The 113,850-nt window shown below is 37.5% G+C and overlaps 12 protein-coding genes and 2 pseudogenes across 14 annotated transcripts in view; 7 read left to right on the top strand and 7 right to left on the bottom strand.

Moving 5' to 3' along the window:
* Positions 1–7,930: 7,930 nt before the first annotated feature.
* LOC143631845 (putative CRM domain-containing protein At3g25440, chloroplastic) lies at positions 7,931–13,731 on the bottom strand. Its single transcript, XM_077100469.1, has 4 exons — positions 13,622–13,731; positions 12,646–12,955; positions 11,870–12,277; positions 7,931–8,131 (listed from the first exon to the last, which is right to left on the bottom strand). The coding sequence occupies exons 1-4, from the start codon at positions 13,729–13,731 to the stop codon at positions 7,931–7,933; spliced, it is 1,029 nt and encodes a 342-aa protein (XP_076956584.1).
* A 1,166-nt stretch (positions 13,732–14,897) lies between these two features.
* Positions 14,898–15,681, bottom strand: LOC143631790 (calmodulin-like protein 3 pseudogene; annotated as a pseudogene).
* A 3,532-nt stretch (positions 15,682–19,213) lies between these two features.
* Positions 19,214–21,909, bottom strand: LOC143631789 (uncharacterized). The gene is made up of 5 exons (XM_077100430.1): positions 21,571–21,909; positions 20,511–20,671; positions 20,377–20,407; positions 20,202–20,298; positions 19,214–19,301 (listed from the first exon to the last, which is right to left on the bottom strand). The coding sequence occupies exons 1-5, from the start codon at positions 21,880–21,882 to the stop codon at positions 19,237–19,239; spliced, it is 666 nt and encodes a 221-aa protein (XP_076956545.1). The 5' UTR covers positions 21,883–21,909; the 3' UTR covers positions 19,214–19,236.
* A 1,691-nt stretch (positions 21,910–23,600) lies between these two features.
* LOC143631888 (E3 ubiquitin-protein ligase CHIP-like) lies at positions 23,601–30,360 on the top strand. Of its 2 annotated transcripts, XM_077100514.1 has the most exons (8): positions 23,601–23,788; positions 23,917–23,984; positions 24,272–24,337; positions 25,239–25,308; positions 28,574–28,707; positions 29,310–29,454; positions 29,519–29,629; positions 30,075–30,360. In XM_077100514.1, the coding sequence occupies exons 4-8, from the start codon at positions 25,246–25,248 to the stop codon at positions 30,198–30,200; spliced, it is 579 nt and encodes a 192-aa protein (XP_076956629.1). In that variant the 5' UTR covers positions 23,601–23,788; positions 23,917–23,984; positions 24,272–24,337; positions 25,239–25,245; the 3' UTR covers positions 30,201–30,360. The 2 variants fall into 2 exon arrangements, with proteins under 2 accessions (XP_076956629.1, XP_076956628.1); XM_077100513.1 differs by lacking the exons at positions 23,601–23,788; positions 23,917–23,984 and having other exon boundaries at positions 24,230–24,337.
* A 1,508-nt stretch (positions 30,361–31,868) lies between these two features.
* LOC143631887 (putative DEAD-box ATP-dependent RNA helicase 29) lies at positions 31,869–37,059 on the top strand. The gene is made up of 10 exons (XM_077100512.1): positions 31,869–31,931; positions 32,711–34,296; positions 34,890–34,994; positions 35,425–35,470; positions 35,692–35,765; positions 35,922–35,977; positions 36,147–36,228; positions 36,303–36,359; positions 36,441–36,582; positions 36,659–37,059. The coding sequence occupies exons 2-10, from the start codon at positions 32,713–32,715 to the stop codon at positions 36,877–36,879; spliced, it is 2,367 nt and encodes a 788-aa protein (XP_076956627.1). The 5' UTR covers positions 31,869–31,931; positions 32,711–32,712; the 3' UTR covers positions 36,880–37,059.
* A 722-nt stretch (positions 37,060–37,781) lies between these two features.
* LOC143631788 (uncharacterized) lies at positions 37,782–40,261 on the top strand. The gene is made up of 4 exons (XM_077100429.1): positions 37,782–37,904; positions 38,831–39,333; positions 39,856–39,918; positions 39,995–40,261. The coding sequence occupies exons 1-4, from the start codon at positions 37,793–37,795 to the stop codon at positions 40,229–40,231; spliced, it is 915 nt and encodes a 304-aa protein (XP_076956544.1). The 5' UTR covers positions 37,782–37,792; the 3' UTR covers positions 40,232–40,261.
* Positions 40,262–42,789: 2,528 nt separating this feature from the next.
* LOC143631885 (putative inactive DNA (cytosine-5)-methyltransferase DRM3) lies at positions 42,790–47,155 on the top strand. The gene is made up of 9 exons (XM_077100511.1): positions 42,790–43,238; positions 43,336–43,432; positions 43,542–43,588; positions 44,239–44,334; positions 44,423–44,603; positions 44,702–44,799; positions 45,191–45,293; positions 45,468–45,545; positions 45,638–47,155. The coding sequence occupies exons 1-9, from the start codon at positions 43,029–43,031 to the stop codon at positions 46,984–46,986; spliced, it is 2,259 nt and encodes a 752-aa protein (XP_076956626.1). The 5' UTR covers positions 42,790–43,028; the 3' UTR covers positions 46,987–47,155.
* A 2,215-nt stretch (positions 47,156–49,370) lies between these two features.
* Positions 49,371–78,899, top strand: LOC143631844 (uncharacterized). Its single transcript, XM_077100468.1, has 63 exons — positions 49,371–49,376; positions 49,729–49,810; positions 50,025–50,128; positions 50,912–51,007; positions 51,078–51,125; positions 51,211–51,261; positions 51,363–51,466; positions 51,551–51,668; positions 53,769–53,870; positions 53,967–54,164; positions 54,240–54,397; positions 55,208–55,369; positions 55,533–55,619; positions 55,767–56,109; positions 56,259–56,372; positions 56,702–56,797; positions 56,876–56,943; positions 57,176–57,296; positions 57,376–57,591; positions 57,683–57,907; positions 57,999–58,108; positions 58,538–58,634; positions 58,760–58,858; positions 58,948–59,100; positions 59,234–59,302; positions 59,486–59,914; positions 60,015–60,329; positions 60,425–60,556; positions 61,046–61,159; positions 61,267–61,451; positions 61,556–61,661; positions 61,750–61,893; positions 62,093–62,365; positions 62,457–63,095; positions 63,334–63,549; positions 63,710–63,813; positions 63,981–64,276; positions 64,385–64,466; positions 64,865–65,605; positions 65,681–65,999; positions 66,085–66,243; positions 66,323–66,486; positions 66,581–66,761; positions 66,851–67,120; positions 67,198–67,398; positions 67,489–67,543; positions 67,707–67,837; positions 67,965–68,331; positions 69,007–69,584; positions 69,654–69,730; positions 69,816–70,266; positions 70,679–70,765; positions 70,923–71,078; positions 71,176–71,360; positions 71,915–72,439; positions 72,519–72,696; positions 72,777–72,919; positions 73,008–73,134; positions 73,214–73,435; positions 76,892–77,407; positions 77,502–77,789; positions 77,857–78,007; positions 78,616–78,899. Coding segments are annotated over exons 1-63 (12,336 nt in total). The 3' UTR covers positions 78,618–78,899.
* Positions 78,900–80,285: 1,386 nt separating this feature from the next.
* LOC143631884 (small ribosomal subunit protein bS1c-like) lies at positions 80,286–82,948 on the top strand. Its single transcript, XM_077100510.1, has 6 exons — positions 80,286–80,582; positions 81,473–81,829; positions 81,901–82,182; positions 82,260–82,370; positions 82,458–82,544; positions 82,626–82,948. The coding sequence occupies exons 1-6, from the start codon at positions 80,286–80,288 to the stop codon at positions 82,731–82,733; spliced, it is 1,242 nt and encodes a 413-aa protein (XP_076956625.1). The 3' UTR covers positions 82,734–82,948.
* Positions 82,949–83,139: 191 nt separating this feature from the next.
* LOC143631883 (uncharacterized) lies at positions 83,140–89,230 on the bottom strand. Its single transcript, XM_077100509.1, has 14 exons — positions 88,808–89,230; positions 88,436–88,548; positions 87,806–87,902; positions 87,593–87,717; positions 86,982–87,507; positions 86,315–86,500; positions 85,910–86,203; positions 85,604–85,756; positions 85,350–85,504; positions 85,172–85,277; positions 84,153–85,067; positions 83,995–84,082; positions 83,604–83,921; positions 83,140–83,522 (listed from the first exon to the last, which is right to left on the bottom strand). Exons 1-14 carry the CDS (start codon positions 88,910–88,912, stop codon positions 83,329–83,331), a joined length of 3,375 nt encoding a protein of 1,124 aa, XP_076956624.1. The 5' UTR covers positions 88,913–89,230; the 3' UTR covers positions 83,140–83,328.
* A 2,053-nt stretch (positions 89,231–91,283) lies between these two features.
* On the top strand, positions 91,284–92,697 carry LOC143631787 (F-box protein At5g49610-like). The gene has a single exon (XM_077100428.1). The coding sequence runs from the start codon at positions 91,374–91,376 to the stop codon at positions 92,478–92,480; it is 1,107 nt and encodes a 368-aa protein (XP_076956543.1). The 5' UTR covers positions 91,284–91,373; the 3' UTR covers positions 92,481–92,697.
* A 307-nt stretch (positions 92,698–93,004) lies between these two features.
* LOC143631882 (protein REDUCED WALL ACETYLATION 2-like) lies at positions 93,005–96,833 on the bottom strand. Of its 2 annotated transcripts, none has more exons than XM_077100508.1 (16): positions 96,633–96,833; positions 96,346–96,437; positions 95,710–95,847; positions 95,585–95,641; positions 95,429–95,501; positions 95,195–95,353; positions 94,945–95,094; positions 94,595–94,850; positions 94,399–94,514; positions 94,237–94,323; positions 94,068–94,156; positions 93,936–93,998; positions 93,780–93,836; positions 93,619–93,715; positions 93,391–93,549; positions 93,005–93,244 (listed from the first exon to the last, which is right to left on the bottom strand). In XM_077100508.1, the coding sequence occupies exons 1-16, from the start codon at positions 96,663–96,665 to the stop codon at positions 93,239–93,241; spliced, it is 1,632 nt and encodes a 543-aa protein (XP_076956623.1). In that variant the 5' UTR covers positions 96,666–96,833; the 3' UTR covers positions 93,005–93,238. The 2 variants fall into 2 exon arrangements, with proteins under 2 accessions (XP_076956623.1, XP_076956622.1); XM_077100507.1 differs by having other exon boundaries at positions 93,006–93,244; positions 95,710–95,853; positions 96,633–96,832.
* Positions 96,834–107,405: 10,572 nt separating this feature from the next.
* LOC143631786 (calcium-binding protein CP1 pseudogene) lies at positions 107,406–107,936 on the bottom strand (annotated as a pseudogene).
* A 2,342-nt stretch (positions 107,937–110,278) lies between these two features.
* LOC143631843 (uncharacterized) overlaps positions 110,279–113,850 on the bottom strand; it is a 5,017-nt gene continuing 1,445 nt past the window's right edge. Inside the window, exons 2-15 of the mRNA XM_077100467.1 lie at positions 113,714–113,850; positions 113,545–113,619; positions 113,299–113,466; positions 113,007–113,200; positions 112,720–112,935; positions 112,286–112,601; positions 112,131–112,217; positions 111,865–112,013; positions 111,638–111,757; positions 111,284–111,509; positions 111,144–111,203; positions 110,897–111,070; positions 110,692–110,801; positions 110,279–110,614 (exon numbers count right to left, since the gene is read on the bottom strand). The exon at positions 113,714–113,850 is cut by the window's right edge and continues 58 nt beyond it. Of these exons, the coding sequence (XP_076956582.1) occupies positions 110,449–110,614; positions 110,692–110,801; positions 110,897–111,070; positions 111,144–111,203; positions 111,284–111,509; positions 111,638–111,757; positions 111,865–112,013; positions 112,131–112,217; positions 112,286–112,601; positions 112,720–112,935; positions 113,007–113,200; positions 113,299–113,466; positions 113,545–113,619; positions 113,714–113,850 (2,198 nt within the window). The 3' untranslated portion in view covers positions 110,279–110,448. The remainder of the gene's footprint in view (positions 110,615–110,691; positions 110,802–110,896; positions 111,071–111,143; positions 111,204–111,283; positions 111,510–111,637; positions 111,758–111,864; positions 112,014–112,130; positions 112,218–112,285; positions 112,602–112,719; positions 112,936–113,006; positions 113,201–113,298; positions 113,467–113,544; positions 113,620–113,713) is intronic.

Genomic DNA, 113,850 nt, shown 5'->3' with positions numbered 1-113,850 from the left:
CTCAGATTCCTGCTCTTGAGACGTCTGTTTCTTCCCTCGCGCAGGATCGCCAATGGCTAGTCTCGCAGGGTATGACTCGTTGCGCTTATGCGATGAAATACTCAGACGAGTTTCAGACCCTTGTGATGGATTGCAACGCTGCCTCGCGCTTGGTGGGTCGAGCTGAAGGGTTTAAGGATGGCTGTGAATATAGCATGCTGAAGAAGAACCCATCCGACTACCCTTATCAGCTCGACGTTGTCTGCGCTGACATGGCCGAGGTGGGGGAGAAGTATTTGAATACTCCCATTCCCATCCTTGAGCAGGTATTTTAACCTTAATGTGTTTACCTTGACTTATTTTCCTAGTCTTTTTGTACTCATACTTTTCCTTATGATTTGCAGATAGCCTCGCTTGCTGACCAGCCCGATCTCGGCGCTCTAAAGAAATTACTTGACGAGTGTGAAGGGGCTGGTGACGGCGATGATGGCGCGGGCAATGCTGCCTCTGCTAGCGGCTCTGGCGTGGCCAAAGGACCCGCTCCTGACACTATTGTGATAGAAGACGACTCCATTCAAGACGAACAGCTTGACTATGGCAAGTTTGGAGATGACGAGGAGCGGGCTGCGCCAGATGCTGAGGGAGGTAATGATGAGGGCGATGAAGAGGCTGACGTTGATATAGAGACTTGAGAAGCCCTTCATGTTTTTTTTTTATTTGTAGTTTGTATCTCATCATTTTGTAAATTTGTAAACTTCTATGTTTTGGAATGAAATTTTGTTTTTCCCTTATTCGCATCTTGCGCATTCCCCATTCATCTCTTTATATTGCATGTTTGCTTGTTGAATATAAGATATGCTTGCACGTTGAAATTTGAACAAGGTTGTAAGGAAATTATTTTACTTAATCCTTGTCATTTTTTAAGTGATTTTGCAATATCCTGACTATGCTGACACGTGCCTTGGCGTTTCATTATTCCTCTTTTGCGCGACATTATCGCGCATTTATTATAGGGAATTATGAGTTTTTTAGCCTTTACGTGTCAGTATGTGTTACTCTGATATCCATTGCAATTCCATGCGCGACCTCGACCTGAGACCTTAACAACTATGTTTTGGCATGTGCTTTGCCTTAGTTGTGCTTAGGTATTTTTATGGTCTAGCTGCGCAGCATGTAGGATGGATGTTGTGAGTGATTTGAGCTAAGGCTCGTATTATTGGGCTAAGGCCCTGAGCTAAGGCTCATATTATTGGGCTAAGGCCCTGACGTTTTAGAGTTAAAACTCGTTAACGCGTTTGAGCTTGAAGCTCGCGCATGTATGTTTTACTTCGTTTTATTTTTAGTTTTGATGTCAATACAATGTTGTCATATTGCTCAAAATTAATAAAGGGAAGTGTGAAACATGTATGCAAAAGGTAATAGAACACACATTAAGAGAAAATAGCGCTTATCATTATTCATAATGGCTTAAAAGGCCTTGATTACAAACTTGACAATTTTTACATGAAACATTTTCTAAGCTGTGCTGCGTTCCATGCGCGCGGGATCTTCTTTCCATTCAAATCTTTTAAAGCGTATGCGCCTTTTCCCAATTCTTCCGAGACTTAATAAGGTCCCTCCCAGTTGGGGGACATTTTTCCCGGAGGTATTGCGCGGCTAGCTTCATTGTTCCGAAGGACAAAATCGTTCTTCTTGAAGTGGCATTCTTTCACGCGTTGATTGTAATATTTTTCTAGTTTTTTCTTGTATTTGGCTTCACTGATGATAGCCGCCTCTCTGCGCCCTTCAAGTAAGTTGAGATCCAACCTCCTTTCGCGCTCGTTATCAATCTTACTCATCATGAGCACTCTATGGGATGGGCATCCAATTTCTGCTGGAATCATAGCCTCCGTTCCATAGGTTAGGCTGAACGGGGATTCGCCATTGCTGGTTTTGCTTAATGTCCTGTGCGCCCACAGGACATTAGGTAGCTCCTCGACCCATGAATGGAATTCTCCCTCCAACCTTTTCTTCAGCCCATTCAGCAAGCTTTGGTTCGCGCGCTCCACTTGGCCATTCCCCTGAGGGTGGTATACTGAAGTGAAGATTTGGTTGATGCGCAATTCCTTGAGCCAACTGGATATCTTCCTGTCGGTGAATTGTTTGCCATTGTCGCTCACAATTTCCATGGGCAGGCCAAAACGGCATATGATGTGGCTCCAAATAAATTGCTTCATCGCCTCGGCTGTGATTTTTGCTAGTGGCTTGGCTTCAACCCATTTTGTGAAATAGTCTACTGCCACTACCAAAAATTTTACTCGCCCTTGCGCTTGCGGTAAGGGACCCACAATATCGATTGCCCATTTGTGGAAAGGCCATGCGGAGGTCACCGGAATCAAGTTGTTCTTTGGCCGCATGGTGTTTGGCGCATAGCTCTGACACGCTTTGCATTTTTGGATCTCTTTTAACGCGTCCAAGTACATGTCTGGCCAATAGTAACCTGCGCTCATTGCCTTGGCAACCACCATGCGCGGGCCAGCATGTATTCCACAGATTCCTTCGTGTATCTCTCTGATCACATAGCTTGCTTCCTCAGCATCTAGGCATTTCATGAGCGGTCCAAGATAAGAGCGTCGATATAACGTACCATCAAGCAGTTCGTAGTTCTGCGACTTGTGTCTTATCTTCCTCGCCTGTGCGCGATCGTCCGGTATCTTTTCCTCCTTCAAGAATTCCATTAATGGAGTTATCCATGATGAAGGTGTTGTATGAATTACAAGGACAGACTTCGCTCCCACCGACGGGTTGCTCATTACTTCCACCCTGACATCTTTGCCAAAGTGATAGAAGCTGGTTGATGCCATCTTACTCAGCGCGTCGGCAGACTTGTTTTCACTGCGCAGAATATGTATGATTCCGAAGAAGTCAAATTGCTCGATGAGTTTTTTCGCCTGCTCTAGATACAGAGGCATGGTGTTCTCCTTGGCATCATAAAGGCCATTGACCTGTGCTGCTACCAAGTATGAATCAACATGGGCCTCTAGCCTTTTAACTCCGAACTTGTGCGCGATGCGCAGACCAGCCAGCAGGGCTTCATACTCAGCTTCATTGTTGGTGCTCTTGAAATCCAACCTGATTGCGTAAGTATACTCATGATTTTCTGGATCCACCAGTTTGAGGCATGCGCCGGACCCTTCGTTGTTTGAAGCTCCATCAGTGAATAATCTCCAAACATTTTCTTCATTATTGGCTTGCGGAGGGTCTACCTCGCGCTGAGCCTCTTCAATTTTTCCTTCAGGGATTTCTGTGATGAAATCAGCTAAGACTTGTCCCTTTATTGCTGGACGGGGCTTATAGGCGATCGTGTGCTCTCCCAATTCCAGCGCCCATTTTGTCAGCCTTCCTGAGAGCGCGGGACGCCGCAAGACTTGCTGGATGTTGTAATCAGTCAGGACTTCAATGGGATGACCATTGAAATATCTATGAAGCTTGCGCGACGCGTGTGTTAGTGATAAAACTAACTTTTCCATGATGGAGTAACGCGTCTCAGGATCTGTCAGCACCCGACTCACATAATAGATTGGTGTTTGGATTCCCTTGCGATCCACCAACAACACTGCGCCGATGGCGCGCTCTCCTGCTGACAGGTACAATGTTAGAGTTTCGCCAGGAAGTGGAGCTGTGAGCGCAGGCAGATTTATCAGACATTCTTTTATCTCACTGAAAGCTTGCTCGGCCTCAGGCGTCCACTTGAATTGGCTTTTCTTTAGGTAATTTCTCGATGTGTTAACAAATGGGGTAGATTTGCTTGCATGGTTCGCTAGGAACCTGTTAATTGATACCAATCTACCATTCAACTTTTGAACTTCCTTCATGGTGGATGGTGAGGGCATGTCAAGGATAGCCTCCACCTTTTCTGGGTTCACCTTGAAACCATCCTTGGTGACCATTACACCTAGAAATTTCCCTTCTTCTACGCCGAATGTGCATTTGCTCGGGTTGAGCTTCATGTTTACTTCCTTTAGGCGCCAAAGGGTTTCTTCGATGTCTTTGAGCATTTGTTTTTCCTCCCTGCTTTTAATCACCAAATCATCCACGTAGACTTCTAGGTTTCTTCCAATTTGCTCGTTGAAAACCGCATCCATGAGTCTTTGGTAAGTGGCTCCTGCATTCTTCAAACCAAAGGGCATTTTTGTGTAACAAAAAACACCCTTGTCAGTTCTGAAGGCAGTCTTGTCCTCTTCTTGTGGTGCCATTTGAATTTGGTGATAGCCATTGTAGGCGTCCAGGAAACATTTGAGCTTAAATGGCGCCACAGAGTCCACCTTCGCGTCAATGTTTGGGAAGGGGTAACAATCTTTTGGACATGCTTTGTTGAGGTCCTTGAAATCAATGCACATCCTCCATGACCCGTTGCTCTTCTTTACCATCACAGGATTGGCTACCCATGTTTGGTATCGTATTGGGCGGATGATATTTGCGCGCAGTAGGTCCTCTACTTGCTCATTCATGGCCTTTGCCTTCTCATCCCCCATGACTCTCTTCTTTTGAGCAATTGGCTCTACAGACTTGAACGTGTTGAGAGAATGTTGCGCCAGGTCTCGCGGAACCCCAGTCATATCAGAATGTTGCCACGCGAAGACCGACATATACGTTGTGAGCAATCTTTTCATTCTCAACCTTGTGTCGTCTGATATCGTAGCTCCAATTGTGATTGTTTTCTCTGGGAATTTTGGGTTGAGAATCCATTCCTCTGGCGCGTTGTTTGCCATTGGAAGTTTCATTCTCCCTTCCCTCGGTATACTTGTCACTGCGCACAAATGATCTCGGTATACAAATGTTACGTCTGTTGGTGTTGGGAACCCCAGTGCGCCGTGCGCTGGTGACGGTATGGCGTTGAATTGAGCAATCGTTCCTCTACCCAAGATCATATTGTGGCATGAAGTGGTGGGCAAGACCAAGAAGTTGACAATTTCGGCTCGCTTGTGTTTCTCATCCCCCATAGTTAGTTCAAATTGTATCTGACCTAGGGGGTGAATGATTTCATTTGAAACACCCGAGATTGGTGCATTCACAATTTCGAGCCTTGCTTGGTCTGCTGGATCCAACTTCCTGAAACATTGCTCATACATGATGTCTGATTCACTGCCGGTGTCCACCGGGACTTTTGACACCTCATAATGAGCAATGTGTGTAGTGATGACTAGAGGACTGCTGATAGACGGGCCTCCTCTGATTCTTGGGAAGATTACTTGTTGCTCGCGCCAGTCTCCTTGGACTTGCGCGCTTCTCTTTCTCGATCTTTGCCCCATCCTTCCTCCCTCGGCTACACAGATTCTTTTGAACTTTTTGCTGGCTGAGGCTCCATCTAGTTGTTCATTCTCTGGTCTTGGGTTTTTCACCAGGTGAGCCAACTTGCCTGATTTCACATCTCTTTCAATCGCATCCTTCAAATGGTGGCATGCATCGGTGTTGTGCCCTGTGGACTTGTGAAACTCACAATACTTGCCACTGTTTGATGGTCCCTTATGGAGTAATGGCTTGGGGCTTTTAAACTGGACATTCTCTGTGCTTAACACTTGTGAAGGCGTCTTAGTGAGGGGAGTCCATATTCTTGGTAGAGGTCTGTTAGGCTCTCTGCCGCCTTCCCTCTTGTCACTTTCTCCGCGATTACGAATGTCTTTTTGGTGCTGGGGTGAACTTGGTTGCGCCTGCTTTTCTGCGGGGGGAAAACTGGTTTGTTGCAACCTGGACCATACGGAGTTCTGTTTGCCCCTCCTTTCATTGTTGCGCGGTGCTTCTGTTTGATGCCCTCTATCTCTTGCTCTATCTTGGGCAATTTGTTTTTCATTTCGTGCGAAGACTCGCGATGCTTCCATTAGCTTGGCCCAAGTGGTTGGCATGCCATCTCTGCTCACGAGAGCTCTGCGGAGTTGATCACTGGGCGCACCTTGTATAAAGGCCACGCGCAAGAGTTGCTCAGTGATACATCCAATTGCAAGAGATTCCTGATTGAAACGGGTTATGTAGTCTTCAATGGTTTCATCATTCCTGCGCACGCAGTGCATGATGTCATCGGGGTCGCGCGTGTGTCTGCGCTGCTGTACAAAGTGAGCCTGGAACTTCTCCAATAGCTCTTCGAACCCATCGATTTGTCCAGTCTGCAAGCTTTCGAACCAGACACGCGCTGCGCCCGTGAGGCAGCGAGCAAACATGTGACACCATGTTGGCATCGTCCAGCTTTCTAGGTTTCCAGTGTTGTAAAAACCTTGTAAGAAATCGTCTGGATCTGTTGTGTCGTCGTACTTGCCCAAACCACTTGGCATCTTGGTTTTGTGCTGAATGGGAGCCTTCGCGATGCGCTCAGTGAATTTTGAATGCTTCACCAAGATGGCTGGCCTGTATGGTGTGGTTACGTCCACTTGCCCTCTCGCTGGTGGGCTGTACGGTGTGTACAGATCCATATCGGCTTTGGCTCCAGGCGCTATGTTCATGTGTGCGCGGAGCTGTGAGCCTCCGGCATGAGTATCTCACGTCTTCCTCATGCTGTGCACTTCTTCATCACTAAAATCAGCGTGTTCAGTGTGAACAGAGTGACCATCTTCCGGTGCGCGCGCCCTTTTTGTTGTTCCTTGAATGGTTTGCTTATCAAATGCGAGCCTTTGTGTTAAGTCGGCTAACTTTTTGTGTTTGACCAGCTCATTGTATTTGTCCATTAAACGTCGTTGTTCGTTTATGAGCCATTCTTTAGGGTCATTGGTTTCAACTTCTGGACCCATTGGTCCTTTTTGTTTTGCGCCAGTCAGATTTTGGAACGTGAGATCGTCTGGAGGAGTTTCAGTCTGGCTATGAGGAGTTGTGATGAAGGGATGGTTACTGGTGGTGCGCGCAGAATCACGCGGCACCCTCAGAAACTGCTGTCCCTCATTAACATCCTCAAGCTCATTATCCTCCAGAACTTGATTGCTGTTTCGAACACCAGAAACCATGGTGAAGTTTTTCAGAGAGAACTGATGAGATAGTGGTTTTGTTGCCGTTGTAACAGGTGATGGCGCCAATGAAGAAACGTGGATCGGCTCACTGGTAGACGACCAACTTTCCTCGGGTATGAGTATGCTATTTCACCGATGGTTCTCCGGAGTATGAATTCTTCCACCTACAAAACGAGCAGCACCGTGAACTTACCCCTCAGAAAGGGACAGAGGGGTCCTCTTTGGGGTAACCCTCCGGTGTGAGAATAAGAGATTGTAGGAGAAGATAATAATAATCTGAGAGTGAGTAAGGAATTGGAATGTATTTTCTTGCTTACCACCCCTTGTGGAGGTGGTGTGGTATTTATAGTGTTAGGGTTTCCAATGATTGGGCTCAGATCCCATTAGGGCCTTTTTGGCCTCCTCCTATTGCTTTGCGCCACGTGTCCTTAGGACACCTGGTGCTTTTTCATTGATTATTCTCTGACCCAGGTATTTCACCTGACCCATGTGCAATCACGTGGTAGCACATGGGTTTTGCTGAGTTGTCCACCTTTCATTGGCAGCTGTCAACATCAGCATATTCTTTATTCCTTAAAGGATACCTTCTGGAAGGTTGTCTGACGAGCACAATCAAGGTTGTCCTTATCCTGATTTGGATAAGGACGAGGTTGATTATGTGCATGTGTGATATGCGTCTATCCTGCGGATGCGCGAGGTCTTCTCTTTATTCTCACGCGCAGATGTTTCATGCGCAGATGTGATATGCGCAAGCATATGTAATATGCGCCACGCGCAGATGTGATATGCGTGAGCATATATGATGCGTGAGCATGTGATATGCGCCACGCGCAGATGTGATATGCGTGAGCATATATGGTGCGTGAGCATGTGATACGCGTGAGCATATGTGATGCGTGAGCATATGTGATATGCGTGAGCATATGTGATATGCGCCATGAGAATAGGTTTTGGCTTTGTGCCTTCATGATATCTTGATTTCAACCCTCTTGTCTATATCTTGTGGGTTGACCCGCCCCGCTCGATGTTAAGGCGGGTACATACCTCTTCAACTGTGTTTCCAAATATACCCCTGGCTCGTTTTCAGCTTTTTCACGAAGTAGCTCAAGATCTTGTTCAAGTCTAGGAATGTATCTTCTAACAGCACGAAGCGCGTCTTTATATTTTGATTTGTCTAATGCCTACAAGATACAAAAGTAATGTTACTTATTTAAACACACTATCCCATTTTAAAGACATTATTACAAGTCGAGACAGCTTGTTTAAGTTCGAGCTCGAGCCCAAGCTAGCTCAACTAGTTTACAACACTACCCCTCTAGCATAAATGTGATCAGAACAAACACGTTTTTTTTCGTTTTTTTTTAATCTAAACTGAATTTTCTCATTATATAGAAACATAGATATTACATCAACATAGCAGGTAGGCGGGCAACAAGCTGCGCCGCCACCCCTTTCTGAATTGCAAACCCTAACCTGCTAAAGACATACCCCTGCCCCTTTGGAGTCGACACATTGCTATGCACAACCCGTTGGTCCCTGGTTAGGAAACGGATAGCTTCCGGTGCCAAGGTGCCAAAGGTATCTAAAGCCAGAGGGACAAAAACATGTTGGTTCTCTTCGCAGACTTTAGCATGTTTCTCCACCTTCTTCGTTTCAGCCCTTTTCATTGCTTGCCTAGCTACAAACCCATTATCCCTCAAACCAGCTAAAGGAGATACCCCTGTAAGGTCAACACAAGTGTGTTCCCCCCCGACCTAACCAAAGACGAGCAAATCTGCCGGTCGTAGAGTGGATCTCCCTTCCGTGGGGATTGTAAGGAAGTTTACGGGGGCTTCCTTTTTAGCTGATATCCCAGCTCGCCTTAAGATGTCCCAAAGAACGTCCCGCACCCAATCATGTCGGTATTTGAACCCAGACATCTCCTTGCAATGAACCGCATGCTCTCCGAATTTATCCAGGCAAGCCTTACGGCAGATCAGACATGTTTCGTCTTCTAGGTAAATTGGGACCATCAAACGGTACTTAAGAATGGCCCTATACTCGACCGCAGACATGCTTTGGCCCAAGCCATCAATTGGGATAACGGTCAGAAAATCTTGGGCATGAGGACCTTGTAAGCATTTAATAACCGCCTTCTGTCGAGGGGACAATCCAAAAACTTCTCCCAGGCTCTGAGCGATTTTGCCAAAAAGGGCATTCGCCAAAGTTTTTTGAGGCTTTGATGGGGCGGTGTCCTTATTAGAGAAACCGCCAATGTCAAAAGTCTGGAAGAGCGCCATTTAGGCGTTCCAAGGCCTGCACGTAGTCTGAGTCCAGGTCGACAACTCCGCTATTCCTTAAGATGTGATTCTGTAGCTTCCAAGACTGAGCCCTCGACGCTACAAAAGCGTAAACCCCAACATCATGAGCCGAAAGAAGGCCTAAACCCCCCAAGCGCATCGGTAAAGATGCAAGTCGCCACTGAAGATCACCAAAGAACGGGCCTCCACATACAACTATATCTTCGATGGCTTCTCGAAGCCCCTTATCAAAACAGGATACCGCATCATACATCATATGGGGGTGGCATGTTGGTAACCCAAAAAGCAACTTAGCAACCCCATGCAAGACCTAAGCAGGAGGAGTTCGATCTGGGGATCCCTAAGGCAAGGTAGGAGTTTCATAAGATCAACCGCACGAGATGCTCTCCGCCTCGCCAACTCCTTAATAAAGTAGGGATCTCGACTAACAGCCCCTCCAAGGAGCTTTACCCCTCTATCTGGTCTACCAATCCCACTTGGGAAAAGCCCATCTTTAACTTTCACTCCATTACACACTGGCCAAAAAACCTCGGTTTCTTAATATTAAGTTGAAGCCCCAATGATGAACCTTCCGAGCTGATAATGTCTAGGGCTTTAGTGACTTCGTTGGCACCACCAATAATAGTCCCATCATCTAAGTACCAGGCATGAAATGGGAGGTTACAATCATTTTGTACCCAGAGAACAAGAGGGTGTAATGCTAAGGCAAAGAGGAGGGGCCCAAGGGGGTCTCCCCGTTGAACCCTAGTAGTAGCCCCTATACAGTCATCACCAGCGTACAACCTAGCCGGCTGGGCATAAAGGAACTGGACCCATAGATAGATAGACGGGCAATGATGATGAACCTCCCGGAAAAGGGCTGTGCGGTCGACCATATTGAAGGCGTTGGAGAAGTCCACAGTAAGCATAGCTAAAGAACCGTCCGCGTGAAAGGAGTTAAGAAACCGGTTCGCGCTGTGAAGCACCGCCTCTGCCCCGTTAGGGGTCCCTACCCCAAACTGAAAGTCCCCTAAATACTGAGTCATTTCCTTCCCAACCATCTTCATAGCCACTTTAGAAACCAACCTACGCCAGATAGCCCCCACAGCAATGGGCCGAATTCCATTATCCGGCTTTAATAAAGGGGTAAGGGGGGCCGAAGCAATAAACTCAGCGAGCACCTTGGGCACAGACCCCCTAGCCATAAATTGACGACTTCAGGCATGGCTGAGAGCAGACCCATGGAAGTCACTGATCCCTCACCACTAAGAGCGTCCAACAAGTGTTGCGCCCGCATCCCGTCTCTCCCGCATGAGGTCCCTTTAGGAAATGATCGTATACATCTAAGCACACAGTCCCCATCCACAGAGAGAGTAGGCAGGGCGACAGAGCTAGAAGGCAAGGACGGAGGCGGCACCACAGGGTGTTTATCAATGAGGGCTTTCATGGTTGAATCTCCGAGAGGGGCAACCCCACTTGAGCATAATACCTTGACTGCAGCTGTGAAATGACCATCCCTGACTTTCCTAAGACATTGTTTAATATTGAGGCTGTTTTCAGAACCCTCCTACCCTCCCATCTCTCTTTTAGAAAAAGTGCTTCCCCCCACGTTATCAAAGAGAGAAAGAACCAAGTCAGCAAAACCAGATCCATCTTTCCACACCGCAAGTGCTTGCTGAATGCTACTACATTGCAAGGACTTTCGATTCCCTGACCTGCGTTCCTGCCTAGTGGAAGGTTTCACCACCCTTAAAGTACAACGTGACAACAATAGTAATTTGACCCAATTCTCAATCGAGCCTAGTGAATCCACTACCTTGCGTAAAGCGCATGCCAAAGTCTGAGCAAACGCCAAACGACAACTTGGGGGATGCTCTTAACCGTTTGAATGGGAAGGGAGAAAACCCGTTCCAAAAGGGATACAGCCCCAACCACTCATACAGATGGACCTGGGTCCCTATTCACAGACACACGATTAGGTTTCTGGATCCCAACGATGAATTCTCCAGCATCTCCAGAATCCACAGAAAAAGAATAGACACCATCAGCATGCTTGCACCCCCTGATAAGGGCATGCAACGTCATGCACCTCCCACATAACCATTTATCCCCCACCCGAAGGGCTTCCCCAACATCTATAAAAAGGTCCAAATCCTTGGAGATAGCATCTTTTAAAAGGTTCTTCCGAGTATCCGTTTTGAAATGGGTACTTTGCATGTGCTCAAGTAGGCGGAAAAACCCCGAGGACCCAGGTCTACCATCCTTAAACTCGTGGAAATGCTTAAAGGGGCATGGCCTTAAACCGTTAGTGGAGCTAGGACACAGGTCTACCATCCTTACACTCGAATTCTTAGCTAAGCTTTAGTGGAGCTAGGACCAAGCCCTCCTGTATTTACGTTAGTGGAGCATGGCCTTAAACCTTGATATATTCCACGAGTCAAGCGCTTCATTTGTTAAACCCATTTTTAGCTAAGCTTTTTGATGATGACGTGTTATCATTAATATACAATCCAAATTGACCCATTTCCACATAAATGGCTTGAACACTTTTTCCAACCCATTTGACCTGTTTATGTTTCGGCTAAATTTCTACATGTGGCACATTACAATAAAATACATAAACAAAGGTAAAAATCATACCTTTTTCCTAGGTAGGGTCACTCTAGGCGACATAATTTCAGTAGGCGGTTGCGAATAATTCTTCCCTCTATACATAATAATAGTGTCATCGTTATCAATATCGAGCACAATTCCACCACTTAATCTTGCAAGCTCTACCGCCATATCTTTAACTTCATCGGGAGTAAACGTTTTTATTCTCACTTGTAGCGTCTCGTGTTTTTTCCAATGTAAATGCATGTTCAGAATCACACCTTGATATATTCCACGTCTTCCAATAGGCACATAATTCTTGCTTTTCTTCCCCATTTTCAAAAAATAAAAATGTTCTTCCGGTGTCAGTATTTCTGGATCATGTGTCGTTTCCGATGACTCTTTTGGTTCAATCTTGTTTAGGGCTTCCAGTAGTTGCTTCTCTTTTCTTTGAGCCTGTGAATAAGTTTCAAATGCTATTTCAGTATTAATAAACTGATCTGACGAGCCAAGCCACTGACGAGCTACTCGAGATCGGCTTGAAAAAAGCTTGATTTGAGCCGACCATAAACGAGCTCGTGCCTAAAAATAAGCTTTTTTAATAAAGAGCCCAAGTTCGAGCTTCACTAACAGAGGCACATAGCTTAAGCCGGCTCGCAAGCGTAAACGAGCCTAGTATTTATATAATTTTTATTTAACATATATATGTTTATTTAAAAAATAACTTTTTAATAGAAAACGAGTCAAGCTCGAACTTGAGCTCTTGGTAAGTTAAGCGAGCTGAACGCGACTTGAGCTCAGGCTCGTTTATTATCAAAACTTACCTTTCTTAATTTGAATAGAATTTTTTCTTCTGCGGTCATCCGTTCATAGTCTTTCTTCTTTTTGTATCTAAATGACTTTAACCACCTTACAACCGCTCTTTTCCCCTTTAGTTTTTTCCTCTTCGGTTTAGCTTCACTTGGACTGTTAGCCACCGTCTCGGTCCCACAGCTCGTTGCTGGCTCTACAGCTTTGGGAACCGTGTCCATAGGAGCCGAATGATACCACGTGGTACCAGTACCACACTGGAGGTATCTTTTCGTAACATATGATGTTTCATGATCCCAAACCTTGTGTATAACATCAGAAAAACTACTACAATATGAGATTAGCAAATAAATCCTATAATACAGGTGGAAAAAAGTTGTCAAACAAAAAAACTTGTAATTTATTATCCTGCAAAAATATTATGTTTTTTTATGAATAACTAGAGTGTCATATGTTAGGCCCGTCGATTTTACGCGTACTCGATTAACCTGACCCATCCCGATTTCAGTATTTCACATATACTCACTTAACCCAACCCGAACAAACCATTTGCCCAAATGCCCGAAAACTGATTGTTATTAGGTTCGGATATCGGTTAGACCATTATTTCTTTCCGTTAAACATTACAAAACCCGAATAACCTGAACTGATTAACCCCATTGGCATTGCAAAACAGATTGGTTATCGATTGTAACATTATGCGCAAAAAAACCCGAATAACTCAACCCAAACTACCAGAATGCGATGCTGATCAGTACGATATCATACACGAAGGGCCCAACTTGATCAACACCCATATCAAATTGTATCTCAATAATAATTTGTTGAATTTATCATCAAATTTTGTAGATTTAACCATTTGACCGGTTAGAATGAAACATAAACCGAATCAATAAGCTCAAAATTTAACAAAATTTAAAAAAAAATAAACATAAAAAAACAATTATTTGCTGAAATAAATTTGAGTTGAAATCAACTTATTAGATGTACCTGGGATTATGGAGAAATTGGGAATATATTAAGGGGTTAAAGATAATAAGATTCTTCTTCAGGTGTTTCGATTTGCAGAACGCCATTGAAGTCACAGCTCTCATCACCATTTCTTGATTAATTTCCTGTAAGATCATCTAGGGTTTATTATTAGACTCTTTATTTCTTTTTTAAATATTAAAAAAGAAACCCGAACCAGATGAAAATACCATATGTGTATGGATTGTTGACACAACAAGGTCGGGTGATTGGGTATTGGACGGGTAGGCAGGTATGTGTTAACTTTTTAAACTTTTGGTGGGTATGAGATTTGATGATATACATGTTTACTTAGACTCAATTACCCAAAAAAAATACTAGTTTACTCAATTATATGCCTGAAATGATTTTACTTTTAGTTTTATTTCAATTTTCAAGTATATAATGTATGCTCAATCATGTTCCTAGTTTCTTACCAACCGAGTTTGTTTTACGTGTATACCGCATATAACATACCTTATTTATTTTAAGTGTATACAATAATATTTGATAGTATACCCGATATTTGACGAGTAATTATCCGATTATCAGACCTATTGTCAACCCTGTTACAGATCTTAATTGTGTCGGATTTGTGAGTTGAATTTTTTCCTAAGCCGATTTATATGCATATTTGTGTCATGTAGAGTTGAACCCGTTTAAATTTCGTGTCGTATTTTTATCATGTTTTGAGCAACCAATTTATGTTTGTTTGTGTAGGTTTTCAACGAAAGATATGAAGTTTTGTAGGTACGTATAGATAAATTAGTTTTTCACTATTCAAAATACGTTTCAATTTACTTTATTTAGAATGTCTGGGATGAACATGGCTTCACCTCGATTTCATTTAGCAAAAATCGGTATTTACCCTAATAAATTGGGCACTATACCATAAATCGGCTTCACATCCGAGTACGTGAAAACCGAAGTGAAGGCGGAGAGACATAAAGTGTTGAAAAATCAAATCTTTTTATTTTTTATATTTTTAGATTTTTATATATTTCCTCTGTAAATCTTTACACCCCTGATAAATCTCTAATAACTTCATACTATTAGCATGACACTTTCTTATTGGTCGACCATTCTCCATAAATCTCCGGCATCCCCTAAAATCATCAATTCTTTCTATAAACACCAATTATCCAAATTTGATATTGTTGAATGTTGGATTAGCATAAAAACTAAACTAAACATCTACCTTGTGTACCTTATTGAAAAGTATATGTTATAATGCATACATATATAATTGTTATCTATACAATGTCCAAATAAGAGGATAATCAAATCAGATTATGAAACTAAAATCAAGTTTCCAAGCCAGCAAAACCACCTGCCTTCATCATTTGCTTAAACTCTTTGTAGTTAACCATTCCATCACCATCTTCATCCACCTTCTTGATCATGAGCCTACACTCCTCAACCGATCGACCCTGCCTCAACCCAAGGGACCCCAAAACGGACCTAAGCTCTTCCACGGTGATAAACCCGTCCCTATTTTGGTCAAACACGTTAAACGCCTCCCTCATATCCTCTTCTTCGTTTCTCTCACCCAATATCGTTTGATAAAGCTCGCCAAACTCCTCCATGTCAACAAACCCGTCCTTGTTGACATCAATTTTCTCGATCATTTGTGCAAGATCATCGTCTGGAATGTATATCCCAAGATTCTCTAGAGAGTTTGCTAATTCTTGTTTTGTGATCTTGCCATCACCGTTGCGATCAAACATCTGAAAAACACGACGTAGCTCTGCTGGATCCATAATGCATGCAATAAGTAAAATGTTTAATGGTTGTTTGGTAATATGGTTGTTTATAGATGAAGATATAGTTATGAAATGATTGCCAAAGGTTTAATGAAGAATAAAATAGAAGAAAATATACAAAAATAGTAACAAGGGTCTTTGGAGGGTTTATTGAGGAGCAACTGGAGTAATTGAAGGGGTTTGTGGCTGTGAAAAAAAAAGGGAGAAAATATATGAGGGATTATATTGGCCTTAAATTTTATAAATTTTTATTTTGTTTGGGTGGCTAAGAATATTGTTCACAATTTGGTAGTATGACAATCGTCAATTTCAGGTTAACTCCGTTAACTCAACTCCGTCAATTCAAATTTAAGATCACTAAATCTATAACGCACACTTCATTACATTTAAACTAGGGTTTAAATGACGCTTAACACTTACTACATGTGTAGTCTTTCGGGATTTGCACCGAAACGCAAACGAGTTGACGCAAACGATTGATGAATCAACGAAAAACGTCAAAACAGTAATTATGTGATAATTATGTGTTAGACTTATGTGTTATGTGATAGCATGGTTATAGACGTTAACTCAAGATGTAAACAAGTTAGTTAGGCTAGAAAAGTAACACTTGATAGTGGAGGGACTTGAGTGTAACTTATTATTATTATAAATATATACTAATAACCTTAACCCTAACCCATTCTCTTTCTCCCTAACCCGATCAGAAACCCCCTACCCCCTCCCTCACAGCTGCCGTCCATTATACACACACATACAACATCAAATCAAGTGGTTGATTGAAGAACTAGGTGCTAGGAAGGTATATTTGATTATTCTATACATTCTTGTTGATTGATTTTGACTGTTTGTTGGGTTAATAACAAACCCTAGCAGCCGATTTTGTGAGTGTGTATAGCTAATATGATTGTGGTTGATTGAATGATGATTTGATAACTAGATTGAATCTTGTTGCATGTTGATTGTTGTGTCTTTGATTTGAGTTCAAACACAAACCCTAATCAAGTATGAAATATGTAATTGATGTGCATGGATGGTGTTTATGGATTCTAGAGGGTCATATGAATGCATGATAGTTCATAGGTTGTTAATATATTGAGTTTGGATGCAAACAGTTTCTGGACAGAATGCGTATTTGATGTTTAAGTGACTGTAACGAAGTGTAAACATGAAAATTGGTTGAGATTGTTGGTACTTTTATGATTTTACAAAAACGTTGTGCAAAGCTGAGCTGTTAGACCTGCTGTTAGGTTATGTTTTAAATGTTATATCTCATGAACTACGAGACCAATTGGGTTGGTTCCACTTCTGGAAGTTGACTCATTGAGTTAGGAACCAAACCCAAGTGGTCTTGCATTTATTGGATTTTTCGTTTAACGGGAATTGCAAATAACATTCTGTTGCGCATGAATTTGACTGTTATGAGTTTGCTGTAATGATTTAATGATTGTGAGAAAACTATGAGGAATAAAAATGTAATAAAATATGTTCTGGAAACCTAAGACATATGTGTTTCTGTGATGATTTTTGGTAAATTAATTGAGATGCTATGATCGGTGAAATAGTACAATCTTTCTAGTAGGATTTCTGTCTCGGTGAAACTAGCTGCTGAGTTGTGTAAAAATGCATGAAACATGATACTTATTATATAATTGTTATGTTTTGACTAAAATACCCTTGCGGGGAATAATTGCTAATTGATTGCCATGATTTGACCAAATTGCCCTCATGGGGAATAATGGCTAATTAATTGTTATTTGTTGACCAAAATGCCCTTACGGGGAATAATTGCTAGTAATGTACGTTATGAATACATGGCACGTATATGATTGCTTACACATGTAATGTATCACAAAAACACTTGTTTAAGTCACCCACGATTCACAAACGAAACACGAAACATGTTATGTGCATAGGTATTATGTGCCGGGTCTAGAGACTCGATAATATTCCAACACTTAGAAAAATCTCTTTGTTGTTTTAGAACGTTAGAGAGAGTTTTTCGGTAACGCGCATCTTGGTGATTTATTTTGGGAAATTCTTCGCAAACAATGAGTTTCACTTTCCCCTCTTTAAACTGTTTTCAAACGCTTTTCACTTGGGGGAGATAACATACTCCACAACGCATTTAAGATTTTGTTATAAATTATATATCACTTGTAAAGGCTAAGTGGCAAACGAAATATTTGAAGTCCTACACATCGAACCGGTTAATATTTAGAATAGCGAGTCACTGTTGAGTAGTACTACTGGGTTTGACAAACCCCACCCAACGCTAAACTCGACTGGAGGTCGAGCGGGTGTAATTTTGGCTAACACGTACCATGGTCTGGAGGACCTGGTGACAAGGCACTTATTAAACGAGTCAGCTTCGGTGTCGAACACTTAGTAATACTTGTTGTATAGACTAGCTACCTATCGATATATAATTTGACATAACACTATCTGGTAACGCAAAACGCTGTAACGCAAAACGCTGTAACGCTGAACGCAAACGCTAAACGATTTATCTTTATATAACTTGTGAACTCACCAACCTTGTGTTGACACTTTTAGTATGTTATTCTCAGGTAGCCGAGGCGGGCGCGCGGTTTAGGAACATGCATTGATTGAAAACGCTTTTGTCCTGCAAACTTATTTTTAACGGTTATCTTTGGTTTTAAGTCGTCCTGCGTGACGCAACTTTTGATTAAAGGTTTTTACGCTTCCGCATTTAATTACTCGTAAACGTTTTCATGGTTTTGAAACTTTATTTTATGGTTTGATTATAACTGATGATTCCGATCCTGCCAGTTCACACCCTCTGACGGTAAAACTCCGTTAGTGGATTTTGAGGGTGTGACAGGTAGTTTTATATTCCACAAAGAAATATTATTGATTTCTCTTTACAAAAAGAAACACCGGGAAAATAATTTCTTCACAAATAATTTGATTGAAGTCTTTTCCTTGATAGAACACATCTAACGGTTGTAACTTTATAAACCATACAAATAAATTAACAAATAGTTGAAGAACCCAACCCAAAAAAACCCGAAGAACACCCCTAACCCCTAGAGGAAAGCAACTTACCTCCACACCATGTCGCTTGGGGACAAATCATATATATCAAAACCAACTAATTGGAAGGAATCAAATACAACGATAAATCAAATTTACGTCACTGATTCATTTTACCCGCAAAGGCGTTTGAAGTGCCATATGCGATTGTATAACATAAAGTTAACACAATCATTTTCATATTTCTTGCACTACTTGGTGTTTCTATTAACAACCATTAAAAAACACCACTGCTTACAGAGTTAAACACTAACAGCACTACCATTATAATTCCAAGTCCAACCACAAACCAAAATTTGACTAAAAGCCACAACTTTTCCAGATCACAGTGTTGTTGATACACATCTAAGGCTTCCAAGGATCTGTAGAGAAGAAAAAATATAAGAAATGACGGCACCCGAAGATCACACAAGAACAAAAATATAAAAAAAAAACCCTAAAGTTTACACTTTTTTATCATTGTTTCATACATTTTATATTTCAAATTTCATACGTTTTACATACAAATGCGTATATATGTGTACATAAAGCTATCAAATTAATTTCTTCAAATCATTTTATAATCGTTTACTTACACATGTGTAGGTATGTTTAGACAATACAACCTACACATGTATATATTCTATATATTTGTTTTAACTTCAAAAAAGATGAATAAACATTGCAGTATTGCACTTCAACCAATTTTTAAGTTTCAAAAGTTTTTAAGATTGAAAAGATGAACGGATTATTTTGTTTTGGGTGTGCACGCACACACATATTTATAGTTGATTACCTTTAATCACTGTCACTGGATACAAGGTGCTGTGAATCAGGTGCTGTGAACCGCATAGGTGCAAAGGCTGTGCAAGCAGAAACATAACAGTTGTTGAAGTGAAGATTTCAGATGAAACTTCTTTTGGGAAAAAATAAAAAAAAAATACTTAAAAGCAAATAGAAGGATTTGCGTTTTGAAACTGATTATCTGATAACACATATATGCTCATAAATTCATAATAATCGAAATATTTAGCTAATGTTGAACAATCAGTTCCATACCAGCTCCAACAAATAACTCATTATCCAAATACATGAAAATTATCTATAAATCCAAAAACTATTACACTGAACTTGTGATTAGCTTGAAAATGTGATTAGCGTACTTGAGTATTTGTAGGGGTGCAAATAACCCAAGCCGCTCGCAAACTGCTCGAGATCGGATCAATATTAAACTCGAAACGAGCCGAGCCTTATTGTGCCCGAGCCGAGCCTGAACCTCAAAAAAACTTGTTTAGTGATTGAGCCCGGGCTGAAACCTTGTTTGGGAAAATCATTTAGGCTTGTCAAGCCTTATGTATTTTTAAAATTTAACTCTTTTGGACTTCTATGCAGTAAATTCACACTGCACACCCGAACTCAACCCGAGCTTTGGCTTGTTTAAAGCGCTCACACAAGCTCAAGCCAAGCTTAGGCTCGTTTAATTTTTTTCTCAAAACATATAAAAAATAAATACAAAATGATTAACAGGTAATAAACGAGTTGACCCCAAGCCGAGCTCGAGCCTAAAAAAATGACTCACGAGCCGAGCTCGAGCTTTAGAAAAAGAGCTCGAAATAAGCAGAGCTCGAGCTCTCATAAGTCAAAAGCGAGTCTATCTCAGGCTCAGTTCGTTTACACCCATAAGTATTTGATATAAACTTAAAATTATAAAGAATACATAAGATCTGTAGATTATAAGCAGAAAGTAACAAGTAACAACTGACCTCTATCTCTCATTCTTCTCTCGCGATCAAACTCGAACTTATCTCTGATCATTGAATCGCCCTGCTGCCTATTCCTCCCAAAACCATGATTCTGGTTCTGCTTTCGAAATTCAACCAAGTTTTAGTAAATTTACACACAGCTTACAGGATTATCAAAAATATGAGCATCAAGGACCTTTGTTTCATCAGCATAAGGTTGCCTTCTTCTGCAAAACAGAATCAATCAATGAATTCAAATGGGCAAATGCTCAATCTAACGATGATCAAATAAATAACAAGCACATATTCCTGAATCAGTATGAATCCAACCTGTAAGGCGAAAAGTCTTGATCGTCATCTTCAGCAGAATCATAAGTTGCACGTTCTTGACCGTGCTTTTTGGAGTAACCTTCATCCCAGTATAATTTCTCCCAATTCTCTCTAAGTTCCTGATAAAGCTCCATGTACCTTTTGCACCAGGGTTCTTGTTCCTTCAATCAAACATCAAAAATTTAATACAATCATTCTCAATTGTCCTAATTACCTAGGGGTGTAAACGAAATGAGCCAAGCCGCTCGTCAGCTACTCGAGATCAGCTCGTTAAAAACTTGAATCGAGCCGAGATAAGACAAGCTCAGTCAAATTTTGGTCAAAATTGGTCAAAATATTTAGAGTATACAAAAAAACCAAACTTAATAATCTAATCCGATTAATAAAGTTGAAAAGTATTATTACAATTCTAAAAAAATACAAAAAGAATTCCAATCCGATTAATCCCCTGTTATTCGACAGTCAGTACGTCGGTACACCATTGCTAATATTTGATACAAAATATATGATAAATAAAATTAAATAATACATATTATATTTTATAATATGTAAAATTATAAAAATGCATAAATACCTATATAAATAAAATAATTAAACAATTAATTAATACATAACAAACAAGCCATCCCCGAGATTTAGAAATACAGCTTTAAATAAACCGAGATCAAGCTTAAGCTCTATTTAATTTAAAACGAGTCAAGCCCAAGCTTTAGAAATTCAGTCTAAACGAGCCAAACTCAAGCTCGAGCTCGAGCTCTCTTAAATTTAACTCATGCTTTAAAGATATCGCTCTAAACAAGTTGACCTCAAGCTCGAGTCCTCTTAAATTAAAACAAACCGAGACCAATCTTTAATAATATAGCTCTAAACAAGGTGAACTCAAGCTCGAGCTCTCTTAAATTAAAACAAACGAGCCGAGCTGAGCCCAAGCTTTAGAAATATAGCTTTAGAATTGTCCCAAGTTCGAAACCCTAGGCCACAGATCATTACACAAAAGCAAGGTAACTGTATTCACAATTGATTAAAATAATTAAAGAAGATGGAATAAACAAAAACTAACGGAATCCTTGAGAACAAGACGAGTGCGGCGCATGAACTGTTCACGGAGCTGTTTACGGCGTCTGTTTGGAATATTATCGCGAGGTATAACGAACCTCTCTCTCGGCGGCACGTTTTCGCCTATTTCGTGCATTTCGCCGTCAACGGCCCACCATTCGGACTTTTCGTCGGGTTTCCGCAACGCCGCCGGTGTGGATTTGGAGCGTCTACGCATTGAAGATGAGGCGGCGGCGGAGAGATGTCGTGTTGGTGGTAGTTGGACGGTGAGAGGGTGGTGGAGAGAACGCTGCAACCGGCGTGCGAGTGAAAGCATTTAACTGGAGGCTTGGTTGTTGTGTGACGGAAGAGTTAGCCGGTGAAAATATATGATATATGGCTACCAGAGAATAACACCGAAACCCGAACTAGTTCCATACCGAAACCGGCTTTCTCATTACCCGAAAAATACATGGAAGATACCGCAAAGAAAAAAGTGCAAACCCCATTAAAACCTCCAATCTATACTTGAAAAATACCAACACACAAAAAAACGAATATATGGTATTCAAATACCCAGTTTTAGAATACTCGGTTCTATACTCGACCCGAACCGAGTGCATATGGCATGGATTTTAGAGCCAATAACAAAGCCTAAACCTGAACTGGGCATAGTTAATACCGATCATACCTGAACCGATCCCATACCCGATATCGGGTATTAGAAAAACCCGATTTATGCATCACTAGCTATAGTAGCGTCTCATGTGAAAATTATAAGACCATCCATGACCTAGTAGCTTTTTTACTCTTAAGCCTATATGTTATAAGCTAACTGTGAGTAGAATTAACTGCTGGTTAAAACACTATCTTCTTACACTCACGTGGCATATAGTGAAGCTTTAACTAACACATTGTGTGTAAAGCTTATGGTTTGGTTCACCCACGAGGCCATGATATGTTGATTAAAAACAAATATTTTGACTAGTTTGTTATAGATGGACCCCACTCACCAATTGGTGAAAATGGCGCTAAGGAGCCATCGCACCAACCCTTAGTGTCCTCGTTGCTTTTGCATGGCGCGATGATGAGGACGTTAGCAAGCACATATCCGCTTTGGCTCCCTAACTAACCCACAACGGGTGGTTTAACCAAGTAGCTATAACTTAGACCTCCAAGTCTCCAACACTAAAAACACCACGCATTTATACACCCGTAGAAATGAAATATATTAATTTGATTTAAATAAAAAAGAAAAGAAAAGTTGATCACGCGCTGTTGTTGTTTTTGTGGGGTGTGCACACCAACGGGGAAACTCATGTCTGTGGGATAGACGATCAAACTCTAGATTCAGACATCCTACACTTTAATCTGCCATAACCTCCGTGAACTAACCAACACAAATCAAGTTATCTCCTATGTTTGTCACATAAAGCCCACAAATTTGGATATGTTGGAACATATTTGCTACCTTGTATGAAGTGCCCAACTGAAAATCCGACCACAAACTCTTTATCCCCTATGCAGACGTATTGATTTCAAAATCCTTTCAATAATCGACATATATGGTATACAACTAAATTAACAGATTTTAAAACATATTCAGTTAATCTTAATGAAAGAAAAAATTAATTCTCAACTATAATCTTTTTTTTTTGAAATATATACTTCAATCTGACTCCAAACGAATAAATATAAGAAAAACCAGGACCCCTCCCCCGAGCACGGAGGAGCCACTAGACCAACCAAACCAAGACGACTACATGAAGACATTCTTACCCTAATCTGCGACTTCATTGTAAATCATTTGGATATTTATATGATATCGTTACTTAAGTTAAAAAAAAAATAGTTGCTAACCAGCAATTATCATATTTCCTTTCAATATATTTATTTATTTATTTATTTCCATATCATATAGGTCTTCCAAAATAATTTTCTTTACAATTTAAAAAATACAAAGGACCTTGACCGCACTTGTCACACACAAATACACAATCGTTGACAGACTATTGTTACTCGTCGATCGATCTAGAACCGTCATCTATCTCTCTCGCCTGCCATCGCCACCGAGTAATTTAACAAACAGGAAACAAACCAGTCGCGTAATAATCATAATATAATAATCGGCGATGGCGAAAGGTGTGAATTCAGCAGCGGAGCAAGCAGAACAACTCAAGCTAAACGGTAACCTTTATTTTAAGAAGAATAGGTTAGGTGCCGCCATCGATGCTTACACCTAGGTATTTCATTTCATTTCATTTATATTATTATCATTATTATTATTATTATTATTATTATTATTATTATTATGCACATAAGGTGTTCGACGAAATGCCGATTTATTAATTTGTTGTGTTTTGTGTTTTAGGCGATCACGCTTTGCCCTAATGTTCCGGTTTATTGGACCAATCGTGCGTTATGTCATCATAAACGCAAGTATGTACACTCTCAATTTTGTCATTTAGGGTTTGTTATGTTATGTTAGGTAACAAATTAACACAAATTAACAAAAGATTACAAATTTACAATTACATGGAGGGTTTAATATAGATGAAACTAGGTTTAGAAACTTAATCAATAAGAAACAAGGAATAGGCTTGCTCGAGAACCAGTCAGCTCGTTATTTCGAGTCCAACGACTTCACTAATTCTAACATGTTGCTCTACTGGATTTAATATTGTAATGTAAATAAGTTGATTGTGACTATTTATGTTGGTGTATAGTGAATGGGCAAGAGTTGAAGAGGATTCTCGGAGGGCTGTTGAGCTTGATCCTAAATCTGTCAAGGTGTTTCTTTTTATCATTGAATACATGCACTATTCACCTGTTGTGGTTTTTTTTGTAATGAGGTTGCGTATAAGCAGCTTGATCTTCGTACTGTTGTTTACTATGCTTACGACCTTTCGCGTGCGAGAAATAGATTCACCTATAATGTTAGATCTCTATGTGTATTCATTAGCAATGAATGTATAACATTTTTAACAATCTTCATTCAAAACGCACCTGGTTAGAATAAATTTATATCTATATATTTTAAATTGTTAGATCCACTAACATTTTTATTTTAAATGTTTTACGTATATAGATTATTAGGGAAATGTGAATTTTGATAATCTTCTTTATGCCGCTTTGTATAGTACTGATCATTATAATACAAGAAGATTTTATATGTTATGATAATCATGTTGCGGTACAAATGGAGCATAAAGTAGATATAACTCTACTTGCTATTAATATCTCATTATCATCATTGACACTTTAGATATCTTGGTTGTTCAAAGTGAACCATAGGTGTATCCACAATACAAACCTAGGTTATGGAAATCGCATTTTATCATTTGGAAACATTGCATCTAGCGGCTCTAGTCCGGTGATTCTTAGGAAACGTTGCATCTGATTTGTTACCTGTTATGTCTTTATAGAAAATCTCAACTTACTTAGATGATGTTTGCAATGACATTCTTCTCTCTCTTTCTTGCAGCTTAATAGCTCTTTATCCGACCAATAATATCTTGTTATGTGATACTGTAAATCTTATAGGCAATATAACGTCTTTTAAGATTGCAGTTCCCTAAAAAGTGTATGCTAGCTTACATCATTCTAAATCAGCTGAATTTACATTATTTGCAAATATAAACAGAGCGAACTAGCTTACATGATATGACGTGGGTCTCGTTTATATCCACAGAGACATTACATGCTAGGGCTTGCATTACTACAAAAGGAACAATATGCTGAAGGAATTAAAGCGCTTGAAAGGGTATGGATCTTACTTTCAGATTTGCGATCCTTTAAGATTAAACTGCAAAAAACCATGTTATGCTCAGATGGTTGATATTATATATAATTATCTGAATGGTTTATGTGGTCAATCAAGGTGGCATGATTGTGGACTCTAATTAATGTTTACTCTAATGTGGAAAGTTGGGATTTATTTAAAATTCCAAGAGATATCCATCGATCTTTCTGCTTGTTTATTGAAGTATAATCATAATTGTTGGGTTATGAAGGCCTTTGGGCCGGTTTTATTAGAAGGCCCGGTTTTGGCTCCTAATTATGTTTAACCCTAATCTTGTTTATTATATATATCCCATCATGTAATTGTAATCTTGGTTCTGAGCTAATAAGAAAACCTAGTTGCAGCCCGTGGACGTAGGTCCCCTCGCGGGGACCGAACCACGTTAAATTCTTGTGTCGTTTATATTTTCGTTTATGTGTGTTTATCGTTGTGCATGTGTGTGCTGTTTCGCTTCCGCGCGCCGCTTTGTTCCTAACAAGTGGTATCAGAGCTTTGGCTCGTTGTTTACACACGGTTTTGCACGGGTATCGATCGAAAAAAAAAAAAAGGTAGAAGAGGCTGGTTTGAGAAGGGCTGCTACAGTGCCGCCGCTACAATGCCGCGGTGAACAGTATCCGGCATGAACAGTGTTTCCGGCCGTGAACAGTGATTCCGGCGGTGAACAGTATTGTCAGAGATCTTCGTTTTTCTGGTTAACAGGGCTGTTCGGGGCTGTTTTTCAGGGCTGTTTGGGACGGTTTTCCGGGTGATTTTGCAATTAGAATTCCTGTTTTGGACTTCTTGGAGTTGCAGGTTTCACTCGGGCGTTGCAGGTGAAGCACCGGGTCGGGTGTTTCGGGTTTTAGGGTTTTTCTTTGGAGGTTGCTCGGCTTCAGGGAACCGGGTTTTGTGAAGACCATTTAGGTTCGGGTTCAGATTTGTTTGCAAGAGATTAGTCTGAGGTAACTTTATATAGTTTATTTACAGTTAGTTGATTTATCGGTTATTGCAAGAGCAAATCGGTTTATTTGGCAGTGTTCTGTTGAACAATCGTCAAGTTTAGGCCCGTGCCCTTGTTGTGTCTGTTCACTGTTTTCGATTTGTTCTCGTTTGTTATTGTTATAACTGAAGACGAGGTGGTTATGATCGGAATGTTTGACGGTTTGGATTTTGGTTGATTGGTTTGTCATGTGAACTTGGATATAGTACTGGTGATGGATAAACTTGGAGAAAATGGAACCAGTGGGTGTGCTGGTGACGGCATAAGTGAAAAAAAAAAATGAGGTTAGTGGCAAGTCATGTTAACTATTGCTCGTTTGGATGATCTTTCGGTTAGGGTTTGAGTTAACTGATCGTGTGTACGGTCATAGAACCCTTGGTACCGCTTGATTTCATGAAAGTTCTACTGTTGTTATAGCTGTTTGCCTGTTAGCTGGTTCGAAACTGTGATTATTACTTCTTGTTCGTTTGGAATTGTGAAGTTATATCTTGTTTGGTGGTGATCAGTGGTACACCATTTGAGAGGTTCATAATCTCGTGTTGGGTAAAGTTATTTGCCGGGATAGTACGAGTGGGGTTCATCTCATGGAGTGTTGGTGTGGCATGGGTTGGGATAACAGGAACAGTGGGGGCATAGTCGACTTGGTAGGTTGCGTAGAGGTGAGACATTTTAAGAGTCGATGTCGAAAGGTTTGGAATTCTGCTTTTGAGAATGTATCTGGGGTTGATGCATTGAGACTCAGTGAAGGCGGTGAAGACTCTTGGGTTCAAGATTCTAGTTTGCTTTATTTCTTGTTACTCACTTCAATGAAGCATTTGTTGAATCTTTTAGTTAAAGACTTTTGGAAGATACGGTCTCTGTATCGTCGGAAGAAGTGAACCAACTTCCGAGTTATAAGGTCTTGGCTCGCTGAATCGGGTAGAGCTAAGGGGTTTCAGTTTGCAGACATGAAGCCTGGAGCCACAGTGATGTTAGCTTGAGCGTATTCGGAGGTCTGAACATGTTCGGGGTTTTGGTAACAGTGGGAGCACGCGGTGTGTTCTAGGTTTGTTTCCAAAGGGACGTTGAGTTCGGAAGACTGGGAAATCCGAATGTGAAAATCTCTCCTGGTATAGTCTGCTGATTTTTGGAGAGATTATCCTCTGGAAGTCTTTGGAGCCGGTAGTGCGAGTAAGTGAGGGCCGGTTAAGATTGAGGATGAGCCATTGGCGGGTTTTGTCATGGCTGGGTCTGTGATGACCGGATTGGAGCTCTCGGGAGCTTCAATGGGCCTTTCAGGTAACTGATGGGAAGGGGCGCTGCAACTGGTGTGGATTGGTAGAAATCTTAGTTTGTTCCTAGAGAACTGGAGGCTTGGAGAACTTCTTTTGTTGAAGTTTTAGCTTGTTCTTGGAACTGGAGGCTTGGTTGATTTCTATTACTAAAGATTACTAGAGTTACTGGATGAATGAGATTGTTATATTTACTTGGATGGCAGGCTGGAATTTATCGCAAGGCCTTCAAGTGGGAGATTGTTGGGTTATGAAGGCCTTTGGGCCGGTTTTATTAGAAGGCCCGGTTTTGGCTCCTAATTATGTTTAACCCTAATCTTGTTTATTATATATATCCCATCATGTAATTGTAATCTTGGTTCTGAGCTAATAAGAAAACCTAGTTGCAGCCCGTGGACGTAGGTCCCCGCGAACCACGTTAAATTCTTGTGTCGTTTATATTTTCGTTTATGTGTGTTTATCGTTGTGCATGTGTGTGCTGTTTCGCTTCCGCGCGCCGCTTTGTTCCTAACAATAATGTGGCTGGTAACACATTTTATATAATATAGTAACAATTCAAAATGGTAATGTTTGGTCCGGGTCATAATGAGTTGGTTGGCTTGAACATACAAACTTAATGTTCATTTTTTGAACTTTTAATAACTGGTTTGTATTAAAATTTGCTTACAGAATATATATGCTTTTATTTACAATAATAGTACAACTTGTAAATAAATTGGTTTAATAATTTGTATGCATTACACTATGCTTGCAACCCGTTTTCCTTTTAGTTTGACCAATAGAGATGGACCATTACCCAAATCGACCCATTCATAAGGGTCAAATTTGCCATCGCTATCACTTGTATGAGTAATTGCTCTCAATTTTTCTACGTGCAAGCGAGGAGCAATTTTCTATAATTGTATATGCATTTTAGGAGAATAATATTGGATAACACATATTTATCAATTGTAATAGTCTTATGAGACCCATGCAGGCTTTGGATCTTGGCAGAGGTGCACATCCTCATAGTTATATGGTGGAGGAGATATGGCAGGAGCTTGCAAGTGCAAAATATAAGGAATGGCAGCGTGATTCTACTAAACGAGCTTTGTATTTGCAAAAACTCGAGTATGTATCTTCTATATTTCTTAAACTGTTCCTATCTGGCGGGTTGGGTTTGCAGGTGTCAGAATTGGTTGGGTAATTTGGGTTTACTTACAAAACAAATTTTTTCTTCATTTTTTCAAATACTTCACCGGTTAATCATGATTACAGAACAATACTATTACAACAATAACGGCGATTTAGAAGGTTGTATGGATTAGGATTTTAGATGACCTTCAACCCGTTTGACCCAGCCAACCTATTTCTGTTTTAGTCAGCTTTGTTGATTTGATCCATACGGGTCAGCAGTCAGCACCACCTACTCTGTACTATCTTCTGATTATGGATCGCCTTTTATATTTGAAACTGTTTTTTCTGCTATACACTATATTTAGACCTGGCAAACTTGTCAGGTCAGGCGGGTTCGGGTTATGGATCAAAACAGATTCTAAGACAAATGATTTCAGGTCAAAACGGGTTTTAAGAAAAATGAGTTCAGGTCAAAATGGGTTCTAAGCAAAATTTGTTCAGGTCAACACGTGTCACATATTTTGAACAATGAGTCATTTGCATAATGTTGTTATGTGCCAAGATGTTGACCCTTTATCTGTTGTTACGTTTCACAGAACATCGTGTGAGATAGCTCTTAAAGAAAATCATTTGCATAATATCAGCCAAGATGAAGACGGTATTATGGATTCAATTTCAGAGCAATTAGCAGCTCTGAAATTAGTATTCAGCAAAGCTGCAGAAGCCGACAAACCTACAGACGTAAGTTGTTTTTTTTTCTTTTTGAATTCAAGTTTCCTTCTTAGTGGCACATCTGTAATTTCAGGTGCCAGATTATCTTTGCTGCAAAATAACACTCGATATATTTCGTGACCCCGTCATTACACCAAGCGGTTTAACTTATGAAAGAGCCATCATTCTTGATCATCTAGAGAAGGTATTATTGCTTTACGCAACATTAGTATAATAGTTAAGAGTAGGTTGCACAAATGGTCCCTGTATTTTAACCATATTGCAAGTTTGGTTTCCAGATTTTAGTAATTGCAAGCTTATTACGAAAATCTGTGAGATGACAGACGGGTGCACTTTTAATCTTCATCGTTAATCTTGGTTAGTTTTTAACGGAAAAGTGATTTCGTGTGTGACTCATATGAGGGCAATTGTGTCAAGTTTGAAAAGACACAATTACCTTCACATGAATGACACCCGAAATCATTTTTTGTTAAAAACTAACCAGGATTAACAATGGCCGGGGACTAAACGTGCAGCCTTCTCACAAATGTTTGGACTAAGTTTGCGATTTTTAAAATATGGAGATCATATTGGACCATTTGTGCAGTGTAATTTTTTTTAAACCTTACATTAAACCGAGGTTGTTGCAGGTGGGGAAGTTTGATCCGATCACTCGTGAAAGTCTTCACCCGTCGCAACTAGTACCGAATTTGGCAATTAAAGAAGCAGTAGAAGCATACTTGGAAAAACATGGGTGGGCATATAAGATGGATTGAAATATATTGTGGTGGTAAATACATTTACTAGAGATTGATGTTTTTGCACCCTAAAACTCTGGTGGTGCATTAATATGTTGTACAGTTTCATCTATGCCTTTGTTCTTTTGGTATGTGGTACATTTGGCTTTTGTGCTTGTACAGTTGAGTGGCAAAACTTGGTACACTGACTAGTATTTCTTTCCCCAACCCCCCCTCCCCAAAGGGTTTATTGCTTTGCTTATTTATTAAAAATAAGCAGCCATTTTTTATATCTTGAGTTCCGTAGGAATAATCCTTAATGGCCCGATGTGCTCCCGTGCTAAAACCACAAGGAGGCTAATACTAGGTATTGTCTCGAAAATTTTGGATTTAGTATTTTATAAATGTGATAAATGAATAGATGTTGGGATAGAATGTAAACATGCCTTAGACCTTCAAATGAATGCTATTTATTTACAAAAAGTAAACTTAGAATTGATCAGGGTAAGCTGACTTTTTTGTTGTGTATTTAAGCAAAATTATAACCTCTTATGTGAGTTACATAGCGACGTATGACAGTATTTAACATAATTAGTTAAACTCTTATTTACATATTCTTAGATAAGTTTGATGTATTTATGGATGTAGAATCATATGACTTCGACGTGTTTGGTATAAAAAGACTGTTATATGTAAATCCAACTTTGGTCAAGTCTGCAATATTGTGCTACATCTGTAACCATCGCTATATATTATAAAACGTCTGTGCGGCTGGAGACGGTGGCTGCTAGAGATAGTCGAAGAAGAGGAAAAATCATGTGCATGTTGTATAGTTTGGAGACCCAGTTGAGGGATGAAGATGTCCGGCGACAGAAAAACATATGCAGTGTTCTCTTTTGTCGAGAGAGACGGAGAAACAACACAAAGATCTAGTACATAACACCTGCAAAGTCAAAGTAGATGGTTGAAACATGGGTGGTAACAAAGGTACGTGTCAAAAGCTAAGTAACTTGTCTCATATATAGTAAATGAACAGTGTTTTTGTGAGACAACTGTCATCTAGTATTTTCATTTATATATAATGCAATAACTACTTATCTAATACGTCCAACAAGTGACCTGAAGCCTGGAACTACAAATATTAAAGCAAGTAGAACAACTCTTTGATCAAAACACTGGCAAGCCGAGGACATATAATAAACATGAAGTAATTGAGCTAACATTACATTTTTTTGAAACAATGGATTAACTACAAAACAATGGATTTTTCCGGGTATCTGACGAGATAACCGGAGTAGGAGTTAGGGTTTCATAAATCAAGTTCGAGCCGTCACAACGCACAGGTTTGTAACCTGTTCTATATCGTATCTCATGAGCAAAAGACCCCAAGATATTAAGTATCAACTATTAGAGCATCCGTAGTAAAAGTGAAAAACACCGGTCATAGTAACTTTTTCCAATATAACGCGTAATAGTTTTAATTACTTGAAAATAATAATAAAAATGATAAACAACATGAATATAGTGGGTCAAATAAATAAACAAATAGAAATAGCCCAAGCTCAAATTAACCGGGTTCAACCCAATAATTTCAATCTCTAGGGTTTCAACTCTACAACTCAAGTCGGGTCGGTTCAAACCTTCACGGGTTAACCTCTGCAAGTCTATTTGAAGACAGACAAATCAGTCCGCCGCACAGATATTATTATTAGTATTATTATTATTATTGTTACTTCGGTTGCTGTAGCTGTGCTTCTTCCTTCCTATAAGGTATTGTGTATTGTATTGTATTGGCATGTATTATTTACCTGGATAATAATAATAATAAGTCGAATAATGTGTTAATATAATTCCAGTAACAACCTCTAATTTTGTTCTTAGTTTTATAAACCCTAAGTTTGATTGTGAAATTATGCATTTGTTAGGTCATTTTGATATAAATTATTTGTGAATGATTAACCTAATATGTTGCATAAACCAAACTAGAACTTCCAATTAGGTGTGCAGACGAGCCGAGCCAAGCCAAGCCGGAGCTCAACTAGGCTTCTGTTAACTTACGAGAGCTCGAGGCTTGTGAGTTGTTTTATCAAGCTCGAGTTCGGCTTGTTTATTATTTATTAACTAATTTCTGTATCTATAATTATATATTTTTTTTAAATATAATTTTATATATGTCATTGTATATTTTTAAGTTTTTATTATCATAATTTTATATATAATATGAATACATGGATAATAAATAATAAAATTAATATAAATAATAGGCTTGTTTAGGCTCACGAGCCAGCTTGAGCTCAATAAGTGAAGCTCAGGCTTGGACTCGCTTTTCAAACAAGCTTATGTTAAGGCTCGGGCTCGGAACTTTTTAAAGAGTTGACCTCGAGTAGCTCTTGCGCAGTTGCACCCCTACTTTCAATTATGTTGAAACTTGCAAAATCATGGCTGATAGGTTTAGTTTAAGAATGTTTTTACTTTAGGTTGTGAAATATGTATATTTTATATTACATACAGAGATATTTAATCTTGAAAGTTTAATTTTTTTTATGTAGGGATGGGTCATCTTGTAAGCTCTGTAACGGAGTTGAAGAAGAAAGAGAAGGTAGCTAAAAAGGCGAAATCTGGTGGGTTTGAATCGTTAAATTTAAGCTTAAATGTGTTCAGAGGCGTTAAACGTAAAGGGTATAGAGTACCAACGCCTATACAACGTAAAACAATGCCTATTATTCTCTCTGGTGCTGATGTGGTGGCAATGGCAAGGACAGGGTCCGGTAAAACCGCAGCCTTTTTGATTCCCATGCTCGAGAAGCTGCAGCAGCATGTCTCTCAGTCTGGTGTCAGAGCTCTAATTTTGTCACCTACCCGTGATCTTGCTCTTCAGACACATAAGTTTACCCAAGAACTTGGCCAATTCACCGACCTTCGTGTTAGTTTATTGGTTGGTGGTGACAGCATGGAAAGTCAGTTTGAAGAATTGGCACAGAGTCCGGATATCATAATTGCAACTCCGGGTCGGCTCATGCATCATCTGGAAGAGGTGGACGATATGTCATTGCGATCAGTTGAATATGTGGTTTTTGATGAAGCCGACAGTCTCTTTAGCATGGGGTTTGCCGAGCAGTTGCACAGAATCCTTATGCAGCTAAGTGACAATAGGCAGACATTGCTCTTTAGTGCAACATTACCTAGTGCACTTGCTGAATTTGCCAAAGCAGGTCTACGGGACCCGCAGCTTGTGCGTCTTGACTTGGAGACCCGAATTAGTCCCGACCTGAAACTCACATTTTTCACCTTAAGGCAGGAAGAAAAGTTAGCTGCTTTACTGTATTTGATTAGGACTCATATCGGAGATGAAGAGCAGTCGATAATATTTGTCTCTACAAAACATCATGTTCAGTTTCTTGGTCATCTGTTGACAGAAGAAGAATTAGAGCATTCTGTTTGTTATGGCGATATGGATCAAGTTGATCGCAATAACAATGTCTCACGGTTTAGATCAAGGAAGACCAAGCTTTTAATTGTGACCGATATTGCAGCTAGAGGGATTGACATTCCGTTGCTTGACAATGTTATCAATTGGGATTTTCCTTGTAAACCAAAGCTTTTTGTGCATCGGGTGGGTAGGGCTGCGAGAGCTGGTCGGACTGGTACCGCATTTTCTTTTGTGACATCTGAAGACATGCCTTATGTTCTGGATCTACATCTTTTTCTATCTAGACCAATTAGGCCTGCACCGACCGAGGAAGAGGTTTTGCATGATATGAAGGAGGTTATGTCAGATATTGATCTGGCAATGGCCAATGGTGAAACGGTGTATGGGCGTTTTCCCCAAACGGCCATTGATCTTATGGCAGATAGAGTTCGTGTAATACTTGATTCGTCTACAGAATTGGACTGTTTGTTGAGGCCTTGTGAACGAGCATTCCGTTTGTACACCAAAACAAAAGAGAAGCCTTCCAGGGAGTCTGCTAAAAGAGCTAAAAATTTGCCTCGTGAGGGGTTGCATCCGATGTTTATCAAAGTACTGGAGGGCAATGAGTTGTCTGCATTAGCGTTTTCCAAGAGCTTAAAAGCATACAGAGCAAAGCAAACTGTCCTGGAATCTGAAGGTCATGCTGCCAAAGCAAAGCATTTGCAGGTAATAGTTTTTATTTTTGTCTATACTTGTTCTTCATGATATCCTGATTAGAGTAATTTGAACCTGTTTGCATTATTATATGAATACTTGTTGTGTCTGTTTGCATTGTGTCTCATGCACTCTTGGCACTTCACTAGGAACATGCATACCTTATGTACAACAGGACTATTAAGCTTCTGCCTATGTTTCATTCTACAATCAATTTTTAATGCTCTAACGGAATAGTAAATGAAGGTTAAACACTTTGTTGCCTTTGCTGCTTCTGAGGAAGTTATTGCTTATATGTTCTTTTTTCTTCATGTTTACTTTTTTTTATTGCCTCGTGTTCCTATCTATGTTTAAAGAAGGTTTTATGCTTACATTTTGACAAGGTATCTTGGTACGTGGTTTAACTCGCATTTACCTCATGTGCTTCCAAGTTTTGGTTTCTTAAAATGATGTTGCTAAGAACATTGTTTTGTTTTATAAACACAAGCTTTATATGCAGAAGGAATAAGCACATTTTTTAAACTAGTTATCGATTAAGTTCAAATACGAAGATGAGAACGAAGTGTTTTTTTTTCTCTATGCTTATTTTGTTGTATTATTTTCAGGGACCTGCTGGGCAATGGGTTGATGTTATGAAGATGAAACGAGCTGTTCATGAGAGGATCATTAATAAAGTAAACCAACAGCACTCTAGCAATCGTTTAACAGAGGTGAATTCACATCTTGCATTTTTTGAACTAATCATGCATTTGCACCAGGGATTGATTACATGTTATTTCATTTTCAGTATGAGGTGCATTTTTTTTCTAATTTGTCCAAATACACAGATACCAATATCATTACTTAATGATGTATCTTGACTTCACAATAACATCATTCATCCTGAATAGTCTAGATTATTTATGTTTTATAGGGTGACCTCTAGCGTCTCTCTCGTACCTATTAAAATAGTTATGTAAGCCAGTAAGTGGACTTATCATGCGCAATATCAAAGTCTATATATAGAGCCCCTATGCCACCCAATACACACTTACCTTTATGGTTCAACTATACTAAGCGGTTGGTTTTCTAAAAGCACATTGGCCTGGATCTTTTTTCACTTTATTTAGCTGACACATGAAATGGCTATATGCTTTGCAGGAAGTTGAACCTACAGATAATATTTCAACAGGCAAGGGAAAGAAAGGTTTGTTATTTAACTGACACCTAAGTCGTTTGCTAGATGCATTCACTTTCATATCTTTGTTATACTTTAGAAATCAAATATTTGATGGATGCTTTATATTTAAAAAGCATCTGTTGTCCCTTAAGCAAGCGTAGATTTTTGTTATACTCGCTTAGGAAGGAATCAATATTTCTTTATGTATTACGTATCTGTAGTTCATCATTGATATGAAATTCTTGCAGTTTCTGGTAGTAAAAGGAAGGCACAGTGCTTCAAGGATGAGGAGTTTTTTATAAGTTCAGTGCCAACAAATCAAGTAGGTTATCATTCCCTTAAATATTATATTTAACGGTTTTGATGTAAACGCTATCCTTTAAGTTATCTATGAATTTGCTTTCCAACTATCAATTACCTGGCATCAGCGTGTTCAATTTTATTATTTGATTCTTATATATCTTCTTTTCGATGTCAGCATTTTGAGGCAGGCCTCTCTGTCAGAAATAATCAAGGCGGCTTTGCTTCCAACAGGTATACTCTTATTATATGCTAATCGCTTATGTCATTAGTTGGCTCTTGTATCATTTTGGTACTTCGTTCTAACTTGCAAAAGGTGCTTGTAAAGTAAAAGCATGGGTCACATACACATGTTGTATATTATAAAAGTTGAGGCATTGACTTGTATTTATCAATTGATTAGGTTGGATTCGGCTGTCCTCGATCTCGCTGCAGATGATAGTGGGGGATTACAGAAGCAGAAGTCTGCATATCATTGGGATAAGGTTGGTTTGGTTTTTCAATAATAATTCTTTACTTTACCTATTCTCTCAACATCCTTCATTTTTTCTGATGACAGAGGAGTAAAAAATACGTTAAATTGAACAATGGCGACCGAGTCACTGCTAGTGGGAAGGTACATTATTTACATACATTCTCCTGTCAATTTGTCTTTTCCTTAAGTTGTATGAAGCACCCACTGATATACTGTATACAGATAGTAACAGAGAGCGGTTCAAAAGGAAAGGCAAATAAAACCGGATTATATAAAAGATGGAAGGAAAAATCTCACAGTAAGATATCTTCCCAAGGAACAAACAATGAAGGCGGCAGCGCCACGGAATCTACAAGCCTAAGAGGTATGACCATCTAATCTTGTATTATGAATTTTCACTCATTTGCATTTGACTGTTATTAATAAATTTGTGGTTTTAGGAGGAGGGCGTGGAATGCAAAGAGGGAGAGGGTTCAGAGGTGGGAATAAGGGCCGTCCGGTTCCTAACGTTCATGTGCGTTCAGAGGTGAAAACGCTAGATCAAGTTCGGAAAGATAGGCAGACGAAGGCAACGAAAGCGGCGTTGATGAAGAATAACTCGAAGAAGAAGGGGAACAAGTTTGGGAAAAATGGTGGTAAAAGGGGAAAGGGAAGGAAATAAAGATAAATGCCAAGATTTTGACAATTGAGCTTCTATCTTCCCTTTGCTGCCATCAGGGAGATTTTTGTTACATGATTAGTAAAATGTTAAGATTTGCCTTTTTATTAATTTTTTATAAGTATACTTACCATAAGAATTATTATGCAATCATTGTGGCTGATATTTGTTTTATCACATTTGTCTTAGAAAGTTTTTAAAGTTGAGTTAAACCGGTTTTATTACATTTGTCTTATAAAGTCTGGACTGGACAACGAACTGAACGTCTTAATGGTTCATTGGTCAAACTGGATTTAGGAACCGGTAACACTATAAATACTATTATTTGTTATCATTCTAAGTATGAAAAAGCATTAAAAATATGCTATAGTTTAACTGTTCATATATTTCAAGTTTATGACATAATACGCTAAGGTAGTAGAGCAAAATAAAAGAAATAAAATAATCCTAATTATAGTCTCAGCTTCATTCTTGACTCGCGTCAGTCCAAACTAAAGGTGCATTAATTTACCAACGGTTTGTGACTAACGAATTGTTACTCGTTAGTCTATGTTTATGTAGCACGCTTGGTTGCCAATAAACATCTATGTGGGCAGTCTTACGTGACAATTCACACGTTTGTTTTTAAGAAAATTGGTTTTAAAAACTCTCAACTATGTCATATTGACAAATAACAGTTCAAATTAAAAGTGTATTTTTCTTTCAAGAGTCTAACCAAATGTGTATTCACTAGAATACAACTTTGTTTTAAAACGCTCTGCTCTAATCCAAGTGTGAAGTTGAAATTATTTTGGATTATTTTTATAGAATAACTGAATAAGAAACAAAACCAGACGTGAGTTTTAGCTCCTCCGTAAAAAGCCTTGGCTGCGGTAACGTCATCGGCGTTGTGGGATGAATAATTAATAATTAATTAATGGCTGCACTTGCACTACTTCCCTTGGCGGCTGCTCATCCCGCCGACAATCAAACGCCGCCTGTTTTCAAATGGCGTTTGCTTTTATCTTATGACGGCACTCGGTTTTCAGGTCTTTTCTTTTCCTTATCCATTTCACTAATTTCATACCTCTTAAATTGTCTACTACTAATTCCATTTCTATTGGTGTAAACTAATTGGACTCGTTTTCGCTCTTGACTCATTTATTATTTATTAATTAATTAATTTATATATGTTTTTAATTATTTTTAAATATTTTCCAAAAATCCTTCAAGCTCACGTGGTACCTTAAGGAAGCCAAAGCTCAGCTCGAGCTCGGCCGTGTAATGTGTAATTAATACATAAAAAGTTCAAAAGAGGTCAAACTTAAGAATACACAAAGCGAGCTTTATTTGAGGCTGGCGCTTGCCTAAGCTCGGGTTGTTTCAAGCTTTTTATCCATCCGATCTAGAGGAGCTCGAGAACTGCTTGGCTTGTTTGCACCCTACTTACTGATGACTGATCAGTTCTATGTTATAAACCTCCTTCATGTCACTTGTAGCTGCTAATTTAATATTTAATGCAATTTTGAATACCACTTTTAGGCTTACTGTTTCTAGGGGTGTATACGAGCCGAGCCTGAGCTTGAGCTTAGTCACGCTCAAGCTCAGCCTGTTTAACTTACAATGAACTCGAGCTCGGCTCATGTTTTATTTATTATTTAATTTATATATATTTTAATTTTTCACGTATATTTTTAATTATAATTTTATCTATAACATATTATTAAGTTGCTTTTCTGCTAGTTTTATACATAACATTAATTATTAAATAAATATATACACATAACAGGCTCATGAGCCAGCTCGAGCTTGGTCTCATTTCCTGAACCAGCTTATTTTTTGGCTTGAATTCATTTAAGCTTGGCTCAATTCGAGTTTTCTCGTGAGTGGCTTGCTTTTACACCCCTAACTGCTTCTAGGATCTAATGACAGTAAGGGTATGATGAGAAATTAAATTAGTTTTTTGATAATTTAGGCTGGCAGTATCAGCCGTCAACGCCAACCTTACAAGGCGTCTTGGAACAAGCCTTAACTCGAGTTACAAAGCTCGAACGTAAGGACCTGTGTTTAGTTGGTGCAAGCAGGACCGACACAGGAGTTCATGCTCTTGGTCAGGTGGCACACTTTGTTACACCTTTCAATTATAACGAACTGCAGGCTATGCACGCAGCACTCAACGGTCTTCTTCCTCCTGATGTTCGAGTCAGAGAAGTCAGCCCTGCACTGCCTGAATTTCATGCTCGGTTTTCAGTTACTGGAAAGATTTATCGGTACATGATTTATAATGATACTGTCATGGACCCATTTCATCGTCTATATGCTTATCATAATCTTTCCAAGCTCAATATTTGTGTCATGAAGGAAGCGGCCAAGTATTTTGTAGGGAAACATGATTTTTCTGCGTTTGCGAATGCACAACGCAATGACCGTGTAGTTAGCCCAGTGAAGAGTATACTCCGAATGGATATAATTGAAAAGGTATGCATTTTATGAAATTCTAGATACTTGTAAGGATGCAAAAGCTCGAAATGAGCCGAGTTTTTTCGAGCTCGAGCCTCAAATAAAGCTCGTTTACTTATCAAGCTTAAGCTCAAGCCTTGTATGGGAAGCTCGTTTAGGCTTGTCTAGTCTTGTGTATTTTTAAGTTTTACCTCTTTTGGACTTCTATGTATTAGTTTCACACTTCAAAGTCGAGCTCGAGCCGAGTTTTGGCTCATTTAAGTGACTACACGAGCTCAAGCCGAGCTTAGACTTGTAGGCTTTTCTCAAAAATATAAAAAAATAATAAAAAAAGTTATCTAAAGTTTAAATTGATAAATAATAAACGAGCCGAGCCCGAGCTTGAAAACACAGCTCACGAGCTGTGCTCAAGTTTTAGAAAAAGAGCTCGAGCTCTCGTAAGTCAAAACAAGCCAAGCTCGAGCCTAGCCGAGCTTGGGCTCGACTTGGTTCGTTTGCATCTCTAGTCACACTTCAGTGGCCTGAATTGTTGTTTTATAGGGACCCATTTTGCATGTTGAAGTTGAAGGCTCGGGTTTTCTGTATAGGCAAGTCCGAAACATGGTACACCGTCCTTTCTTGTGAATCTATACTAGTTATCCGAATGCATATAGTCTCACAACTTTATTATGTTTTATAGGTTGCTTTATTGCTACAAATCGGGAAAGAGGCGCTCCCACCAGAAATTGTTCCAAAAATTTTGGCAACACGTGATCGCAAGGAGCTTGCAAAGGTCGCTCTGGTTGCCCCGCCTCATGGTCTTTGTCTTGTCCAGGTCATGTATAATGAGGAACATCTTCAGCTTCCTGAGGATGGGCCTGCAACTAGTTTTGGCAGGCATCATAGCATTAGCAAATGTAAACTGCAATATTATTAAAGTTTTGACCAACACCTTTTAAGCGCGTGCACTTGTGAGCTCACCGCCCGTTTATCTTGCATGTTGATTTTTGTTGCTGTCATACGACGAAGAATTTCACTAGAGATGAAGTTTAATAATACACGAGAATCTTCTCTCGAGTTTGGTGAACACCACTCGAGTAGTACTCAACTTGTTTACATTGTTACAACAACATACATACCCAGTAATAATCCCACCAGTAGCAACTACTTACCACATAAGAATATTATGATTTCGAATTCGATTCGTTAGTGTGCTTGACCACAATCGATGTCTAACTACCATTTGGTAACTTTCACTACTTTAACATCTCAAAAAGACAAAACACATTCTAATTGTGCTTACTTAACACTTGATAAACTGCCACCGATGAGGGACGATAACATCAACAACTTAATCGACTTATCATGCGATGTATTCGACGCAATAGAATCTTGTTTTTGAATAGATTGTAGATATTGATTAGACAAAACACCCAACCTCTTTTGAGCTAGTAAACCTAAAAGACTCAAGAGACAAGTTAGAAAGACAAGTATAAGAAGTGGTTTTTATTTCTTTTCAGTGATGTTTACATATAAGGGGAGAGTCTTTTTTAACTTTACGGAAACAAGTTGGGTTCATTTGAGCAACTTTTTTCAAAATATTTCAATAATATAATAAAATTATTTGGTGGTTCTACGGTAAAAAAAAGTTAGTAATTATTTTAATATTTTTACTCAAAAGGCCGTATAATAAGCGTAAATCTATAATAATCATGTTATCGGAATTGTCTTTGACAATAAAAATGAAAATTATAAGTACCATTAATCAAATTTAAATAGATTGTAGATATTGATTAGACCGTCTATCCAACCTCTTTTGAGCTAAAGACTCGTACAAGACTAAGACAGATTCAAAAAAACTAAAGCAAAGTTATAGAGAGAAAAGTATAAGCTGAAGTTTTTATTTCTTTTCGATGATGTTTATATATGAGAGGAGAGCCTTCTTTAGCTATACGAAAACAAGATTTGTTAATTTGGCAACTTTTTTCAAAATGTTTCAATAATATAAAAAATATGTATGGTGTTTCTACAATAAAAAAACTTAGGGTGAGTAATTATTTTACTATGTTTACTTAAAAGTTGTATAATAAGCGTAAATCGAGAGTAAATCTACGAAAATTATGTTACCCGGATTGTCTTTGAGAACAAAAGTGAAAGCTATGACTATGAGTAGAGGTGCACAAACCGGTTCGATTTGGTCAACAAAAGTCAAAACTGGTTTTTGATCGCTTTCGGTTCAGGTTGAAACCGATTACTTGACTAGGTTACGATCGGTTTTGGTTTGAGTTTTGACCGGTTTTGGTTCGGTTTCAAACTTGTTCAGTTTTATTTGCTCACCTCTAGTTATGAGTACCATTAGTCAAATCTATAGTATGGATAAAATCAAATTTTGAATTATTAAAATCCGGTTTTTTTTTAAAAAAAAGAAAAAGAAAAAGAAAAAAAAAACCAAAGTGGTGTTATTAAGTTAAACAAATGCTTAAGGACTAAAACCGTAAGTTTAAAGAACCAAACCACAGTAAAACAAGTACTCGTACTTTGAGGTTGCCATCTGTTCCAGTTCACACGTGCTCAATACAACATGACATAACATAACATAACACAACCCAACCCTCACTTCATCCTCCGTTACGAAAACATATTCAACCGCTTGTAACTCATAGCTCCGATCAAGGTAAGCTTTTAACATCTACAACCTTCGATCATCAACCTAATTAATTTAATTGTTTTCCTTGCTGAATTTTACTCCAATGTGTATTTTGAGTTGGTGTTTCTTCGGCCCGAGTTTATTTTATAAAACCTAAATAAGGGTTTTTGTCCTGAGCTTTAAATAACACGTTATCAACTGTTTCTGTGTAATGTTGATGATTTGGTTTGTAATTTTGTTTTATAATTAATTTCTTACACCTATTATTCACACATAGTTTTTGGGTATTTTCTTATTTTAAGAAGAATTGGTTTTGAAATTTGTGAATCTGACATTGTTCCCAGCAATAGTCTCATAATTACTCTTAGGGGTGTGCACGGTTCGGTCTGGGTAGGTTTTGGGCTAAAACCGAATTAGAAACCGAAATTTCGGTTTTTGAGAAAAGTTCGGTTTCGGCTCGCCTTTGGTTTTTAAGCTTGGAAATTTTGGGGGAAAAAATTTGTTATTGGTCCAAAATAATGAATTTGGTCCTAAATTAGTTTGTTAATTGCTAACTAATTAATTATTATACATTTGGGCTAAAATATTTTAGTTACATATATATTAAGTTTGTATAAATTACTTAAAAGTAAAATGTGAAAATCTATACATTTGGTGAACCGTAATTCGGTTTTAAATAAGCATAAAGCCAAACCGCCAGCTTATGTATCGGTTCGGTTTTTTGGTTTCGGATCGGCTTTTTGGTTTCATGTACACCCTTAAATTTTGTATACATGTAACTTCCTTTATTAGAGATTTAGAGGGATTCACCATTTGTGTCTTTTCCGTTTGCTTGGGTCCTTTCCATTCCATAGTCACTTTTTATCGAATCTTAATCCCTTGTATCGCTGGTATTTGTAAACATTTTGTGCTTCAACTTCAAGTATGACTGTTAAGTTTAGTGTTCTCTAGTTTTATGTATCCTTCGGTTGGTTAATTCAGCTGTTGCTTTTGCAGATGTATATATCTTAAAAAGGTTTGGTTTGTGTACCTTGTTATATTAACCGGAAGCTATCTTCTAAGCCTGCCTGCCTGCCTGCTTCTTTTCATGCCAAGATGGTATACCAAATTGTTAGTCGGATACTACTCATCATCCAGTATTTTGTTTTATAATGAAAGTTTTGCTGTTTTAACTTTGCAGTTGGAAATAACTAATCTATCCGACAGCGAAGATGAGGTTAAACCCGAGCCTAGAAGCCTCACAAAAGTAGAGACCATAGATTGCAATGGTTTTGCATGCACAGACATGCTCGTTGGGGTACGCCTCTTTTGTAGCTTATGATTATTGCATGTGGAGATTATGATCAATATTCTTAATAGGTGTCTACTAATGTTGTATGTCATCTTTTTGACAGAACGATGGTGCGAGCTCATCTGGAAGCAATGTTAGATCATCACTACTAGGGATGGGATTTACGCCAGATCTTATCGACAAAGCAATCAGACAAAATGGTATGTTATGTACAAACTGGTTTTTAAAGTATTCAGGACCGTGTGATTAGAGCTACCACGTGCTCAGTTTTATCTGAGATTAAACATTTTATATACTTGTATAATGTAGGTGAAGACAATATGGAATTGCTATTGGAGACTCTCTTTGCATATTCTGTAAGTGGTTGTAATATAGGATCCGACATATTTTGACTAGGCTCAAGCCCGGCTCGTATTAAATTACGACCTACTAGAGCTCGGGCTCGACTAGTTTCGAGCTCTTTTCTAAAGCTCGAGCTCGGCTCTTGAGTCGTTTTTTCAAGCTTGGGCTCGGCTCGTTATTATATATTAATTAATTTATATACATTTTTAATTATATTTATATATTTCGAGAAAAACCTTAAATGAGCCTAAGCTTGGCTTGAGCTAGTGTAGTACTTAAACGAGCCAAAAGCTCGGCTATGCAGTGTGAAACGAGCTCGGTAACCAAACGAGCTTTGTTTGAGGCTTGGGCTTGGATCGAGCTCGAAAAAGATCAGCTTGTTTCAAGCTTTTTATTAATCCAATCCCGAGTAGCTCGCATGCGGCTCGGCTTGTTTGCACCTCTACTATTTTGCATAATTGAACAAACGACTAATAATACATTCGTGCTAAAAAATTGTCAATCGATACTTTTAATTAGGCTGCAACGGTATATGTTGGTTGAGTAGTCATTTATACATTTGAGAGTTCAAAAATAGGAGGTATAAGTAATTATTATTATTATTATTATAATAATAATAATTATTATTATAATAATAATTATTATTATTGTTTTAACAAAACAGGCACTTCAAACTTCAAAGGTCAGATCAGTGCAGCCTGCTAATGGGACTGTTCCGGAGAAAGACAAAGATTTGGCTCAAAATAATGGAAAACGGAAGGTAATAATCACCACCTGACCTTGCAAATTTCTTATGCACGAGTGATTCCTATACGAGTTCTTGATTTCTGTTTATGTGAATTCAACAGGCAGTTCTTATATCACGTTCAGAGTCATCTGATTCTTTAGATGACTTATTTGAAGACGAGAAGGATATAACCAGTCGAAGCAGTGGGCCCACAACTATTTCTTTGAAAGATGACAAAATGGCGTCCTTACTAATGATGGACTTCACTGTCGAGGAAATTGAGTTCGCAATGAACAAACTTGGTATTGTAACTTGTATTATCCTAAGTCTATGTGTGAACAACAAGTAGTGTGGCTTGTATTTTGTAATGTAGATGCTATCTTCTCTTGATTATTGACAGGAGAAGATGCTCCGGTTAATGAACTTGTGGATTTTATATTTGCTGCTCAGATGGCTGCCACAGAAGATCCGGCCAAGACCCATGAAACAAGGAATGAGGTTTGTTAACTCCCATTTACCAATTGCTTCTTTTTTGGCCTCTGTCCATCGATTCCACGCTTCTCGTTATTTTTTGCAACTGTTATGGTGCTGTTGTGTCTTTAATCTACAATATATTATTAATGGTTTAATTTCTTTTTATTTTTACATTTTATTTGCCAATTACTTACTGATGTCCGTTGATAATAACTATAAGTTTGAAAGCTGTTTGTCTCATCCTCAAAAACGACCATGAGTTACATATTCATTATAACAAAAAAGACTATTTGTGATGGTTAAACTTGAATTACCTGGAAAAAAATGTGATATTTAGTATTAAATATTCATTGTTCGTGCACAGATGGTTAAACTTGAATTATTTGCTTAATACTAATTCGGTTAACATGAGCAGGATACCAACACCGAGACCTTATTTGGGACCATGGACAAGACACTTAGATTGCTTGAAATCGGCTTCTCTGAACAGGAAATTTCTGCAGCTATTGAGAAATATGGTGAGTATGTCTTTATACTTTTCTTAAGTTGGATTTATATATGTTCTATTCTTCTATTAGACTAGTTATGTAATTATCGAGTGTAACATTATTCTCTATATTTAGAGCCCCTATCTAACCCTATTATGTACACAAGTTATTAATCCTTTTCTGTTAAATGATTGTACGTATCAGGTCCGGACGCTCCCATTTCAGAGCTCGCTGACTCGATTGTTTGGGATAGGATGGCTGACCATTCTGTTAAGACAGAAGAGGGTTTTTTTTGTTTTTATTTATTTATTTAAAAAAAAAACTTTTTTGTTTGGTTTATGGAGCATGGCTCTGACAAAGTATCTTGACTTCACAGGATCCATGGATGGCTGGAAACACTAACTCTACGGCTACGAAAGCCGAAAAAGTGTTAGATGCCAGTTTTTATAGTAAGTTAGCATTAAGAACCGAAGAGAGACTTAAGGCTGCAGCTTCTCAGAGTCAGGCCTTGGACAGGTTTAGAGCAAAACAACCACAAGAAGATGCACCGGTTAATTTACAAAAACCAAAACCAGAGTTTGAGGATTTGAAGGATTATTCTGGACCAGCACACACTGCATCAAAACCTCCGGTTAGCGCCAAGGTTTTACAGAGACAACTTAAGTACAAGGCTAGACGCGCGGCGGCGATGGGAGTGCCTAAACTCATCCAGCCTGTTTCATGTAGCAGTGTGGACCAGATGGTCGCCAAAGCACCGTTATTTTTTTATGGGAATGTTATGAACTTATCTCATGATTCATGGGTCAAAATCTCTCAGTTTTTGTATGCGATCGAGCCTGAATTCGTTAACACTCAGGATTTCTCGGCTTTGAGTAGGAGGGAGGGGTATATACATAATCTCCCAACCGAAAACCGTTCTCATGTTATGCCAAAATCGCCTATGACCATAGAAGACGCGGTACCTCAAACGAAGAAGTATTGGCTGTCATGGGATACTCGAAAACAGTTGAGTTGTGTTAGTTCCGAAACTATAGGAGTTACGCAACTATGTGACCAGCTCAGAAACGTATTGAAAAACTCAAACGGACGATTATCCGATGTACAGCAAAACGACTTTCTTCAGCAGTGCAAGACCTTTAATCTGATGTGGGTGTCCCGTAACCGACTAGCACCCATTGGGCCCGAGTCGGTGGAAAGAATTCTCGGATACCCGTTGCACCACACCGAGGCGGACGGACTGAGCCTGGGAGAAAGGCTGCATTCGCTTAAACACTCTTTCCAAATCGACACTTTAGGGTACCACTTATCGGTTTTGAAGTCCATGTATCCCGAAGGAATATCCCTGCTTTCAATCTATAGTGGAGTCGGAGGGGCGGAAATTACTTTGAACCGTCTTGGGATCCGGTTAAAGGCGGTTGTGTCGATAGAACCGTCGGAAGCGAAACGTGGGATTCTGAAGCGGTGGTGGGATAAGTCGGACCAGACAGGGGAGTTGGTTCAGATTGCAACTATTCAAAAGCTGTCGAGTAGTAAGCTTGAGAGTCTGATGAAGAAGTTGGGTGTTTTTGATTTTATCATATGTCAAAATCCGTATACGTACTCTCCGAGAAGCGTGTCGATGGCTGCCGCGGAGTCGGAAAGCTTTGCTGGTTTGGACTTTTCCATGTTTTATGAATTTGTTCGTGTTTTGCAAAGAGTCCGGAGTGCGATAAAGACCAAGTGATCAGGTGGTTTTCTTGATGGAACTTAAGTTATTCTTGTAGCTTAATAACATTTTTGTACTTAAGTTGTCCTGTCTTTTTCACTTGCTAGTTTAACTAATTTGGTTGGTGGAAAATTAACTAAGGAAATATTATGTTTGCTTTTTAGGAATTGAAAATAATATTCTCTGCAGATATTGTTTGGTGTAGGAGATTGATACATCTTACTTCTGCTAAACCATAATTTTATTTATTTAAAGTTGGTCAATGCATAATGGAAGAGGGCATAATATTAGCAATCCAGATGAACTGATTAAAAGTTGTATGGTTACAACTCCTTAGTCAAGGGCTAGATTAAATCATAATGAAATATGATTTTCAACATTAAAATTCAATTCTTCGATTAAATCAAAGTAAAAGCTTGATTTTCAACTTTATGAAACAATATTTTATATTAGGCATGTGATTTACTCTTAACATCACTTAATTCTACGTAGACACATTACTCATCTCACCTCAAGTAAATGGCTTAACTCATCTTCACACCTGTTAACAAGCTGCCCATTTAACACTCCTAACACCCCCCAAGGAACCGGTTTTTTACGGTTGTTAAAAAGTCAACTCGACTTTAACACCCTAGATGTGAATGTATACCACGTGGCCTTTATGGTCTCCCTCATTTTCTCTATATAGGACAAAAATAAAAAAAACAATCAACATCCCCCGCTATTTATATCTAGTTTTTAAAATCCCAATTATAATATTTATTAATACTCCATCAGATTAATTTAATTTAAATCGTACTTACAAAAAACGAGATATTATTAGTAAATCCCAGTTAAAAAAATAAGACATCAAAAAACAATATTTGTTACATGTTTCTTGTAAATCCTAACTAATTACCTCAAACGTTTTCTCAACATGCATGTATAACATAATAACATACGTAAAACATAGAAATATAGTAGTAAAGATAAAAAAAAACATAGAGCCACGAATTTATACGCCAAGACAACGCTAATGAAAAGGTAAGTCTAAGGCAACCAAATACTTAGGAAAATAACTTTTATCTATCATCTCTAAGAACATTTTTCCCCGATCATGTCCACAGAGAGATGCAAGTCTACTAGGGGTATTCAACAAATCGAATTTTAAAATAGATTCGACAAACTCGACTCGAATTCAAACTCTCGACCAACTCACAACCAACTTGATTTGAACGTATATAAAACAAATAGAACATTCACATTGCATCATCCAAAATATTTTGTTAAAAACATTTTGAAACCAAACCAAACCAAAATATTGAAAATGGAAGAACTTAAATATATTAAAATTAAAATTGTGGCTTTAAATAAAACGGAGTCAGTTGTTTAAAACCCGACCCGGATGTAAAAGTTGGCGAATGACTAAAACAGAAAACATTTGATAATCAAATTTTGTTTTCCTTGTTTTTCTTCTTATTTTCTCTCTCTCACATTCAATCATTTTGTTGACATCTGATGATCATGATCACCAGATTTCTTTTAATCATTATCCAGCGATTGCATGCAGATTCATTTCACCTATATATCGTGCGGTAATTCGCTACAGATCATTCAATCCGTGCCCTAAAATCGATTCGCCATGTTCGAAGCACACGTAAGAATTAACATATGTTTATATATATTACAGTATGTATGCATTTGTTTATTGAAAACCACTACATCTTGAGTATATATTTTTTGTATTGATTTTCTGATCAATTTGATAATCATACGGTCTAGGCATAAATGTGCTATCATTCATATATATTATATATCTCGATTGCATTGCTTAGGGTTTCAAAAGGTACAAATATGCATGTGACATGTAAAGCATATTTAAATTTAGGCAAATTACCAAAATAGCTAGGCATACCAAAGAGTTTACAAAATATATAGGCACTAAAAGAGTAACCTACCAATATAGGCATATCAAATAGGATTTTGCCACGTAAGTTCCTTGGGCACGTCTAGGCACCAAGTGAGCCCAACATGTCTTCTTTTCAAAACGACTTAGGCTAACTGGTTGTCTAAACTTGAATAAGTAAGCTATACAGTTGCCTGGATTGGCACGGCTACAATGGAGCATGACAGGCTCTGACAAGGCACCTTATTCCTTGCCAAGGTACCTTGTCAGGGCAAGTTGGGCTCCGCTGAGCCCTGTCAATTGAGGCAACTGTCTAGCCTACTTATCGATCTAAGATTAAATAACCAGTGAGAAATGTGAGCTCTTTATAAACCTTGAGTTGTGAGCTACTAATAATTTTCACCATAGTTTGTGCTTATTAATAAGCCGTTAAGTTGTGGGATACTAATAGTTTTAAGTTGATTAAGAGCTTATTGACTCAACTTATTGCTTTAGACTTGGGGCGCTACAATATATCATGAATGTATGCATATATACAAGTATATATAACCATATTCTATTTTGCTTTGACGAAAAGTTGAACACATAATCCAAATATGTCTCTAAGTAGATGCCTCACTGCAATGTCCCTTAACTTTTAAAGGAGGCAATATAATATAAAAATGAATTGAGCTGTTGGAATTGTTGTTGACAACTTAGCACACTACATTGTTGTTATATGAACATATAGTTTTGCGAGCACACTACATATGTTTAACATATCGTTATAACCATTTCCCATTCCAATCCTCTCTACCAGCTCATGTTATGTTCATCTTTTGTATGCCAAGAGTGCTAGTATTCAAAGTTGATGTCGAGTTTGTTTATGCTTTCAGGTACTGCATTTGCTTCGACAATATTTGGGTGAATATGTCCACGGACTTTCATCAGAGGCTCTAAGAATCAGTGTATGGCAAGGTTTGTGAATGTTTCTGTAACTTTATATCTTATTTCATTGTATTCTTATGGTTTAGTTGTACATATTGTTTGCGGATGAAGGAATCGATTGTTTTGTATGAATCTTACTCTTGTGTTCATTTTGCCTGTAGTAGTCTTTGCTTGTTGAGGTGGTATGTATATACCCGTGGTTGATTGTTTGTGATCCTGTTATAATAGCATGTTATGTTTTCAGGTGATGTGGTACTCAAAGACTTGAAACTGAAGGCAGACGCACTTAATTCATTAAGACTTCCTGTCATTGTAAAAGCCGGATTCGTTGGTACCATAACATTGAAGGTATGCCCTTAATACGAGAAAGTATTTATAAATTAATCATAGATAATATTACTGCATATAAATACATGAATACAAGAAAATATGATAGTAATTAAAAGAAGATATACACAATTCAGTATAAGCTTAATGTACATCCTGTTAGGCTTTATATACAACCAAGAAACAAAGGGTGAAAAAAAAAGATAAACCATAAAGAATAGTTAGTAGATCAGAAAAAAAGAAAAATCATTTAGAAAACAAACTAAAAATAAAGTCAAGTGTCTACACTACACACTGCTTGCGGTGCGCACATATAATGTATATAAGTGTGAACCCTCGGGTGGGCAAAAGTGAAATTGCACTAATTTTGACGCTATTTTACTATTTTCATGAAAATAACGTTAAAAGTGGCGGAAGGTTAATCAGGCATCATGTGGTGGCGTTGATGGCCGAAAGACAAAGGTACATGCATCAATCAGTCGGTGTCCGGATGGTTGAGTGTTATGTGCCTTATGTCTAAGGCTTGATGCAAAACTACTATCGAGCCGGGGGTCTCACCGGAAGCAACCTCTCTATTCCTAAAAAGTAGAGGTAAGGTTGTCTACATCTTACCCTCCTCAGACCCTACCATAGCTTTGCTATAGGTGAGATTTACTGAGTACGATGATGATGATATCTACACTACACACTAAAACTGCTCACTACAGTGACTAATCACTATATTGATGCATTTGTTTCTTACTAATTGATATCATTAATATTGGAGTGAACAATTCAGTTTCTATTGCTTTGATGCTAAAACAGGTTCCATGGAAAGGTCTGGGCAAAGAGCCTGTGATAGTTCTTATTGACCGTGTGTTCGTTCTTGCTCATCCGGATTCTGGTGGAAGGTCTCTTACGGTAAGAAGAGATATGTTATGTTTTCAAGGTTCACTTCTATATTTAAAATTGATCTTGGTTTGTTTTTCAGCCCGAGGAGCGTGAAAAGATTTTCGAAGCGAAACTTCAACAAATTGAGGTCTTATATTGCTTTTGTCGGTTGAGATTGCTTATATCTAGTAGAGTTTTTTTTTTTTTTTTGCTGAATATTCAACCGTTTGCAGGAAGCCGAGTCAGCAACTCTTGATGCAATATCAAAATCAAAGATTGGAAATGTATGTTACATCTGTCAGTAGCGTAGTATTTATATGTTGCTCAGCATGACTAATCACTTTCGAATTCTTTTTCCCTTATTTTTATTCATTTCTTTATGCAGTCAGGTGCTGGAAATTCATGGTTAGGATCCATGATTGGTACAATAATAGGAAATCTGAAGATCTCGATAGGAAATGTGCATATCAGATACGAGGATCCTATTAGGTCGGTGTACATGCATAGTTTAGTGAAAAATGTTGCTCTACCTGCTTTGCTTTCCTTTTAATTAGTAAAACTTTTTATGTTCAGCAACCCGGGACATCCTTTTGCTGTCGGTATTACTCTGGCAAAGCTTGCTGCTTTTACGGTGGACGAGAGGGGGAATGAAACATTTGACACGAGTGGTGCTCTCGATAAGTTGCGAAAGGTCAGCTCCTTTTGCCATCTGTTTAGATTCTGATCTCAATAGAACATAGTTGTAATCTGTAGCCTGCTGGTTAATGCAATCGGTTAGCTCGGCTTTACTTATTTTTAAGGTTACACTACCTTTTTAAAGATCTTTTGTAACAAAATGACACTGGATGCTCTCTACTTCTTTACTAGTCTTATCTAAGACTCGAGTTACTGTACCCGTTTCAGCTCTTTGGAAGTCTTTTTAATAATGAGTTCTATGTGATGTTCAAGTAGGTAATGCGTATGCATTTGGTAGTATTTATAAAGTTCATTTGATTAGTTAGAATCAGTGTTTTAAAAACCGGTATTTTACTTGTACCAGATTAAGCTAAAAAATGGTTCAACCGGTTGAATAGTTTACATTATAATTTTCTATAAATGTAACTTCAATTCAAAAATAACCCAAAACTAAATGATTCATATAACAAAAAATAATCCAAAAGTTAATACATACTAAAAAAATAATGCAAAAGCACTCAATATTTAAAAAAATAGTCCTAAAGTTTACACGTTTGAAGGCTAATTTTTGGGTTAAAAGTAATTTTGAAAAGAGTTAATAGCCATTTTCGTCCCTGTGGTTTGCTACTTTCGCCACTTCAGTCCAAAATTTGTATTTTTGTCAATTTAGTCCTCATAGTTTTAAATATTAGCCAATTACGTCCTATCCGTCTAACGGCATCCAGCTATGCCGTTAGTTCAAGGGTATTTTTATCTTTCTCCTTTTTATTTTGAGTTATTGGTCATTTTCGTCCCTGTGGTTTGATACTTTTGCCAATTCAGTCCAAAATTTGAAATTTTGTCAATTTAAGTCAGTTTTTTTTCTATAACCCTAGAGAGCATTATCCAAGCCCAAAACAAGTTTGCATTTACTCTGTCGACAACAGTAATCATACCCCCTCCTCTCGTATTTAGTTTTAGACGGTTCCTAAACTCACCCCCATGGTGGAATTCAATGGTAAAGTGGTCAAAGCAATTCTGTGAAACCGAATTGTACGGAAAAAACTAAAAATCGTTTCTTTGATGAACGCATAATATTTAGGGTTTAGAGATTAACATATCATAACGAAAATCTGGGTCGTAATCAACTATTATACATTAATCAACAAAACAATTTTTAGTTTTTTCTGTATAATTCGGTTTCAGGGAATTTACCTTGACCACTTATTCCACCATGGAGAAGATTTTAGGAAATGTCTAGAAACTAAATATAAGGGGGGGGGGGGTGATTACTGTTGTCAACAGAGTAAATGCATACCATTATTTGAGGTTGCTCGATGGTTTTGGGCTTGAATTATGCTCTTCAGGGTTATAAACAAAAAACATAAAAAATAAAAAAAACTGAATTAAACTGAACATTAAATTGACAAATTTTTAAACTTTGGACTGAATTGGCAAAGATATCAAACCACAGGGACTAAAATGACCATTAACTCAAAATTAAAAGGAGAAAGACAAAAATACCCTTAAACTAACGGCATAGCTGGATGCCGTTAGACGGATGGGACGTAATTGGCTAATATTTAAAACTATGAGGACTAAATTGACAAAATTAAAAATTTTGGACTGAAGTGGCGAAAGTAGTAAACCACAGGGACGAAAATGGCCATTAACTCTTTTGAAAAAATATGAGCCGCAAACATCAAAAAATTCTTGGGCTTAAAACCGGTTTGCCGGTAAAAACCGATATTTTAGGCAAAAACTGCCGGTACGATATTCTAGCAAACCGGTAAAAAATACTGGACTTAAAATACCGGCATATTGTGCGAAATCCGGTTCAACCGGTTCAACCGGCCGGTTTGAACCGGTTTTTAAAACACTGGTTAGATTATCTTATATGGCAATGCATCAATTGAGTGACAGTGAACTAGTAGTCAGATGTTGTAGACGATTATTGTAAAGTCGTTGGTTTTTCACACTTTTTTCCTTGTAAGGATAAATATATGCAGTTATAATTCCCACTTTTATAGAAACATTGAAGGAGGTTTAAATCATGTAAAATGGCTTCTTCTTTTTAATGCAGCCTTGGCCAAAATATGAAGTTTGACTTTCTGATATTTCAATGTTTTCTTTGTAGTCATTGAAACTCGAAAGGCTTGCTATGTATCATGATACAAACCGACTTCCCTGGAAGATGAACAAAAAATGGGAAGACCTCGGTCCTAAGGATTGGGTTGAGGTACGGTCCTTAATCTGTGCCATCAGCGGCTCCATACAATTAAACAAATGGTAGCATGTGGTAGATATCTAAGACTTAACTTTTTGTAAATGTTAGATATTTGAAGACGGAATAAATGAACCGCTCAAGGGTTATGCGTTCTCCAAATGGGCTCGAGATCGCAGCTACTTAGTTTCACCAATCAATGGTGTTCTTAAGTATCACCGTTTGGGGGATGATGAGAGAACTAATCCAGAAATTCCTTTCGAGGAGGCCCATCTTGTCCTCGGTGATGTTTCTTTGGCACTCACAGAGGTAATAGTCCTCAACTTTCTAATGAAGTTGTGTATGCTCTTTTAATTTATTGCAATGGGAAAAATTGATTTGCAGGCTCAGTATCATGACTGGATTAGGCTCCTTGAGGTCATACAAAGATATAAGACGTATATTGAGGTCTCGCATTTAAGGCCTGTGGTATCGGTTAAAGAGAGTCCTAAACTATGGTGGAATTATGCCGCTCAAGCTGCATTGCAGCAGAAGAAAATGTGGTAATACTATCATGTTTTGAAATTTGGTAGATGATTTTTAACCTTTACTCTATACTGCCTTTGTTCAAACTTCCAAAACTATAGAAACATCCCGAGTAGGGGTGTGCAAGAAACCGAAAAATCGGTTCCGAAACCGAAAGAACCAAAAAATTCAAACCGAAACAAAGACCGACGGTTTGGTTTTATGTTTTCGTAAAAACCGAACTAACGGTTCGGTTTTGGTTTTCCATGTAATAAAAACCGAAAAAACCGAACCGAACCGAATTCCTAAATTTTTATTTTTTATTTTAAGTAATTTATATGAATTTAATAAATATGTAACTCAAATATTTTTGGTCAAATGTATAATAGTATATTAGTTTATTAGTTAACAATAAACAAATTTTTTTTTTTTGGCCTAAAATTTTAAGCTTAAATGGCAAAACCGAAAAAAACCGAAACTGAACCAAAACCAAAATGAAAAACGAAAAACCGAGACCGAAAAAACGAAACAACGGTTTCAAAAAATCCAAAAACCGAAGTTTTGGTTTTCGGTTCGGTTTTAGCCCAAAACCACACCGAACCGCACCACGCATACCCCTAATCCTGGGTTTCGTTGGCAAACGATGTTTTGAGATCCATATTCAACATTTGCTTTTCAGATAACAATCTTTGTTTTCTAAAGAACTTGACACTGTACTCTAGTTTTCTAGTAATCCATTTTGGATAAAAGATGACTTGTTGACCATGCTAGTCAAAATATACCTCTAGTTTTGGTATGTGTTTGTTGGATTTCACGTGCTGATAAATTGTTTATGCTTGTTTATTCAGCTATAAGTTATCTTGGTCCCAAATTCAACACTTCAGCCGTCTGCGAAGGAGATATATCCTGCTGTATGCTGATTCACTGCAAGACTCGTCGGAGGATAATGGTGACTCTGAAATTAGAAGTATTGAGAGAGATCTTGATCCACAAGTAATTCTCCTATGGAGGTATGTCCTAGTTTCCATGCTATCGGTGCCTTTAGTTTTGTGTTCCTTTCCATGATGCTTGTTGATAATCAAGACACATTTGATAACATATACATCTTTGTATTCTTTCATGATTATTTCTCTGATTGGATCCTTTTGAATGATTTTGTTACCGGTCTTACAGGTTTCTTGCGCATGCAAAAGTTAATTCTGTAAGATCTAAGGAAGAAGCCGAACAAAGGATGCTTAAAAAGAATAGTTGGTTCTCATGGTGTGTTGATCTTTCCATCTTCAAAAACATTTTTTTGGCTAATTGATTTTTTTCTCTTTTATTGTTTTTCAAGTTTATTTATCATTGTGCTTTGTTGTACTAAGTAGTAACATGTTGTTGCATCCTATCCCGTTCTCTTCAATTCAGGGGTTATGGTTCAACTGACGAAGATGATCTTGAAGGATCTGAAACCGTTGCGAACGGATTGAGTAAAGAAGAATGGCAGGCAATCAATAATATATTGAGTGTCCAACAAGATGAGGAATCTGCATCACAACCCGGACAAGATGATCCAAATATGACGCAACGTATGGTGATTGTGTCCATAAATAAAGCGTCTGCGAGGATTATCAATATATATGAAGCTGAACTTGTATGTGGTAGATTTGAAAAACTTCAAGTCTCCGCAAAGTTTAAACATAAAAGCATTTATTGTGATCTGACATTGAACTTCTATGGATTATCTGCCCCTGAAGGTCCACTTTGCCAGGTTTGTTTTGGAATATTAACATTTTCTTTAACTCAATTCAGTTTGGTTGTTTGCACATATTTCTCTGTTTCTAGTTTCTTTTCGGGTAACTTTAATCATCACTCATTATTTTCGGCAACTTCTTATGTGAAATGAACTTATATTTGTAGAGTGTCTCCAGTCAGTATAAGGCGAATGCTTTGGGTGCTAGTTTTGTATATTTACCTGCTGGGGAGAATCTAGATTGGAGGCTTATAGCAACAATATCTCCTTGCCATGTCACGGTAACTTTTTTTTTCTTTATATGACAGATAACTTATTATCTATATGGTGAAAGAAAGTTACATTTATCTGTGCAATCTTATGGTTTTTCTCACTGGTTTCAAAATTTTTAGTGAAGACAGGCATACCATGTATGTATGTGTATATATATATATTTGTCTTGTATCATTCAAGTTCAAGTTTTTTCATTTTATTTTCTAAGTTACATAGTTATTTCCTTCAAGGTCAAGTTTTTCATTACATTTCTAAACATAAACTGGTTCGAGTCATGCTCTCGTTTTTTTTCGATTCTTTGGGTAATTGAAATTCTTTATTTGGAACTGATGTGTAGGTATTGATGGACACTTTTAACCACTTTCTGGAATTCATGAAAAGGAGCAATTCTGTTAGTCCTAAAGTTGCATTTGAAACCGCAGCTGCTTTACAGGTACATTGAAATGATATCTGATAGTTTTTGCTGTATATTTGAGAGCTGGTATCTCACTTTTTGATAAAACGATTACAGAATAAGATAGAAAGGGCCAAGCGCCGAGCTCAAGAACAATTTCAAACAGTGTTAGAGGAACAAAAAAGGTTCGCTTAATTCATTTAATTTTATGAGGATAAATTGCTTCCCTTACTGGTCTATATCTCAACCATTGTGTTATGGATCTGTCACATTAATTTAGTAATTATTTATGTTTTTTTGGTTAAGGTAACAAATGACGTGGCTTGATAACATCATATCATCCCATTTAATTTTGATGCACAAAATAGTCGATTTGTTAAATATATCTCTTACTGTATCATGCCCTCAATCTTGCAGTTTCGCTCTTGATCTTGATCTTGACGCTCCAAAAATTAGAGTTCCGATACGAACAAGTGGCTCGTTAGAGTATGATGGTTTTTTTCTTTTGGACTTTGGTAATTTTACGGTGCGAACAGAGGTATGCTAATTAATCTGTTCTTTTGTGTATTTTCTGTTTCGTTAATGTTTCTTGAAGACGAATGTACTTTCTGTTTCAGGAGGGTCACCATGATGATCACGAACACAACTTGTATTCTCGTTTTCGTATTTCTGGAAGGGATATAGCTGCCTTATTTACAGTTGGAATTTCTCTCAGTCAGACGTGTGATCTACAATCTGTGGGTCATAGTAGTCGGCCTTCAGCATATCCTATTACGGGTTGTCATTCATATTCTCTTATTGATAGATGTGGGATTGTTGTTATCGCAGAACAGGTACAATTACCTCAATCTTCGTCTTCTCAATTTACTGGTGCAGTATACAGAACCGTCTTGTAACATTTTCTTTGTACTTTGTTAACTGAAGATTAAAGTGGCTCATCCATGTCATCCGTCAACTCGTGTCTCTATCCAAGTTCCTTCACTTGGTATTCACCTTTCACCGTCCATATTCAGCCTGCTTATGGAGCTTTTGAAGATATTATCTGGTACCATAGAAAGTGGCACAAAGCTTGTAGAAGATTGTCAAGCGGAGCATGCCCCATGGAGTTCCCCTGATCTCGCAACTGAGGTTCAAGCACTGGTTTGGAGGGTATGTATTTTATTTCCTCTTCCGAAACTGATATGTTTGTCAACCTTACGCATACAAATTTACACCGTCTTTCGTCGTAAAATAACTTTAGGGGATCGGCTATTCAGTTGCTTCATGGCAGCCATCGAATCTTGTCTTGTGTGGACTGTATCTTTATTTGCTGGAATCCCTTACATCTCAGAACTATCAGCGGTGCTATAGGTGCACATGTTTTCCTTTTATCTTTTGAGTATCGTTGCTGATCTTATAAGGGTGAGTGTAGTGGGGCGACTAAATTGGGCGACAAGGGGCTCAAACACCCCCCCCCCCCTCAGGGCGACACAATGGCGATAAAGGGGGGGGGGGGGGCGAGAACTTGTCGCCTATTTGTGTGTGTATATATTATTATTATACATGTTGTGTGATATATATATATATATGTATATATATATATGGGCGCTACAACACCATTACACCCCTAAACAAAAACCCACATTTTGCTGACTGGGCGCCACATGACGCAAATCGCCCCATTTTGTAGCCCTTCCACTACACATAGCCTAAGGATATGGCTTATATTATCTTTAGTGATTTATTTAGACGAGACTCTCTCGGTCTGTGGACTTATATGTTCTAAATGAAATGGTGCAGCATGGGTGGTAAACAAGTATATGACGTACCTTCGAACAGTGTAGGCGGTTCTTCTTCTTGTATTGCTCTGTGTACTAGAGGCATGGACATCCAAAAGGTAAATGATGTTTGCAATTCGCCTTTTTTATTTAACTATCAATTTTTATGTTGTTTTGGTTGCATGATAACGTGACGAGTGTGGTGCTAATCTGGATTTATTTCTTTGTGCGCCACTTTTTGAAGGCTTTAGAGTCGTCTAGTACATTGGTTGTAAAGTTTCGGGATGAGGATGATAAGGCTAGTTGGTTGAAACAACTTGTACAAGCAACCTACCGAGCTTCTGTATGATACTAAATCTTCAGTATTATTGATCCATTTTAGTAGCATCTGGTTTTGTTACAAGCTGTTGTCTTTTATTCCACATGGTATAGGCTACTTCAGCGGTTGATGTTATACTTGAAAAGCAAGGTGATAGTGTTGCGGAGGCTTCTGAACTTTCTGAATCACATTCGACTGATACGAAAGTTGCTGACATTATTGTTAATGGAACTTTGTTGGAAACAAAAATATTTATATCTGGGAAGGTTAGATGTAGTTGTTTACTAAGTGTGTTCAATAGGCATTCTAGTTGACGTGTCTCTTTCGTTCATGTTTCCTAATCGTATCTAAAGTTGTCCAAATGTGATACTGATGTACGAATATTATTCAATCTTATAGGTGGAAACTGAGGTACACAATGAGACCGCGGAGGCTCAGATTCTTGAGATTCTTGCTGCGGGAGGGAAGGTTTATATAGCATTTGGAAAATTTTGGAATGGATTATTATAGTTAATAATTTTGTATGTCAAGTTAACATCGTTTTTTATCGCACTAGTATCTAATTTTTGGGTTTGCCGCTAGTAAACCGATTGCTTACTTTATTGACAAATTTTGTTTATAGAACTATTGTATAATTTTTTGTTCATATAGAATAATTCATGTACTTGTAACTATATCTTGCAGGTGTATCTTGCATCTTGTGAAGGGGATCTAACAGTGAAGATGAATTTGCACTTGTTGAAAGTTAAAGACGACGTTCCACATTCTTCGCCTGGTCCACATTATTTAGCGTGCTCTGTTTTGGAGAACTATCGCTGTATTGAGTCCACAAGTATTATAAATCCTCAGGTGGAAGAGGTACTATCCGATGTGGCTGAGGATGATGAGTTCGATGATGCCTTCGACGATGCCTTTGATGAAATACCAATGCCTGACCAGAAAGAATATCATGGAAAAGCAAGAGGTAATTCTGGAGAGATATTTTTTGAGACAAAAGGCGTTTATGACTCTGATTTTGTATCACTTACCTTCTTGAAACGGACTCCTCAATCCCCGGATTATGATGGTATAGATACTCAGGTAAATAGTTTAAGGCACCTAAAATACTAATGAAAATAAATAAATAATACAAAAAGATACTCATCACTAATTCTCTCTATGTTGATGATATTACTTCTAGATGAGTATCCTCATGTCAAAAATTGAATTTTTCTGCCACCGCCCGACTATCGTTGCTTTAGTTAGTTTAGGCATTGATCTTGGCAATGCAAGTAGTGGTGGTGTTTCATCGAAAAAGGAGGAGGAAGCTCCGGTGCAGAAAGACAAGGGCGAAGAGCAAGGGGAAGTAAAAGTCAAGGGATTACTGGGACACGGGAAAGATCGGGTTGTATTGTCGTTGAACATGACTGTTGACAGTGTCACTGTATTTTTTAACAAAGAGGATGGCTCTCAGCTTGCAATGCTTGTGCAAGAAAGTTTTGTCTTGGGTCTTAAGGTGAGTCTTTATCTTTTATGGGAGCCTTTGGTGCTTTTGTATAAAAATCGATCATCGCGTTAGGTTTCTAATTTGCTATCTAATGCTTGTCTTAGGTTCACCCTGGTTCGATAACAGTTGAAGGTACGCTAGGGAATTTTAGGCTCTGTGATATTTCACTAGGTCCGGATCATCGTTGGGGATGGCTTTGTGATATACGTAATCAGGGGGCTGAATCCCTTATCCAGGTACACTCTTTTATAAAAATTGTTGTATGTGTAATCAGAGGCAGTAAAAGTACTCCCTCCGTCCCGGTCAAAGTGTCTTAATTTGAAAAACACAAAGTTTAAGGTAGATTAAATTATTGTTTTCTTTGCTTACCAAATGACAATAATGCCCTTGGAAATTGGGTCCATCAATATTGTTTATTAATGTTAGTTGTGTGCGTTTAAGGGTAAATTTGGAAATTAGCAAATAAATTTTGAAAGTGGACATTTGTAATGAGACAAATAAAAAAGGAAACATAGACACTTTTAATGGGACCGAGGGAGTAAAACTTGTATACTGATTTTTAATGGATATAGACTAATACGAAGGTGTATATATGTGTAAATGTATCCTAAAGTAAATCCTATGGCTCATTAATGTACTCGGCTTAATTATATATTTACAATCTAACAATATGCATGATGAGTTTAATGTAACTGATATCTCTTCTTTCTATATATATATATCAGTTCATATTCCAGTCCTACAGCCCTGATGATGATGACTACGAAGGATATAATTTTAGCTTGAGTGGCAAACTTTCGGCTGTCCGTATTGTTTTTCTCAACAGGTTCATTCAAGAGGTCAGTTGGACTTGGTGTCATTCAAATATCCTACTGCATGGCTTCTTTTTAGGCTATGTGGTACTATATGCTTAGATTTTTTTCCCATAACGGAATTGATGCTGCAGCTCTCTACGTATTTTGTGGCGCTGGCGGCTCCCAATACAGAAGAAGCGATGAAGTTTGTTGATAAAGTTGGAGGCTTTGAATGGTTAATTCAGAAGTATGAGATGGATGGATCTGCTGCAATTAAGTTGGATCTCTCATTAGAGACTCCAATAATAATGGTACCGCGGAATTGCTCGAGCAAAGAGTTAGTACTTCTTTCAACTTTTGTTTATCGTCTCTTCTTAGATAACAATCATACATGTGCTGCGAAAATGGGATTTGTTGATAATTCTTCCTTAATGGATGCAGTTTCTTGCAAATTGATCTAGGGCGTTTGTCTGTGACAAATGAAGTTAGTTGGCATGGACCTGCGGATGATCCATCAGCCGTCCATCTTGACATTATGCACGCACAAGTAATTTTGACGGATTTTTTTTTTCATCCATACGGACCATACCACTACCAAAAGATAACATGAACTAAAGTATTAAACACTGATGCAGATCTTTGGAGTTAACATGGCTATTGGAGTAAATGGTGTTTTAGGGAAACCAATGGTCCGAGAAAGCCGTGAAATTCACGTATTTATTAGGCGCAGTTTAAGAGATATTTTCCGCACAATTCCAAATATTGCGTTGGAAATGAAGGTTAGGCTTTGAAATACTTTCTTTTACAGGCTTTACTTGCTTCTATGCCCAATCAAATTCTTAAGAAATACTATATGTTGAGCCTGTTGTTTAGTTTATGTATTTGCAAAACATCCAAGGATCTTCCAAAAAAAAAAATTACTGGCTCTATTTTTTGTTTTTTTATTCAAATTCATAATTAATTTGTTCTTAATAACAGATAGGTTCCTTGCACACTGTGGTGTCTGACAAAGAATATAGAGAAATTACTAACTGTTTGGCTATGAACATGAGTGAAGTACCTAATCTCCCTCCTAATTTCCGTGATGTAAGCGATGATTCAGATGCAATACGGATGTTAACTGATAAGGTTCACCTGACAAGTCAAGTTTTCTTGTCACGTTCCGTTAACATTATGGCAGTTGAGCTTAATTATGCATTGCTAGAGCTCCGCAACGACGTCCAAGAGGATTCACCTTTAGCAAATATTACTGTAAGTAAAAGAGAAGCACGGCTCATCATATTTTCTTTTGCGTATGTTTTTCTTAATGTTCTGTTTTTTAAGATGCCCATCCTTGTCTCAGGTGGAAGGCATGTGGTGTTCTTACCGAATGACTTCTTTTTCAGAAATGGATCTTTATGTCACCATTCCTCGATTTTCTATTTTGGATGTACGTCCTGATACCCGACCTGAAATGCGACTAATGCTTGGGACAAGCACTGATGTTCTTAAACAAGCTACTAGTAAAGGTGGACTTGTAAGAGCTGTAACAATGTGCAACGCGGATGCACCACACTCAACCATGTTATTGACGGATCTCAGATGCCGCTCATCGTCCATTTTGTTGGTGGTTCGGATTCAACTGCCTCGAGTTCTTGTTGTCCCAGATTTTCTTCTAGCAGTTGGTGAGTTTTTTGTACCATCTTTGGGGGCGATAACCGGAAAGGAAGAGGTGATGGATCCTCAGAATGACCCAATCAGTAAAACAGACAACATTGTCCTATACGATGCGCGGTACTATCAAACTGAAGAGGAGGTCAACCTGTCACCAAATCGAAAGCTAGTAGTAGATGCAGCAGGAATTGATGAATATACTTATGATGGTTGCGGGAACACTATAATTTTGAATGCAGATCTTGAGGAGTCACAATCTTCAGAATTTCGACCCATTATTGTTATCGGAAGGGGTAAAAAACTTCGGTTCGTCAATGTAAAGATTAAGGTAATTGCATTACAGTCTTCCGGTCTGAAGTAGCTATTCCTGGTTTGTATAAATATTGAAAATATACATTGAATTAGAACAATTAAGACATACATAAGTGCTGATTCTTGTAGTTGATGCAAATTAATCATGTTAAGTAAATATGCTTACATCATATTTCTGTGCTATATGGGTACTAACAATTTTGCGGAAGTGACGATTCTCCCAACTATTATCTGATAATAAATTTTTCTGTCAGAACGCTTTGCTCTTGACGGAGTACACATACTTGAATAATGATAGCAGTTTCTCGGTGTCCATTGAAGATGGTGTAGAAGTTGTGATGCAGGAAAGCCTTCATTCAACTAGTGAAAAAATGAGTCCAAATAAAGCTGAAAACGTGTCAAGTTCCTTAAGTACTCCCGCATCCAATCAAACTGAGTCATCCAAACCAAATATAAGTTTTGAGGCTCAGGTACGTTATCATAATGGTTCTATCTATTTCCGAATGTTATGCTTTACGAGTCAACAGTGCATTATATGTTTTTTTTACTCGGGTTCAACATTAATGATTGTGGAGTGTAGTACACTGTGTTTCTCCATTCCTTATGTGTGTTCATTTACTGATGTGGCAGGTGGTGTCTCCTGAGTTCACCTTTTACGATATCAGCAGATCTACCATTGACGGCTCATTCCAAGCTGAAAAGCTTCTTCGTGCGAGAATGGATTTGAGCTTCATGTGAGATTTCTTTATCGTTGAACTTACATTGACTTGCATAATCATTAATATTCACCATCGCGATAGTTCTTTAATATATCGTCTTACTTCTTCAAGAAAAGTGCTCGCTGATTCAATCACTCTCATCGCCATAATTTAATTTGTTATATGCCTTTGTTTTTTAATAGGTTTGCATCAAAAGAAAATGATATGTGGGTCCGAGTCGTTGTCAAAGATCTAACCGTGGAGGCTGGTTCTGGTCTCAAAATTCTTGATCCAGTGGATATCGCTGCGGGATTCACTTCTGTAAAGGATAAAATTAATATATCTTTGAAATCTTCTAATGTATATGTTCACTTATCTTTAAGTGCCATCTCCCTGATTCTTAATCTACAAAGTCAGTTAGTTGCAGCGTTACGGTTTCAAAAGGCTGATCCATTGTCTCCTTGTACCAACTATGATAAAGTTTGGATGCCACCAAAAGGTTTTTCATTTACACTTCCTTCTTTTGGACGTTATCGATAACTCACTCATTTGCTGTTTCTTTGCTTTTCTTTATCCTTTGCATAATAATTATTGATTTCTTATGCAGCAAAGGGGCGTAATACAATTACATTCTGGAGACCTCGAGCTCCCCCGAATTATGTCATTTTGGGAGATTGTGTGACTTCCAGGTAGAAAATGTTTTAAGTGCTTAAGCCAATCTTCTCTATAACTCGTTAATTGTTGGCCGGGTTGCTAGTTATGTACTCCCTCCGTCCCGTTAAAACTGTCCACATTTCCTTTTTTATTTGTCTCGTTACAAATGTCCACTTTCACAATTTATTAGCCAATTTCCAAGTTTACCCTTAAACACACACAACTAACATTAATAAACAATATTGAAGAACCACTTTCCAAGGCATTATTTTCATTTGGTAAGCAAAGAAAATAATAATTTAATCTAACTTTAACTTTGTGTTTTTCAAACTAAGACACTTTGACCGGGACAGAAGGAGTAATACTCACTCTAGTTTATAGGCGGATATATCTCTTGTGTAACACCTAACATTTTTCAATATGGTTGATTTAGGCCCAATCCTCCTTCGCAAGCTGTTATGGCTGTGAGTAATACATATGGGCGTGTACGTAGGCCTCTTGGCTTCAAGCTTGTTGCCTTATTCTCTGATATCCAACAAACCGAAATGGAGGATGCGGATTGTGATTGTTCTCTGTGGACACCTATTCCACCCCCTGGATACTTAGCTTTAGGGTGTGTTGCACATATTGGAAAAGAACCACCACCAGATCATATTGTCTACTGCATAAGAGCTGACCTGGCAACATCCACATCATATTCCGCTTGCATGTTCAATGCTTCATCAAACAAGAAATACCCTTCGGGATTTAGCATTTGGAGACTCGACAACCTTCTTGGATCATTCCATGCAAATCCTTCTGTTAGCTGTCCCTCACAGGACGTATGTTATGATGTTAATTATCTTCTTCTTTTGAACTCGAGTTGGCATCGCCTCTCCGCAAGAGCATCCAGGTCCGATGTAAACGTTGAGCCTGAGAATACACAGCAGCAAAAAATTGAAAGTAGCCAGAGTACAACAACTTCATCGTCGTCGTCGTCATCATCATCATCATCATCATCATCATCAGGGTGGGATGTTGTCAGATCAGTTTCAAAAGCTAGTTGTTACATGTCAACTCCAAGTTTTGAGAGGATCTGGTGGGATAAGGGTGGTGATCACCGCAAACCAGTATCCGTTTGGCGACCTATACCACGACCTGGATATAAAGTCTTAGGTGACTGCATAACTGAAGGGTTAGATCTCTCACTCTTATTTCATTAGACCGTCCTAATACTTTTTCTTTAAGTGTTACTTCTTCATCTTTGCAGTTTGGAGCCACCTGGGTTGGGAATAATATTTAAGGCTGACAACGCCGACATCTCTGCAGACCCTGTTCAGTTTACTAAAGTTGCTCGTGTCGTTATCAAGGGCGTGGATGAAGCCTTTTTCTGGTACCCAATTGCACCCCCGGGTTACGCTTCTATGGGATGCATAGTTACTCGAGTAAACGAGATGCCAAAGTTAAATTTAGTCTGCTGCCCGAGGACGGAACTTGTTAGCCAAGCTAATATTCCAGAGACGTCAATATCAAGTTATTCATGCTCAAAATCGTCTCACTCCTGGAGTATCTGGAAACTGGATAATCAGGTCAGCGTTCACAATTGTTAAAATTGGGGATTTAATAATAAGTTTTTAATATGATGACTAATGCCATTTTTTTTGCTACTTTTAGGCCTGCACGTTTCTTGCGCGTTCTGATTTAAAGAAGCCTTCCAGCAAGCTAGCCTTTACTATTGGCGATTCTGTGAAGCCAAAGACACGAGAGAATATAATGGCGGATATCAAATTGAAATGCATCTCTATAACCATTTTAGACAGTCTGTGTGGAGTGGTATCCAGCTCGTATATTCTTTTCTTCTTGATGAATATATTATTATTCACTCACATTGCACACTTGTGACTCTTTTCAGATGACACCGTTTTTTGATGTCTCCATCACGAACATTAAGCTTGCAACGCACGGTGGAATAGACTCTATGAATGCTGTGGTGATATCTTCTATTGCTGCATCGATTTTTAACACACTGTTAGACTCATGGGAACCACTGGTGGAGCCATTTGATGGAGTTCTCAAGTATTAACTTACCTACAACATCTATAGTTAATTGTTTTTTGTCTTTGACAATCTATCGTCGTGCCTTTCATTTACTTTCATTTTGCTTTTGAAGATTGGAAACGTGTAATGCCAATGAGGAAGGCCAAACAAAACTTGTAAAAAGAGCACGGGCTGCAGCTACAAGTATCCTTAATATTAATCTTAGCGCTGCAAGTGTCGATACATTTGCAGAAACTATCGCTTCTTGGAATAGACTGCGAGAACTTGAACAGAAGGCATTCAAGTCAGAGGAGGTTTATTGGAGTCGAATATATTATATTTAACAGTTTTTGGAAATTGACTAAAATTAATATCTTTCCTTTGTTATATGAATATTTGGTAGGAAACTAGCAGTCGTAACGTTGGTGAAGATGGATCAATTTTTTCGGCATTGGATGTGGAGGATTTCCAGACTGTGACCATAGAGAATAGACTTGGATGTGACATTTACTTGAAGAAGTTTGATCAAAATTCTAGTGCAGTTAGTCAACTGCAGTACGGTGACAGTAGCTCTGTGTGGATCCCGCCTTCAAGGTACTCAGATCGGTTAAACTCAGTTGATGACTCAAGGGAAGGACGATGTTATATGGCCGTTCAGATACTTGAAGCCAAGGTTGTATCATAAAGTTCTCGTCCGAATGAATACGGTTGCTCATATTTTTTAATCTTGTTTTCTTTCCTTGACAACAGGATCTACCAATCGTTAACGATGGAAATTATAATAGCTTCTTCTGTGCACTCCGGCTTGTTGTTCCGAATCAGGAGGCAGGTCAGCGGAGGCTGTTCCCTCAGAGTGCAAGGACCAGATGTGTGAAGCCATTCATTTCCGAAACTAATGATCTTGGCAGTGGCAGATGGAATGAACTTTTTATTTTTGAAGTTCCTCGGAAGGTATCTTCAAATTTACAAGATCACCTTTTATTTTTTTGCAAAAGTATTATTAGTATGATCTTGGAAAATATATTATTTGGTGCTTTGTAGGGGTTGGCTAGGTTGGAGGTTGAGGTGACCAATCTTGGAGCAAAAGCAGGAAAAGGTACTATACATGTGGTAAACTAGTTTTTCAGTGTTTTAATTGTCTTATACATATTGTCAGCATTTAATACTATCGCAATACTAATTTGAACTTAAAAGCGAAGGAACATGATCATGTGATTCTACCGTATGCAAGAGTTGATCTTGGTTGTGTTTGGGTTCAGGTGAAGTAGTGGGTTCTTCGACGATTTCTGTGGGACAGGGTACGAATCCCTTAAGAAAGGTGGCCTCAGCTAGAATGTTGCAGCAAGCAACCGACGGTCAGAAAAATGTTACGCATCTTCTAATGAGGACGGTTAGTAATTGCCATGTTCATGATTTTACTTGTTCAATAAACGAGACATGGTTTTTTAATATCTTTCATTGTATATTTTACTTGTTTTGATAATTATAATTTGTAATTCATGGTTTTATTACTTTAGGGTGAACAAAAGGACGGTGACTTACCGTTTCAAGGATGTCTTGTAGCTTCTACATCCTATTTTGAAATGAAAGCAGTTTCAAGCCTTCAAAGTACCGAGCAGGAGAAAGATGCGGATAATGATGTGGGGTTTTGGGTGGGACTTGGCCCTGAAGGTGTGTGGGAGAGTTTTAGATCATTTCTTCCACTGTCGGTCATCACAAAAAAGATGGATGATGATTTCATCACCGTGGAAGTAGTCATGAAAGATGGAAAGAAGCATGCAATTCTGAGGGGGCTTGCAACCATTACTAATGATTCAAATATTAAGTTGGATGTAAATGTCACTTCTATTTCTAACATTCACGAGAATTCTGAAATAGTTGCGAGTAACATTGTTGTAGAAGAGGTCTTCGAGAATCAAAAACATAGCTCACTTTTTGGTTGGGGTAGTAAGCTGTCTAGTTTCCGTGGTAATGATATCGGACGTTGGAGTAACAGAAGTTATTCGCATTCACAACATGTAAGTCTCCATTAAACATTAATACTTCATCCGTCCCATTAATAGTGTCATAGTTTGAAAAACACAAAGTTCAAGGTAGATTGAATGATTAACTTTTTTGTTTACTAAATGACAATAATGTCCTTGGAAATTGGGTCCATCAATATTGTTTATTAATGTTAGTTGTGTGTATTTAAGGGTAAACTTGGAAATTGGCTAATAAATTTTAAAAGGGGTCATTTGTAATGGGACAAACAAAAAAGGGAATATGGGCACTTTTAATGGGACGGATGGAGTTTGTTTTATATGGATTTTAATTATTCTGTGCCATATTAGGATTTCTATGAGCCACCACTGCCTGCGGGATGGAAATGGACGTCAGCTTGGGTGATTGATAAATCTGATCCTGTTGATCCGGATGGATGGGCATATGGGCATGACTATGAGGCTCTAAAATGGCCCCCAACTCCTCAAAATTCTTCAAGGTCGCCTCAAGACAATGCACGTCGTAGACGTTGGACCCGTACAAGGCAAACACTTACTGAAGACACACCAAACACAGGTTCTGATACCAATGTCTTAGAACCTGGTGGTTCTTTTGTATTACCTTGGCGGTCTATTTCTAAGGATTCCGATAGTTGTTTACAAATCCGCCCTTCTGCTCAACCTCATGAGGGGCGCTACACTTGGGGTTGTCCTGATGGCTTACTTTCCGCTCCTTCTGGGATAAATGACCCGGGACAGCACTCTAAAGAATCTTCAGTGAAGCCAGGCAAAAAGGCATCAAATTCTTCGTTCAAGTTAAATCAGCTTGAAAAGAATAACACGCTCTGGTGTTGCACATCACCTGACGGTGGGCAGTTTTGGTTTAGCGTCGGTACTGATGCATCAGTTCTTCAAGTAGAGCTTAGTTGCCCTGTTTATGATTGGAAAATATCGGTGCACGCTCCTTTGAAGTTGGAAAATCGACTTCCTTGTCAAGCGCAGTTTACAATATGGGAGAAGTTGAACAGTGGTAATACAATTGAAAGGCAGCGTGGTGTTTTACCATCACGTGGTGTTATGCCCATATATTCTGCTGACGTGCGTAATTCCATACATATTTCGCTGTCGCTACAAGGTGGATGGACGATGGAAAAGGTATGTCGTTAATTGTTATCTTTCTACTTCTAATCATGATATTTTATTACGTTCTCTTCATTAAAGCAGGATCCTGTTCCCGTCTTGGATATTTCATCTAATACCCATGCTTCCTCATTTTGGATGATCCATCAGCAAAAACGCCGGTTAGTATATGTATATGTGTTTGTTCATCTCATAATTAGCTATCAAAAGAGCAATCAGTTGAGATGTATGATATTGTGTATGCAGGAGATTGCGTGTGAGCATTGAACGAGATATGGGGGCGTCTGCTGCATCCCCTAATGCCATAAGATTTTTTGTCCCGTATTGGATTAGTAACAACTGCTCTGTAACACTTGCATATCGAGTGGTAGAAATCGAACCTTCAGAGAATGCAAATCCAGATTGTTTGGTGAAGACTAAATCTACAAGATCTGGAAAAACGTTTAGTTTTAGGATACCTTGTAGTACCCATACCGAGACTAGCTCAAATGGGAATATCCAAGTTCTAGAATCAATAGATGACACTAGTCCTACTCCTAGCATGCTTTCTCCACAGGACTATGTAGGACAAGGCGGTGCTATGCTGTTTTCTTCCCGGAATGATTCGCTTCTTTCACCGCGTGTGGGTTTAGCTGTTGCTACTCAACATTCTGATAATTTTAGTCCTGGTCTGTCGCTTGTTGACATGGAAAAGAAGGTGAGACATACATACACATTTTACTTCATCAATATAATTCTAGAGAAAAGATGCAGCACAATAATTGCTTAACGTACAAGAATACTTATATTTCATGAAATCGATCCATGAAATCACATCACAAGATCTCGAAATCGTCAATATATATCTAATAAATCATTGGTTCACCGAAATAAACAGTTTTGGATTGTTAATCGATCAATATTTTACTTTTCTTCACCAAAACCGTTTTTGATCGTTTTAGTTTTTGGCTGAGCGTTTTTGGTTTAGCGTTTTGAGCGTTTTAGTATTTTTGCCTTTGTTTTTTGCCTTTGAGCGTCTCGCATACCTATCGCACGTTAAGGCATTATTTTACAGTATCTCGACCCTATAATTCTATTACCTTACCTTGTTGCTCTCCTCTCATATATAGCAAAGAGTGGATGTCAAAGCTTTTAACTCGGACGGATCTTACTACAACCTTTCAGCTCTATTGCGCATGACATCAGACAGGACAAAGGTATACATACCCTTTAAAGTTTGGATTATCTTTTAGCATCAATCTGAGATCTAGTCCTCATTTTTGCTTCTTTTAACTTGGCGATGTTTAATGTCGGTTCTTGAAAAGTATACACATACGTTTCTTTCTAGTTCATACTTGAATTTATGTGATGCAGGTTATCCATTTTCAGCCGCACACCTTATTTTATAATAGGGCTGGCTTAAGCTTATGTCTGCAGCAGTGCGATACACGGTCAATGATTTACATTCATCCTACGGATGCTCCAAACCATTTTAGATGGCAGACATCTGCCAAAGCTGAATTATTGAAGGTCTGAATATAATTACCCTGCTCCCTTTGTAAAAACTACTTATTCATATCTTTATTGCTTACTTCTGTTTCGTGGTCGATTTTTATCTCTATTATAGTTAAAGACAGAGGGACACCATTGGAGTGCGCCGTTTAGTGTTGCAAGTGAAGGCTCAATGCGTATCTGCTTGAAGAATCAAAGTACTGGCAAACTATTGTATTTGAAGGTTGAAGTAAGGAGTGGAACAACAAGATCAAACTTTGATGTCATCTTTCGACTCAATTCATTTTCAAGCCCGTACAGGTTACTGGCTTTTCGAGCTTGAGATTTATTACTATCGAACAGTGTTTTAAACACCGGTTCAAACCGGATTTCGCACAGCATGCCGGTATTTTGAGTCCGGTATCTTTCACCGGTTTGCTAGAACATCGTACCGGCGGTTTTTGTCTAAAATACTGGTTTTTACCGGCAAACCGGTTTTAAATCCGAGAAAATTTTGATTTGTGCGGCCCATATTTTTTCAAAATTAGTTTTAACCCAACAATTAGCATTCAAACGTGTAAACTTTATGACTATTTTTTAAACATTGAGTGTTTTTGCATTATTTTTTAGTGTGGATTAACTTTTGGATTATTTTTTTGTTATCGAATCATTTCATTTTGGGTTATTTTTGGATTGAAGTTACATTTATAGGAAATTATAAGGTAAACTATTCAACCGGTTGAACCTCTCGGTATATCTCGGTTCAACCGGTTCTGCCATTTTTTAACCCAACCCGATACAAGTAAAATACCGGTTTTTAAAATATTGCTATATCGTCTTTGCTAATAGACTAACCGAGAGTGTATGTATGGCAGGATTGAAAATCATAGTATGTTTTTACCCTTCCACTTTCGGCAAATTGACGGTACCGATGATTCATGGTGTTGTCTACATCCTTGCACAAGCGCTTCGTTTTCATGGGAAGACCTTGGTAGGCAACGACTCCTGGAGGTTCGGGTGGACGATAGTAAAGATGCCGCCACGTACAATATTGACGAGGTTAGTGATTATCTGCCTGCTCAAGTGGGTGGCGGGGCCACTAAAGCCGTGCGTGTTACTATAGTTAAAGAAGAGAAGATAAATGTTGTTATGTTGAGGGACTGGATGCCAGACAACAAGGATGATCCCAAAGCCGCAACTTTGAGTAGAAGCGTTACCACCTCATCTACACCGCCAAAGAAAGAAAAGGTTTCATCAACGTCGGATGAACTCCATCTTACTCTTGAGCTAACTGAACTTGGATTGTCGATTATTGATCATACACCGGAGGAGATACTCTACTTTTCAGTACAAAACCTTTTGTTGTCGTATTCGACTGGTTTGGGCTCCGGAATTAGTAGGTAATGTCCCGGTTTGGCACTTGAAAAGTTGAAATCCACTTCTGCTATTATGCTAATTCATGTAACTTGAATGTTGTAGGATCAAACTAAGAATGCGAGGGGTACAAGTGGACAATCAGCTGCCTTTGACACCGATGCCGGTTCTCTTTAGACCACAAAGAATCGGAGTAGAGGAAGATTACTTATTGAAGTTTTCTATGACACAACAATCTGATGGATCATTAGATTGTTGTGCTTATCCTTATATTGGTTTGCAGGTTAGTATTAATCGTCTAGACGTCTAGTAAAGGTTTTAATCATTCTTCTGTAATAAAATACCTTGTTTTTTTTATAACAGGGACCTGAAAAGTCCGCCTTCTTGATAAGTGTTCATGAACCGATTATTTGGCGACTTCATGGTATGGTCCAGCAGATTGATGTTAGTAGATTCAGTACAGGTCAAACAACCGTCGTCTCGGTGGACCCTATCCTGGATATTGGGTATTTTTTTCACGTCATTTCTGGCCTCGTCAATTTCGGTCTAGTAACGAAATGATTATTATTATTATTATTATTATTGTGATTGCAGTGTTCTAAACATCTCAGAGTTCCGGTTTAAGTTTTCCATGGCTATGTCACCAACACAGCGCCCTGTGGGTGTACTTGGTTTTTGGGCATCCTTGATGACAGCTCTAGGGAACACGGAAAATATGCCCGTAAGTACAAAGATATTAATATATTATATTGGTGTTGCCTAGACAATAGATTGACGAAATGTGCGTGTTGGAATGACAGGTGCGTGTGAATCAGAGATTCCTTGAAAACTTGTCGATGAGACAAAGTGTTATGGCGACGAATGCTGTCTCGAATATAACAAAGGATATTCTAAGCCAGCCTCTTCAGCTGCTTTCCGGTGTGGATATATTGGGAAATGCAAGCAGTGCATTTGGTCATATCAGCAAAGGTGTTGCTGCCTTATCAATGGACAAGAAATTCATTCAAAGTCGGCAGAGACAGGTATATTATATATATATGGGTGGGTTAACGTACAATAATGGCTTATCATATATTATGTACGCGACCTTCCAGAGCGTTAGATTAAAAAACACGCGGTGGTAATTTCGTAAATAACCCAACAGTAGTTCACGATCAAAATTCGTCGATTACAAATCGACTCTGATCCAAATTCGGAATTACATATATTATATATATAGGATTGGGATAATGTGAAAACCATTTTGAAATTGAGAATTTTGAGAACCATTTTAGACCACAAAAAAACTCTTTTTAAGAAAAATAAAAACAATATAAAAAAAACGTGAAAATAAAATAAGTAAAAAAACCAAAAAAATTATTTTTCATTCCGGTTTCGGAATTCATTACGTGTTGTCAAACCGGCTACTAGGCAAGAACGAAGGTCCGGCAACAGGAAATCGCTTCAATGTAGCTCCATTATGCGGGCTTTGGCTGTTTGGAAAGATGGGGCAGGTTTAGAAGAGTTGGTGCTACCGCTCCTTGAACTTCCAGTGATGTGGGATTGCCAACATAAAGAAGAGGGAGGGGGCAATATCAAGCGGTGCCTCCGGAAGGTAGCGGACGACCATTACACAGCGGCCCGATCAAAGTCATGTGTTCATCCGGGCTCGCGCCTGCCGGGGGGGATACTTTGAGAGCATTGATTGATAAACATCCTGCGGTGGACCCCCCGACCATGCCCTCCGTCGTGCCATCGGAACCAGCCTTGCAGGTGGACGGTGATTGTGTGTTGGAATGTATTAAAACCTTCCCGAAAGGTACATCTTGTGGGAGGGATGGTTTGCGGGCCCAACATATTTTAGACGCTTTCTGTGGCCAGGGGTCTCCGACCGCCTCCGGGCTCTTAAAGGCCATCACTGATGTTGTCAACTTGTGGCTTGGGGGGCTTTGTCCAAAAGTTCTAGCGGAGTTCATTACTTCTGCACCGTTGACCCCCCTGTTGAAGCCTGACAATGGAATTAGACCCATCGCAGTGGGGCCATTTGGAGAAGATTGGTGTCGAAAGTCGCTATGAGTAAAATAGGGGAAAAGGTTGCTGCTTATCTAGGGGATTTCCAATTCGGGGTTGGGATCCCTAATGGGGCAGAAGCGGTATTGCATAGTGCTAACAGATTTTTGAGCGCGTTTCATTCTGATGGGTCCCTGGCTATGCTCACTGTTGATTTTTCTAACGCCTTCAACGAGGTGGATCGGACGACTCTTCTCAGGGAAGTTAGCTGCATATGTCAATCCATCTTCCCATGGGTCCAGTTTTTATATGCCCGCCCCGCCCGTTTATATGTGGGGGATACTCATATCGGGGCTTTTACTGGGGTGCAGCAAGGGGACCCCCTTGGCCCTCTTCTTTTTGCGTTGGTCCTCCATCCGCTCATCCTTAGGGTGCAGGGGACCTGTCCCTTGCCCTTCCATGCTTGGTATTTAGAAGATGGCACTATTATTGGTAAGGCTGAGGAGGTCGCTAGAGCGTTGGGCATTATTCGCTTAGAGGGGGCGTCTCTAGGGCTTAGGCTTAATATTCGAAAAACAGAGGTTTTTTGGCCGTCATGTGATGATTCGAAGAAAGTGTCGGGTTTATTCCCTGGAGATATTAGCAGGCCTGCGATGGGAGTTAAACTCTTGGGGGGAGCGGTTAGTCGGGATGCAGGGTTTATTCGGTCTTTGGCAACTAAAAGAACTTTGAGGGCGGTTGAACTTATGAAACGCCTGCCGGACCTGAGGGACCCCCAAAGTGAGCTCCTTTTGTTACGCTCGTGCATGGGGGTTGCTAAGTTAGTGTTTAGGCTCCGGACCTATCAACCTGAACATGTCAAAGAGGCTGTGTCCATCTTTGATGCGGGTCTGCGGGGGGGCAATTGAAGATATTGTTGTGTGTGGAGGACCGCATTTTGGGGACCTCCAGTGGAGGTTGGCTTCCTTCCCTATGCGTTGCGGAGGCTTAGGAATTTTCTCGGCTGAGGATGTCTCCGCATATGCATTTGTGGCTTCCAGGTCTCAGTCGTGGAAATTGCAAGACCACGTCCTGCGAAACGCTGGTGTTACGGGGTAGATCCTGACTACTCTTTTGCACTTGGTAATATTGGAACAACTCTCCCGAACTTTGATATAGGCGGTTTTACTGATAAGGAGACCGCCCCCAAGAAACCTCAACAAACCTTGGCGAGGGCTCTTTATGGTAAACACGTACATGATTTGGAGGAGCGATTCGATATGACCCCGAGACAAAAGGCAGTTTTAGCTTGTCTCAAGGGGGCTCATGCCCAGGATTTTTTGACTGTTGTGCCCCATTGAAGGTCTTGGGCAACGGATGTCGGCAGTTAAATACAGAGCCATCCTTAAATACCGGCTTATGATTCCCCTTTTCCCTCCAGATGAATTATGCCCCATTTGTAAAAAAGCTTGTTTGGATAGATTCGGTGAGCATGCCCTCCACTGTAAGAAATTGTCGGGATTCAAGTATCGTCATGACTGGGTTAGAGATGTGTTATGGGATGTGCTTAGACGTGCCGGGATCTCAGCCAAGAAAGAGGCACCTGTTAACTTTTTGACTGATCCGCGTGAGGGAAGATCTACCCTGCGTCCTGCGGATGTTCTTGTGTTTGGCTGGGCAGGGGGTAAGCATGCGTGTGTTGACCTCACTGGGGTGTCCCCGTTGGTGGGGCTGAGAGACAGTGGCTTCGTACCGGGACAGGCGGTTTTGAGAGCGGAGTCTAGGAAGGTTGCTAAGCATGAGACATTGTGTTTGGAGAATCAGCACGTGTTCATTCCATTTGCCTTCGACACTTTTGGATCCCTAGCTCCCGAGGCGGTTCGCTTCTTGGAGCGGGTGCAGAAGGTGGTCCACAGTGACTCGCAGAGCCCGAGGAACCAAGGATTTATATTTAGTAGAATAGGCTTTGCGATTCAAAAGGGGATAGCGGCGCAGCTTGTTGCTCGCTTACCCATTATCCAGATGTAGTTCGGTTTGTGTTATATATAAAAGGATCAATAAAATATTCCGGTTTCATAAAAAAATATAAAAAAATATCGTTTTGACAAAATTATACATATATGTATAATAATTATGTTTTGACTTTATACATGTTATTCTTTATACGCATATGTACAATTAAGATAAATGATAATGTACATATGTGTGCATTATGTAAATCGTGATTGAAAAAATATATGCATATGTGTATTATTCAGGTTTTTTTACTTTTTTATAAAACCTGGATGAAAAATAATTTTTTTTGGTTTTTTTTAGTTTTTTTAAATTTTCCTTTTTTTCGTTGTATAACCTTTTTTAATATTTTTTAAGAGATTTTATTGTGGCCTAAAATGTTTTGTCAAAGTTCTCAATTTCAAAAAGTTCTCTTAGTATCTATATATATATATATATATATATATGATATTTACTTGGAATGAAACGAAGTGATGGTATGATATAATGTATGGCAGGAAAGTAAAAACGTTGAAGATTTTGGCGATGTGATAAGAGAGGGGGGCGGAGCATTAGCAAAGGGACTATATAGAGGAGTCGTGGGTATAATAACGAAACCGTTAGAAGGTGCAAAGGCATCAGGTGTGGAGGGTTTTGTTTCAGGTGTCGGTAAAGGGATAATAGGTGCAGCCGCACAACCTGTGAGTGGTGTCCTTGATTTGTTATCCAAGACAACCGAAGGTGCGAATGCAATGAGAATGAAGATTGCTGCTGCTATCGCGTCTGAAGATCTTCTTCTCCGTAGACGACTCCCCAGGGTTATTAGTGGTGATAATCTACTCAAACCATATGATGACTACAGGGCACAAGGACAAGTAATACTGCAGCTTGCGGAATCAGGGTCGTTCTTTTTACAAGTGGATTTATTTAAAGTTCGTGGAAAGTTTGCTTTATCGGATGCTTACGAGGACCATTTCACACTGCGTAAAGACAAGATCCTTCTTGTCACGCATCGAAGAATTATGCTCTTACAGGTACGTGTAATTTGTGTAATTTGTTTGACGAACCAAGCAAGTGTTTTTATATTATTCCGTTAGCATGCGTAATTGCACGTGAATGTATTTGCAGACATCCCATATTATAACACAGAAGAAATTCAATCCAGCTAGAGATCCATGTTTGGTATTGTGGGATCTGATGTGGGAGGACCTAGATTCGATGAAGCTAACTACCGGAAAGAAAGACGGCCCTGATGCACCGCCATCTAAACTTATACTATCCTTGAAATCCAAATCATCATATGAGAACAGTGATCATACTCGTGTCTTGAAATGCTACCGTGATACCAAACAGGCAACCGAGGTTCGTGCATCCATTGAGCAAGCGATGAGTTTATATGCACCAAAAGACTCAAAGGTATTAGTTATGTTATTTCTGCTTAATTAAGCAGTTTCTTGAAGGTTGACTCTGGTTTGACTTTCAGGAAATGCATAAAAGGAAAGTGAAAAGGCCGTACGCAACAACGGGTAATGTATCAACTGCTGAAGCGATTTTCTTGAAAGAACGTCCGTGGACTTCACAGCAGGCCCCGGCGCCCCTTCCTCCAAGTTCGAGTTTTGGCAACGCAAATCCTTGTAGGTTTTCTTAGATCATGAACTAGGGCTGTTAACGAGCTGAGCTGAGCTAGGGCAAGCTTGGGCTCGGCTCGGTTTTGAAACCGAGCTAAAAGTTTGAGCTTGGGCTCATCTTGGTTTTAAACCGAGCTGTCTCGATTAATAAAATAATTTTATTAAAAATATTTTAAAGAAAATAGAACTGAAAATACATTATTCAAACACTCGATTTGTAACTTCAAATTGTAACAATTAAATAGAATCAACAAATGATAAAGATCTTAAGCTCGTTTGAATCAACAAAATAACATAAACTCATTCGAATCAACAAAATATTAAAACTCATTGAACAAAATATCATAATTTTCTTGTTTATATGTACATATATGCATACATATACGTATATATAATAAAATAAAGTAAAAGTAAAATAATTCAAGCCAAAATGAGCCAAGCTAACGAGCGAGCCACCTTGGGCTCGGGCTCGGGCTCGGCTCATTTTCAAACCGAGTCAGCTCAGCTCAGTTTCAATCTGAGCCAATTCAAGCGAGCTTTTGGACAGCCCTATGAACATCATGTTTGCTTTTCTAATATATAAATGTGTGCTTCCTGTAAAAAACCACTTGCAGGATGTTCACCTTGGCCTTCTGTTAATATCAAGTAAGAAGGCGGTGTTCTGCAAAGTCAGTAGCAGCATATGGGAAAACGACAACAAGCTCTGTTTATAAGGGGGCAGCAGCTGGTTGTGTTTAAGTTATGAGCAAGGCGACACGACATTGTACAGATGGTCGTAGATATTATAGTTGTCGAGAGAAAGCACAGATGCAATAAATGCAAATGTGATATTGGGGATTCCTTGGTTGTTTGTAGTGTACAGATTTTATATAGCTTTCTACATGTAAAACATCTACATATATATATATACCGGAACATGCCACTTTTACCCAAAAAAATCTCTAGTTTTTTGTGTGCATTTTTCACTACAATAGAAGCTAGGGAGGTTAGATGAGATCAAGGTTAAGTCTTTATGTCACCCGACAGCCCGGACTGGCGATGTCTAGATGAAACGAATTATTATCCATGGTCTTAGGCAAGAATATACGAGAGGAACAACCTTGTGATGTTGAGACTCTTACCATCCGAGAACTTACTCTTGGCCTTCTCATTATTTTGATTTATAATTCTTGGCAAACCAATTCTTGTTCTCAACGTATAGGGCTTCGGTTTTGGGTTTGATTGATACCCTGGCTAGTCATTGCTTCTATTAAATAACTTGATTGTCACATGTCAACTTCCGATGAAATCTAGATTTTTAATTTTCATCCATTTTCTATGAAAAAAATAATAATAATTTTAAATAACTGTATATCTAAGAATTATTAGTAAACTATTAGAAGCTTTCAATGCTTATTTTAAAAGATAATTATATAATTAATAAATTTTAATTATTTATTATTGATTATTCTTAATCATTCATTATACTTTATTTCATTGAATTTTAATAATCAAAACTGAAATACTATTGGCCGATAATAATCCCAACTGAGTTTGTCGTTATCGGTGGTCCTAAATTTAAAAAAAAAATAGCTCTCAGCGGTCCGTCGTTAAAAAGCCGTTAACTTTTCTCCGGATTTCAAACTGACTTTTTAGAGATTTTAATCGGAATGAGGATACGAGTCAATTGATGTTAAAATCAGCTTGAAACAATGTTCCAAAGTCCAAACCGCTTGTACCACCATTTCAAGGTAAGCTTTACAGGAATCAACCCATATCATCTTTTTGATCAAAAGCCTTAAAAATCATTTTTGAAATTTGAGAAAAAAAATTAACGTCGCTAAGTTTTTTTAAAAGTCATCAATAATTAGGGGGGGAGGGGGTGGTTTCATTTCTATCACCCATCACCCATCACCCATCACACTCAATGGGATTGTAACACCTCACCCCAACCAAATCCATCACATGTGATGAAATTTAGTAGGGATGGTGGTGTGGTGTGATGGATTTTTTTTTACAACTTAAAAAATAATAACAATATGTTACTAGAACATAATACAACTTAAAAATTAGAATTAAAAAATAAAAGTTACAAAATGAAATCGGAAATTTCAAACATAAAGAACCTATAAGTTCAAGTAATTCTCATCTCAACCAATAGTGAATATTGTCATCCCGCCGCAAGTCTAATTGCACGTCATCAGGTACGGGTATATTTGAGATTATTATTAATAAAAAAAATTAAAATAAATCTAAACTCGTCTCACCTTATCTTCTTCCTTCTTCATTCTTACAACCAACAACAATGGCGCAGCAAATCGGCGGCTTAAGGTGCCCGTCACTCTCCGACACGCGCCTCTCAAGACCATCATCATCCACCTTCAACCATACCAACCACAACCTCAAGAAAATCTCCACAACAACGAAGGCAGCTGTTGCTGTATCAAACGCACAGACCAGAGAGCGAATGAAGCTCAAGGAGATGTTCGAAGAGGCGTACGAGCGTTGCCGTACTGCTCCTTATGAAGGTGTTGCTTTCACTGTAGAGGATTTTCATAATGCTATTGAGAAGTACGATTACAATGCTGAAATTGGCACAAAGGTATTGACAAGTATTTTGATAGTTTAATGACTAAAACTGTAATATTATAAACCACACAACACATTATAATGTAACCCTAAATTATTGATTTGTATCGGATTGCTGTGAGTTATTAGGGGTTGTCTTCGGGTTTTGGCTGAAACCGAAACCGAAGTTATTGGTTAATCTAGTTTATTAACCCATCGGTTTTCGGTTTAGTTCAGTTAATTTTGGCTAATAACTAAAGCTGGTTTGTTCTATTAGTTTGTCGGTTTCAGGTTTGGTTCGGTTAATTTTGGTTTATGACCAAAACCAAACTTGGGCTAAAATTTTTGCTTAGAATTACATGAAATGGAGTATAAAGGTTAGAAAGAGAAATATATGAGAATATGAATGGTTTAGTTCGGCTCGGTTGATTTTCAGTTAGTCAAGAGTACAAAAAAAATAAAAAGATAAACAATTTTCGGTTAATTCAGTTAGTTTTTGGACAATTTAGTTAGTTTCGGTTTGGTTTCTTCAGTTTTCTGTTAATTAGGTTAATTTCAGTTAAATTTTGTTATTTTTCGGTTTCAGTTAACCAAGGGTACAAGGTTGATTTCGGTTCGGTTTCGTCGGTTTTTCGTTAATTTTGGTTCGGTTTTGTCAATTTTCAGTTAATTTTGGTTCGGTTTCGTCGGTTTTTGGTTAAGTCTGGTTTGGTTTCGTCGGCTTTCGGTTAATTCTGGTTTGGTTATGTCGGTTTTCGGTTAAATATAGGTTTGGTTCAGTTATTGCTCACCCCTAGTTGTGATGTAGGGTTACATATAATATATATATAGACCACCATATTACAATCTAGTCCCTACACTATCACTAAACATTATGGTCTAATATTTAGGATAAGTGAGGAAAAAATTTGTTGATTGTTGCAGGTGAAAGGAACTGTTTTCAGTGTAGATGCGACTGGTGCGGTTGTAGATCTAACAGCAAAGTCATCGGCATTCTTGCCTGTTAGGGAAGCCTGCATTCATGGGATTAAGCATGTACAAGAAGCAGGCATTGTCCCTGGGTTGCGAGAGGAGTTTGTTATTATCGGTGAAAACGAACATGATGATAGTTTGGTTTTGAGTTTACGCCAGATTCAGTATGACTTGGCATGGGAACGCTGCAGGCAGCTTCAAGCTGAAGATGTTGTGGTTACCGGAAAGGTTGTTGGTGCGAATAAAGGTGGAATCGTGGCGGTTGTAGAAGGCCTTCGTGGATTCGTTCCGTTCTCCCAAATTTCCTCAGTTAGTTCCTGTAATCAAACCTTATGTTCATAGCAGTCAACTTGTATCTAATGTTAAAACATTTTGTTTAGAAATCGAGTGCAGAAGAGCTTCTTGAGAAGGATCTTCCATTGAAGTTTGTGGAAGTGGATGAAGAACAGTCGAGACTTGTTCTAAGCAACCGTAAGGCCATGGCTGATAGCCAAGCACAGCTTGGAATCGGGTCGGTTGTGACTGGAAGTGTTCAGAGCTTGAAACCGTATGGGGCTTTCATTGATATTGGTGGAATCAACGGGCTTCTCCATGTCAGTCAAATCAGTCATGATCGTGTATCTGACATAGCAACCGTCCTACAGCCTGGCGACACCCTCAAGGTACCTTTTCTTATTCAATACATACAGATAGATGCTTTTATGTTTACATTGTAATGTAATGTTTGTTTGCTTTGTAGGTGATGATATTAAGCCATGACCGTGAGAGAGGCCGAGTTAGTCTGTCTACTAAGAAACTAGAGCCGACTCCAGGGGACATGATTCGTAACCCCAAGTTGGTTTTCGAGAAGGTAGCTTCTTCATTTAGCTTCAATATATTATATTTCATCATAATTGTTGGCTAATTAGAGAGAGATGTATGTGGTTTTGTGTTGCAGGCAGAAGAGATGGCTCAGACATTCAGGCAAAGAATTGCTCAAGCCGAAGCCATGGCTCGTGCAGACATGCTTAGGTTCCAGCCCGAGGTAAGTTATTCTGGTTTTACAGTTTAAAGCTTGCATGATTCATGTACAGAAGAAAGAGTGATTATTTTGTTTGCATTGCAGAGTGGGTTGACATTGAACTCGGACAGGATATTGGGTCCACTGACCTCGGACTTGCCTGCTGAGGGTTTGGATTTCAATGAGATTCCGGCAGCTGAAGATCAAGAATGAGTAGTCTTGTCTTGATGATGTTGTTTGTTAATTCTGTATTTGGTGTCTAAATTTAAAGAAAGGTATAGAGAACCGGCTACTAGTAAGTGTCACTAGGACATTATTTGTTAATGAAACCAAATTCATGCCTCCCTAGTTCATCAAATGTTAAACCATTTTATTCTTAAAGAAGTTTATTGTTGTAAATTTGTAATGGTATAGTATTTACTCGTTAATTGCTTATCTAAATGACTTTTAAACATTATGATGCAGTTTCTTACAGTTTCAAAATACAGATGCGTGTAACAATAATCGCTTTTATGTTTACTGGATGGATAAAAGGTGAACATAAATAATTAAATATATCATCAGCTGAATTCCAAAATCCAAACCAGAACTGGTATAGTCAAATAATAACTGGTTTAGCTTTCAAAAACAAAACACAGCCATTCTAATAGCAAAACACTTCGAAAACAAACACAACATGATTAATCACAACTATGTCATAAAGATGCTTCAGTTTCAGTTTCGGTTTATTTTTTGCTCTTCAGCATTGCCATAATTCTAGTATTCGTGTATTCTTTTTCGAACAGTCTAGTCTCATGTATTTTTACACTCAGCTTTGTTTGCTGGCAGCTTTCTTTCCTTTCTTTTGTTTCTGCTTAAGTTGAGTGAGTCCTGCTGCAGATATCTTGACATTTCCAATAATCGCAGCCATCAACTCCGGGTCCGTGCACGCCTTCATCAACTCTTTCTCTCGTTGACTTGCTTCTGGAATGTGACCAAACAAATTCATTGCCATTTTTGCAGCTACAAATCCAAAACATAATCATCATCATCTAAAAATTAACACAGAACAACATTTCATTTTAAGATTTTTACTTTATTTACCTTTTCCTTTCTTTGCTGTTCCAGGGATTATCTTGACACGATATTTATATGATTGCACAGCAGCATACGGAGCACAGACAGGCACAGCATACAAAAGAATGTCGTTTGGTAAAGGAACACCTGTCAGATAATCCACATCATTCAATTTCTCTTTCTCATCTTCACCAATCTCCTTTATATCGTCTTCTTCCAATGCTATCCTCTCAGCCTCATTAAGCCTATCATTTTGCACACCTCCATTTGCATCTTCTTGACAATCTTTAGCCAGATGTCCAACCTTTTTACATTTGTAACATCTTTTTGCAGCTTCTTCATTGTCTGCATCAACAACCGCTATATTATTAATCTCACACTTCATATACATTCAGCAAATATGTGATAATATACATACCACCGCCAACAGGTTTCAACTCTTTGCTTGTAGTAGTTATTGCTTCAATCTGTGCTTCTTGTTCATTTGATTTTGCTCTTCCAGCAGACTGCAGTAGTTTGATGGTTAGCCTAGTGTAAACTGATACAAAAATAATAAAATAAATTGTTAACACTCACAGCAAGTAAAGCCATTCGGATTTTCCGTTCTTCCTCATCTTGATCCGCGTATTTTTCTTTCATTTTCTTAAGTTTACTCTTTTGACCACGGGTGACTTTCCCACCACCAGCCACTGGTATATTCTCAACATTCTTCTGTTCTACTTTTTTAACCTTCTTTTTCTCCACATTTTCAATCGCATGACCATTATCTCCACCTTCACTCGGTGTTTGTCCTTTCTTGAGCTTTCTTCTTTCTGCTTTGGATATATAAGGCTTCTCCCTACTTACTGTTTCTTTCTTTTCGTCGGCATTTTGATCAATATCCGCTTGTGAAGAAGCATGGAGCCCATACTTCTTAGCAGCTGATCCAAGCTCAAGAGCTTTATCTAGAAGATCCTCAAGTTCAGGGGACACGGTTGTGGCAGATGTATCCTCTTTAACAGAAACTTGTCCCGAATTGGAGCTACTTTCATGCTTTGAGTCAACTTCAGATAATACATTTGCCATTTTTTGGTTATCTAAGCTACTTTCATGCTTTGAGTCAACTTCAGATGATACATTCGCCAATTTTTGGTTATCCGTTGATAAATCAGAACCGTTGACTGGATATTCTGCTTCTGGTGCTTCATTCTCAGAACCAGAATCAGACATTTCTTTAAAAGGCTCAGTATCTTCAGATTCAATAAATCCTTCATCTTCACCTCTTACTCTCCTTTCGTTCAGATGAGACCCCAATGAAGACTCGTCCAATCGGAATAATATTCCAAATCCCATGATTAAAGGATGAGGTGGAAGGAAATTTTTCTTCCCTCTTATCATGAAACTGCCGACTGTCAGATATTCCCCAGTAGGAGCAGTTTTGCTCACTTGGTGAGGGTATACCCACCATGCACTAGTTACAATCTTTGAATTCCACGCTTGACTATGACAGACCTACAATACAATAGTTTGTTATATCCTAACAGAGCTTTGGTCAATTATCAAGGGATGATCTGTTTAAAATGTTTATAATCATGAGTGCCAATATTGTTACTTACAGTGAAAGATCCTGCTTGATTCAATGTAAGTGGGGGTACAGGACTATCAGGCTTGTGATTCTTAATCACTGTACTCGAAGCTCCATGTAATTCTGCATGGACATACCTGCAAGCCACTGATATCAGTATCAAAGCTGTAAAGCATTAAAGCCGGTTAGAATTAGCAGTATGCACTCACAAATCTCCTTTTGACATGTAACGTTTGACTATCATCTCATTTTGTTGAGCATCCCGTCCACTAATAACCAAATAATTCTCACTGCTGATGAACCAATTAAACTTTTCAAACCAGTGCACTTTTCGTATATGTGAAATAGCAGCAACAGTTTTTTCCTGAAAATCCCACCATAAGGTTAGTAAATCTGGCACTGAAACATATTAGATGGCTGATGTGAAAAGTACACATTCAGCTAAAGCTGTTTGCAATATTACCTGAGAGAGTTGCTGGCGTGTCTTCTTTTCAGCAGCCTTGAAGGCCTTTGCATGTGCTGTAACAGTCTTTTCTTGCTTGCTCTCCTGTTTTTTCTTTTGCTCATACCATCGTCGAGCATTAGCATGTGCAGAAAGTGATAGATCAACTTCCACCTAAAAAGTAAAAAACACACCACCACAACTTTAGCATGTGCTTCAAAGGGCTATCAATAATATCAGTAGCTATTTAAGTAATAAAGGGAGATCAATATGATGTCACTGATGTTAGAAAAAGAACACACAGGTAATAAGAAGTCCAAGTAACACCTTTTCAACAGGTTGAGTAAGTTCATCATCGTCCATTTCATCAAGATTATTACTCAAAAGCAGACTCATGGAATTTCTTTCAAGATGTAGCTTGTCAATAAGACCTGCAACGGGATTTCCAGATTTCTTCTCCTCTTTCACCATCCGGGTTAAATCATCCCAGCTCATACCATTCGCAAGAGCTACTCTAACAGCCAAGATAGCAGCATCCACATCTTCTAAATTGTACTCTATAAGTTCTGCCATTGTAACAGCCCGATCTACTTCTTTCTTCAATAGTTGCACACGGTTTTCCTGCAATAATAACTTGCAATAAGCTCTACAGCACTTATAATTAAAACCTCCGATGAAAACAACATTCAAGCTTTTATGTTTAAAATTAAAATTATATATATGAATTAGGACCTGGTCATTGCGAATTTTGGAAAGCTTCTGCATTGCAGAACTCTCTTTTGCTTGTTGTTGCTGTTCAGCTCGTTGGCTCTCAATTTTACTGTAGAATTCATCCAATGCAGCATCAAAGGTCTCAAATTTCACAGACACCCTCAAACTGAACTGATTTAACAGTAACGGGCAGAACTCATCATAAATCTGAAAAGGAGATCAAAGCATGTAAAGGCTAATAATATACAAAATAGTTCTTGTTATTACCAAAGTGAAGAAAATAGTGCCCTGCTTCATGCATATAACTGCTTATAGAAGAATAAGTAAAAAACCATAGTTAAACAAAGATAAGGTTGGAAAAAAATTAAGGCACAGACAGAGAGTTTTCATTATTCATTTGATAAACTTAAATACAACTTTAACATCTGAGAGAAGAATTTTGTAGAAAAAATCAGATACACTTATCAACTGTTATTCTATATTTATACTTAGAGTTGAACATGTTTTACCAGGGTATTTAATGCTCCCACCATTCTAAAGAAAGAATCTTTGCTTTTAAGACTCAAACCTATGACTTGTTTTTCATTAGCATATGTTCTATAACTATCTAAGAAAACTTATAAAGGCATAAATTTCACTACTAAACTAATAGAATTATTACAGTCAATGATTAAAGACAAAAGGTAACCTGATCAGTGCCAGATGATTCAACGGGGATTTGATCCTTTCCTATTTTCTTCTGTTGCATTAAGATGTATCCTTCTGGAATTTTTGCACCTGATATAACATCCTCCAGCCAGTCCTCAAACTTCTTTACACCTTCAGAAAGAGCCTGAATGCTACTATCCTCTAACTTCATATCCTTCGAAACTTTCAAGTTTGGAGTCAAGCCAGCATCTAATATAATATGCTCTGATAATGCTGGTCCATAACCCAAAGCCTCCCCAAGAACAACCTTCAATGTAACTTGTTTTACATCCTTCTTTTTACTAGAATCATTAGACTTAGTGGCCTTGCGGTTGCCCTTTTTAGCTTGTGGTGCATCAGGTATGTCATTTAAACCTGAGCCATCTTCCACATGTTCATCAATTTGTTGACTGTTGAAGGATATTAGTCTTGACTGTAGCTTTGCACCATCAGTTCTCTCAAAGATTCTACAACTTTCAACTGGATAACGATGACGCGCCATGATTGCAAATCCCTTATCATCATCCCTAAACAAGTTAAGTCAGTAGCTGGTTGTTTATATCATACAAGCATGTAACCTTTCTCAAAGTAGCAAAAGGCTAGAATTTAAACCTGTGTGACCGCAGAAGAGTTAAAACCATGAATTCAGAATCAGTGAGGATTATGTTTCCCTGTGCATATAACTCCAATATTATGTAGTAAGCATTAGCACCAACCCCAAATTGAAAAAGAACTATCTGCTCAAACGAAATAGTAAATGAGAAACATATTAACAGATTAATCCAATAACCAATGAAACATGCATAAAGGCATTAACAGGTTTACCCGATCATATCCAAGCTGCCTTACATCCTCAAGCCTTCTAGTTCTTATGTGTTTTCGCAATTTAAGAGTAAAACCAGAAGGAGTATTACTTTTATCCCTGCAAACATCACCAAAACCAAACATACATTAAAAACCACTTATTCAATAAAACATTTATCCACCTACAGCTTATGACCTGCACTTATATGCTAAAAACTAATTCACAATCAGTTTTAGTCTTGTAGACCAGTTATCTAGACTTTTGATGATCCACAACGCTGTAATACAAGGCCACCCCTAGAGTGTATGAGACCGTGTTGTAAAGTCGCAACCATTCACCAATTAATCGGTATAATACCGATTCGATTAACCTAATTGGACCAAAAAATCGGTAGTAGGTCAAAATCTTTAAGTACTTGAAAAGTATAATTATTTACCGATCCGATTAATAAGTTTGAAAATTTATATATAAAATTTTGAAATACTACATGCAATATTCCAAACCGTTTAGTCCCTACTAATCGCTAGTCAATAGCCGGTACTCCACCGCCTGACTAGCGCCTAGCGAGTTCTATAACACTAGAGACACATTTATCTACTTCTGCTGAACACTTTTAATATTCAACCTGTTACATGTCAACGAAATGTTACCTAAGATACGCAGTGGTATGCAATCGCACACCACTTTCCATGAGCAACAAAACCTTCTCGCTCTCACCGGATTCAGTAACTCCACTGCTATTCATCAACTTGAATACATACGTCTGATCAACAAAAGACCAAAGGTTTCAGAAACTGCAGTAGGTACTCATTCATGTTATATAAGACACTTACCAATCACTAAACCCAAAATCAAATATATAACAAAATTAATAGGTGCGTAGTGTTAAGTGGCAATATCAAATGATATAACAGAAAACGATCCTTACTAAGTTAATTAACAAGTGTCTTTCAGCTGTATGATTATAGTAGACTGAAATCAATTGAAATTAATACATGTAAAATAATTAGGGTTTTAGATACCTTAGGTGAGAGATCGTAGACATTAGAACAACGCATGCCGATTAACCGGCGTAAGCATTTGAACTCGGCGGCCACGTCCGCCGTGTTCATCCGTACCTTCACCATCTCGAAGCTCACCGGAGAAGACGACTTTAGTTTAGTTTAGGGCTGGTTATTGACGACTGCAGCAGCTCTTTATTAACCAAATGAAATGAAATGAAATGTTTATTATCAACTTAATTAAATCGGTACTAGACGCGCTAACTGTTTATTTTTTCTCGCTTTATAAAGTCTCAATACAAGTTATCGAGTGTTTGGAAATAATGAGACGAGATTTTTTATGAGGAAGCGCAATGGAAAAGAGGAAAATTAGTTGGGTTCATTGGGACCGAGTGGTGGCGGGTAAATAACAAGGTTGTCTTGATATTGACTCGTTAAAAGATACTAATATATGTTTATTGGCTAAATAGTGGTGGCGTTTTAAAACTGAATCGGGACGACTTTGAAGGCGAGTCAACTGTTGTATTCACTTTAATGAGAGAGGCATTAAACCAATTTCGTTAAAGGAATTCTAACTAGAGTTTGAAACTATATACCAATAACTGATGAAGCTTTCTTTGAATAAAATGTTAAGGTTAACTGTAAAGATCAAGTGTATTGTAAGCGATAGCAATCATGCTTTATTTTGGATCGACACATGGGTTGGTGATAGCCTTTTTGTAACATTTTCATGTCGTTTTTCAAACTAAAAAGAAATAAGTGATGCGGTGTCAAAGACAAAATAGTGGATAGCTCGTCAATGAATGTGTGGAATTGAACATGGGTTATTGAACCTTTCACCCCGATAAAAGTGCAAGAACTATGGAACTGCATGTAGCTACTGCTAGGGATATTTGGTATGACGAGAAGATAAATGGAATGGGTGTCTCGAGGGGGTATGGTCGCTTTTTCTATAAAATCTAGTCGGAATCAGTGTTGAGCCAACAACAATGCACAGTCTGGTTTTGTCATGGATTGAAATAGATAAAGTCAACATCTTCAGATGGAAAGTGGAAATGGGAAGAGTTGCTACATTGGATACTCTATGTAAAAGAAAGGCAATTGACGAAATCAAATGGTGTTCATCATGTGAAGAAGAAAAGGAGTCGACTGAAAACATTTTCCTATCTTGTTATGCTGCATCGATAATATGGCAATTTGTTAGTAGTTTATGCCCCTATATTCATCTCACTGGTGGAGCACAAGAAAGTAAAATAAAAACAATCCAATCGATGATACTCACAACATATTGATGTATATGGAATAGGATAAATGAAAAGGTTTTGGATTAACCAGCTAAAGGAGGAAATCAAAAGCTATAGTTTCCTTTTGGTTCAAGAGCTTAAGAAGTCACGGGGTGGATTGGAAAACATGGTTTTTGTTTTCATTTTGAATGTAACGTTATAATGGGTGTGTAAGATGCATCTAGTCTAGTTGGTTTTCAAATAAAATTGGGTATTTGGGTCATTCAAAAAAAACAAAAACAAAAAAAATCTAATACTATAGCATATACATAGCTTCAGGTTTTGTTTCCTCGGTTTGAATATATTTTAATCCAAATTAAAAATCCAAACCACTGAATTCATAGTTAGCAAAACCGAATTCTAATAAAGGTTCAATTTCAAACTAGACATAAACAAGATGGGAGTTTAACTGTTTGAATTTTCGTATCCTTGGTTTCAAAATTTAGTTTCTTAGCTTTTTTTGTAATGGCATAAATGTTAATGGGTTTTATAAACCATGAATTTTTATAGCTCAATGCATGCAACACTACCAAAACCAATTTATCTAATTCGACTACATTTTAAACCAAACCGAAAAATGAGCATGTATTTCGGTTCATGCTACTAGGAAAAAAAATGTAATTCAGATCATTTAAAATTATTTCAATGTGGTTTATAAATAAAAAAAACTGTTATTTGTTTATCTAATTGGCCATTTAACCATTTTAGTCCTAAAAATGAATATTATGACATTTTAACTTTTATATAGCGTTTCATATGCAATAATAAAAAGTTAAATGATATAAATCATTATTAGAGGATGAATACCTCAAATTATTGCATCACCCACCCCCCAATTATATTCCCTATTCACTTTACATTCCCTCCACTACCCTCCCACCACCACCCGTGACTCATCACCACCGCCACAACGCTACCACCAACCATCGACCCCTGTCCAACACTGCTACCGCCCCCACCAAACATCTCAATGGAACGGTAATTATGCATTCAATTCCTTTATCCATTATGTTACATCGTTCATTCCATTACCTCATACCAAACACGCCCTTAACGTTTTAATTATGTAACCATCGAAAACGAACTCTATTACGATAATACGTTAAGTCTAGGGGTATTTAAGTCATTTTATATACCTATTATAGACCATATATATAAATTAGTAACATCATTTAATCCTGATTTTTCCAACACCTACTATGTCATGCCCCCATTAAAACACCTTCTTCTTCGTGCTTCATCTCCCACACGTTCTTCTTCCGTACAAACCAGTTTTCTTGATTATTATTATTATTATTATTATTATGGATCCACCAAACCAACCCAACTACCCATATGTCGTCGACGAAATCATCCTCGAAATCCTCGCAAGACTCCCCATCAAATCCCTAATCCGAACCAAATGCGTCTGCAAATTATGGTACAATTTAGCCTCTCACAAATCATTCACCAATCTCTACAACCAATTATCCATCAAGAACGCCATGGTCCTCGTCGAACTCACCAATTCATCCACTGATTCAACCTCAAGCTTGATTCTTGTCGATAACAAAAGAGGGGTTTCTGAATTCTCACTCGATTTCATCAAAGACCGAGTCAAAATTAGGGCTTCTTGTAACGGGTTGTTGTGTTGTTCAAGTGTTCCTGATAAGGGTGTTTATTATGTTTGTAATCCCATGACCCGACAGTTTAAGTTGCTGCCAAGAAGCCGGGAAAGACCCGTTTCTCGGTTTTACCCGGATGGTGAAGCGACACTCGTGGGCGTGTCGTGTGACTTAATATCGAATCGGTATAATGTGGTTTTAGCGGGGTATCATCGGATGTTCGGGCATAGGCCGGAAGGGAAACTGATATGTTCGGTTTTTGATTCGGAGACGAATAAGTGGAGGAAGTATGTTGCGGATCAGAATGATCACGGGTTTACGCATATGAATAGGAACCAAGTTGTGTACGTGAACGGTTCGCTTCATTGGATGACACAGAGTTTTGCGTATATTCTGGTACTTGATTTGAATTTGGATTTGTGGAGGAGGATATTGTTGCCGGACGAAATGGGGTGTGGGAATGGGGGTGGGAGTCGGGTTTATTTGTTGGAGTTTGACGGGAAGTTGTCGGTGATTCAGATATCGAGTGTTTGGATGAATATATGGGTGGTTCGGGATTATGGGAAGGGGGAGGAGTGGGAGTTGATTGATCGGGTGAGTTTAAGGTGTATTCGTGGGATGGTTCCTGGGATTTTTCCGATAAGTCAAGGGGTGGATTATGTTTTTCTCGCGGGGCATAAGCAGGTTTTGGTTTATCAGAGGAAGACTAGAAGTTGGAAGGAAATGTATTCGGTGAAGAACAACTCGACTATGCCGTTGTGGTTCTCTGCGCATTCGTTTCGTGGTACTATCTTTTCGTGTCGTTAAGGTGCGGTAATCGGTTGGTATGACTGATTTACCCCTGTTGGTTAAGTTGAAAAAAAAATATGCTTAATTTGGTATATAAGTTATTGTTGGACTACTATTTGTTGTGTTGGTTACAATGTAATTATTGGATGTTGGTTGGATTAAGGTTTGCAATTAGGGGTGTATTTAATGAATAAGCAAACATGTTAGGCCAATGTTGTGTGTCTTTTGTTCTTGGTCACAATGTGAAGTCACAAACCACATGTATAGTTTCAAATCAGTTGATGGTCTTTGATTGATGTTTGGCTAACTTATAAATCTTTATATTTAATCTAGTTAACTTAACTTTTGAGTAGATGTTTTTACTAAATCCATTTTGTTCAGGTAATGATAATGCTACTACTACTAGAGTATCCACATATCATTTTAAAAGAAACAAGTTGCACCAACAATTTATTGACCATGGATAAAGTGGTAACTCATGGTCAACAACACTGCCATGACGACTTATCTTTTGCAATAGAAGTTGAACCCGAAACTCGATACGCAAGCTAGTGACCTATATATTAAAGGCTTAAAATTTCTTACTCGATAGGCATGGGGTGTTTGTTACAAATACAATGAACAAGCCTAGCTAACTATTTGTAGTTGAATTTTGTATGACTTAAAACACTCCCATCTGATCTATACAAATACCAACCCTCAAAATATGTCTGTCTTCAAAATATATGAGCAGCAATCCAGTAACTGTTGCACTTCGGTGATACACATCTTAAAACTCACACCTGTGGACAGAAAAGGAATCGGTTAATGATAAACCATTTGTTTCATTCAAACTGTTGACCATCATTATACGTATGAAATTACTCGACACATGTTTTTTATTTAAATGGTCCCTTTAAATGGTGGGCTTTGGAAAAGAAGTTCTTACCATCACGTGAGGCAGCTTGAGAAGTATAAATGATAAGGTGTAGATGACGGTTGATAAGACCAGTGCTGTTATCACGTTGTACATGAGGCGCTTATCATCTTTACTGGGCACAAAAGCAATCTTCAAAGTATTTGTCAGTTCAAACAGCCTGTATGACACCTGCAAACAAGTTTCCAAGTCAAAATTTCACCTCACTTTTATAAGATTTTTCTCTATAAACTTATTTACCGCAACATATATGGAGGTTGTAAGCATGAAATTCAACATTGGGTAGTCGGGAATCAGAGACAGCAACAGTTTTGGCTGACCATCTGGTATTCCTGATCTGCAAAACAAATGTTAAAATAATATTACTATTACACATTATTAAAATGTACCAACTTATATACCTTAGCCATATGTGAATCTGAGAGATATAGGTTTCCAATGTGATTTTTCCCAGCCATCTAACGAATAGAAGAAAGCCAAGTCAAAGCTCAAGTAATAATTTTGCTTTATTCTTTTATATGGACAAATAATTATAAAACTGGATAAATCATACTTACGCGAAAAGTGTCAAGGTGTAACTACGGAAAGACTGGGTGACATTCCGAAGGCTTATATACACACTATAAACAAAAGAAAAAGAATTAAATCATAAAAGATATAAAACTAAAATATTATCTGTATTTACGTACGTGATGGGGATCCAGGAGGTGTAAGGATGGTACTTATTGTATGAAATTTTGGGAAGCTTGTATATATACTCCAGCCACAGATAACCAACCTACGATGCATATACAAAGTTTCAGAATTTTTTATAAACAAAATCGGAATTATGAATCCAAATACGAAAGAAAGAAATACCGTCACGGATATAATCACAACAAATGTTTTGATTGATATTCTCCGTTTAACCCCTGCTTCCTCCAGCTTTTCCATCCATCTCTCAACCTATGGTAGCAGATTAATAGTTAAGCAGACACACACACACAAATATATATACATGTATACATGCATGGCTCTTACAGTTGGGTGGTAATAAGCATACAACATTCCTATAATCCATATGTAGCGATCAAGGCCAGACCGAAAATGCCATTCGTGCATAACATGGATGTTTGGCTTTGAAGGATCAGTGTATCCTGATATACATATATATGTGTCTATCACTTCACTTTACAAATTGTTAATAATAAGAATATAGAAAGAGTAAAGCACATACCGACAAAAAAAGTGAATGGGGCCCATATAAATTCAAACACTCCAGGTATCTCCCATACCAGAATAACTGTCAAAAAACAAGCTACAAATTTTGCAGCAATGACTTTCCCATTGTCATTGTATTTGTTGAAAATACCAAGTGCTCCATAAACCATGAGGGTGAAAAGGGTGTGCATAGGGCATATGTAGTACAACATATAACTGTTGTTAAGAACAACACAACAGAACAACACTAAGAAGTTGAGCCGCCACATCATCTGTCAAAACAGTAAATAAATAGCACACTTAATTATCAATCAACACACAATTAAACAAAAGTTTAAACAAGTTGATACATGAATAAATATGTACCTGAGCAAACCTAGCAAGGCTGAAATCTTTCCGGATGTAATAATAAGAGAAGTTACCAAACCCGGTCATCCAGACATATGCAGCAATAAAGATACGTATGGCATTGTATATTTCTGTTGCCGCGAAGTAATGGTACATTAAAAACAATACCTGCAGTTAAATGATCAACAGTCAGATAACATCAATAGGTGTATGTGAGTTTTAAATTTTAATATACGAAAAGAATATGAGTATCCAAAAAGTGACAAACCTGCATCCAACCTTTCCATTCCTCAGTTTGATGTCGATTAAGATAAAGAATGGATTTCCCAGAGAAAGGTGACTTATCATGATGTATCTTGAAAGAGGTAATTGCTGATACTATGATGAGAAGGAAGTAAAGAAACAAGAAAAGATCCCGATTGTAACTCTGCAAACACGTAATGGTTAAGTTAAGTTATGAATATGAATATTATCAACTAACATAAGAGCTAACTAGTGATACCTTCTTGGAATCGCCAAAGAAGTTTGTTCGGTCACATATGTAAAAGTAGAACATTATGAACCCAAACTCTGATCTGAACAAAAAGGAGCATCACAAATCGTTCAATTTTAGCTTGAGATCAAAGAAAAAAAAAGAAGCATAAAATTAATAACATACATAGCTCTCAACGTCAATCGATTCTCAAGCAAGAAACTCTCATCCATAGTAATTAGCCTGGACAAAAGAAGATTGCATAAGTCTTCACAACCATGATATTCAAAGAAAATAATAAATCGAGAAACCTGACAACTGGAGATGATATAGATGAAGTATGGCTTCTAGGAGAAGCCGGTTGGAGACCACCCCTTTCCAGTAAAACAGCTCTATCATCTTCTTTTGCAGTCTCATTTCCCAACTCAACCAAGTTGATATCAGAATCTCTGCCACTAATAGTTACTTATTAGCCACAGAAACAAGACGCTAGTACTAGAGATGTACATGGGCCGAGCAGAGCTCAAGCTTGACTAGGCCTGTTTTGATGTACGAGAGTTCAAGCTTGGCTCGTTTCGAGTTCTTTTCTAAAGCTCGAGCTCGGCTTGTTTATTAAATTATTATTAGTTAATGTATATGCATTTTCAATTATTTTTATGTGAAGAGAGAAACTTTAAACGAGCCTAAGCTCAGCTCAAGCTCTCGGTTGTGCAGCGTGAAATTGATACATAAAAGTCCAAAAGAGTTAAAACTTAAAAATACACATGGCTCGAGCTCGAGCTCGATAACTAAAGCATTATTAGAGTCTCGGGCTAGCATCAAGCTCGGTTCGAGATTTTCATCGATCCGATCTTAGTGGCTCGGCTCATTTGCACCCCTAGCCACTACACTATAACAGAAGCTATTTCTACGACAGAAAACAACTGAACATTCAAGTTTAAACTCACGGTTTTAAAGCCGCTGCGGTTTTCTTGTATTCCAAAAACTCAGAATACACCCAAGCTACTAAAACAGGGATAATTCCAAGTAAAAATGACACCTGTAATAATAACCATCATCATATCAGTAAACTTAAATTCTAATAAATTCCAAATGTACACAAACTAATTAACAAATAATAAAGTTTATATGATGATTCAATTTGAATACTAACACGTGCAATTGGAAATATAATCATTAACAGTATAAACCCTAAATCTACATTGGATGGGGAAAATGAAATGATAATACTGACCTGACCAGGCGTCAAAGGACCACTGATCACCATTGTTTTCGGAAACAAATCGGAGTTGGATTTGAAGAATCTAGAGGAATGCACACCAAGTGTTTGCGTTTATTACTCACTCCACCGACACGAGTGACCAGATCTGGTTAACCCTTATTATTATGGATCTGGTTGATTATTACTAATTCTTATCATATGGTATGATATTATTGATTTGGTATGAATGCGTCACTCTACTTTATAGTAAAAATTAAAATAAGGTAATGTTCACTAGTTAGATGAAGATCTTTGAATAACGGTCGTGCCTTTGGATGAGCGTTCATGGGCGTTGGCTAAGATGAAGGTTTTTCCCGGATCGGAAGGCAAGTGTATCCCGATATGATGACTTTAGCCGGTAGCTCATTTAAATGATTTGTTAGTAGTTCAAAGAAAATCGTGTAGAAAGTTTAAGGGCATCTTCTGGAATGAATTTGATAAACAACTTAAGAGATTGTTGGTTTTTCAACGTTTACAAAAGGCAAAAATAAAATGATAAACACATTATTTAAACCAATAAGACATTAAGTTGTTTTCATACTTAATTTAAAAATGAATGCGTAAGTTGACACGTGGTCAAGTGGTCGTGATCATTCCCGAGCCCATGTATGCCGTGATCATTCCTGGTCAAGTGGTCGATATAATGATATTTGACATGCAATTTAACACCACGGGTCATTTGTTTTTGCTTCTTCAACCCCATTATAATCAGTTTTGGAGTCTAAACTTTCAGTATGCGATTTGAACTTCTTGCTGGTTAAACACGAATATCATTTTTTTTCACTTCCGGTTAGGGCTGACAATTGGGTACCTGTTTAAGACAGGATAATACATGTTAATCAAAAAAGTGCGGTATATGTTTTTTTTATCTATATCTATACTATATATAATACACCAAACAAGGGCAAATTAAGACTTGATTTTAAGAGTTTTACAAGTGTTAGTACATAAAGTACATGTGTAATTAGGGGTATACTTGTCTTTTAAACACAAATCACCCAACTTACAAGTTTGCCCCTTATCTTTAACAATATTCTTTTTTTAGTTTCAATTTTAAACCAACTTCTCACCCACGTTTTTTAAATGACAATAAGTTTTTCATACATTGATATTTTTGTAAAAAAATTGCACCATAAAAACGAGTATTTTATTCTCTTTAATTTGAGTATAATATTATTATAAATTTTTCCATTAAAAAAGTTAACATGTTACGTAGGGATGTTCAATGCCGGTTTTTTATTGTTTTTAAGTTATATGTCACACCCTCACTTAGGGCCTAGGCGTGTGACCAACAGTTGGTACATGTTTTGAAAATATATCAGAGTTTTAGTGGAAGTCTTTAGTTTATAGTAAAATATTAATTTATGTTTTGAAACATTAGTTTATTTGTAAAATATAACAAAATATTTGATTTAATATAAAGCTTCTCGAATAATAAATATTCAAGAGTTTGATTTCCAAACCTTTGTTTTATTTATAAAACTTTGTTTAAATATTATTTACAATATTTTAATAATTTAAAATATTTAGCCATCTCTACCTTGCGAGCATTTATCTCCATGAGTTGGCTATAATTCCATGCTATCTGTGCTAACTTTATTTCCTGTAGTATTTTTTTTTGGGGGGGGGGGGGGGGAATACGTCAGCAATATGCTGGTGAATCGTTGACTCTAAAAACATTTTACAAATCTTTCTTTACCTAACAAGATAGTTTTCATGAAACACCCTCAGTGGAAACGTCTCTTATTTCTAGGATTTGTACCACTTGTCATACACACACAATTACGGTTCTCCGGGAACTGACGCCCTTTGGGAACTGACGCCCATTGGGAACTGATGCCCTTTGGAGAACTTTTATTATGATCTCTAGTCTGCGGCCACGTAGCCTTGACTGATAGACTAGATTGATTATGTTTGGATCCAGACACATGTGTACTCGGTCTGAGTTGATTTTATTTTCTATCTTGTATTTTAATAGGGATCACGTAATCCCATAAATCTTTATTTGACTTTCTTTGTTTAAGATAAACAACTCGTTTATCTTGACTGAAAAAGGTTTAACGTATTCACCTGTGACTGTCTGTTCCGAATGATGTGGTGATCTCATTTGAAAACCTTTGTGAATGAATGATTGACCTATAACAAAATATGTTTATATAAATACCCGGATCGTCTCTTAATACGGCTACAGACCTTTAGTCTGGTTTTGATAACTTAAACCTTAATTGATCATTTGTTTGTATAAGATACTTTGGACATGAATCCTTTCTCTTTATTTGCTAATCATGTGCTATGTTTCTTCTTCAAGAAGAAATGTCTATAATATGTTTCTTCTTCAGGAAGAAACGTCATTTGTCTATAACCTTTGTATATAAAATCTCATGTTTCTTAATCATAAAGAAACACTATTTTTTTTAACCATATCTCTTGTAGGTAAAACTTATCTTTTTTACTCTTAAAGAAATATTGTTTCAACTATATTCTCATATATGTGAATACTTAAATTTCTTAACCATGAATAAATTATATTTTAATTATTACCTTTGTTTATTTATATAATTTTGTATTTATAAACAATTCTTAATTGTTATCTTTTGATTTGATCAAGGTCTAGGCTATACCCCGACTAGGGTCTAAGCCTTTGAAATAATAATATTTTATTTGGACATAACTCCTACCTTGCTTAGCTTATTATTTTCTAGATTCTCGGGCAGCACTTCGACGCTTGCACGTATATTGAGAATCTTGATCAACAACTCCTCGGCACGCAAATCGAGACAACGTTCGGGGGTCATCGGGTCTTGCACGTACTTCGAGGTGGGACGTCAGGTCGGCATAGTTTACGAGGTCGGCACGCAAAACGAGGTCGCCACGCGTTACGAGGTCGGCACGCAAAACGAGGTGCGCCGGTCGCCGGGGTTGTCGGTACGAACTTCGAGGTGTCGTCGGCATATGGTACGGATTACGAAATTATAATTTGTCGGGTCGGGACACGAAAACCGAGGCAGAGAGAGAAAGTATTTTATAGAGAGAGGATTTTTGGTGTGAAAATGAAAGACCCATGAACGCCTATTTATAGCTGAAAAACCGGTCCCATCGCGATACGCGATGACATCTTTCTATTGGTCATCGCGTATCGCAATGACACGTGTTTCTTAGAGATTGCCATGTGTCGCCACGTGGCGGCCACGTGTCACTTTTTTAAACACCCTCTGCCACGTGTTGACACGTGGCGTATACGTGTCGTTTTCCAAGACACCTTACGCCACGTGTTGACACGTGGCGTACACGTGTCACTTTCCTATTATCCTAGTCATCGCGTATCGCGATGGCTTAATGTCTTGGATTGTAGCGTATCGCGACACCGCCCTTTTTGGATTTCTGTAACGTTCCCATCGCGTATCGCGATGTCTTCTTGGCTATGCCCATCGCGTATCGCGATGGGTTAATAAATCAGAAGTTTTATTAATAATCCCTTTACTTCTATTAGCTTGTCATATTTGTATCCAAATTTTTGGGATTTTACATTATAAGCTTGTGAGTACAACCGTTAGTACCCATCTTTTTGTCATCCAAAACCAAAACTAAACCATTGAAAATTGAAACCAAACTGTTATTAACGGTTCGGTTCTAGTTTAGTTTGGTTTAACAATTTAAGCTTTGATAATAAAATTTGTTTAAAATGATTATTAATTTAACTGTATCATCAATTCCAACTAAGTCAAAATATGATACTTGAAATGATAAAGGAAGGAAAAAACAACCGACTGAAAGTAAAAAACTCAGCGGTGAAACCAAACCGATGACCGGTTCAAGGTTTTAAACCGAACCATGAACACTCATAATTGTTACGTGATTAATATGGTTCGCGTTTAAACACCCGCTGCATCGCGCATGCACTCGTCTAGTTTTCTTAAATAATTGAAATGAGTAGGCTAGACTCCATCGTTTTCCCTTGTTGGTACACAAAACTTAAAACTGTCTTGTAGTCATGACATATAAAGTAGCTAAACGAGTCGTATTCATGTTTGAGATGTGCGTGTTAGGCGCGTGGCTTCTTGCTTGTTAATCCTGACACGAATTGCCAGCCTACTTCCAGTTCAGTGGGGAGATAAACCCATTATCCATATTCCATCCTGAGTCCTCACAAAGATTATGCCAGACTCATCTCAATGTTTCTATCAAATGGTATAAAGCAAATGTTTTCCCCAATCCTTTTAAACCTATTGTTCATAGGTTTTCATCTAAGACGAATCTCTCCGACTTTTTTGTTGCGTCATCAGCGGCAAAATCTGACGCGATGAGTTCTGGGTTTTATGACCAAATCGCTTTCAACAACCACCACTTGAATTATTCTTCCTGAACGCATAGGGTTTGGGATTTATTACTATTATTATTATTATTATTATTATATGTTTTTGTGATTGATATATTGAATATTTGAATTTGATGTCGTTGTTTACACTGAACCATGCACATGCCCACCAAGTGTTTGTATAAATGCGCACAGAAAATTTAGTTAAAACTCAAAGGACACAGCCATTATTTCATATGTTCATACCTGCAAAAGATTATTATTATTATAGGAAAGGTTTTGAATTTTGTAGCGATTGCAGGTGTTGATGATACAAGCATTAACAGGTTTAAAACTACAGTGAAGAAGATGACTACATGGATATAATAGCCAAAATTCCTGTTTGTAATTGTGAAAGTAAAGAAGGAAATGGGAATTTTAACGAGTCGGTTACTGAACAAGTTAAAGAAAGCAGCAATCTTGATGCTTTTAAGGTATTATCAACGATGGAAGTTGACTGTTTTTTGTCCTAGAGATTGACTTTTTTTTGCTTTGAATTTAAAGGTCCATGTTGTTTTGATATTGTTATTAGGAACGTTAACTAAAAGATGCTGATGATTCAGCTGTTCAACCCAAGTGTGAAACTTATACGGGCTACAGTTTAGGCCATCAAAATGATTACAGAAAGAAAGTAGATAGTAATAAAGCAAACTACTTAGTTTATAAGTGGACAGGTTGTTGTTGAGAAGAAGAGTGTCAACTCAAAACCAGCAATAGTTCAAGCTAAGCCCCATGTTAGTAAGGTATATTTGTTTATTTTTAAACTTATGTTGTTATTTTCGAAACCGGCAATAGTTCAAGCTAAGGCCCATGTTACTAAGGTATATTTGTTTATTTTTAAACTTATGTTGTTATTTTCGAAACTGGCAATAGTTCAAGCTAAGGCCCATGTTACTTATGTTGGTAATAAAGTAACTCACGGTTAAGTTTATGTCTTTTTCTTTCTCGATTTCTATTAGTTGTTTAATCTATCTAATTGATGAAGGTATAGTCATATAAGTGCTGAGAGTTTGAAAGAAAATTTTGATGCATTAATTTTTTGAAAGGGTTTGTAGATCTAAGAAGTCTGTGTAAGTAATTAACTCAAACTCTCCTAGGGGTGTCATTCGGGTTGTGTGAACGGTTTTCAGGTCAAATTCGTTTCTTTTTATTGGTGTTCGAATCTCACCTGAATATTGACCATAATATACTAGGACTAATAAGTTTTTTGAGTGTAAACAAGTTGGTTGTAATCGGTAATCAGGTTATGTAGGTGGGCATGTGATTGGGTTGTAGCATATAAAAAGTTTGTTGATCCTAATGTTAAAAAGGTATTTTTGTAAAAGCTGAGAGCTCCCTTTTTATAAATTTGATGTACATATTTTTATGGTGTGCATGCAGCATAATACCAAGGTACATCCAAGGTTACAACTTTTGGCTTCTTATAGATTCTACAAAAGCAATAAGCTAGAGATGGAACGTGAAGCCGTTGAACGAGTAAGTTTTAAATTTGTTAATGACTGTTAATGATTGATAAATAGAAATAGAATAAATAGTTTTTAAAAACCAATTAAACATTATAAGAATTAACATTTTGAAAATCAAGTTGTAGCTTAGTATTAATATATTTGGATGTTTAGGATTATGACATAGCCTCTACCAGTTTAAAAAGTTTACCTTGTGATGTGAGCTAAACTTTTAGTTCAACTTAGAAATGGCAGATTGCAAATAAACTGAAGTTTGGTTTTAGTTGGAAACCATAAAAATCAACAAAAGGGCATTTTTTGAATTTCTCAAAAAAATGAGGTACAAATATTTTTAGCTTGATTTATAATAATATGTTCTTTTGATGATGACGAGGTTAAGGGGCGGGTTACAATGTTAGTTACACATCAAGAAACAAGATGTGCTAGAATTAGAGCAATATGCTGTATATAAGGCTGAAGAGACTATCAAAACGTGTTAAAAATTGCAGAAAACATGCATGAAGAGTTATTCTTTTGGATTATGATTGTGCGTTCATTAATATGATTGTACTTTAAATATCACAATATTTAAAATTTGCTCGGTTCGGCCCACTACTTTCGGTTTTCAATAAATCACTTAACCGACACAACCCAATGGGTTAGAAACTCATTTGTGCATTATTTATCTTTATGCTATTTGGGTGTTTGGATCATAAGATGTCAAAAATGCAACTTTCTTTGTTTCAAGGAGGTGGTGTTACTATTTTCCAATTGTAGGTCCGCTAAACATAGGTAGAGGAGCAAGGTTGAAAGAGCGGTTGGTTGAGAATATAAGAGATTTTTTTTTTCTTATAAATAAAAGTATATTTTTATTTTAACCTAAAAAATCTATTATAATAAACATTTTTTAAAATCCCTGTTTTGATAAACACCTGTTTTGGTAAATAGAATTTTCAATACCACCCATTTGAAAAAACAACTCTAATAATTAACTCTCAACTTCTTGTGTTTTTTTAATTTATCTATTATATACTGTAGGGGTTAGGTTATAATAGGAAGTGTGAGTTTTGTAGAAAGAATCAGTTACATGGCTTAGTAGAGGCCTTTCATATGTTTGTGCTCAAGGAAGCAAAGTGATTCTCTCCCGTCATTTGATTTGCATGAACATGTCAACCGGTTTACACTAATCAATAACTAAAAGTTTAAATAATGCGTTAGCGCCTTTTAACATGTTATATATGTCTGATGATGCTAACCTCACCTAAAAACTAATAGGAGGATTCCCCAAAACAGAACATTGCGTGTGATAGCTTAGTTTCATAACACCAAGTAAATGTGTTTCAGTTAATATGATAATACTTGTACAATATTTGAGTAACGTCAACACACTTTTTAGTTGTGTATCATCTTATTGTTGATTTTGAAATAATTGATGGGATCATGGAAAGCTTCATTTTCTAAAAAAAAAGTTGACCATTACTCTTAATATATTCTAAATTTCTAATCACATATTTCGTTCTATTTCGTGGTGGACTTATCTCATCGGAGAACTTATTACATTTTTCATCCAATTTCCCCATATGTTCTTTATTTCCTTACATAAAGTAGGTTTGGCAATGACTTCAAGATTAGTTTTACATCTTATATCGGTTAGAAAATTTATATAAGTTTCCATGGCATATACTAGGTATAATAGCTTTGTAACGAATTCTAAATGTTAGTTTTTTTAAATCAATATGATCTTTTGTGAAATATGATATTTATTAGGCGTGTAAACGAACCGAGCGAATACAAATTGTCGCATGTCTGTGTTCGATCATTTAACTTTAACTGAACACAAACATATAATCTAACAATAATTTGTGTTCATGTTCGTGCATTAAAAAACTTAGTAAACAGTTCTCGAGTGTAAGCGAACACTAAGTTAAACGAACACAATAGAAAAAAACCTAAACGAACACAAATGAACATTTAGCATAACAATATAATTCTAATCAACCTAAATAAGAAATTGACAAATATTTTCATTATAACAAAAAAAAATTGTTACATGAATGAGGAACAGACTAATTTGTATGTAATAAATCCAAACAAACCTCCTTACAAAAAATTAAATAAAAATGAACCAAATCAAAATTAAAATATTAACTCTATACAAAACTCTATTAAAAATAAAAATATCATTAGCAAAAACAAAATAACAAAAAGTTTTAAAACAAAAACCTAAAAAAACCCGCGTAATATGCGGGCTAAAAACTATTATTAATATTTATTATATTTAGCTTTCAACGACTATCTTTTCTTTTAAAATAAACAATAACAGTTTCTCTATGACATAATTTCTCTTTTGGTGTAAGGTGTCAATATTCATGCATTTAGCGTTCGCGATCTCTTGAATATGTACAAATATATGGATTTTTATAAGGATAAAAAGAAGGTGTTTCGTGCGATGTGTCTCACTACCTATTTAGAAGACTCAAAATGAGTTAGTATTTAATGGGATACCAACTTTTTTAGGAAATGTTGTGGTGGAAATTAAATCACTAACCTATTTATGTAAAAAAAAAAAAGTAAGCTAAGAGGACATTAATTTAGGAAAAATGGAGCCGTTTTGAAATTTGAAATTGTAAGACGTGGTGATTACTATGTGTCGTATTTTGGATGTAATTTTGGTCATTTTTTGTTGTGCATATATATAATATACTCAATTAAACGTTCAAAATAATAATAAAAAAGATCCACCCTATGACACCCAATTGGGGGCAGCGTTTATCATTTCACAACACATAGCGTAAAACATATTATTTCTTCACTTTCTATACTTAAATAGCTAAATATTTATAAAATCAAATTATTGAACCGGATATATTTTTTATATTCATTGTGTACTTGCAAGCCACATATTTTAGGACCCTCTACTTTTGCCCTGTATGGTTGTATGTATATTTGTAGGGGTTCATTATTGAAATAACACATCGCATCATTATATCATAAAACACTTATTACAAATAAAATATGATTCAATGTTAACATAATTAGAATTAACATAAGTAGATTAAGTGGTAAAGTGTTACAACAATATGGAGAATCCTTTATTTTCAATCAAGATGCCATTCACATTGAAATTTATGTCATGGAGTTTACCTTTTGTTTAGGATGACTTTATTTGTCAAAAGTTTTCCAAAGTAGTATTTTATTATAACTGTAATGATTTTGTTTTTTTCAGTCAGAGAAAATAAGAAGATTTCATTGGTATTTAACAAATATTATAAAAACTCATATCTTTTAAGTATTTTTTAACTAAATGTTATTTTAATGAAATATTTTTTTTTTAAATTTTTCCTTGATAAAAAAGATAGGAAAAATCTAGAAAATTACTAAACACAACTAAACATATAAAAAAATTATTTAATTTGTATTTATTAGTAAATGATTTTTTTAATGTCAAAATTTTTAATCATTTTCGTGTATGGGACTTGAACCCAATACCATTAGACTATATAAACCCTTTAGCACAATTGACTATTTTGTTAGAAACAATTAATTTCTAATAGAACTTAACACTCAATAAAATGTGATTTCACTGCTAAAAAAATGTATGCATCTTTCAACTTTATCATACAATCATTACAACTATCGTTCTACGAAAAAAAAATGGTAACACATACTCCACTCCTTTCATTCAAATTTTCTGCCAACCATAACTTTTTATGGCGAAAACAAAAAGGAAAAAAAGAAGTTATTTGTTCATTTTAGTATAAAAGTTTAGTTTGTTGAAAAATCACCTTACACGGTAACCCTTATGTGCATCAACATATGCTAATCGTACGGCAACCCAAACTAAATATCTTTTAAGCAGTCAAATGTATTAACGTCCAACTTTTATTACTTGTGTAAAAGCCCCTTAATAATAGTGAATTAATATTTAATAAAAATGTTTTCAATGCTTTGTTTTCTTTTAGTGCCTCATATTAATTAATTAATTAGTAATGAATTTTTGACAACCACGAAAAATAAAGTAATGAACTGTCCATGAAAAGCGGGGATATGCATCTATAAAAATATAATTATTATTATTTCATTAAAATCAAATTCTATCCAGCCTGGAAAAGAGCTAAAAAATATGAAAATTACAGGTCATAGAATACATACATAAAAAAGAATAAGACAGTGGCTACCTCCACCCCAAAAATAATATAATTGATCAGTTGATTATATAACCACCACATGTTATTCTTGTAGCTCTTCATTAGTTTAATTAATAATAAAAAAAAGTGATTAATAAAAATGTAAAATACCATATAAGTTCAACATAAAAAAACACCGGCCAGTCGACCATGGTGTTCATATTATCACATCCAGTATGAACATTACATTTCCTCAACAACCGATCAAAATGTCAATTTAAATTGTTAAAACCATCTTATTCCAATGTTCATTCCTAACTCTGGTTGAATTGTCAGCTTTTAATCATTACTCGATCTGATTTTTAACGAACCATATTCAACCACTTGCCCTAAATACTAGAAAAACCATTGACCAAACAGTTTTATGAAGTTCGTTGATTAACGATATTAAAAAATTGATTAAATCAACATCTGTTTAACTATAACCGATCAAATAAACATTTTAATCATTTCTCCATAAGCGAATTCTACACCACAATTTCTGAAGCACAACAAAAATGATCATTATCAAAATTCTACACCACAATCATAATTAGGGTTATTTACGAGCCTAAGTCAAGCCATGACCCGCGCCGAGCTTGGGTTGAGTTCAACCAGGTTATAATAATAATAAGCCAGTTCAGCTAAAGTCGTTTTAAATTAATTTTTTTCAGCCAGTTTCATTCAAACTTTTATCTAACGACCTACAATCCCGAGCTTCATACCACGAGCTTTTTAAAAAACCCTAACAAAATGTTCATTTCAATTCGATTTTGATTTCAATTTCAATTTCAATAATAAATAAACAGAATCCAAAAACCAAAGAAACAAAATCAAACGGCTAATATCTTAACAAACCCTTGAAAAGTAACACCATCACCATCTCCACCACCTAACCTAACCATCACATTAACATCATCATCATCATCAACCTCCATCCCAGCCGCTCTAAGATAACTCTTGAGATCATCATGTCCAACCTTGCCATCACCATCTCTATCCATATCATTAAACACATCCTCCAACACACTTCTGTTATTCGTTGACGTCACAAGCATGTTCTCAAACTCGTCGTATTCGACGTAGCCGTTTTTGTTTAAATCGGCTACGGTCATCATTGTGCCGATAATGTCACCAGTTGCGTCCGTGTAGGAGGTTTTTAAATCGGCGTGGCTGATTTTTCCGTCGTGGTCGGCGTCTAGGATGTCGAATGCGGAGCGTAAATCGGAGGGTTTTGATGACGGGGAGAGGCAGGTTCCGGTGGGACCCATTTTTGTTTTATGTATTTGGAAAGTTTTTATAAAAGTTTGAAGGGAGAGATGAGAATGAGAAATTTGGGTGATGTATTTATAGGCGAAGGTATAAAAGACACGTGATTGACTTTAAAAGTGTACTGTAGACTTTTTTTGACTCCCACTATTTTTTGGGAGAAAAACATGCATCTTTTCTGGTAAGATACCAGGCAATGATTTAATAATCAAGTAGTTGCTAGCTTCCTATAAACCCGTGTTATCGCGGGAATGTGACGAGAATTCGCTCGGTTTATTACGGAATCACTTTGAATTATATTTAAAAATTGTGCGATTGTTTGTGTTAATGAAATTTGAGGGCGACCGTATTAAAAAATTAAATTTGTAGGATTAGTTATCTAACTGATTAAAATTTTTGGGGATAAAACATGTAAATTATTTTGCACAGACTTTAAAGATATATATTATAATATAATATTTTACGGATGCATTATGTAAAACCTCAGTAGTATTTAGCTTTTATAAAAAATGATGTATACATAAACAAATATTTGTATCACTAGACGATGAGTCATATGATAATGTTATAAACAAATCCACGGTAGGTTGAAATTTATGAAAAAAATGTTAAACGTGTCAAACACCAAATCAGATTGAAGGCTCCTAATATCTCGGAAAATATTTAATATAATAATTAGTTTATTATAATAAGATAAGTTAGTCATATTTTATTTAATCCTATTTGTTTTGGATTCAAATTGTGTATTTGAGTTAGTATAGGATTAGAAGTGTAGGTTTATATATACCCTAGGTTCAATGTGTTAGTGAAAATTATTAAGTTTTTCACGTGAGTCGTTTCTTAATAAAAGAGTTGATCGTGTGTTGATCAAATCTCGTGTTCGTGTTATTAATTCACCTGCTAAAAGTTTAACAAAAAATATATAAAATTAATGCAAAATGAACAAATATTTGAGTATGTGTGTTAGTGTGTATATGGGTTGATTTTTAAAAGGTATTATTTTATAAAGTCCAACAACCATAAAAATATAGGTATATAACTATAACTTGATAATCCATCTGGAACAACTTGGAAAATACTACCCGGATAAGTTTTTCCTCGATATCAAACGTTCAAGTCATTTTTTTTCTAAAACAGTGTTGTTAGTAGGATCGATGTATTATTTAAACGAGGTTGCGATGAGCTTGTTGTTAGTTTACTTGTAACTTTATTGTATGCGTTTAAAATGATTATTTATAAAATGTTAATAACGGTTTGTAATAAAAAAAAAGAAGTAAATAAAATAAAAGCGTACTTATCAAGTTTTTGTGATACGAAGTTACGAACCCCCACTTCGATATATTCCCAGTCATATTATTATTATTATTATTATTATTAATTTATAAATTTAATAATAATGTATTTTCAAAGAAAGAGGAGGGATGGCATTGTAGACTAGAATGTAGATTGGATTTATATGAGAGCATGACGTATGGGATGACGACTGGCCACAGCTCCAGCAAAGTGCACTCGTCACTCCATACGAAAACGTGTTTACCAAATATTATTTTGACAACTTCTTTTTAATTTTTAATATTTGCTATGAATTATGTTCTTTACTAAAATATGAAGATTTTAGTTCTTTCATTCACAAACTTCTTTTTTAATTTTACTAAATTAGTAAAAAAAAAGGTTATAATCTGAAAGAAATGGATTTAGAATATAAAAATGAATTGACAAAATAATCAATCATAAGTTTGACTTATAATTATGACTTATGTAGTCATGGTTAGAAGAGTTTGTTTTGGTTTTGTTTCTACATTCACACTCTTAAAAGTCTACTTTTGAAATCATAAGTTTCCACAACCATATAATTACAAAAATTGTAACTGATTGCATTTCTTGACACGATCAAATTCGTGAATTTTTTTATTTTATTATGTTACGGTAATAATAATGTAGGTAATACATTGTAATTGTTGAATAACATAGGTCCTGTGATGATACTTACAAATTTAAAAGGAGAAACTCGAGAGAGAAACGTCAAAATAGATTAGCTCAACTGATCGGTACCTTCTCATTCAACGTTTAATCGGTTAAGTACAGTTGTCGTTTTTAACGTGCTAACTAACTAATTAAAGGAATTACACAGTAGGTCCCTCTACTTATCAAATGTACAACTAAAGCCCTTTAACTAAATGATACGTAACAAACAAACTCTATCGCATAGGAGTCGATGCTATCGGGTGTGTGAAAAAGTTTTATATTCATCAAATGAGAATCCTCTATTTATATTAAAAAAATAGCTAAAAACTTTAATGAAAAAATTTGTAAGTCGTGTAAACAATGACGTTTCGTGTTATCTTCTCGCTACTCTGTGTGACCAAACAGAAACATCTTATAAAACAGCAACAATATACTACTAAAGTACTAAACTAGATAGATTATATATACTCACCTTTCCAACATTTTGTTTATTCAGTCTTTAGGCCAGGATGTGAACTTCCACAGGTACAGGCACAGACATGACAAAAAAATAGGCACTACACATAACACACATATACCATTAACATTCATCAACCTGAAAAGAATATGACAGTAACATAATATACAAACAAACCTGCAAGAAGAATCACTCCATAAACGAGACTTTGACTAGACAACGGGTTTGTTGTTTGAATATACTCGATACTGCAACATTTCATCTGTTCCCTTTCATTCTCCAGTACATGATCAACATACCTGCACGTCTGCACGTAAATATACATATTCCCACGGTAACTGAACAACAGATCGAGTCATACATCGAACAAACTTACTGTTGTGTTAGAATCGAGGTTTCAAGAATATCACTACCGTTCATGTATGCATCTTGTAGACGGTGATCATACAAGAGTGAAGATAGTTCTACAAGCTGTTCTTCAAGGCTCTGTCATTCGTTTAACAAACCGCATTAGTGACATTACAGTTAATAATTTCTCATTTTGGATGAATATATACATGTTTGTGCAAGGTAAAACTTACATCCAAGTATGTCTCAATGCGGTCGACTAGTTCATGAGGAAAAGGTTCGGGTAAATTTGTTTCTTTTTTGTAAAACTTTTCGACCCATAGCTCGGTGGTCGTCTTGTTCCTCTTGCCTTTCACTGGTTCACCGAGAGGGGTTTTAAGAAACTCCCCAGCAAAAGCTTCAACAGACTGCAATCAATCACACTAAATAAGCATATTCTTCACAAGGAACAATAAGCATATTTGATTATAAGTTTATTACATCTGACATCTCTCGAATCTTACGAAGAGCAGAATCCACCTGTGCATATATTGTATTTCGCTGCCACCAAATCAAAGAAAAAGCAATCAGTTAATTTAAATGATTATCAGTTTATATATTCACAAGTTAACGTCTATTACCAATGCAACATCCCGAAGAACTTGACTAAGCTTAGAAACATTAGAAAACGGTCCGAATGGATGGCAACCAGCTGCAAGGAGCCAATTTACAACAGGTCTTTCATGAATATGAGAAACCCTTTCGTATGGAGCACTTAATCCACCCACAACAGAAGCTAATCCCGCCACTATTTGGCGCTGCACTTGTGATGGAAAAACATGCATTTTCTCTGTTTCTGAGACGTAACTGTGCAATCAAGACAGAAACCAAAACCAAGCAAAATTCAGAATTAAAATTTTTAATTATTATAATCAGTTGAAGGTAAACCACCGTAACATGGTATCATCAGTTCATTATATATTTATATGCTTTACCTTAATGGTATCTTATCAGTTCCATGCTGAAGTACAACAACAACATCATTACTTGTCCACAAAAGGCTTTCATCTTCCATCATAAGGTGTGGATCCACACCAGATAATGATAAAACAAAGCTGCAAAAAGAGATACCATCCTAAGAATATTTTCTAAACAGGAAACAAGTTCCAAAGTAATTTACTATATTAATTTATGTAACAGAAAACATGGTGGTTTCACTCACACGGGTACCACTCGCGTTCCATAAGTCCGGTGTAGGTGTCCTTGTTTCTTCTGCACTTTTTTATTTTTCTGTCCCCTTGTTTTAGAGTTGTGAGATTTGTGCTTCAGAAATGAATCAGTTGAAGGACTGTCCATCTCATCCATCCACCTCTACGAAAATAAAACTACTGTTTGTTTAAAAGTTAAATTGGATTTAAGAGAGAAACAGACAGGCGGATAAACAAGCAAACAGAAACAAGCTGATAAATTATCTTGATGTAGACTAACCTGGCGGATAAAAAACTTATCAGAAAGTGATGGATTAGAGACCTCAAGTAATCCAGCAGCTAGTACATCAGCAGATCTGTCCATTTCCTACCATAATAATTCAAGATCAAGCAATGTAAGTGAAAGGTCCACACGTATAAGGAAAGGAAATGGACCTCTTTAAGTATGGCACCATCCAGATACATCTTCGTGTGCACATGAAAACGTCCATCTTTCTTAGTTTCCTGCAGAGAACGGCCACGCACGGCTTTTGAAACTGCAATTGCCAATTTCTCATGGAGATGTAATGAATGTGAACCCCCTACAATCACCACTTCTTCTCCCTTGTGCACCATTCTCTTCACCTCATCCTCAATGGCTTGAATATTTATACTGTAATTGTGGCCTTTTTCAATGATGTTATAACGATTGTGATTTTGTAAGACGATTATTGGTACAAGTAACCTCATTGCTAGATCTACAGTTACAAACCTGAATCCACCAAACTATGTATTAACATAAAAAGATAGGAGATTATATACGATATCAAAAATTTATAACCAACAAGTTCATGATATAGATGGTAACATATAAACTAGTATTTATAGACCTGACATCTGGAGAAATAAGATGTTCAGTTATGACCCCAATCAAAGCAGCAAGCTGGCCCACAAAGTTGTCATGTGTGGTAAACTTATCAGCAGTGGGACTTTGAGGATACATCACATTCCTCAAGCGTGGTATGGTTTTTGAACTAACACTTCCTTCCTCGGTTTCAAGTCTCCCGTATGTGCATGGGCCCGCTGAGATATCAACTACCACAAACCTGGAAATAAGATGAAAGGTAAATGCAACTCATTTGATAGGCAGATTTATATGCAAATAAACTTATTATACCTGCCAGAACCAAGCCAAATTTGAGATGCCCCGCCTCCATTATAACGGTAACGATAAATGTAACCACCCTCTTGTTTCTTAATATCTTCTTCAGCTAATCCAGCAGGTCTTCCGTACATTAGACTATCAAGATCAATATCCTTATTCCTAGGATCTATTCTAACCTGTAAAAAAAGAACCAAAATATGATGAACCTAGAATAATAGGGTGACAATGGACATAAGATTTAACAATAAGTTATATAAGCCAAATAGTGCATAAAGATGAAAAAACTAGGGATTGCAGACCATACTTTATCAAAATTCGCAATAAATATTGCAGTTGGAAAGGGTCTGTCAATCTCATCACCAGAATATCCAATAAACTCATCGTTAAACATGTAGGAATATAACTTCTGAAATTCATGGTCTACAGCTGCTGCATCAATCTCGAATGCTGGTACTTCTCTTCCAAAATCAGCCTACAAGAAAAACACGCAAAGCAGAAACTAATATTGGACATAACTGTAAACTCCAATAATATAAACAACCCCCCTTACCTCTCTGGCAGTACCAGCAGGAACCATAGCTTCTTTCAGAGCCTTTTCTAGTGCTACAACTTCGTGCTGTGCAGCCTGTTAGAATTCAGAATGAAGGTGGTGAATGTTGATGATACTATTAAAGCTTCTAAAACTGAATCTTAAACAAATTATGTAAAAAAGAGCTTACTGGCATTGCATTAAACACCATATGATGCTCAATGTCTAGCGGCTCGCCCGTCTCCAAACATGAGGGCCTGTGAGTAGGGAAGCCAAGCTGAAGAAACTCTCGCAGCTTTTGAGAATCTAGTTTGTATCTATAGCCTC

The sequence above is a fragment of the Bidens hawaiensis genome, unplaced genomic scaffold (assembly GCF_021521415.1).
Source record: "Bidens hawaiensis isolate Kalapana, Puna unplaced genomic scaffold, B.hawaiensis_p1.1 tig00006258_1, whole genome shotgun sequence".
Classification (NCBI taxonomy): domain Eukaryota; kingdom Viridiplantae; phylum Streptophyta; class Magnoliopsida; order Asterales; family Asteraceae; genus Bidens; species Bidens hawaiensis.
Note: the sequence above shows the minus strand (reverse complement) of the source record. Positions and strands in the feature narration are given on the sequence as shown.

Coding starts and splice junctions, on each gene's coding strand:
- LOC143631845 (XM_077100469.1), bottom strand. CDS start 13,731: ATGGTGATGAGAGCTGTGACTTCAATGGCGTTCTGCAAATCGAAACAC. Junction 12,278..12,645: donor TTCTATTCAAATTAAGAAAG/GTAAGTTTTGAT, acceptor ACTTATTCACAG/GCTCAAAGAAAAGAGAAGCA. Junction 8,132..11,869: donor TGACCCTACCTAGGAAAAAG/GTATGATTTTTA, acceptor TGTATCTTGTAG/GCATTAGACAAATCAAAATA.
- LOC143631789 (XM_077100430.1), bottom strand. CDS start 21,882: ATGCTTTCACTCGCACGCCGGTTGCAGCGTTCTCTCCACCACCCTCTC. Junction 20,672..21,570: donor GTCTTGTTCTCAAGGATTCC/GTTAGTTTTTGT, acceptor GTTTGATTGAAG/GAACAAGAACCCTGGTGCAA. Junction 20,408..20,510: donor CAAGACTTTTCGCCTTACAG/GTTGGATTCATA, acceptor TCTGTTTTGCAG/AAGAAGGCAACCTTATGCTG.
- LOC143631887 (XM_077100512.1), top strand. CDS start 32,713: ATGGGTCATCTTGTAAGCTCTGTAACGGAGTTGAAGAAGAAAGAGAAG. Junction 35,766..35,921: donor GTTCAGTGCCAACAAATCAA/GTAGGTTATCAT, acceptor TTTCGATGTCAG/CATTTTGAGGCAGGCCTCTC. Junction 36,360..36,440: donor GAGTCACTGCTAGTGGGAAG/GTACATTATTTA, acceptor TACTGTATACAG/ATAGTAACAGAGAGCGGTTC.
- LOC143631885 (XM_077100511.1), top strand. CDS start 43,029: ATGCCAAGATGGTATACCAAATTGTTAGTCGGATACTACTCATCATCC. Junction 43,589..44,238: donor AGACTCTCTTTGCATATTCT/GTAAGTGGTTGT, acceptor TTAACAAAACAG/GCACTTCAAACTTCAAAGGT. Junction 45,294..45,467: donor TGCAGCTATTGAGAAATATG/GTGAGTATGTCT, acceptor TGTACGTATCAG/GTCCGGACGCTCCCATTTCA.
- LOC143631882 (XM_077100507.1), bottom strand. CDS start 96,665: ATGGTGATCAGTGGTCCTTTGACGCCTGGTCAG. Junction 95,502..95,584: donor CGATTGACGTTGAGAGCTAT/GTATGTTATTAA, acceptor CTTTTTGTTCAG/ATCAGAGTTTGGGTTCATAA. Junction 94,157..94,236: donor TTGTGATTATATCCGTGACG/GTATTTCTTTCT, acceptor TATGCATCGTAG/GTTGGTTATCTGTGGCTGGA.
- LOC143631888 (XM_077100513.1), top strand. CDS start 24,258: ATGTTGGTGTATAGTGAATGGGCAAGAGTTGAAGAGGATTCTCGGAGG. Junction 28,708..29,309: donor TTGTATTTGCAAAAACTCGA/GTATGTATCTTC, acceptor TACGTTTCACAG/AACATCGTGTGAGATAGCTC. Junction 29,455..29,518: donor AAGCCGACAAACCTACAGAC/GTAAGTTGTTTT, acceptor CTGTAATTTCAG/GTGCCAGATTATCTTTGCTG.
- LOC143631787 (XM_077100428.1), top strand. CDS start 91,374: ATGGATCCACCAAACCAACCCAACTACCCATATGTCGTCGACGAAATC.
- LOC143631788 (XM_077100429.1), top strand. CDS start 37,793: ATGGCTGCACTTGCACTACTTCCCTTGGCGGCTGCTCATCCCGCCGAC. Junction 37,905..38,830: donor TGACGGCACTCGGTTTTCAG/GTCTTTTCTTTT, acceptor TTGATAATTTAG/GCTGGCAGTATCAGCCGTCA. Junction 39,334..39,855: donor GAATGGATATAATTGAAAAG/GTATGCATTTTA, acceptor GTTGTTTTATAG/GGACCCATTTTGCATGTTGA.
- LOC143631883 (XM_077100509.1), bottom strand. CDS start 88,912: ATGGTGAAGGTACGGATGAACACGGCGGACGTGGCCGCCGAGTTCAAA. Junction 88,549..88,807: donor TCTACGATCTCTCACCTAAG/GTATCTAAAACC, acceptor TTTGTTGATCAG/ACGTATGTATTCAAGTTGAT. Junction 86,501..86,981: donor AATCATCTGGCACTGATCAG/GTTACCTTTTGT, acceptor TCTCCTTTTCAG/ATTTATGATGAGTTCTGCCC.
- LOC143631884 (XM_077100510.1), top strand. CDS start 80,286: ATGGCGCAGCAAATCGGCGGCTTAAGGTGCCCGTCACTCTCCGACACG. Junction 81,830..81,900: donor CGTTCTCCCAAATTTCCTCA/GTTAGTTCCTGT, acceptor CATTTTGTTTAG/AAATCGAGTGCAGAAGAGCT. Junction 82,183..82,259: donor AGCCTGGCGACACCCTCAAG/GTACCTTTTCTT, acceptor TTTGCTTTGTAG/GTGATGATATTAAGCCATGA.
- LOC143631844 (XM_077100468.1), top strand. Junction 51,008..51,077: donor CTGGTGGAAGGTCTCTTACG/GTAAGAAGAGAT, acceptor TTTGTTTTTCAG/CCCGAGGAGCGTGAAAAGAT. Junction 59,915..60,014: donor ATGATGGTATAGATACTCAG/GTAAATAGTTTA, acceptor TATTACTTCTAG/ATGAGTATCCTCATGTCAAA.